General features: G+C 39.7%; 1 protein-coding gene and 2 pseudogenes across 1 annotated transcript; all 3 read right to left on the reverse strand.

Annotated features, from left to right (window-relative positions):
• LOC137777374 (Golgi reassembly-stacking protein 2 pseudogene) overlaps positions 1 to 1,432 on the reverse strand; it is a 20,778-nt pseudogene extending 19,346 nt beyond the window's left edge.
• Positions 1,433 to 48,877: 47,445 nt separating this feature from the next.
• GFPT1 (glutamine--fructose-6-phosphate transaminase 1) lies at positions 48,878 to 114,035 on the reverse strand. Its single transcript, XM_068564846.1, has 19 exons — positions 113,862 to 114,035; positions 101,179 to 101,286; positions 98,621 to 98,728; positions 92,147 to 92,272; positions 86,131 to 86,189; positions 84,668 to 84,802; positions 83,213 to 83,274; positions 81,907 to 81,986; positions 78,613 to 78,718; positions 76,689 to 76,852; positions 75,673 to 75,768; positions 71,003 to 71,100; positions 69,050 to 69,170; positions 68,253 to 68,410; positions 54,819 to 54,933; positions 54,429 to 54,556; positions 53,313 to 53,480; positions 52,469 to 52,630; positions 48,878 to 51,818 (listed from the first exon to the last, which is right to left on the reverse strand). The coding sequence occupies exons 1-19, from the start codon at positions 113,866 to 113,868 to the stop codon at positions 51,774 to 51,776; spliced, it is 2,046 nt and encodes a 681-aa protein (XP_068420947.1). The 5' UTR covers positions 113,869 to 114,035; the 3' UTR covers positions 48,878 to 51,773.
• On the reverse strand, positions 90,456 to 91,255 carry LOC137777879 (protein VCF1 pseudogene; annotated as a pseudogene).
• Positions 114,036 to 119,740: the final 5,705 nt, after the last annotated feature.

The following is a 119,740-nucleotide window of genomic DNA, read 5'->3' on the forward strand; positions in this document are numbered from 1 at the left end:
AGGGAAGGGGTGGGGAGGGATAAATTAGGAGTTTGGGATTAACATATACACACTCCTATATATAAAATAGATAACCAACGAGGACCTACTGTATAGCACAGGGAACTATACTCAATCTTTTATAATAACTTATAAGGGAGAAGAATCTGAAAAAGAACACACACACACACGCACATAAAACTGAAACACTGTGCTGTACACCTGAAACTAACACAACATTGTACATCAACTGTCATTTCTCAAGGAGGTTGAGAAATTAAGAATCAGTTGAACCCTCGGATGCTCTTTTTCATGCCACACAACTGGGCAGCTGCTGATGGAAATTTTGTCATCATACTAATGAAAACACAGAACACTGAGCTAACGAGAATATTGATAACAGTATACCAGAAGGAGAGGGGATGGGAAGTGTGCATTTGGTATGCTGGGGGCCGGGGTAAGTGATATGAAAGAAAATTAAAGCTTCGTCTTTTTTTAAATGGGAGTCAATAGTGAACGCCTAAAACTGAATAGTCAAAAATAGTGCAAGCAAACTAGTTAGAGATATGGTGGGAAATCTCACCCTAATTGAAAGCGGTTGCCCCTGGGAAGTGAGGCAGGAGTGGTTTCAGCAAGTTTTTCTTGGAAATGTTTCTTATCCTCCCCTTTCTACAACGACTTTGTTGAGATATAATTTACGTTATATTCTTCCATGTAAATTGTGTGATTCAATGGGTTTAATATATTTACAGAGTTGTGCAACCATCACCACAATCTAATTTTAGATCACTAAAATCATCATCCCCAACAGAAACTTGTTCTGCTGTTTTAATAACAAGCCTTGTAGAACTATTTCACTCGTTAAACCATGATTAATAAAATAAAATAAAAGCTAAATTTAAAAAAGAAAGAAAGCAATGATTAAGCATGGTCGGGAGCAGGACGGGGAGTTGGGGGGTGATGGCCCGAGAGATGGGAATTTTGTCGGCTTTTCTGTAATGTTTTCTGCTTTTTTATCATAACCATATAAACGTATTGTTTTTATTTTATCGCTTTCTTTAAACGTGATAGCAATTCCTTAAGCAAGAACTTAATGGGAATTGAGGGATTGAATTTGAGGCAGCGTTTGTAAAAGCCCTTCAGAAGCCCTTTAAAGTGAATATTGCCCTTCTGGCATCACAGCCGTCTGGAGCAAGAAGGGAGACACCCAGTGAGTGACACCTGTGGGAGCGATGGCCGGGCACTGGGACGTGGGCCTGTCCCTGGGCACGGGGCCTGGGAGAGGCGGCCTTTGGGGAGCAGGAGGTCCTCGGAGGCCACACGCGCATCCACCATCAGAGACCCAGGCCAGGGCTTGCGACGCGAAAGGGTGAGTGTCAATGACCCGGGAGAAAAGAGAAACGTGACATCTGTCATTCCAGCCACAATCTTCTCTCCTTTTAAAGTTTCGCATTTTCCTTCGCTTTTCAAAAATAAATGACCCCAAGTTGGACTGACTTTTTTTTAAATGCCAAGGAATAGCACTAGCCACATAAGCGTTGTTCTCACCTCTGCGTTAAGCTCTGTTTCTCATCTGGCTGCCAAGAGAAGTGGCCATTACTCTGCCAGCAAACTGTCCCTGGGAAGAAAGGAATGGAAAATGTGAGGAAATTTCCTTCCAACATCCCAGAGAATCCTCACCTCGGCATAACAGGGGAGAATTAGCTGCACAATGAACCACACTGGGAAAAAAAGGAAAATGAAATCCTAATTCCTCAGTGCCTGCTGGATAAGGACACTGTCGTGGGACCTGGATGGAGCGATGGGACTAGCCACCCTGGAAACTATGGGAAATTTGAAGAATTGGTCTCACAGCAAGAGGTGGTAAACCTTCTCAACCTCCAGAGGTGACCAAGCCTGCCCCATCGTGACCATCTCTCACTTGTCCCTAAGGACAAACCTCACTGCCCCCTGTTCCCAGGCTGTCAGGGGGTAGCCTTTGTGAACCCACTGGGGCAATGACACTTATGCTCCAGCAAAGCTTATCTCATTGATTTTTTTACCCAGGACGCCTGGGTGAGAGACTTGTTATAATATGGGATGTAAGACAGATAAGTATTAATTGGGAGGAAAGGAAAACAGCCAATAGAATACCTTACTAGGAAGGCAGCCTTGGTAAGGAGATGTGGGACCCAGCTTTGGGCAATACTAAGTGGAACAAATAGCATGAAGGAAAATGGAGCAAAAGTGATACAATGCAATAAATAAGTGCTAGGAAAAATAAAACTAAAATGATGCAATGATGTAGAGCTTATTTCTCTTTTATTTCATTTTAATCATGGATGGCCATTTTATCTTAAATATGTTACTTGAAAGTAAGAAAATGTATATGCAATGCAATATGCAACTGAAGTACTGAACACAATTTTCAGAACATTTTTGTACATAATTATATTCAGGTGAGCCTCTTCTTCTAAATGGAGCCTTGAAAAAATGAATGTCTCTCTCTGTCCTCTAGGTGATGAAGACACGCAGTGCAGAAATTTTGGGATCAGCCATGTCTGTACTGAAAACCTGTTTCTGCCATACATTGGCTATGTGACCTTAGGAAAGTCACTCTTCCTCTCTGAGCATCAGTTTCCCCATCTGACTCATGGTAATAGTAACAAGAGCTAATACTTTATTTTTTTTTAACATCTTTATTGGAGTATAATTGCTTTACAATGGTGTGTTAGTTTCTGCTTTATAACAAAGTGAATCAGCTAAACATTTACATATGTCCCCATATCTCTTCCCTCTTGCGTCTCCCTCCCTCCCACCCTCCCTATCCCAACCCTCTAGGTGGTCACAAAGCACCGAGCTGATCTCCCTGTGCTATGCGGCTGCTTCCCACTAGCTATCTATTTTACGTTTGGTAGTGTATATATGTCCATGCCACTCTCTCACTCTGTCCCACCTTACCCTTCCCCCTCCCCGTATCCTCAAGTCCATTCTCTAGTAGGTCTGCATCTTTATTCCCATCTTGCCACTAGGTTCTACATGACCTTTTCTTTTTTTTTTTTTTTTTAGATTCCATATATATGTGTTAGCATACGGTATTTGTTTTTCTCCTTCTGACTTACTTCACTCTGTATGACAGACTCTAGGTCCATCCACCTCACTACAAATAACCCAGTTTCTTTTCTTCTTATGGCTGAGTAATATTCCATTGTATATATGTGCTACATCTTCTTTATCCATTCATCTGTTGATGGACACTTAGGTTGCTTCCATGTCCTGGCTATTGTAAATAGAGCTGCAATGAACATTTTGGTACATGACTCTTTTTGAATTATGGTTTTCTCAGGGTATATGCCCAGTAGTGGGATTGCTGGGTCATATGGTAGTCCTATTTTTAGTTTTTTTAAGGAACCTCCATACTGTTCTCCATAGTGGCTGTATCAATTTACATTCCCACCAACAGTGCAAGAGGGTTCCCTTTTCTCCGCTAACACTTTATTGATCATTTTCTATGTACCAGTGTTTACATTCTCTGCATTTATCAACGCTTTTTATCTTCATGACAAACTTTCATGTATATTGTTATGAGTTGAATTGTGTCCTCCCAAAATTCATATGTTGGAGTCCTACCTCCCTCCCCCCACACCTCAGAATGTGACCTTATTTGGAGGGGTCATTATAGATGTACTTAGTTAAAATGAGGTCATACTGGAGTAGAATGGACCCCTAATCCAATGTAGCTGATGTCCTTATTTAAAAAAAAGGAAATTTGGACACCAGCACATGCACACAGAAAGAATACTATACTGCCACAAGCCAAGGAAATAGCAGAAGCTAGGAGAGAGGCCTGGAACAGATCCTTCCCCAGTGCCTTCAGAGGGAGCATGGCCCTGCTAACACCTTAATCTCAGACTTCCAGCCTACAGAACTCTGAGACAAAAATTTCTAGTTAAGCCACTCCACTTGTGGCACTTTGTTACAGCAGCCCTAAAAAATCTAACAAATATCCTATTATCATATTTCTACTTTACAGATGAAAAAACCAAAATGCAAGAGCTGAAAGTCACACAGTAAGTAGCTGAGCTGGGATTCGAACCCAATCAAAACCTTTACCTTGGGGCTTCCCTGGTGGCGCAGTGGTTGAGAATCTGCCTGCCAATGCAGGGGACACGGGTTCGAGCCCTGGTCTGGGAAGATCCCACATGCTGCGGAGCAACTGGGCCCGTGAGCCACAACTACTGAGCCTGTGCATCTGGAGCCTGTGCTCCGCAACAAGAGAGGCCCGCGCACCGCGATGAAGAGTGGCCCCCGCTCGCCGCAACTAGAGAAAGCCCTCGCACAGAAACGAAGACCCAACACAGCCAAAAAATAAATTAGTTAATTTATCTATTTATTTAAAAAAAAAAAACCTTTACCTTAACTCCTACACTATCACAGTAGTGGTATTTAACTTCAGAGAATTGTCATAAGGACCAAGTGACATAATTCATGTAAAACATTTAGCTCTGTGACTAGCACATATTAAGTGCTTAATAAATTTAGCTATCATCGTTTATTACAGTCGCTCTAAGTCCAGGATTATACATTTAATACTTGGCACATTCTCCACTTTAGACATCATTATCCCCATATTATAGATAAAAAAACTAAGACTCAGAACAAGTGACTTGACTGGGATTTTAAAACCAGTCTATCTTGCTCCAAAACCCATACTAAACCGTCTGTATTGTCTAATTATCAATCTCTATCTAACTCTATTCCAGAGAAGAATTTCAACAAGGCTTTTTGCTGGAAAAATTCTAACCAAGCTCACTGACTTGATTATGGTAATTCTTTTGGAGAATTAAGATGAGACAGGTCAAGATGACACCACCCCTAAGATGAGATGGGTCTGGCAGACCTGGAAGCTGCTTGAGTCTCTGCAGTTATAAGTCACAGTTTACAGGGATGAGCAGAGAACCAGGGCACAGAGGACGCTACCAGAAGATATAAACTAAAACCTATTATGTCACTAAAAGTAAACTGCTACAACTAAGAGAGAAATCCTTCCATTACAAGGCTTGATGAAAAAATTCTTAAATAAGACCCAAAAGGCACAAACAATAAAGGAAAAGATTCATAAATTTGACTCACTTAGAATTTTAAAAATTATTTTAAGCAGAGTAAACAGTAACAAAGAGAAAAACTTGGGCGATTGCATTTACAATGAATATATCTGGCAAAGAAGTGGTCTCCAGAAAACATTTTTAAAACTTCTACAAATCAATAAAAACAAGATAAACTGTACATCAGGAAAAACTGGGACCAGACTTTGAGGTCCCTGCCAGAACTGTAAGATACAAGACGGTTTGCATTTCACATTCTGTTACCCATGAAATATGGGGAGTATGCCTACCCTTCCACCCAGCCACAGAAGCTCCTAAGTGTGCTCCAGGAAACATGAACCAGAATGTTCTCTGCAGTATTATTTGGAATAGTAAAAAATGAAAGCAACCTAGATGGATAAATAAATGGTGGCATATTCATAAAAATGAACTAGAGCTAGTAGTATCTATCTGGATAGATCTCAGAACACATAATATTGAGTGAAAAAATAAGTTGTAGAAGGATACATGTGGCATTATCCCATCTCTATAAAGTTTATAAACATGCAAAGTAATGCAATGTATTATTTAAAGCTAAAAGTGTATGTAATAAATCTATGCAGGGGCATGATAAACACCAACCTCTGAACTAGAAAGAGAGGTGGGTAATGGGATGCAGAGGAAGGCACAGTTTCAAATGCACTTTTCTTATATCTTAAGCTAAATGATGCATACATGGGTATTGGTAAATTATTCTCTAAGCTTTTAGTAAGTCTGATATATCTCACTATTTAAAAATAATGGGAAAACTTTTCTAGTAAGAATCCTAAGGGAGTAATATCAGCAGGATGGCCAAAAAAGAAGTCCCTTGCTTGTATCCCACCCCACAACAACAATTTGGCATCCATCCAGATAAAAGTGTCTTTGTGGGAGATGTGGGATCCATCACCATATGCCAAGGGACCTGAGAGGAGTCTCATCCACCCATGTGTCAGGTAGTAGACATACAGACCTCAGTCCTGACTGTGGATCCTACAGTGGTGTGTAAACCAACTCTAGCCCCTCTCAGCTGTGGTCCAAGAACCCCTGAAGAACACTGTCTTAGACAATCACCCACAGGGGAGAGAGACCTTGTGGGAGTCCAGGCATCCAGCAGAGAAATTCTAGCACAGTGTTGGAGCAAAATATATATATAAATCTGGACACATTGGAGAGATCAGTCAGTAAAGAATGGAGGAGGTGACTGCTATTTCAAATGTGAAGATAGCAACACAAGACTTTAAAAAACACAGAAACTCAAGGAAACATGACACCTCCAGAGGATCACAATAATCTTTCAGTAACTGACACCAAAGGCATGGAGATCTGTGATCTACCCAGTAAAGATTTCAAAATAGCTGTTTTAAGCTATCAGAAGATTTCTCAGCAGAAACATTCCAGGCCAGGAGAATAGGATGATATATTCAAAGTGCTGAATGAAAAAAAAAAAACAAAACTTTCAACCAAGAAACATTCACCAGGATCAATTATATGATAGGTCACAAAATGAGCCTTAGCAAATTTAAGAAGATTGAAATCATTCCAAGTATGGTATGCAGACAAGAAAACCCTGACCACACACGATGAAACTAGAAATCAATAACAGGAGAAAAACTGGAAAATACACACACCCAAAAATTGTGGAAATTAAACAACACACTCCTGAACAACCAATGGATCGAAGAAATCAAAAGAAAAACCAAAAAAGATCTTGTATCAAATGGAAACACAACACAGCAAAACCTAGGAGATGTAGCAGAAGTAGCTCTAGGAGGGAGTTTATAGCAATTAACACCTACATCAAGAAAAAAGAAAGATCTCAAATAAACAATCTAACTTTACACTTCAAGGAACTAGGAAAAGAACAAACTAAGCCCAAAGTTAACAGAAAGAAGGAAATAAAGATCAGAGCAGAAATAAATGAAACAGAGACCAGAAAAATAATAGAAAAGATCATCAGAAATAAGAGTTGGTTTTTTGAGAAGATAAACAAAATTGACTATCCTTTAGCTAGTCTAACTAAGAAGAAAAGAAAGAAGACTCAAGTAAATAAAATCAGAAATGAAAGAGGACAAATTACAGCTGATACCACAGAAATACAAAGGATCATAAGAAACTACCATAGGGACTTCTCTGGTGGTGCAGTGCTTAAGAATTTGCCTGCCAGTGCAGGAGACATGGGTTCGAGCCCTGGTCCAATAAGATCACACATGCCGCAGAACAACTAAGCCCATGCACCACGGCTACTGAGCCTGCGTGCCACAACTACTGAAGCCCACACACCTAGAGCCTGTGCTCCACAGCAAGAGAAGCCCCCACAATGAGAAGCCCGCACACTGCAACAAAGAGTAGCTCCTGCTCGCTGCAACTAGAGAAAAGCCAACACCCAGCAACGAAGACCCAATGCAGCCATAAATTAATTAATTAATTTTTTTTGTAAAAAAGAAACTACCATAAATAATTATATGCCAACAAATTGGATAACCTAGAAGAGATGGATAAATTCCTAGAAACATACAATCTACCAAGACTGAATCATGAAGAAATAGGAAATCTGAACAGACCAACAATGACTAAGGAGATTGAATCAGTAATCAAAAAATCTCCCAACAAAGAAAAGCCCAGGACCAGATGGTTTCCTTGTGAATTCTAATAAACATTTAAAGAAAAATTAATGACAATTATTCTCCAACTCTTCCCAAAAACTGAAAAGGAGGGAACAGTTCCAAACTCATTTTGCAAAGTCAGCATTAACCTGAAACCAAAGTCAGACAAGGGCACTATAAGAAAACTACAGGCTATTAGCCCTGATGAATACAGATGCAAAAATTCTTAACAAAATACTAGGAAACTGAATCCAACAGCACATTAAAAGGATTAAACACCATGATTAAGTGGGATTTATCCCTGGGATGCAAGGATGGTTAGACATATGCATATCAATAAATGCGATACATCACATTAAAAGAATGAAGGATAAAAAGCATATGATCATCTCAATACATGCAGAAAAAACATTTGTCAAAATATAACATACTTTCACAATAAAAACTCTCAACAAACTGGGTATAAAAGGAACATATCTCAACATAATAAAGGCCATAAATGACAAGCCCACAGCCTACATCATACTCAACAGTGAAAAGTTGAAAGCTTTCCTCTAAGATCAAGAACAAGACAAGGGTGCCCCCTTTCACCACTTGTATTCAACACAGAACTGGAAATCCTAGGCAGGGAAGTTAATCAAGAAAAAAAGCCATCCAAATAAGAAAGGAAGAAGTAAAATTGTCTGTGCAGATGACATGATATTATATAGAGAAAATCATAAAGTTGCCACCAAAAAACTGTTAGAACTAATCAATGAATTCAGTAAAGTTGTAGGATACAAAATGAACATATAAAGTCAATTGCGCTTCTATACACTAACAATGAAATATCTGAAAAAGAAATAAAGAAAACAATCTTATTCACAATAACATCAACAACAATAAAACACTGAGGAATAAATTTCACAAAGGAGGTGAAAGATCTGTAGAATGAAAGCTATACGACTTTGATGAAAGAAATTTAAAAAGACACAAATACCTGGAAAGATATCCTATGTTCATGGATCAGAAGAATTAATATTGTTAAAATGTCCATACTACCCAAAGCCACTTATAGATTCAGTGCAATCTTTATCAAAATTCCAATGGCATTTTTCACAGAAATAGAAAAAAAAAAATCCTGAAACTCATAAGAAACCACAAAGGACTCTGAACAGCAAAAGCAATCTTGAGAAAGAAAAACAAAGCTGGAGCCATCACACTTCCTGATTTTAAACCATATTACAAAGCTATAGTAATCAAAACAGTATGGCACTGACATTAAAAATAGACACATAGACCAACAGAACAGAATTGAGACCCCAGAATTAAACCCTTGTCTACAAGGTCAACTAATATTTGGCAAGGGAGTCAACAAAACTCAACGGGGAAAGGATAGTTTCTACAATGAATGGTGCTGGGAAAACTGAATAATCACATGCAGAAAAATGAAATTGGACCCCTATCTTATACAACTCACAGAAATTAACTCAAAATGAATTAAAGGCTTAAATATAAGACCTGAAACCATAAAACTTCTAGAAGAAAACATGGGGAAAACTCCTTGACCTTGGTCTTAAAAACAATTTTTTGGATACGACATCAAAAGCACAAGCAACAAAGGCAAAAATAAACAAGTGGAACTATATCAAACTAAAAAGCTTCTGCACAGCAAATGAAACAATCAACAAAATGAAAAAACAACCTACAGAATGGAAGAAAATATTTGCAAATCATCTATCTGATAAGGAGTTCATATCCAAAATATATAAGGAACTCATACAACTCATAGCAAACAAACAACCTGGTTTAAAAATGGGCAAAGGAACTGAATAGACATTTTCCCAAAGAACACATACAGATAGTCAACAGGTACATACATGAAAATATGCTCAACATGGCTAATCACCAGGGAAATGCAAGTCAAAACCACAATAAGATATCACCTCCCTCCTGTTAGGATGGCTATTATCAAAAAGAGACCACATGTGTTGGTGAGGATGTGGAGTAAAGGGAAACTCTGTGCACTGTTGGTGGGAATGTAAACTGATACAGCCATTATGGAAATGAAGGAGTATGAAGGTTCCTCAAAAAATTAAAAATAGAACTACCATATGATCCAGCAATCCCACTTCTGGGCATATATCCAAAGGAAATGAAATCAGCATTCCAAAGAGATATCGGCACTCCCATGTTCATTACAGCATTATTCACAATAACAAGATATGGAAACAACCTGAGGGTCCATCTACAAACAAATAGATAAAGAAGATGTGGTACATATATATATGGAATATTATTTAAGAAAGAAGGAAATCCCACCACTTGCAACAACATAGATGGACCTCGACAGATTATGCTAGGTAGAATGAGTCAGACAGAGAAAGACATATCCTGTATGATATCACTTTATGTGGAATCTTAAAAAAACTGAACTCATAGGAACAGAGAGTAGAATGGTAGTGCCGGGGTGTGAGGGTGGGGGAAATGGGGAAATGTCAGTGAAAGGGTACAAACCTCCAGTTATAAGATGAGTAAGTTCTGGGGATCTAATGTACAGCATGGTGACTATAGTTAACAATACTGCATTGTATACTTGAAAGTTTCTGAGAGTAGATCGTCATGTTCTGACCACAGAAAAAGAAATGATAATTATGTTAAGTAATGGAGATGTTAATTAACTCTATGGTGGTAATCACGCATCACATTTTACACCTTAAACTTACACAATGTGGTAGGCCAATTATATCTCAATAAAGCTGGGGGAAAAAAGAATTCCAAGGCCAGAGACCCAATGGGATCCTGGGGAAAGAATGTTAAGTAAATAGTTAGTAGTAATTTCCTATAGCTGGGCTGCCCTGCCCAGTGCAGGTTGCTGAAGACGGTGATGAAAATGGCCTGTGATCTAATGGAGAAGAATAAAATCGGTGACAATACCAGCCCAGAGTGAACGGACAGCAGTGAGGCCACATCAACACATGGCAGTTGGCTGCCCAGACTACTGGCCCTGAGGCCCAGAACCTCCTGAGACTTTTGGCCACAGAGACGTGAACACACCTTGTCCCTTTGCTGCAAGCCTCTTGGAGCCATATGAGTCCTTCTTCCCTCCCCACACACATGCCCATATCTTTTATTGTTGGTTAAATTTTAAGGTTTTTTTAAATTGTGAAACATTTCAAACATATGGAAAATTACAGATAATACTGTAATGGACACCCATACTTATCCTAGACTTAACAGATATTAACACTGTTTGCATTTTTGTTTCAGATGTATTTTGTAAACTATCAACACAGATGGAGTGAAATCTTCACACTCTGACCTCATGTCTTCTTCCCTCCCACTCCAGAGGAAACCACTCTTCTAACACGGTATTTATCACTCCCACACATCCTATGGGATCTGTAAACATATAATATTGTTTTTGCTCTATGTAAAACAGAGGCTTTACACTTTTCTACCACATTCAGTGTAAAAAGTGCATTTTACATTTTGACCCCATAAATACGCACATGCACACATGTGTATGTATACATATATACCTGTGTGTGTGCATGTGAACATAAGCTGAATCAAAACTTTCATGAAAATACTTACTGTTTCATTACTATCAGCACATGCTGATATTTTCTTTCTATTATAACTTTATTTTGTCATGCTGGCAGTGATTCATTAATCTGATTTCACAACTTACAGATGGGTCATAACAAACAGTTTGAAAAACATTAGTGTTACCAGACTTTCTGTTTTTGTCAACCTGGTCGTGTGAAATGATTTCTTATTTTATTTTGCATTTCCCTCATTACTAACAAAGCAAGCTTCTCCTTACTTTATCGTCACCCACTCAATTGTCAATTCTATAAATTACCAATTTTATTGCCTGGATCCTTATCATTAACTTTCAAGACTTTTTGTATATATATTCTGCACACTAGTTCTTTATTAGCTATATATGTTGCAAACATCTTCTCATTTTCATGTAGTTAAATTTATCAAACTTTCCTCTTTAACTTTTTTTCCTATTTTGTCTTATTTTAAAACATTTTCCATACCCTAAAATTATGAAAATATTGCTCTATATTTTCTTCTTAAAATCTTAAAGTTTTACATTCTACATTTATATTTTAATCCTGCTAGAAGTGTGTGTGTATGTGGTGAGGTAGGAATCCTATTTTATCTTTTTCCATTGTTTATTGTCCAAGACCAATTTATTAAATAGTCTGCTCTATCCCTGCTGCCTTGTAATGCTACGTTTGTCATAAGCCAAATTCCCAATGTACATAAGTCCATTTCTACACTCTCTATTCTGTTTCACTGGTAGATTTCTCTATCCTATGCCTATATCACACTGTTTAAGCTATATGCTATAGTTTTGTATAAATTTTTGAAATCTGGAAGGGCAAATCTCTCATCATCATTACAACTATGATAATTATTTAAGATTTTTTGAATACTTCTGGCATTCCCTCTTTTGTTTGAATATTTAGACCTATTTTGTCAAGTTCTGTAAAAAAATTCTTGGGAATTTTTATTGGAATCAAACAGACTTTAATTTGGACAAAAATTGACATCTTTTATGATAGCAAGTCTTTCTATCCATGGTATTTTGTCTCCAACTACTTAGGTCTTATTTTATATTTTCAATAAATTGTTTTGATTTTTTTTCCATGATGCTCTTGCACTCTTTTATTATATCTGTTTCTAAGAGTTCATAGTTTTTTATTACTGTTGTTATTGTAAATAGTATTTTTCATTAAATTTTCTAAATTTTTTTACTAATGATTTTGTACATTGATCATTTCCAGTAACCTTTCTAAACTCTCATTATTCGAATATTTTGCCTATAGATTCTCATAGATGGTCCATGTTGGCCATCATACAATCTCAAATCATGGCAGTTTTCTTTTTTCCTGTCCAACCTTTTTCTTCTTTTTTCTACAGCCATGTCACTTGCAACCCAAATCCAGGTACTAACAAGAGAGTGGACTCGACTGTCTCTGTAGCAACACTGGGATAGAGCATGTGCAGGAAGAAGCAAAGCTAACACTGATTCATTAGATTGATGGTGGTTGACCACCAGGCATGTCCAGCGCCCAAGTTCTCTACCACGTATGCTTGAATTGTACAATTATACGATTTTTTTTAAACTTCCTTTGCCCATCTCATGACTCCACTCAGATTCCCTATTCATTCTCTTCCACTGTGTGATCATATGGGGCTGCTCACAGGAACTTTACTGGCCCAGTATTTCCATTTCTTTCCATTATCATACTGTAATAGAAAGATTATTTTGGTGTCGTAGGCAACCAAGTTTAGTGTCTGCATTCTTCTCCTGATGATAAACCTAATGCTGACTGGTACAGTTTACAAGAGTGTATAAACCATGCTAAGCTTCAGTGGGTTGAAATACACAAGGACAAAATGAGGGCCTCCCATTTTCTCTTTCCAAGATACGGCTTTCAGAGGCTTTTTTTGTACTTTGGGTTTTGTGGGGGAAACGGAGGAGATGTTGTTGGTTTTTGTTATTTTGTTTGTTGGTTGGGTGGTTGGTTGGTTGGTTGGCTGGTGGCAACCCATTTTCCTCAGTTTAAGTCTACTTATTTTTAAATCTGAACATGAACACAAATATATTGTATTATCAGTATTACTCCCACTCTTTTTCATAATGGTTATTCTTTCATTGTGGCTTCTGTTTTTTCTTTTTATCTCTTTAATCATGTAAACATCCCTATATTTATGGTCTCTTTCAGACTGCTTTTCTATGATCTCAAGGTGGGGATTGCTGACACTTCTGCTTGCTGCATCTGCAAATTCTTGTTCATGGTGGATCTTTCCATAAGGTATTTTGTAAATTTTTGCTGAAAGATCATCTTTAACCAGTTTTCAATGGCAAACTCCTATGACCAGAGTGACTTTTCAACTGCGTCTGCATGTGTCCTAACAGTAACATAACCAGGACCACTCTTTACATGCATTTTTTAATCTAGGATGTCCCCCATTCACAGACAGTGTACATTGTCTCCAGAACCTCTCAAAGCGGAAGCTTGGGATTTCACTTTTTCACAAAAGGCTTTAATTTTTTTCACCGAGAATCCAGGCAGAAGCAAACTTTCTTGGCATCTTCCTTAATCAACGACTGGATTTTTTTTCCTAGTCCTCCTTTCTTGGAGAGTTCAGCCCTGCAAGCCCCCCAACTTTTTCTTCCTTGTTTAGGCCTCTGGCTGGCACTGGCCCAAGGCCTTCACTCTCATCTCTGCATGGGCCCTACCCCAGTCTAATAAGAGCACAGACAGATACACCCACACCCCTCGCTAGCGAGGGCGCCACTCACCACTTCCGGCTGTGTTTCTCCATTACCTCTTCAGTTCCAGCAACTGGACTAATTTGGTTTTCATTTTATCCCATATTTATTTGTGCTTGTAATAGGAAAGGTTCCACATTAGTCCACTCCTCCCAGGTCTCCTTTTCCTTTACAGAGGCCCTCAAAAGCAACCAGGACTTAAAAAAAACAGGACTTCTGGCTCTTATAGGAGTCTGTGTGTTCAAGATCAATCTTACCTGCAGAAAGTATCTCCAGCATTTGGCCAGAATCTTTCTGAGAAGAAGTGACTGGGCTTGTCTGATTACTGACTGGACAATTTCTGCTTAACAACCACCTTTCTGTTCTTGAGCTGGAATGAAATCAGAATGCTTATTCCCTGCCGATTTCCGAAGGTGAGATCATCCTGACAGAGTCTTGGGGAGACATGAAGTCAGGAATCTTTTACTAAAGAAAAACATGTGGCAGTGAGACTTGATGAAGGATCGTCTCCTTGAGAAACAAACCCAGTGGGGTCCCTTTGTTGTTATTGTTGTTGTTGCTTGGGGAAGGAGGCTTCCCGGGTTTTTGTTTTTATTTTTTGAAGAAAAATAGCGGGACTTCCCTGGTGGCGCAGTGGTTAAGAATCCGCCTGCCAGTGCAGGGGACACGGGTTGGAGCCCTGGTCCGGGAAGATCCCACATGCTGCAGAGCAACTAAGCCCCTGCGCCACAACTACTGAGCCCGCGTGCCCACGTGCCTAGAGCCCGTGCTCCGCAGCAAGAGAAGCCACCGCAATGACAAGCCCACGCACTGCAACGAAGAGTAGCCCCCACTCGCCGCAACTAGAGAAAGCCCGCGTGCAGCAACGAAGACCCAACGCAGCCAAAAACAAAGTTAATAAATTAATAAATTAATTTTTTTTTAAAGAAAAATAACAATAAGTCAGGGAACCTGGCCATTTATGGAGGAGAGAACACATACCTTCATGGGTCAGCAGGCTGAAGGGTCACAGCTGAGCACTGACAGTGTTCAGAATTGTCTCTTTCGAACAAGATTGGTGTGGGCAGTCGAGGGGAAAGGTCAGCAGGTATCTCATGGAAAACAGAGCCCAGATTTTCAAGCCCATGACAGAGACAAACCCTTTACAAACATTCCAAGTGATGGGTTTCTTCTACGTAGACATACATGTTTAAAGCCCACTGAGCACCACGCCTATGCAGCCAGGCTTGAGAATAATCAACTCAATGCTAAGCAGGTAGAAATCTCCCTAACAGAATATCTGGCCTTTAGACTTACTGACATCTTCTTTCCGTGGTATTTCCTCTACTCCTGTTCTTCAAAGCTTAGTGCCCTTCTTAGAGTCAGAACTGGCTCCAAGGAAGAGTTTGAGTAATACGTCAGCCACACCTTAGTGTGAATTTAACCCAATGTCTTATCCATCCAGGGATGTTGTCTCTTGAAAATTGTAATCTCAGTGAGATACAGATTTGCCTGAAATGATATGGAGCCGAGTAAGGATTCCAACAAGATGCTCCAACTCCAAATCCCAAGCTCTTTCCAAACCTCACCACTGTGCCTTAGGAAGAGGCTGGAGCCTCTTCTCTGGGCTTTGAGGCTTTCTCTGCCTAAGGCACAGTAGCTCTGGGCAGGCATTGGTAATGAACATGCCCAGGTTTTATTTTTACCACCTCAGCCTCTGAATAGATGTCTCCACCAGTCAGATCTGCCTGCTGGGGTCATAAAAATAATCATAATGATGAGAAATCTCACTCTTTTTCTCCACCTCATGGTGAAGTATCTTTGGGGAGCAATTAGTTAATTCCCTGTTATCCCTTAGGGAGCTTTCATCGTCCCAGAAAAGTAACCAAAGGAATTCTCCTGAAACAATTTCATTCACATCAATCCAAAGCCCAATGCACAAAACTCTTTCGAGGGTGTTAATCTCATTAAGAGCTTCTTATATAAAGTTGCTTGAACACCAACCACAATTTTTGTGAGGGGTGAGTCTATAAGCCCCTATTTGTGCCATGTGGCCCCCTTGTCCCGGCCAGAGCTACCTGAAACACCAGTGGAGACCCGACCCAGGAGAAACCAACCTATTAGTTGGGCTGAGCCAATCAGATTCTCTCTTTCTAAAGGGGGTAGGAGAGAGGTAGGCACTGGATCTGTAACTCCAGACCAGGCAGGATTTGTGCCATGGTGAGCTGAGCCAAATGCAAGATGTAGACGGACGTCCACAGAGCTGAGAAGGGGGTGGTGCACCCTCATCCTGAGATCAGCCAGAGCCAGCAAGCAAACCTGACGAGGACTCATGTGCTTCATGGTGCACCCAGACACCGTGCTGAATCAGAGGAGGGAGGGGGGAGAAATCCTGAAAGACAAGTAATTACCCAACAACGGCAAGAGACCCCACAGTTACAGTGCATTTAGTGTTGAATGCTGCAGCAGAAGCCATTGTGAGGGGAGAGAGAATGGACCAGTGCACAAAGCGTGGCCCACATGGTGAGAGAGATTAGGGACCACAGAATGTAGAAAAGGCCTCCTGGATGCTACCCCTCCTTTCATTGTTCTCCAGATGTTTCTGGTTTCCCTCCTTACAGCAGCTTTTTCTAAACTTCTCTCCCCATGCCCCGCCCCTTCATTTTCAGGTAGAGATCAACCTCCTCTGTCAGGAAGAAGATCAAAGCCTCCAAGGGGAGGTGTGTCACTCCTCCACAAACTCCCCGTTTCATCACCCACCCATCCCTTCTTCCTTACCCGTTACAAACGAAACATGTCACCTCCTTTATGAAGCTGAGTCTTCCGTGTCCTGTTGATCCTGAGGCCTCGGACCACTGCGATCCCTCCACCCATCATTCATTCGCTCTTTTGCATCTTCAATCTCCCCTCGTCTGACAGCACCTGCCTATCTGCCTATAAATGTGCTTCAGGTTCTCCAACCCTAAAATCACCTTCCTCAACCCCAGCTTTTCCTCCAGCTACTGCCCTGCTTCCCTCACTCTCTTCAAAGCCAAGCTTCTCGAAGGAGTCCCCTACATACAAACAAGTTCGGTTCCGAGAGCCCTTTCGTTAAGTCCAATGAAGTTAGCCTAGGTACCCAACGAACACCGTAATAGGTTTATAATACTTTTCACACCAACAATGCATAAAATACAAACACACAAAAAAATAAAGAAAACATTTTTAATCTTACAGTACAGTACCTTGAAAAGTACAGTAGTACAGTACAACAGCTGGCATACAGGGGCTGGCATCGAGTGAAGAGGCAAGAAGAGTTACTGACTGGAGGAGGGAGAGGAGGGGAGAGATGGTAGAGCTGAGGGATCGTCAGCAATAGGAAATGGAGGGCAAGCTGCAATTTCACTCACGCCTGACATTGATGGCACAGGTTCCAGTTCCTTGCTGGATTCAATTCTATCTACTCCCTTGAATAAACGATCCAGTGATATCTGGGTAGTAGCTCTTTTCTTCTTGTCATAGATGACACGGTAGCACTGAATTGCGTTCTGAACGGCTGCTGCAACCTTCGTGTACCGTTCTACGTTCGGGTCCTGTGCCTCAAAACTCACAGTGCCTAAGAGTGCAATAATAGTGCCTCCTCAAATAAAGAAAATCCCCTTGCCATCTCCTGTGTCGTAAATCTCTTTGGGTCTTCAGTTACTTTTTCTTCCCCCACTTTTGTTTCCATCATTATCGCTTGGTGCTTCTTAGCAGTACCAGCTACATCACCGCTGCTTTTACGCTTGCTTCCAAACAGCCTGGGCTTGAAATAAAGACGTTGTACTACTGTACTCTATACTGTACTGTACAGGAAAGTACACAAAAGCACAACCACTTGTAGAGGATGTACGCACGTGACAACGTACGCCAGACTTGTGAACTAACTCACGTGACTGGACTTGTGAAGGCACGTTGGCATCTTTGAAAGTTCGCAACTTGAAGGTTCGTAGGTAGGGGGCTTACTGTAGTCTATACTTCATCCAGTTTCATTCCATCCTCAACTCACCCTCCCCAGCATCTTTGGGAAATGGCTCTGGGGAAACAAGGAGAGCTCTCAACTGTGAAATGTTATGTCCTGGTCCCAGTCTTCCTCATAGAACATCTAGCACTGTCGCCCATCCCCTCTCTATTGGTCGTGATCCAAACGGAATGCAAATGGCACACACAAGCTTAGAGGCTTTTGCCAAACTACCCTACACCTCTGTAAATTCACAAGGAACGGTGCATAATGCTGGGGCCAGTAACAGAAGAGCTACCAGAACCAGTGGGAGCTATGGGATCGCGGGCCTGCGGTGGAGGGTAAGGGCGAGGGGCACACACACTGCTGACCCGCCTCCTCCCCTCACCCCCCCGCCAGTGCTCCCCATGGGTTGAACCCAACCAGAGTCCAGAAGGCAACAGAGCTGTTGCCGCAGGGTGACCATCTCCTCCCAGGAGACGAATGGGAGTGGGGGCCTGGGGGGACAGAAGGACCCAGCTCTGCCCCTCCTCCTCGTGACTGTCTTCTCGCCAGGTTTCTGTCACCCAACCTTGCTGGTTGTTCTCCTAACATTTTGACCACACTTGCCAGTGTCATCACTGGTCTCCCTTCTCCTCTTCTTAAATGTCTTGTCCTAGACCCTATGCCCGATTACTTTCTCTCTTCCCAAACTCTGTCTCTCCCTCCTTTAGCAACTTTGTTTCCCCCAAGGTGTCCACGACAACCCCCAAGATGGTGATGATCTGAGTCTTCGACTCTGACCTCTCACTGACCTCTTGCTGACTTTCATTGAACTCTGACCCCCACTAGTCATCACCACACAATTTCCCCCAGGAAGAATCTGTGCCTCAAACACAACACATCCAAAGCAAGACTCATTCTCTTCTCCCTCAGGCTCCTGGCCATGCTCCCCTCTTCATTAACCACAGGTACCCCGACTCTGTTTCCTTTTCAGTCGTGCTCCTCAAAGGGTGGTCCAAATCCTGCCATGTGGCCATATGGACATCCCTGGGAGCACATGACAAACACAGAATGTCAGGCCCCACCCAGACCCACTGAATCAGAATCTGTCTTTTAACAAGATCCCCAGGTGGCCCACATACACAGTAAAATTTGGAAGTGCTGGTTTACAGCATAGATCACAACCATTCTTCTTTCCAGTGAACATTGTATTAACATGTATCAGACTTAGAGGCTTGATATTAAAACAGAAGGAAGGAAACTCTGCAGCAAATGGCAACACTGTAGACCTCCCCCTACCTCCCATTAGCTGCTTTGGACTTTTTCTTAGAGGAAGTTGCCTTAAGGAGGATGGTATGCATATATATTTCTTATTGTTTTAAGAAATCTTTACTGGTCCCCTCAGCCTTTCTTGCCTGTATCCTTGGAGGGCTCTGAAAATCACTCATATCATCTTCATGTGAAAAAAAAAAGGGATGAGGAGAGAATTTGGGTATTCAAAATGAGAATCCCACCAGTCTGGAAAAGTCCCAGCTGATGTTTGCCACGGACTCCATGTAGAATCCATGACACGCAGGTCAATCTCATCAGGATTTTTCTCTCTCTGAGCCTGTTTCTTCATCTATAAAATGGGGAGATAACAGTAACTCCTTTATAATATTTCTTTAAGGATTACAAGTGGCAAAATATGTGAAATATGCCCTCCCAATGGAGGGTTCAATATTCATTGAATGAAGAAAGGACATCATTTAACGTATGGGAGTCTTAATTTACTCAAATGGAAAATGAAGACTATAATACCAAGTTCATCAAATGTGGGCTCCCCAGCTCTCTCTATCATACCTCCCTCAGTCCCCACACACCTGCACAAACATGCATCTCTACATGCATGTACACACCCACATCCACATGCATGCACCTATGCAGGCACATACACGCATGCACATGCGTACTCGCACACACTCGCATACACACGTGTACACACATAACCACCAGCGGGAACTCTGGCCACTTTCCCCGATGTCTCCTCTGTGGTCGCCTGCTCTCCAGATTCCCTCACGGGGACGGGGACCACTACAGAGCCTCCGCCTGCCTACCCACTGCTATCCCGGCCCCTCCAGCCCTCCCTCCTCACCAGGCACAGTGATCATTATAAAATCCAAGGCTGATTGCTTCACTCCTGCTCGAAACCCTCATACTATAGGCAGGCCAAACTCACCATGCATCCCGCAACACACCGTGAAGTTCCAGCCCGCTGGCCCGTCTCACACATTACGCCTCCGCTACCGAAAATCCTCTTCCCCGAGTTAACTGGTTCCTGTTTGTCTAAATTCAGCTTAAGCATGGTCTCCTCTCACCTCCCCCAATGCCTCCCGCCAGAGACAGCCCCTCCTCCAGGTTCTCAGCACCCAGGCGGATGCAAACCTCTGACGTCCCCTTTGCTTCCCCTTAGGCTGCAAGGGCTCCTCCAGGGCAAGGACCTGCTGTATCTGACCTTGCATTTTCACTGTCCACCACCCCAAAGCGTGGAGCACAGCGGGTGCCCAGTAGACGCTGGTTATAAGTGCTGGTTGAAGAAGAAGGTGAGGAATACCGTCCCCCAGCCCAGCCCAGCCCCCAGACTCATCTGCAGTCACAGGATCCCCAGTGTTCACAGGAGACACGAGGCTCCACCAGAAAGACCACACCGCCTCCTGTCTTGAGGGGCAAATCAAGGCACCAGGAAATGTTCGGCCTTGTCCTCTGAGTTAGAGCTGCAGAGCTGTGGAGAGAATCCACAGCATGAGCCTTGCTGGAGGCCCATCCCTCTGTCCGCTCCAACCCCAGCCAGGATCCTGGTCAGTGCCTGAGCTGCGCTGGCGAAGGGAGACTGTTGAACAATGACCAAAGCTCCTCCCTGCGGTTCCCACGCACAGTTTCCTTGGGCTTCCTTCAAAGCAGAAAAACAACTGCTCTTTCCAAAAGACGGGAATGCTGGGGAGGAGAGGGTTTCTTGCCCAGAAGTAAAGATCCAGATACCCTTTCCCTAGCTGGAGAGATTTCTCAAGCCTGGGCATCACCACGCAGGCAGCATACCCGGCCGCCCAAGGGGAACAGGTCTGACCAAGATGCCCTGAGTGCGACGGACAAGGTCATACGTGTGAAATGAGCAGAGTGGGGATTGCGTGACAGCAGGTTCCGCCCGCACCACCACTGCAGTCCTCTCCATCCCCTTCCAGGCTCCATCCGTGCAAATGCCATAGACACCAACATAAAATTTCCGTTTATTGAGGGAAGTCTTGCCATGCATGGACAGGCACTGTTCAAGAAGCTTGGGGAGGCTCAAAATGTGAGATCTGACCAGGCTTCTGACCTCAAGTATCAACGAGCTCTACCCTGGGCTGGATACCACGGTGGGTGTGAAAGAACTGGACAACAGTTCTTGCCCTGGAGAAGAAGCCAGGAGCCAAGGCATAAAGCCCACATGCAGGAAATAAAGAACCCCATGAGGCAGGATGTTACCAGAAGCTCAACTGGGTGGTACAGACATTAGCTGCTCTAAAACTTAAGTGAAGAAAGAGAAAGAGCTGTGTGGACAGAAATCCTGGGGAAGGTTCATGAAGGGGCACCTGGCAGGATGGATAGGCGAGGTAGGGAGGGCATCTCAGATGGGGAACAGCACATGCAAAGGCACAGAATATGATTCGTCGTCCTGGTGCCTCTGTAGCAAAGACATGGATTTCTGCTCGTTATGTTGGTTATGGCTTATTTTGACTGCTGGTTCACTTTGAAATCAGCCCTGATTTCAGTCTGGATGGGTTAAGTCATCCTCCTTGCCCAGCCGTGTAAACAAACCACAGAGCAAAGCCAAACCACAAAGAGCTAGTCAGACAAGGAGAGGAGAAGCAGCCTTGAGAACCAGCGCTCTCTCCTTCTTAAAAGACCAGGGAGGAAGCCTGGTCCTTCCACCACCCTGTCTGCAATCTCATCATCTGTGCTTAAAAACACTGAAATCAACCCGAGTGGAAAAGATAGTTGCAAAGGCGTGGAGAGCTGCTCAGAGATTTGTCAGCTTATTTATCCACCTCCTAGCCTTTGATTGATTCAACTGATGATCGAAGTTCCCTGCAAGATAACATACGCTCGGAGGAAAGAGAACTCTGTAATGGGCAGCTTCCAAAATGTCTCCCAATGACCCCTTGCTCCCCACCGCTCCTGTAGCCCCCTCCCCTTGAATGTGGGCTGGACCTAGTGACAGACTCCTAATTAGGAGAATAGAGTCAAAAGGGATGGGCTGTCACTTCCAAATTAGATCTGAGACTGTGACTTCCGTCTAGCTCACTCTTTCTGTCTCTCTGGCTTGTCTAGCTTGCTCACCCTGATGAATCAGCTACCATGTTGTGAGCTGCACCCCCCAGAGAGGCCCATATGGCCAGGAACTGAGGGTGGCCTCTGGGCAACAGCCATCAACCAGCTGAATCCTGCTAACAATACTGACCTGAGAGAGGATCCTGCCGTGGGGGTTGGGGGGGAAGCCTAGAATGACTGTGGCCCCGGCTGAAACCCTGATGGCTGCTTAGGAGCCGGAGGACCCAGCCAAGCCATTCCTAAGCCACAGAAACTGGGAGATAATAAATATTGTTTTGAGTCCTTAAGTTTGGGGTTATTTGTTACCCAGCATAACAAATATGCTCTCCAGTCAGGCTTCCAGGAGTAAAAACAAGATCATATCTGTACCTGAGCTGACACCCATGCCTGATACAGCCAGAAATGTCCCCCGAATATAAATGTGCCCCCATTGTCACCCTTAATTACCATTTCTCCCAAATGGTTTTCGGATCATTCAACTTGAGAATTACTTTAATGTGTGTGTGTAGAAATGCTGGGCGAAGCAGAAGTCCTTAACATTATGCCGGACTCTCTCATATGTCGACAGACACTGCAAGTCCCCTTGGAGAAAATCTTTCTTCTCACAGGAGTCAGTGGGCCTCCTGTTTGCAAAGTAGTCCCCGCAGCTTTAGGTTGGGGTCACAGTCAACATATTTAACAGCAGGTCTGGGCATAAGAGCCGAGCAGGACAGAAGCTGGCTGATCCATCATGTCCCAGGTCAGCCCCAGTCCCGTGGAAAGGGTGTGCCAGAACTCTGGGAGGCTTGACAAGGCGTTCGCCTCTCTGACAACACGTGATAGGCGGCATTCTGGAAAAAGGCAGCTCTGTGTGTCAAAGGAGAGCCTAGACACTTGTCCCAAACCTGGCAGCATGGACTGGATGACCTTCTCTGAAGATCCTATCGGGAAAAGACACCAAGAACTCCAAGGAGGAACTCGTCAGCAGGAAAAGAGGAAGAAGTTGCTTGTTTGTTGGAGGGGAGGTAACCTGGGTTAGCCCCAAGGAGCCAAGCGTGACCGAGGAGGTTGGTTCCCATGGGCCTGTGGCTGAGGCTGGAACCTCTCCAGACCCTCCTGCCCTGGCGCCATGTGAAGCTTTGTGGACCAGTAGCTGAGCTAGCGAATGTGATTTCAAAGGGCTGAGAGCCCCAGGTGGGACTTCATGAGTTCAGGTCTGAGCATAAAATGTTGGAGGTGAGGTATCCAAATGAAAATGTCTAGCGCCTAAATAAACGGGACTTTTCAAAGGAGCTCAAAACTGAAGATAAGGATTTTATTGTGGTAAGATATACATAACATAAAATTTACCATTTTAACCATTTTTAAGTGGACGGTCAGTGGCATTAAGTATACATTCACCACATTATTGTCTAACCACCCCTATCATCCATCTTCAGGATTCTTTTCATCTTGCAAAACTGAAATGCTATACCTATTAAGCAATAACTCCCCCCTCTTCCCTCCCCCCCACCGGCCCTGGTAACCTCAATTCTCCTTTCTGTTTGTATGAATTTGCCTATTCTGAGATCCTCATGTAAATGGAATCATAACAATATTTGTCCTTTCGTGTCTGGCTTATTTCACTTAGCATAATATCTTCAAGGTTTATTCATGTTGTAGCATGATCAGAACTTCATTCCTTTTTAAGATATACTACCATGCCATTGCACATAGATATCACATTTTTTAATCCATTCATCTGTCGTCTGTCAATGGACATTTGGGTTACTTCCACCTTTTTGGCTATTGTGAATAATGGTGCTATGGACGTGGGTGTACAAATATCTATCTGAGTGCCTGTTTTCAATTCCTTTGGGTGTATACCTAGATGGAATTGCTGGATCATATGGTAATACTATATTTAATTTTTTTAGGAACTGCCATACTGTTTTCCACAAGAGAGGCACCATTTTGCATTCCTACCAGCAATGCACAAGGCCTCCAATTTCTTCACATCCTCACCAACACTTGCTTTCCGTTGTTTGTTTGTTTTTCATGGTAACCATTCTAATGTGTGTGAGGTAGTATCTCGTTGTGGTTTAGATTTGCATTTCCCTGATCGTTAGTGATGTTTAGCATTGTTCCATGTGCTTATTGGCCATTTGTATAGAAGATATAGTTTTCTGAATTGTCAGCAGATATGCGCTAAAGCCATGGGTGGCACCCGCTGCTCCTTTCCCATCCAGTATCCATCTTCTCTTTCATTCTTAATACTCCCAGCTTTGTTCACATCTGCACTGTGTACAGCTAGATCACTCACTTCCCATGACACTCTCCTAGCTACAAGAGGCAGTGGGATCCGGTTCTGGAATTGGAGTGCTATGGGGACTCCCGAGATAGCTTTCATGAAATGTGACAGACTTAACATTCTCCTTTTGCCTTTTGCCCTATTCCCTCCTCCTTCCTCCTGCCTGGAATGTAGATGTGCTGCCAGAAGATGTGGCAGCCATCTTGTGCCATAGGGAAAAGAGCCACACACTAAGGCTGGCAAAGCAGATCTACAAAAGGAGCACAGACAGCCCTGGACTGACAGCCTGCCCCCAAGCTCCCTGTTACATGAGAAAGATAAGCCTCTTGCTTATATTGGCCACCATTTGTTGGGTTTCTGTTACATGCAGCCAAGCGCAATCTTAACTGACTTATCATAGGAGTAGATCTGCTCAGGTGAGTGTATAGAGAAAAGAATAAAAGAGAGTAGTGTCCTGGGAAATGCTGAGAGGTAACAGAAGGCAGCAGGGGAATCATTCAGAGCAGGGACTAACTAAGAGTGACTAAATGAATGTAGAAAACATGAGGTTATGGTATCAAATGAATGAAGGAAAGAAAGCATTCAAGACAGAAGGTCAACATGTTAGAAGCTGAAGAAACATCCAGTAAGAAAAGCACTGGAAAGCATGGATTCAACAAAAACGAGTCTTAGAGACCTGTTGGGGAGAGTCATATTGCCTGGGTTGAGGAGTGATAGGAATCAGGAGGAGAAAGAGAGTGTGAGGAAGGGAGAGGAGATGGGGTGCTAACAAGGAGAGCACAGCATGTGCAGCCCAAGGAGGTATTTTTAAGATGAGAAGCACTGGAAAGGCTGACAGTTGGAACCAGAAGAGAGGCAGAGACTGACAATTTGGAAGGGAGGGCATAATGCTAACTGTCTCCTTTTGGCCAGTAGTAGAATCCTCCAGCTGTTAACTGGGTGCTGGGTCACCCAGCACTGTCTATATTTCCCTGCCTCCCATCCTCCCATAGGTTTGGTCGTCTGACTAATTTGAGCCAGTGCTATATCAGCAAAAGTTAGGTGTTAAATTTCTGGGTTATTTCCTTAAAGATGCTTGCTGTGGACACACTCTCTCCTTTCCTGATGGCTAGGAAATGGCAGCAGCTGCTTTGGACCCGGAGAAGGATGTCACTTACAGAGGTTGGCCGATCGGCTCACTGGCGTGGGTTCGCAGATGACCTTGGAGAGTGGAGCCCTCTACCTGCCCTAACTGCCCACCTACCTTTGGAACAGGATGTGAGGAGTGAAAACTCTTCCATCTTATTTAAACCACTGTATTCAGGACTCTTTCTTATAGCAGCCTAGCTTATCGAATACCGATGGGAGCCAGAACAGTGGTGTTGAAAAGCCATCAGTCTACAAGTTCATAAGGCCATGTAAAAATGAAGTTTGGTTTATACATTTAAATGCACTCAGTTTAATGGTTGCCTTTTATTTTGAGATTACATACTTCCTAAGTTTTGTTATATTCAAATGTCCTTCCTCTTGAGCAGATCAAAGGTTGCATGGGGCCCATATTCAGAGGGGATTGACTGCAAAGGAGCATAAGAAACTTTTTAGGATGAGGAAGCCATTCCATATCTGGATTATGGAAGTGAGTTTACAATTGTTTAGAATTATCAAAATTCCTCAAATTTTGAATGGATGGACTTTATTGTATGTAAATAACACTGTAATAAAAATTAAAAATGATCCTTGTTTTTTTTTTTAAGGGACAATGTAGCTTTTAATGAATTAACAATTTTGGTTGGGGTGACCTTGCAGAATAAAACCACCTTCCAGTAATTAAAATTTAGACCAACTAGTCAAATGCTTTATCACCTATTGTAAAATGATCCTTCTTTTATAAAAACAATGGGAGTAAAAATTGGTTGTCATTTTTCAAGACTTACTTTGTAAACTAAGAAGGTGGCAACCTTACGTGGATCCCCAAATTTTTTCAAATTTTTCAGAGCTAAGAAATTGACAAGTCTGAGAGCCGCTGTAGTCCTTATCTACAGCTGTGTAATAAATTACCCCCAAATTTAGCAAAGTAATAAACATTTATTATTTCACAGCTCCTACGAGTTGGGGATCTAGCCAGGTTTAGCTGGGTCCTCTGGCTTAGGGTCTCTCACGAGGTTGCAGTCAAGGTGTCGGCCAGGACTATGGTCTCACCCGAAGGCTGGACTGAGGGAGGCCTCACTTCCAGGCTCACTCAGTGGTTCTCAGCAGGATTCAGCTCCTCACAGCCTGCTGGACTGAGGACGGCAGTCCCTTGTTGGCTGTTGTCCCAAGGCCCCCCTCAGTTCCTTGCTTCATGGGCCTTTTCACGGGCCAGCTCCCGACATGGCAGCCGGCTTCCAGAAGAGCGAGCAAGTGAAGGAGCAGGAGAGGGCAAGCGAGACGGAACCAGAGTTTTTAGAGGCTGCTTTCCACGGCCACCCATCTGAACACAGGCGAGCTGGTTCGGCACAGCAGCCAGCCTTCTCCAGGGTGATGGGAGAAAAGGAGAAGCTGGGAGCCACCACGCCTACCTGTGGAATGTTGATGGAAGCCAGAGGGTAGGGGACTGCTGGATCTATTTTTCTCCTCAAATTAGGGCAGCTGCCAAGAAGGGGAGCAGGTGGTCGAGTTGGAGGTTTGAGGGGAATTGAGAACTTTGAAATAGCGGGTGTGGGCAACAGGGTCCTGACGGAATGCAGAAACCCTGTGGTGCTCTAGCTAGGACCTGCTCTGGGAAAGCTGTGCTCCAAGGCTCCAGGAAGTTTCTGTCCATAACGAGGAGTCAGCACTTAACCCACCACCCCCCCAGGCAGATTTGCCTTTTTCTGAGAAAACTACCTTGAGTCCAGCAAAGTCCACACACCATCCCCGAGGGGGCTTGTGCAGCCACCTGGAAGCTGAATGTAGATGTTCTGGCCAGACAGGAGCTCCACCTGGTGCTGAGGGGAGCCAGAGGGACTGGACTTCGACATCCTCCACGTGGGATCCCCACCGAGTGCACTGCTCGGCGAGGCCCATCCTGCAGGGCAGGAAGGCAGGGCTACCCTGACAGGTGGGACCGGATGCACAGCCCTGCTGTCAAATGCCCTAGGAAAGGCAGATCCCAGCACAGGAAATGAAAGGATCTCAGCCTCGGGCTGCGGTGAAAAGGCATTTCCTCTTCTCTCTGGGCCTGGGGACAAAGTAAAGTCTGTCCCAAAGGTGAAATCCAGTCCCCACCCTCTCTCCCACTGGAAGGCCAGGCTGTAGGGAGGGTGTATACGGCCCTCTCTTTGGGGGAGAGATGACGACGATAGAACTCTGCTCCCCGAGGATGGGCTGGTGGCCCTAAGAACCACCGCGTCTGGAAGGTGGATACCAGGACACTCTGTATCTCACTGCCCTCTGCTTGTACAAGCCTCCAGTACAGTCTATTAAATATGTCAGCCTGATCACAGCCGCATTGCAGGGCATTGACAAAAAAGTTTACCCACATCTTTGCATGGAATAGCGGAAAGAAGAGCAGTGTCCCTTGTCCCAGGCCCGGGCAGCCACGTGCTGACATGATGCGGGAGCAGAGCAGGACCACATACAAGTTCTTGTAAGACAGCACGCTGAGAGAGGGTTGGGAGAGGCGAGGGAGGAGGTTGATTGAAATGTGAGTTTCTACTAGCAGATAACTGCTGAGGGTCACGCATACTGGTCAAACCATGACAAGCCAGTCTGGTATTTGGGGGGTTCAAGGCTGAATCATGGTCCACCCATTTGTATCTGCACTTCAGTGTGGGTGGCACTCCCAGCCCCATGCCCTAGCCCAGGTCCTTTCAGATCTGCTCTCAGCCAGACCTCTGAGCCAGTGCCGCCAAGCCAACCGTGAAGATTAGCTGGCGAGCTGGCCACCTGAGAGGCTGATGTCTGCCCTCCTCCCCACCAGGGCCATCCCTCATGGAGCAAGAAGCAGGCATTATTGAGACCCAGAGTCCCAAAGCCACCTCAACACCCAGGAATTCAGAATTGTTTTGAATAACCAGATCCAACTTCCAAATCAAGGCAAAAATCCCGTTTACCTTGAACCCTCATTTTAGCTACTGCCAGAGACAAAGGTGCCCTGGTCACACCCAGCCTGAGACCCTGAGGCAGACAGCATGCTTACCTTGAGGACACTGACATTCTTTTCTGGTCCCCACTGTGCTGTGGACTGAGAAATATCCCAGCCTTGCCGCCCTCAGCTGTATTATACCCTGTGCCAAAGGGGTAGCAGCCAAAAAAGAAAAAAAGAGAACACATTTTAAGGAGTAGGATATTTAAAGATAGATTTACTTTCTTGATTTCTACACCTGAATTTTAAAATCACGGAAGGTTGCAATTTGCCATCAAATGTCAGACAGGCAAATGTCTGGCTGGGGAGGTGGCTGTGTCAGCCTCCTGAATTCTCTGCTCAAAACCAGCCCCGCGGGGATTTTAAATGGTGGGCACGGGATGGATGGGCTTTAGCCACCAAAAAGCAGGAGTGGTAGAGGCTTTGCATAACTGTAGGAGGGCTTTCTGTATGTAAATCCAGCATCTAATTAACACACCCACCTAGGGTGGTCATCCATCAGCCAGGAATCCCACTTCTCCGCAGCCCCTCTTTCCACAAGAAGCAAGGGCTCCAGGCCCAGCTCTCCCAGGCAACAGCCATTTCCTGGATCCAGTTAAGGAGGCAGAAAGAAACTACAGTACAGAAATCTAAAGGACAGAGGGAAACAGTTTTCAGCCTAGGGGCCCTGCCCTGCAGACACCAGCTCCTTTACTCATGCCTTGACCCTGGGTGGGACGCAGGATGGGCCCGCCTTGCAGGTGAATATTTATCTCTGTATTTAGAGGACTCTTGGGAATTTTTTGAGCAAGTAGGGGACAAGCGATTTGTTCCAAAGCAATGCCGCGCTTGCCCTGTCACTGTGACGTATTGTGGCCCCAAAGAAATACTGTTTGGTCCCTGCGATCACAGCTCCTTTAGGGTCTCCAAGCGCCACCTGGTGGTCACTGGGCGCCACCGCAGCTTCTGTCACCCGATCACCATTCCGTTATCCCAGCCACACCCGGGGTGCGGGAGACAAAAGGCTGAAGGCCCTCTGCCATCTGCCTTCCAAAGGCAGGCCTGGGTCGACTGCAGCATCTGCCGCTGGGCCCGGTGCGTCTGGGGCTCCGGGCACAGGTAGAGGTGGTGGCCAGGTGGGAGGAGCTGCGGGGAGACCTCTGCCCCTCCCCTCCGGAACGTAGATTCCAGAACGGCGGGTGCCTTCAGGGCCTAGAAAAGTGCCTGATGCACAGTGGCTGCTCACCGAGCATTTCTGGAAGGGGGAGGAGGGGAGGCCGTGGTGGGTGAGAGCAGGGAGCGGGGTGCCCCCAGAGTCTGCCGCAGCAGTGGCTGCCCAGGGTGGGCAAATGGCCTCTCCTGGTGACTACATTTCTCTTCTTCCTCCGACTCCCCGCGGGATTTTGCCCATTTAGATCGAGACAGACTGAGGAGGCACTGCCCCTTTGTGGCCTCTGCCGGTCACAGCAGCTCCGAGATTTTCACCTTCTGTAACAATTTCTCCGCTCTGTGCATTTGAGTAACCCTCTGCTTCCTCCCGGTCACGTCGACCTGGGGGTGGGTACAAGAGGGTTACAATAACGGCACAAAATGGCATTTTTCTGGTTCGGCCCCGCTTTCGGAATCGTGAGCACTGTGGATCCCCCACCCCCACCCCAATTTCCAACCAATTAATTCAACAAATCCCTGGGAGCCTGGGCCACTTTGTTACATTCACTATTTTCTCTTGTTAAGGTGACCCTTTCTCCACCCATTGATCTCCCACTCTTCCCAAGACTCTCAGCGCCAGTATAGGCCCTGCCAGAGGCCACCTTACTCAAAGTTGTCCTTTCCCTCTGACCATCAACAGCTGTCTTCAGAACAAGTTGGTGCTGTCTTCAGCTGCTCTCTTTCCTTAGGGACCTTGTGCAAATAGTCCCGTCACTATTATTCCACTGCCCTCCCCCAAGGTTCTCAAATTAGACTCTCAAAACTAAAACCCCTGGTGTATTTGCACAGTGCCTTTTTTTTTTTTTTTTGTCATTTTAAACCAACAGTTCCCTCAGATTATCATTTTTCACAGAGAAAGTGTTAATTAGTTATAAAAGAAAAAAGCAGAGAATGAGGACATATGGATCCCAGCCCTGGTGGTCACCAACCAGCTCTGTGGACCTGGAGTTCTCTTTGTGCTTCATGGTTCCCCCGTTAAAATAACAAGTAGTGAGTACAGAAGCCTGGAAGGGTAGGAGGTGTGGTGTTCATAGAGGAGAGGGGAACAGGGCATCCGGAGGAGAAGGAACTTGAGAAGGAGACAGTGGAGCCAAGGGTGAGAGAGTGAGCGTTATGGTGTGTCATCCAAGCCCCACCCACTCCAGGAACTGAGCCCTGTGGTGCCTCAAGGGTCTGCACCTTTGGGGTGACCAGGCGTGGTCCAAGGAGAGGGCACCACAGGTGTGGCAGACATCCAACCCAGACCTGGCAGAAGACCCTATGAGTGGACTTTCCCAAACACCTGAACAAAACTTCTGAGGACTTTCAGAAATGCCTGTGTTGCCGCTGTGGAGAACAGTATGGAGGTTCCTTAAAAAACTAAAAATAGAGCTACCATATGACCCTGCAATCCCACTCCTGGGCATATATCCAGAGAAAAACATGGTCCGAAGGGATACATGCACCCCAATGTTCATTGCAGCACTGTTTACAATAGCCAAGACATGGACGTGACCTAAATGTCCATCAGCAGAGGAATGGATAAAGAAGATGTGGTACATGTATACAGTGGAATATTACTCAGCCATTAAAAAGAATGAAATAATGCCATTTGCAGCAACATGGATGGTCCTAGTGATTGTCATACTGAGTGAAGTATGTCAGACAGAGAAAGAGAAATAGCGTATGATATCCCTCATATGCGGAATCTGAAAAGAAATGATACAAATGAACTTATTTACAAAATAGAAACAGACTCACAGACTTAGAGAATGAACTTATGGTTACCGGGGGAAAGCATGGGGTGAAAGGACAGTTGGGGAGTTTGGGATCAACATGTACACACCGCTGTATTTAAAATGGATAACCAACAAGGACCTACTGTATAGCACAGGGAACTCTGCTCAATGTTATGTGGCAGCCTGGATGGGCGGGGAGTTTGGGGAAGAATGGATACACGTATATGTATGACTGAGTCCCTTTGCTGTGCACCTGAAACTATCACAAATTGTTAATCGGCTATACTCCAATATAAAATAAAAAGTTAAAAAAAAAAAAGAAATGCCTGTGTCATTTGGGGGTAGCAGGGGACACCAAGGTCCTGTAGTTGTGAGGGGCACTGAAGTTGGTGTAATGAAGCTAGTGCATGGACCCTAGGTTGGCTGGTCCTGGGGATACCCAGGGGACATAATCAGGGTTCATCTGGATCACTGGAATCCTGGTGCCATGCATACGTACATCATGCACTTTGGTACCCTTGGAATCGAACCAGTTTATTTACTAGGGTACCCCTGGAAGGGGCATCAGCCCAGAAGTCTGGTGCTCACGGCTGGCTTTGGAGACCCCAGAGGGCCATGATGAGGCAACAACTGAAGAGACCCCCATAGGCTACTCTGGACAGGTCTGGAGATGTGTCCAGATGTTCAGGAGGGGGAGAAATGCAAACAGCTTTACCTGAGCTTTTGGACATTCCTGATCACTTCACGATCCTGGGGAAAGGATGCCGGAAAGCACTCTTTAAGTTCCTTATCTCATTCCTTAAGTTTTTAGAAGGACTGGGGAATTCCCTGGCGGTCCAGTGGTTAGGACTCCACGCTCTCACTGCCGAGGGCCCAGGTTCAATCCCTGGTTGGGGAATTAAAATCCCACAAGCCACGAGGCACAGCCAAAAAAAAAAAAAAGTTTCTAGAAGAACTGAGTCCACCTAGAGCAAACAATGTCAGATGTGCCAGAAACTGGGACCCTCTGAAGATATGAGCATGTAAGCTGGATCCAGTGATTCCTGAGGCCAGATCTACCCCTGCCTTCCCAGTTACATGAACCAATAAATCCCCTTTTGTGCTTCAGTTCAAGAGAGTAGGTTTTTTTCCTTACTAATAACCAAATGAGTCCTCTCACAATACAGGAGCTTGTTAAGACTTCACAAATAATTGTATGTGGGCTACCATCTGGGGCAATGGCAATATGAAGCGTGGTCAGTTGGGAGACCTGCAGTGCTCTTAAGAGAGACGGAGAAGTTAGGGAGGTGGAGTAAGTGTTTTGTCAGGCACGTGAACTGAATTAAAATGGCAGCAGAGGCTGGTCCAATAGACTTTAGATCTGTAAAAAGCCTGTATTACATTGTCATATTGCAGGTTAAACTCTCTTCCAATTATTAGACACCTATCACCCTTGCACTTCAAGACATCAGTACTTAACACTTAATTTTGAAGTGGTACAGGATGCCTGAAAACAGCCTCGCGAAATAATAAAATTCTACTCAAGTCCAGATGGCTTGAACTAGCTACACACAAAGAGAAGAGGCCCCTGTGGATTGAGGATTATTAAATACGAAGTATGTTTGTCAGGAAAATCCTTTGTTTATATAAACAGTAGAAGTACCACCATGGTAACCCTGCTTGGTTTGCAGCCCATAAAAGCCTCCCAGCCAAATTCCCGCCTCCTTTTTCACTGCTAGTCTACATTTTTTAAAAACATCTCCAGCCAAAATTCCATGATCTGCCTGCTTGGTTTCCAGGCTCAGAAAATATCATTTAAAAAGTGGAGGGGAACCAGTTGAAACCACGGCCAAAGCTTCTAAATGAAAGCTCATTTCTGTCTCTTTCTCTCTCTCTCTCTCTCTCTCTCTCTCTCTCTCTCTTTCTCTCTCTCTCTCTCTCACACACACACACAAAGACACATTTTGTTTGCCAACTACAGTATGCTTTTCCTTTTTTAATGTAACCCAAGTTTCCTTGGGCCCCACAAGCCTGCAGGGCCAATGAAATAATATTAACATATGGGCAGCTGTAACCCACCTTCGCTCTGGGTTTTTCTCCCACCTGTTCACAGAGCATCTTAGGGGGTGTAATTAGACGTGCCCTTGAACGAATCCACTGCGAGACAGATGTAGTGCAGCCTACCCCTCAGTGGTGTCCACAGCGGCCCCATCACCTCTGCACTCTCCCTGGAAGTCAGGGCACCCTCTGGTATGTGGTGAAGCTGCAGAGAAGCCCTCATGTCCCTTGGTTTCTGTTCAGTTAATAAGCATCAAACCAGGCTGCTGTACACACTGTCTAATTGTCTTATTGACATTTGTAGCAGAAGATGCCCCTGCCATCCAAAGAACCCAGCCACATATCCAAAGGCCAGTCCAAGTGGTGGCACCTGGCCCGTCTCAGTGTACCCTCCCTTCCAGCGGCTGAGGTCAAAGGGTTAGTCTAATCCGCAGGAGGCTGCTCAGGCCCTCACCCAAATAGGCATCTGGGGGGCCCCGCCCACCCGTTCAGACATGTCCAAATATGTCTGATCCACTTACACCCAAGCGGGGATCTCTGGTCCCTCCAAAAAGAGAGACCTTTAGAGAATGCAGCCGTCACAGCCACCCTCTCTGTCTGCTCACCCGAGGCTGATGGTCCGGGCCCAACCACTGGGGGAAAGGATTGCTCTACTCCAGGAGGAAAGTAAATTGACATCAGATTATTTTCCAGTAGCATTTCCCACCTCTTACCATTTGCCACATTGGATTCCACATTCCAATTTTCAAAAGGACAGGGGCATTGATAATAGAAAAGAAAAGTGAAATTAACTGGAATCAAGGACTTTATTATCTTCAAGTGTATAAAGCATGAGATTTATGATTGAGAATTGTTTGGCTTTTACCTGAAATGTTCTCCTTGAGATACCAGGAAACCAGACCTGCAGAGATACAGTGAGGTTAGAATACATAGAGTTAAGGTTATTTATTAAGTTTGGTCAAATTTTGGATTCCCCTTTTTTTAAAAAAACCCGGCTTGCTATAGTTGTGCTTACTTTTTAAAGTTCTTAGTTTAATAGAGAATAAGTAACACCGTCTCTCTCTCTATTACCTATTTCCCATTCACATTTCTGGTAAGTTTCCCCTTCCATATGCTACATATATTACATATGTTACATACATTACAGGATTAAAAGTCCCTTTATAGACATTTTCTCAGGTAATAAGTGTTTAAGGGCTTCATGACCCCAATTCACTATCTTTTTTCAATCTCAACTCAGGCTTCAATTCACACATTTCCAACTCAGCCCAGGGTATGCGGGAGCCCAAAACGACTTTTAGAGAAGGACAAATTGGCTTATCTTAGTGTGTTTCCGTCTAAGCATCACACCAAGAAAATAATGCCTCTGCTTAGCTCTGCACCAACTGGGGAGCAAGAAAAGAGAAGCAAAATAACTTTTTGCATAAACGAGGCCTTTTACATCATTACTTTCTTCAAAGTGTTGTAAATATTTGAACAACTATATTAATAATTTGATATCAATTCCAATGGGGGGAATGGTTCCCCACACCACCAAGCAATTAATTCAATTCTGACACTATCTACCTGGAGATAGCATCAGATTCCACAGGATAAGGGCTCATTCGCACAAGACTGCCCTCCACTTTAGATGTCAATCACAAACCCAGGTTGTTACCTGTGCTTCTGGCTAGCTATAAATCAGAGCTTCCCATGACCCCCCCCCCCCACCCGCCTTGGGTTCAGTTCATTTGGTAGAGCGGCTCACAGAACCCAGGAAACCTGGTTACTCACCAGATTATTGGTTTATTACAAAGGATATTAAAGAATATGAATCAACAGCCAGATAGAAGAGATGCATGAGGCAACATATGGGGAAGGGGCATGGAGCTTCCATGCTCCCCCAGCACCTCCATGTGTTCACCAACCCGGAAGCTCTAAACACCGTCCTTCTGGAGTTTTCTGGAAGCTTCCTCATATAAGCATGGTTGATTAAATCATTGGCCACTGTAGACTGGTTCAACCTCCAGCCCTTCTCCGCTCCCTGGAAATCAGGGGATGGGACTAAAAGTTCTAACCCTCTAATCGCGTGGTTGGTTCCCCTGGCAACGAGCTCCCATCCTTAGGCGACCTAGGAGCTTTCCAAAAGTCACCTAATTAACACAATAAGAGCATCTTATGATGCTCATCACTCAGGAAATTCCAAGGGTTTTAGGAGCTCTGTGCCAGAAACTAGACAAAGACCAAATATACATTTATTATAAATCACAATACCACAATATACAAGGTACTTTTTCTCTTATTATTTCACTCAGAATCAGATCTGCAGGAGCACACAGTGCTCCCTCCCATACCATAGTCTAAAGAATAGACTTAAGTAGGTTGGCCCATGAATATAAAGAGGTAAATGGTTACTGAACATTTCAATGAATGTTTTCCTCCAGGGAGACAGAGCCATGGCTCACACACACACTCTTGCCTGAGGCTGTACAGTGGACACAATGAAGCTAAGAGATCTAAAGGTGATGTTTCTTGAAGTGTGGCTCTTGGCCACCTGTACCCAGATTATCTTTGGTGATTGTTAGAAATGCAGATTCCTGGGCTGCAACTCCACTCACTGAATCACAGTCTCTGCTGTTGACCTGAGAATCTGCACTTTTTAATAGGCTTCTCAGGCACACTAAAATTTGAGAGCTACTTCCCCAAGGCCTAAAAGGAGACATGTCTCTAAGGGAGACATGGTAGTCTCTCTTTGTAAAATTTTATGGGGAAACAATGATGACCAGATACCAATCAGGTCCTTTAGGAGTTAGTGTTGTGCACATTTAAGCCCCAAATTCACATCACTTGATGGCAAAAATCTCAAACCATGAATGTAGAAAGCATTTCTGGATGGGTAGAGTCTTAGGCGCCTCACGGAAATAAATGCAAAACCCCTCTGAAGGAAGGCACCTTCAACCTAGGCTTCAAAGAATTCCCAAAAGTAATTCTCTGAGGAACTCACAGTCAAAATGAACAAAACACACAAAGAAATAAGTCACTAGGAGTGAATGTCAGCAGAAACAACAGACCACCCTGATACTGGAAATAGCAGGCATAGAATTAAAAATAACTCTGCATATCATGTTTTAAAAAGTAAAAGACAAGGTTGAAAAAAGCTTCAAGGAAGAGAAAATAGTCACCAAAGCTGAAAAATAACCAAAAAGCACACACACACACACACACAAATATATATATGTATAGTTATGTTAAATATACAAATATATTTATATCAAATATTATATAAATATATTATAGTAAATATGTATTTCTATATTTATATAGATAGATGAAATCATTGAAATTTAAAAAGTCAGTGGATTGACTGTCATCAGGCACAAAGGAACTTTCTGGGGAGATAAAAATATTCTACAACTGGAATGTGATGATGGTTGCACAACTCTATAAATTTTCAAAAACTTTTTGAATTCTACAGTGAAAATGGATAAAGCTTATAGTATATAAAGTATTCCTTAATAAAGTTCTTAAAAAAAAAAAAAAACTCAAAGAATTGCTTTCAGAACAAATTAGACACAGCTAAGAGTAAACTAGTGAACCAGAAGACAGATTAGAAGAAATCATCTGGAATGATTCACAGAGAGATAAAAAGATGAAAAATACACCTGAGAGGTTAAGAGACATGGAGGATAGGGTGAGATCGTCTAACACATGTCTAATCAGGGTACCAGAGGGAAATGAGAGGCTAAATGGAGAAGGGAAGATATTCAAAGAGTTACTAGGTGAGACTTTTCCAATTCAAAATCCATGAAGTCAAGCTCAGTGAATCCCAAATAGGGTAAATGAAAAGAAATCCACACTTAGAAATAACAGAGCAAAGCTGCAGACCACCAAAACTGAGGAGGAGATCCTAAAAAGCACCATAGATAAATAACAGATTCCCTTTAAGAACAATAGACTATCTCCTCAGCCACAATGGAAGCAAAGAGATTATATGCTGAAAGAAATAACTACCTACCTGGAATTCTATGCCCAGAAAAATAAAGACATATTCAGACAAGTAAAATCAAAGAGAATGTGCCTCTAGCAGTCCATCACCAAAGGAAATCCAAAGGAAGAAATCCCAGACACAGGCACGATAAGCAAGAATGTATAAAGATAAATGTGCATAAATCTAAATGAACAATGACCGTATAAAAGAATAATAATTTCTTATGAGGTTAAATAGTATAATTTAAATATATGTTAATAATAACATATGAGTAAGGAGTGGGGAAACAAAGTTAAAATTTCCTAAGGTCCTTCCACAGTCTGGGAGGAGGATAACATAGATTAACTTCAGATTTTGATATGTTATATATGAATATTGTGATTTCTACAGTAACCCCTAAAATGACAGAAACAGAGTATAATATCCAAACAAATAGAAGTGAAAAAAATGGGATGATAAAAAAATATTTAATCCAAAGAGGAGCCTAAAAAGGAGAGAAAAAGAAACACAGGACTGGCAGGTCAAAGAGAAGGAACAAAATAAAACTCTAGGTATAAACTTATATGAACATAAATTACATTTTAAATATAAATTGCTCTATTTAAAAGACAAATATTTTCAAATTGGATTTTTAAAAATCTAATTTTTTGCTGTTTACAATAGTTTATATCTAAAACATAAGGATCCAAAAAGGTTGAAAACAAAAAGATGAAAAATATATATCATGCAAATATTAACCAGAAGAAAATTAGTGTGACTGTATTACTGACAAACTGAATCATTTTTTTATATAAATTTATTTATTTGTTTATTTTTGGCTGTGTTGGGTCTTCGTTGTTGCACGCTGGCTTTCTCTAGTTGTGGCGAGCGGGGGCTACTCTTTGTTGCAGTGCACAGTCTTCTCATTGCGGTGGCTTCTCTTGTTGCGGAGCACAGGCTCTAGGCACACGGGCTTCAGTAGTTGTGGCACGCAGGCTCAGTAGTTGTGGCGCACGGGCTTAGTTGCTCCATGGCATGTGGGATCTTCCTGGACCAGGGCTCGAACCCGTGTCCCCTTCACTGGCAGGTGGATTCTTAACCACTGCGCCACCAGGGAAGTCCCCAAACTGAATCTTAAAGTAAAAATTATGACTAGAGGATAAAGAGGGTTCTTTTATAAGAAAAAAAAATTTAATTCATCAATAACAATTTGAAGTACGTATACACCTAAATATAGTATCAAAATATCTAAAGCAAATATACGAGAAGAAATATATAAAGCAGTAATATAAGAAATGAGATAATTCCACTGTCATAGTGGATCTCTCTCAGTTATTGACAGAACAAGCAAACAAAACAATCAATGAGGATATATAAGATTTGAACAACACAATTGACATACAACCTAATGGATAGATATAGAACACTATACCCAGCAACAGCATAATAATCATATTAAAGACAAGTACACATAGAACACTTGAAAAAATTGACCATATTCCAGACAGAAAGCAAGCACCCAAAAGATTAAAATAATTCAGAGCATGTTCTCTGACCATGTTAGATATCAGTAACAGAAAGATAACTAGAATCATGTCTGAAAATTAAGAAACCCTTCTAAGTAAGCCATGAGTCAAAGAAGAACTCATAATGGAAATTCAAAAATATCAATATTTTGAACGGATATGCCAAATAATACATACTACAACATAAAGCAATTTGTAGAAGGAAATTTACAGCCTATAAATGACCAAATTGAGTTTATCCTGGGAAGGTAATGTAACCTGCTTCATTAGCAGATTAAAGGAAGAAAATAATATGATCATCTCAATAGAAGCAGAAAAAGCTTTTGTTATACCTAAGCAGCCGTATGGTATTTTTTAAAAAATTCTTAGCAAACCAAAATTAGAGGAAAACAACTTCCTTAACCTGATAAAGGATGTCTACAAAAATCTACAGCAAATATAAAACAATGGTAAAATGTTGAAAGTCTTCAAAACATTGAAAATTGAGGTAAGGAACAAAACAAGGAAATTCCTATTACCATTTGTATTCAAATTGTACTGGATGTCCTAGGCAACACAGTAAGGCAACTTTTTAAGATGTGTAAGGATTAGAAAGGAAGAAACAAACCTGTTATTATTCACAGGCAACATGATTGTGTACAAAGAAAAATCCATGAGAATTAATGTGAGTTTAGCAAAGCTGCAGCAAAAAAAAAGTCAACATACAAAATCTCATCGTATTCTCTATACCAGCAACAAAGAGCTAGAAAATGAAATTTTTTAAAAGATACCATTTATAAGAAAAACAAAAACTATCAAATACCTAGGGATAAATATAACAAAAGATGTGCAGTTTCTCTGAATTCGTTTCCTTGTGGCTGCTTAACAAATTACTACAAACTTGGTGACTTAAAACAATAGAGATTTATTCTCTCACAGTTCTGGAGGCCAAAAGTCTGAAATCAGTATCACTGAGCAGAAATCAAGGTGTTGGTAGGGCCACTCTCCCTCTGCAGAATTTGGGGAAAGTCCTTTTCTTGCCTCTTCCGGCTTGTGGTGGCTGCTGGCATTCCTTGGTTTGCGGTCACATCACTCCAATCTCTGTGTCTGTGGTCAAACTGCCTTCACATCTTCTGTGCTAAATCTCCCTCTGCCTCCTACTTATAATGATACATACACGTAGGCCCCACTTGAATAATCCAGGATAATCTCCCCATCTCAAACTCCTTAATTTAATCACATCTGCAAAAATCCTCTTACTATATAAGGCAACATATATAGGTTGCCTTATATGGTAAGGCCTGTCAGGTCCTTATATGGACCTGATATCTGTGGGGGTCATCATTCAGCCTACTACAGCCTCTATGGATTAAAATTACAGAAATTGAGTCATTAATGAAGAATTAAGTAAAGACATGTGCTCAAACCATGTACATAGACTGGAAGACTCAATGCCATGAAACTGTCAATTTTCCCCATATTCATTTATGAAATTAATACAATCCCAATAAAAATGTCAACAGTTGTGTTTGCACAACTTGACAAGTTGTTTCTAAAATTTCTATATAAGTACATGCAAAAGGAAAAGAATAACCAAGTCGTTCGAGAAGAAAAACAGTGAGAGGAGAGTTGCCCTATCAGATATCAAGACTTTTTATGAAGCTACATAATGGAAACAATGTTGAATTGGTACAGAGACAAATAGCCCATAGAAACAGATCCACACATGTGAACACTTGATATAAGCGGTGGCACTGCAGGGAAATTGGGAAAGGGTGAGTGTTTTGGTAAATAGTGCAGGGAATTATGGCAGCCACATAAAAATAATTTAAAATGAATCCCTGTCCCACACCAAACTCAGAATTAATTCCAGGTGAACTAAAAATCTAAGGATTTTTTTTTTTTTTAAACAGAAAGCCTTATTTCATTTTTTTTTTAAATTAACTAATTTATTTATTTTTGGCTGCGTTGGGTCTTCGTTTCTGTGCCAAGGCTTTCTCTAGTTGCGGCAAGTGGGGGCCACTCTTCATGGCGGTGCGCGGGCCTCTATCGCGGCCTCTCCCGTTGCAGAGCACAGGTTCCAGACGCGCAGGCTCAGTAGTTGTGGCTCACGGACCTAGCTGCTCCGCGGCATGTGGGATCTTCCCAGACCAGGGCTCGAACCCGTGTCCCCTGCATTGGCAGGCAGACTCTCAACCACTGCGCCACCAGGGAAGCCCAAATCTGAGGATTTTTAATCCAAGGATGAAAACAAAGCTTATAAGGGTTTTAGAAGACAATATAGGAGAATTTACTCATGATCTTATGAATCCAACAATTCACATAAAAACACAAACCATAAAGGGACAAAAAATGATAAATTTGACTATGTTAAAGTCAAGAATTTCTATATGATACCAAAAAGAAAATGAAAAGAGAAATCACAAATGAGAGAAGACAATTGCAATACACATAACAAAGAACTAGAATCCAGGATATATAAAGAGCTCCTATAAATTAAAGAGTAAACAACAGATCATCCAGTTTTCAAAAACTGATTTTGAAAAGACTTGATCAGACACTTTACAAAAAGAAAAAAAAAGAAAGTGGTCAATAAGCATAAAAAAAGACACTCAACTCATTAGTAATCAAGGAAGCACAAGGTAAAACCAAAATGAGATACAAAGGTACATCCACCATTTAGCAAAAACTAAAAAGCCTTACAATACCAGTTGAATTAAAACTTTTATTATTACATGATAAACACTCTTTTTGTCTATGTATGCTTTTTTTCTAACTTTAATTTTATTGTAGGTGGATGGACCTAGAGTCTGTCATAGAGTGAAATAAGAAAGAGAAAAATACCGTTATGCTAACGCATATATATGGAATCTAAAAAAATAGTACTGATGAACTTAGTGGCAGGGCAGGAATAAAGACGCAGACGTAGAGAACAGACTTGAGGACATGGCAGGGAGGGGAAGCTGAGACGAAGTGAGAGAGTAGCACTGACATACATACACTACCAAATGTAAAATAGATAGCTAGTGGGAGGCAGCTGCATCACACGGGGAGATCAGCTCGATGCTTTGTGACGATCTAGAGGGTGGGATAGGGAGGGTGGGAGGGAGGCTCAAGAGGGAGGGGATATGGGGATATATGTATACGTATAGCTGATTCACTTTGTTATACAGCAGAAACTAACACAACATTGTAAAGCAATTATACTCCAATAAAGATGTAAAAAAAAAATTTATTGTGGTAAAATATATATAACAAAGTTCAGCATTTTAACCATTTTTAAGTGTATAATTCAGTGGTATTAATTACATTCAAAATGCTGTGAAATCACCATCACTGTCTATTTTCAAAATTTTTTATCACCCCAAATGGAAACTCTCTACCCATTAAGCAATAACTACCCATTCATCCTTCCCCCAGACCCTGTTAACCTCTAATCTAATACTTTCTGTCTCTATGAGTTTGCCTAGATATTTCATAAGCAGAATCATATAATATTTGTCCTTCTGTGTCTAACAGTTTCACTTACCATGTTTTCAAGGTTCACCCATGTTTTGGAATGTATCAGCACTTCAATCCTTTTTTATGGCCGAATAATATTCCACTGTATGTATTTGTCACATTCTGTTTATCCATTCACCTGTTAATGGACACCTAGGTTGTTTCTACCCTTTGGCTATTGTGAAAAATGCTGCTATAAACATTGGTATACAAGTATTTGTTTGAGTCCCTGTTTTCAGTACTATTGAGTATATAGCCAGGAATGGAATTGCTGAATCATATGGTAGTTCTATGTTTAACTTTTTGAGGAACTTCCATATTGTTTTCCATAGCAGCTGCACAATTTTCAACTAACGTTTTTTATTTAAAATCTATCTTATATTATTATAGCTCCCTCAATTTTCCATGAATTAGGATTTGCCTAGTGAACATTTTCACATTCAGCTTTTCTGTGTCCGTTTTAAATGTCTCCTACATTGTTTATTACCAATGTATTTGCATATATTTCCCAAATTCTATTTTTTTCCTATCACTTTGGAAACTATATCCTATATCATAAAAATGTTAACATGCATATATTTAACTTAACAAAATCCAAAGTTATTATCTTTACCCTCCTCTCACATAATAAAAAGGGACTTACTATGTTTTAACTATGCTCCCCCACTCCCAAGTTACATTATTGTCTAGCATTTTAATTTATCATGGATTGTTCTATAGCTTCTCAAATTTAAAAAATTATTATTACTGTTTTGGACAGTCAGTGCTTTAGATTTACCCTCATTTCAGTGTTTCGTCGCTCACCATTCGTTTATGTTGCATCTCAAATCTTTCTGGGATCATTTTCCCCTCACCTTAGCGTTTATCTTTGAGAGATCCTTTAGTGAGAGCCCCAGTTTTTGTTGACTAGGTAATATATTTTTCCATCTTCTTTTTTTTTAATTAATTTATTTATTTTTGTCTGTGCTGGGTCTTTGTTGCTGTGCGTGGGCTTTTTCTCTAGTTGCGGCAAGCGGGGGCTACTCTTCATTGCAGTGCACAGGCTTCTCATTGCGGTGGCTTCTGCTGTTGCGGAGCACAGGCTCTAGGCACACGGGCTTCAGAAGTTGTGACACGCAGGCTCAGTAGTTGTGGCTCACGGGCTCTAGAGCGCAGGCTCAGCAGTTGTGGCTCGCGGGCTCTAGGGAGCAGGCTCTGTAGTTGTACCACACGGGCTTAGTTGCTCCACGGCATGTGGGATGTTCCTGGACCAGGGCTCCAACCCGTGTCCCCTGCACAATTATATATATATATATATATATATATATATATATATATATACACACACACATTTATGTAATTAATCAACTTTTCCCTTTTCTCCTTCCAATTATTCTACTTAAGACTACATAAGACTTTCATAACAAGGGGGATTGTTTTTAAGGAAGAGGAATAAACATCACACAGAGATGGATAGAGAAATTCATGAAATGTATCTCCTTTTCTTGGGAAGGCGAGTGCATCTTTGTTTCAACAGGGATAGTTGCTGTGTATCAGGCAGAATCATGATATTCTTTTTGTTCTTCTTTGGAAATTTAAACATGAATACAAGGGTAAGTATAGATGCTGTGTATTCCAAAGGGCGAACTGTGATGGACAACGTCTGTTCAATATTCTGTACTATCCTCACCCTTCTAAATTCTCCCTTCTACTGGATACCTGTACACAGAGATCCAATTAGATTTCACCAATGAGAGCCATTTGTGCACAATTTGGAAGGGCAAAGAGAAGTAGAAATAATATTCTCTAGTGGCAACTGCAAACAGGCTAATGGGCATCAGATAGCTAATGTGGGACTCACCAATATCTTCCCAGCATCTTCCTGAGAATCATCCACCCAGATGCTTTGGACAGCTGAGATCACTGACAGTAGCTCGCCGCAATTCCTACACTGGCAGATTTCACAGTGCCCTCCCTGAACTGCATTTCCCAGAATTAATGGCTGTGTAAACCCAATTCTCCATATTAAATCCTTTCCTACTGGAAATGCCAGTAGTGATTTATGATTTCTTGACCAAACTCTAACTCAGCAAGTAAAGGCACTGAAAAGAAAAAATAAGGGGGAAAAAATGCTACTTAGACTGTAACTTAGGTCAGCAAGTATTTTATTAAGCAACTGCTATGGCAAAGTCATGTGCTCAGGCACACAGAGATATATGTTTATGCTGAGTTCATTTGTCCGTGGGTCCTTTTTCATATGATCTGTGTACCTGGTGTAGTACCCAGCACACTGGACAGCACAAGGTTAAGAATGACAAGAAAAGCATGACTTGGCTGTTAAATTTTTGTGAAGAGAATATCTATTTAAATAATGATTCAATTTTGAGGCATCCTATTTGAGCACAAGCCAAGCCATTATAGATTCTTTAATTTTAAAAATAATAACATTAAAAATCAGCCCTATCTTCTGATAGGGTGATTGTCAACATTCTCAGAGCTGCCCTTACTTCATTTCAGCATATTAAGCCCAAAGGAGTCGAGAACCATTAACTTAAGAACATCACACTTTGGGAAGGTCAAATTGAAGAGACCAATGTGTCTGTAAGGCAGCTAACTTTTCTCTATCTTGGGGAATCTCAGTCACTTCCCTTCATTCCTGTGTTCTGTCACAGGAACAACCAGGAATTTGCAAATAAATTGATATAAACCTGTCTCTGCTAAGAAAACAACTCAAAGTACTTAAGTTACTAATGTTGTGTCAGTAAAGTGAATTTTGCGCTCAGAGGCCAGTATATTTTTCCACTTCACTTAAAGCACAGAAAAAGACTACCTATATGAAGAAGTTTTAAAATTAATTTTTTGTTTCTTTCAAAGAAAGAAATGCTTTGAACTTCAGTAACACATGATTCCAAGTTAATAACCAAGAACATAAGACAGAAATCCTACGAAGATCTCCCACAGTTCCTAGGTTTCTCCATAGCAGCAGTAAAAGTGAATAAAGAATAAAATCAATATTGGGTTTATAATTTTATTCAAAGGACAAATACAAAACAGAAAGCAAGAGATAAAATTCAAAGCAAATGTGCTCAATATTTCAAAACAACTCTACGTACAAAGTAAATAGGAAAAAACAACAACCTAAAGCCCCCGTAAATCACATTGGCTAGATACATTCAAGTCTAACAGAAAGAAACTTGAATTTAATGCAATTTCGATTACCTAGAAACTGAAAGTCTTTATCGTCTCAGACTATTTTCCATCCCAGTTAGGGGCATTATTTGAAGACAAAGCTTTCTAACGAGTCCATCTCACATTGAACTTGCCGTAGTAAAACATCCTTGACTGATGCCACACTGGCTTTTCTTAATGCCAACAACAGTGTCACCTAAAAGGGTCTGTTGGCAGAAACAAACTGTAGTGATCCTGACACATCTAGGCCTTTGCACCCTGGCTATTGCACGACAATCTAACACTAACGGATATCAACCTTTGGGTCTCACAAATAAAGAATATATTAGTTAAGAACAAGTGATCATTTGCCTTTTAGGTATAGTGCATCTAGAACTCTCAGTGAGTATTTACCTATATTACAGGCTTTGGGAATTCTGGCCATTTTCCTTCTAAGACCTCACCATATTTATCTCCATTTCAAAGCATACAGAGCTAAGTGATGGAGGCAAAAACTAACCTCTAAAGATCCCCTGGGTGTGCAATAGCTGTGAGTTCCGCAATGTACCTTATTCGCATTGTTGGAAATAATGCAATCGGTCGCTAAACTGCAGAAATTAAGAGCATATGAAAACATGCCAATTGCTTTCATCCTAACAGGCATAAAGTCTTTTTAATTTTATATAAACATATACAAAGGCAGATTGATAAATAAATGGGAAGGAAATAACTATAATTCTATCCAGAGAGCACTTCTCCAATTGTTTACAAGCTCCATTTTTTATTCCATATTTTCAATTACACATCCATACTCCATATCAAAAATTTTTTGAAATATGAAAAAGGAAATATGGCTACATAACAGCATTCTCTATAAGAAAATACATGTGTGAACCTTGGCGTTTTGAGTCAATGAATCATGTTAATATGAAGTTCACAAATATGTCTTTTCAACCTTGGAGATAATCTCTTGTGTACATGCTAACCAAAAAGAGAATAATAAATTTCTCTTATTACATATATACTTCCTGGGAAGGGGTCAGCTGGTTAAATGACCTATAACCTGGCAACTTTTCTGTATATTATTACAAGATTACTTTTTATCTCCAGGATGCTTGTTAAACTAATAAAAGCTTCTACATCATTTTTTTAAATTAGAACAATTTAACCTCAGATTAATGGGAGAAACTTAAGGACTTCTTTCCTTCCTCCAAAATATTAAAGAACTTATTTTTCCTCAAATCCACTTCAATGAAAAGTGGCCTCTTAATTTTTAGGGAGATTATTTCTTGGCCTTTAATACGTACTCGGTAAATACTTACTGATAAGTGAACTGAAGGGAATTTAAAGAAAACCTTTCACTAGGAGTAAAGCTAAATTTTATGTAAAAAAATGTGGCCTGTGGAAAAAATGATCCATGCTGGTGTGGATCTGGGCTTTGCTGCAGAGCAACACAGAGTGAAAGAGAGATGAGAGATTGGGCTCAATTCTATGGGAAGGCAACACAGCACATCTATTCATTCAAACCACCCTGGCATAACTCTGTCTCCTGCAAAACACAGCAAGTGCTGTAAGCACTAGGGATAGAGATTTTAGCTTGCTGTTTATAAAAGGATCCTGTAAAAGGACTCTTTGTTCAATAATTAAGAGATTGCCAGATACTACAGAAACTTTAGATTTGGAGTATATGCTGTACTTGCTATTCACCCATCTTAAATATCCTTCTTTTGCTACTATCAATTCACTTAAACAAAGTTGTTGAACACTGCATATACCCTGTAAATTTGCTAGAAACAACACAGTGTCACAAAAAGTTCTAAAAGACTTGAGAAAGTATAATATTTACAGAGTATAACATCAGAAAAAGTAGAGCCTTTGTTTTATCTAATAATCCTTTTTAAAATAATTGGGAAGTTGGAGTGAAGACGTGACTTTTAAATATATTTATGTAATATTTCTTCTTTTTAAAAGCAACAGTAATGAATAAACTTTTAGCATCAAAAATGTTTACCAACAACTAAAGTAAACATTGGCTACATTCTTAGTACAATACAATCTTTAACACAATGACAAACATGTATACACTTCAAATATTGGCAAATTGCTTCAAAATGCAATTCTCAGCAAGTTTTTGGTAACTTATTCACAGTTCAGAATTATAGTCACTGGACTCAGAAGACATGAGGAATAAATGACCGACTGGCTCAGTAAACTAAACATTCACCTTGAAGAACAGAAAACTGAAACAAAGGCAGGATGATTCTAAAATTTCTAGCTCACAAGAAATATAATTTAAACAAATACTGAAAGTTTTATTTAAGCAAAAAATAAAAATTAACTGCAGAACAGTTTTGAAAAGTTAACAGGATCACTTCTATATTCATTTTGAAAACTAGTATAGTAAGAAAGGTAATTTGAGAATTTCCTAAAAAGTTCTCATTAGCCATTATTTATGCCATATTCCACAACACTGATATCAAGCTATTACAGACTCACAAGTTAATATGGCATAACTTTACAGTCTTGCTAGTTAACTATGATTTTTATTTTAACCCTGGATACTACTGGTTCAAAGCTAATATTACCATTCCTACTGGTTATCATGTCACAGATCTAAAGATACAGTTAAATTCATCAAGCTAGGGAAATACTGATAGATTAACAATCTTTAAATATTGTGGGGAAAAAATGATTTAATAGTTAAAACTTTTAAACCTGAGGCTCTAACACTAAAAACAAAGAAAGTAATCTGAAATATGTTTTCGCAGGTAAAACACTACCTGGTATTCTGATATACAACATCTACTAAATATGTGGATATAAGACTTCTTTATCTTTCTTTACCATTCCCTTCAATTTCTTTGGCCTTCACAAATTCAATGTGAGCTCTGAATTCTTTTTAAACATTTTCAATGACATTGTGCTTTTTAGAAAAATCACTTAAATAGTAGCATACAATAAGTAATTAACATTAGTCGTTCCCTTTTATTGCTATAGTATATATCCTAATTAAAAAAAAGAGAGGAAACTGACCCCAAAGGACTTCTTAAAATATGTTTGTTAAAGCAAACATTTCAGCTGGTTTTCCTTCTTTGAAGAGTTATAGAAATGTGTCAAAGGAATACTACCAAGGAGCTAAAAAGGGGTTCTTTTCCTCTCATCCTCATAATTAACTCAGGTCAAGAGACCTGTATTCAAAAGGATAAGACAATGTCACCTCGGAAACAATTTCCTAAGAACCTAAGAGAGAAAATCTTTATTAGCACTCTAACAGCCCCATCTGCACATCACGCTGTGTCAGTTCCCTTTTAGTTGTGATGTTTGATTGTTTTCACCTTTGCATCTAATGACTGCTGCTCCTTAGAGTACCACAGACACATGGATCTATAGCCTGTGATAACAGCTTACTCTACAAAACACACTTCACCTCTTAGGAACATGATACGCACCAAAACTTGGACCATGATTTAAGTGAACAAATCCACTCACAACATTTAACAGCTTGACTTCATTTTTCCACTCCCTCACCCTGTGCCTTCCAATGATCCTAGTCTCCACGAGTGATGAGTCCATCTGGGGACAAGTGGACTTTGCTTTAAACAGGATGTATTTTTCAGTTTCTACCACAGTGACTTTCCCATAATAGGGTGTTGACAGAGTTATAACAAACTAAAAACAGTTAACATTAATTTTCCTCCTATAACAAACTAAAAACAGTTAACATTAATTTTCCTCCTACCATCTATTCCTATGGCATAGGTGATTTAAAAAGACAGAAAAGCTGACTGATGCCAAAGTTACAATCATGTACTTGGCCATGTGTTAGATGCTAACGTGACCTCTGGCCTACAAAGGGCTCATGACCTGCGGTAAGGAACTCTAAGTTATACATGAGTGAATTTAAATTTTAAATGTACTACAAGAAAGAATTTTTTACAGAAAGGACTCCTTTTGTAGAATATCTTTCTTGAAAAATCGGATTTTCTTATCCTGTATTATATTGGTTTTAACTGAGCATCCACACTTATTAGCAGTTTGCCTCATTACATTATTTTTTGTGTTCATAATTCATAAAAGCATCTAAAAATCACTACATTAAACAGGGTAGGGAGCAAGAAGAAGGGGTAGGGAATGGAAGCCACGTTTGTTTGGAAAATACCACATTTTTTTTCTCACTATTGGTTTTTGAGATTTGGTTTAGAACTTACCCTGGCCTGAAGTGTATATGTGTGTGTTTGAGAGCTAGAGAAAGATAGACAGACACACCAAACACGCACACACAGAGAGGGAGAGGAAACAGAGACTGAAAATTAATGATTGATTTCACATATCAGTTTCACTTGGAAAGCTAACCCCAACTTTGGAAATGCTACAAATCCATATAAATCATGTGCATAAAATGCTAATATAACGTAAGAATGACACTACACACATACTAAAACTAGCAGGCCTACACAGAATAATATTAGAAACAATTAAAATAGATAAATACAGCTATAGTAGCTATATAAATGTGAACAGTAATCCTATTTCATTTTAAAAACAGGTTTCTAGTCTTAATCTACGAGTCCTTCTGAATTACCTCAAAATATGCCAATTCTTTCTCTAACCCTAACACAAGGCAGAATTCTATGCTTCTCTTCCAATAGCTACTAGAAAATCGTAACCTCATCAAGAAGTTCAAACACAGAAAAAGGAAAAGACTGAGCTTACTTAATTATACTAAATATCTTACCTTCACAATTTAAAAGTGAAAACTTTTGAAAGAGAAGGACTTAACAAAAACATAAACACACTGTCCTGTAACAGCCAAAGTGTGGCCAAAAAAGCTCCGTGAAGAAATTATTACAACTTTTTGGGTGTCAAGCTAATACTCTACTTTAAATTTTTTAATCTAAATTGTAAGTTTCCATTTCTGACACTAGCTAGCTGAAGGCACCTCAGTATCACCTTATTTATATCTTCTTCATTCCTAAATATTTTTCAGGGGTAGAACAGAATATACAGAGAGAAAAATACCTAGAAAGTAATACTAAATTTTATATAATCCTTCACTAATATCAGTGTAAACCATATAGCTTTTTCTAATTCTAGCCCATCGTATACATTTAGAGTCAAATGATCAGTCAAAAGACTTGTAAATCTTCCAAACAACTGCAAGGAGCTTCCAAATTGGCACAAAGGTACTACTAGTTTGATGCAACAAGGCAGTGAGAGAAGTTAAAATTAACTGCAGGTAATTCTTCTCTGGGACAAAGTTGAAGAGAATTCTCAATATATTGGTATTAATTTGAGACATTTGATAGCAACTCTGTGTGGTGATTTCAAACAATAAAATAAAATGTCATTCAGCAGTAATTAAAAAACAAAAAACTACAGATACGAGGAAATTAAAAACCACTTTCAGGAGATGAAAAAACAAGGAGTAGGATATACAACATGTACATATCCCATCTTCAAATTTAAAATCATATTGTCAGTTGTACAAAGCAGCTCAAATTTTAAGTTTGTGCTATGAAATTGTGCAAGTATTTTCTATCAAGGGCTGGAGAAAACCAATGCACTACTATACTATTTATCTTCCTAAGATACCTTGACATACAGATAACAGGCAATAAGTTTGAGAGACTAAGGTTAACAACTTAGATAGAAATTCCACAAAGAAAAGTTTTCAGTTTTTAAGTTTTACAGTTTGATTTAAAAACAAAATAACAAACAAATTTCAAAATAAATCACAGCATCTTCTCTTTATAACTGAATTAAATGTCCAAGTACATTGCTGCTGGCTTTAAATATTCCAATTAAATGCACTACTCTTTCATTGGCCGCCTCTCAGATTGAAGTGGAGGGCCCGGAAATCCAACACTCAGCATCCTTTAATGAAAATGAGAGCTAAATCTCTTTCTGACACCAATACCAATATAGATTCCATTATTCAAACTCCCTCACAAATTACTGGGAAAATATGAGGTAATTTCACAAAAATCACAAATTGAATGGAATAATTATAACTGATATATAAATAAGGATTTACTAGAAAAGGCTTAGGGGGTGATATTTTAAATCAAGGTTTTAAATACAAAAGGTGTCTTGTGTTGCTTAATTGCCCATTTTCAGATGTTCCTTATTCTACGGTTACAGATTTGGCTAGATTCCGCGGGAAATCAACCTGCAAAAAAAAAAAAAACCCAGCAATTTTTGAGAGATTATACAGATATTGGGGGGGGGGGGGAGGGGATGGCTATAAGCAAATTATTTTTGCTTATAAAAAACATAGAACAGAAAACATGTTCATTAACCATCTTTACTATAGACTACAAAGAATTAGATTAGAAAATATAGTAATATATCTTTAAAAGACTTGAAATCAGGAAAAAGAATTCCAAAGGAGCCAGTTCGGCACATGAAAAACTCCTGTGGTCCTCTATGAGGTGGCATCCCTCTCAGGGGACACTAGAAACGTGTAAGAGCAGATGTTTTGATTGTCACTTTGGTTGTCACAATGAATGAGGGACCAGGAATGCTGAGAGTCCTACAGTGTGTGAGAAAGTCCCAAATAAAGAATTTCCAATAGCTACCTCATTAAGAAACACAGAAAGAAAACAGGTAATCTCCAGTCATGGAGGTAACATCCAAGATTCCTTCAAGTTCCATGGGTATGAAAATGTTAGGATGTAACCTACAAATTGGGCCATGGAAATATAACAAGTGACAGAGATATGTATGAGGGAATTCTCAAATTCTATTGCTAAAAATTTAGAAGGAAGCTATCAAAATGTACCAGGGTGAAAAGCCAGCCCAAAGCGGTCCATCACTTACATCATAGCCTCTCAGCACAGCCAGGTGGAAGGCCAGCAACTGTAAGGGGATCACGCTGAGAATGCCCTGCAGGCAGTCCACTGAGTGTGGCACTTTGATTGTTCTTTTTGTGTTCTTAATGGTCTCAGTGTCTTCCTTATCACAGATCACCACTGGCCGTCCCTGGGAAAGAAATCACACTCACAATCACTGGTTAAGCAAAAGCAGGGCTGTAACACGTGAACATGCAAATTTTGCACTTCACGATTCACACGTGGCCTCACTGACATAGGCTTATTTAAACTCACAATCCCATGTCGTAAGTCTCACTCACAGTCAAGGAAACAGAAGCTTTGTAAGATTCAGTGCTTTCTTAAACTCACACAACTAAGAAATACCAGGCTCGGTACTTAAATCTAGGACTACCTGCCTTCAAAGCCCAAGTCTGTAACCACTACATTGTGACTAGAGATTAACATCTTTGGAAATTTACATACAAAGCCAAATGATCTGAAGAAAACTCAATTAAGCACAGCACCAGTAATATTAATATAAAATCTAGTTCCTCCTGAATACACACTTAAGAATATTAAATTAAAAGAGAACAGCATACACTAATTGAAGAAGACAGGACTTGGAGACCAAGACCTCATTTTTGATCTTGGTTCTGGTATTATGAGAACTATGAGCTAGGTCCTGTCAAAACTCTTGAGTATCTCAGATTACTCACATGCAAACCTAAGCATGTTTTGTAAGCCACCTGATGGGTACTGGTCTATCACTTTAAATGTCATAAAATTCAAATAAGCTTTAGTGACCCAGCTCTTAAACCCCCAAGGTGTCCTCACAGCAGCTCCTGACTTACCTGCCTAGCAACCACCTGCTGAAGAGCATTCTGACACTTGGCATAGGTGTGATCTCTCATGATGATCATGATGACAGGCATCAACTTATCCACCAAAGCTAGAGGGCCGTGTTTCAACTCACCAGCAAGGATACCTTCAGAGTGCATGTAAGTGATTTCTTTGATTTTCTAATAGGAAGAAACTAGATTAGTCTTCAGTCTGTTTTTCAAAAGCCCATTCTTTAAATATTACACAAGACATCTGATGTCTGAAGTCCCTATTTATCCAAAAGTATTAAAGGATCACTGATGTGCAAATATAGCTAATAGGTTAACTGATCGTTATTTCTAAATATAATGTCAACAACTATTTGGAAGTTTTAGAACTCCACAAGGACTTTTTGAAGAGTTTAGACTATCATGAATGTACTCATATTTCTTTGTAACTGATCTCCCAATTGCTTCATATTTGACCTCAATTAAATCTCACACCTAGAGAACTTAATATTTATTTTATTCATATTTGGACAAAAAAATAACCCAAGTTACTTGCTAAACCCACGGTATCATGCTAAAATGTACTCTTCTTGATTTTCACTTTTGAATTAAGTATTCTGTTATACTTTCTGTTATACCTCAAGGTAAACAAATCAGAATGCATAAATATAAAGGCACTTTTGTAAAAGGTCCACCTATTTCATTCAGTCTAAAAGTATGACTGGGACTTCCCTGGTGGTGCAGTGGTTAAGAATCCACCTGCCAATGCAGGGGACACGGGTTCGAGCCCTGGTCCGGGAAGATCCCACATGCTGCGAAGCAACTAAGCCCGTGTGCCACAGCTACTGAGCCTGTGCTGTAGAGCCCGCAAGCCACAACTACTGAAGCAGTGTGTGACAACTACTGAAGCCCACACACCCTAGAGCCCATGCTCCGCAACAAGAGAAGCCACCGCCATGAGAAACCCATGCACCACAACGAAGAGTAGCCCCCGCTCGCCACAACTAGAGAAAGCCTGTGTGCAGCAATGAGGACCCAATGCAGCCATAAATAAATAAATAAATAAATAAATAAATAAAAGTATGGCTATGTGCCAGGTCCATAAGTCAACATTCTGAAATTGTAAGTGAGAAGACTTACTAGGGCCCCTTCAAGACAAGTAGCATAATGATAGCCACGTCCCATTATCAAGACTGACTTCTGGTGATAAAGTTCTGTTGCCAGTTTCTGAATTTCATCATCCATGCTCAAAACTTCCTTAATTAAATCTGTTAAGAAGTAATATTAGCAAAATCTATGAAAAGAGGACAATAAACTAAACCAATATAATAATAATAATAACAACAACATATGGGTAGCAACCGACAAAAGACCAACGTTTCTAATCTTCTGTGCTATCACTGTGGGGTTTTTAAACGCACAGGTGTCAAGTAAAAAGATCTTGCTGACTAAATAGGTACAAGCCACAGCTTCACCCATTTATTTCCCACTCCCTTAGACAACAAGTAGAGTGTGTGAGTATCTTCATACCAGGCAGCCGCTTCAATCCAAGCATGATCTCTTTGCGTCTCTCTTGCATGGAGATCCTGTCATCACACATCATAAGAGCAAACATCACAAGGGATACAAACTGGCTTGTGTATGCCTGAAATACCCAAAAAAACAGAAGAATTAGTTGCAGTTGCATTTTAAGAAGCTGGAATTTTTAATTTAAAAAGATGAAAATAAACAAAAAAATTCCCACTGGTTTAAGTGCATATCTTTTTAAAAACAGCATTAGTAGCAGCAAAGTAAACCAGTACTTAGGAAATCTACCACTGTTCTCCTTTTCTGAATTTGAGCAAATAACTTAACCTTTATTTCCAAATGTCAAATATAAGTTCCTTATCATGCAGTGGATGCTTATGAAATCCCTAATACAGTACTCTCAAGAAAGGAAGAGAAATGAACCAAAGGAAGGTAAGTAGAGAGTAAATCTGTATGTGCATAACCAAATTAAGCTGTGAATGTAAGTCAAAAACAAGGGTTTGAAAGCCTCTCCTTAATGTACTTGCACTGGTTTTGCTGGATTTTTTAAACATTTTCTCTGTGATTTTTCACTTTTGTCTATTGCCTGTTCTTACTACTTTTTTTTTTAATTTTGGCTAAAAATTTTTTTAAAGTTCAACTGTAGAAAAGTAAATAGAAATAAGAATAAACCTCAATCTTATTAATAAGAATAATTACATTAATAACATATTATTAATAACATTGTGAGTAATTACTTTCGATTTTTACTTTTTCCTTTATATTGTTAAGAAAATTATTAGTAGGTGTAATTTTATAAGTTGTGCTATTCTTTTTTTATTCTATTTTATTTTTTAATTTTATTTTATTTTTGGCCATGCTGCATGGCTTGCAGGATCTTAGTTCCCCAACCAGGGATCAAACCCGTGTCCCCTGCAATGAGAGCAAGGAGTCCTAACCACTGGACCACCAGGGGATTCCCCAAGTTGTGTTCATTCTTTTTTTTTTCATTAATTAATTAATTAATTAACTTAATTTTGGCTGTGTTGCGTCTTCATTGCTATGCACGGGCTTTCTTTAGTTGTGGCGAGCAGGGGCTATTCTTTGTTGCAGTGCACGGGCTTCTCACTGAGGTGGCTTCTCTTGTTGCAGAGCATAGGCTTTAGGTGCAGAGCCTTCAGTAGTTGCGGCACACAGGCTTCAGTAGTTGTGGCACACGGGCTCAGTAGTTGTGGCTTGCGGGCTCTAGAGCGCAGGCTCAGTAGTTGTGGCACATGGGCTTAGTTGCTCCGCGGCATGTGGGATCTTCCTGGACCAGGGATCGAACCCATGTCCCCTGCACTGGCAGGCGGATTCTTAACCACTGAGCCACAAGGGAAGCCCATGTGTTTATTATTAATTAACATCACAAGCACTTTCCCAAGACAGAATACTTTCTATCTTGTTTACTAGTGTGTAATAACCTTGAGCAGTTTTTTCCCTTTTGGGCCTCAGATGGTCTACCTCTTAAAGATACATAATACCTACAAGATTATCATGAGAATTAAATGAAACAAATGTAAAGCATTCAGCATAATGCCTGACATACAGACTCAAAACAAACTTTTCATTAATGAAAATCTGAACTAAGAGACATTTATTTTCCGAGGCTACAGAATGCAAATATTTTAAAACTTGCGGTCTCACTGCCAAGCCCATTTTGATTCCTGTTAGCTACATATGAATGTGAGATATGCTTATTTTACCACATTCTTTGCAATATTGAGAACTACCCTTTTAACAAATTTTTACCATTAGACTGCTGGACAATGTACTCTCACTACTACTTCACCACACATATCTTGAATCCAAAAAATTAAGATTATTTTTCATATTTGTTAGCCATTTATGTTTTCTCTTGTGAAAGTTAATTTCATTATTCTTCACTTGTTTTTTGACTTGGGTTTGTTTTCTTTTCAGTTGGTCTTAAAAAGGTCTCTATTGTTACATTTCAAATACATTTTCCCAGTTTAGGTTAACCTTTTACAATGGTATTTCTTCACACAGAAGTTTTAATTTTTTAACTTTATGTCATGCTTTGAAGCTTAAATAGTCCTTCCATCCTAACATCAGTTAAGTATTATTAAATTTTCTTTTTTTTTTTAAAGGCCATTTGCATTTCTTTGTGTGTCTTTATTTTTAGAAGCTATATATTGGAATATTAACCATTGTAATACAACTTACATATTGTATTTTCCCAGTTGGTAATTTGTTTTTTTTAATTTTATTTATTTATTTATTTATTTATTTATGGCTGTGTTGGGTCTTCGTTTCTGTGCGAGGGCTTTCTCTAGTTGCGGCAAGTGGGGGCCACTCTTCATCGCGGTGTGCGGGCCTCTCACTATCGCGGCCTCTCTTGTTGCGGAGCACAGGCTCCAGACACGCAGGCTTAGCAATTGTGGCTCAGGGGCCTAGTCGCTCCGCAGCATGTGGGATCTTCCCAGACGAGGGCTCGAACCCGTGTCCCCTGCATTGGCAGGCAGACTCTCAACCACTGCGCCACCAGGGAAGTCCCAAGCATTATTAAATTTTTTTAATTCTGTTGTTTCCATTGTCCCTTTTCTCTTTTTTCTTTACATTTTTATTCATCTGAAATTAATTTTAGTGCAAGATGTTAACTTCTGTTTTTATTTTTATAAATACACAATTTTCCCTCCATTTCACCCCACCCTATCCCTCAACTGTCAAGTTTGAGACATTTCCTATAGCCTAAGTTCTTTGATACACTAGAGCTATGTTGCAGGACTATAGATTCTGTCCCAGACTTGTCATTTATTTACAAAACAATATGCCCATCCAGAAACATCATATTTCTATAAATTTGTTAGGAATTTAAAAGTCTGAAGAGTTATATAGTTTTCATCTATTTGACAAACATTTATGGATATCTTACACATTTCCTGGTAGACTTATTTTTAAGTATTTTTTATAGCTATTGAAAAACAGAATTCCTCCCCTCCAAACACACCCCTGTACTTTTCTAAGTAGTCACTGTCAGTTTATAGAGAAAACTTTTTGTATATTTAAAAAAATTTTTTATTTAAGTATAATTGATGTATAATATTATATAATTTACAGGTGTACAATAAAGTGATTCACAATTTTAAAGGTTATACTTGATTTATAGTTATTATAAAATACTGGCTATATTCCCCGTGTTTTACCTTGTAGCATATTTTACACATAATAGTATGTACCTCTTCATCCTCTCCCCCTATACTACTGCCCCACCCCTCTTCCCTCTCCCCACTGGTAACCACTAGTTTGTTCTCTATATCTGTGACTCTGTTTCTTTTCTCTTATAGTCACTAGTTTGTTGTATTTTTTAGATTCTACATGTAAGTGACATCATACAGTATTTGTCTCTCTCTGCCTTATTTCACTCAGCATAGTGCCCTCCAGGTCCATCCCTGTTGCTGCAAATGGCAAAACTTCATTTTTTTTTATGCCTGAGTAGTAGTCCATTGTGTGATATTATATATAAATACCACATCTTCTTTATCCAGTCATCTGTTGGCAGACACTTAGGTTGCTTCCATATCATGGCAATTGTAAATAATGCTGCTATGAACATTGGGGTGCATGTATCTTTTCAAATTAGTGTTTTTATTTTCTTCAGATATACACCGAGAACTGGAATTGCTGGATCATATGATAATTCTATTTTTAGTTTTTTGAAGATTCTCCATAATGTTTTCCACAGTGGCTGTATCAATTTACATTCCCACCAAAAGCGTATGAGAGTTCTTTTCTCCATATCCTCATCGACATTTGTTATTTGTGTTCTTTTTTGTAATAGCCATTCTGGTAAGTGTGAGGTGGTATCTCACTGTGGTTTTTTTTTTTTTTTTAAACTTTGGGTTTATTTTTTTTTTTTTAGAGTAGATTTTTTTTTTTTAATTTATTTATTTTTGGCTGTGTTGGGTCTTCGTTTCTGTGCGAGGGCTTTCTCTAGTTGCGGCGAGCGGGGGCCACTCTTCATCGCGGTGCGCAGGCCTCTCACTGTCGCGGCCTCTCCCGTTGCAGAGCACAGGCTCCAGACGCGCAGGCTCAGTAGTTGTGGCTCACGGGCTTAGTTGCTCCGCGGCATGTGGGATCTTCCCGGACCAGGGCTCGAACCCGTGTCCCCTGCATCGGCAGGCAGACTCTCAACCACTGCGCCACCAGGGAAGCCCTGGGTTTATTTATTTACTTATTTATGGCTGTGTTAGGTCTTCGTTTCTGTGCGAGGGCTTTCTCTAGTTGCGGCAAGTGGGGGCCACTCTTCATCGCGGTGCGCGGGCCTCTCATTATCGCAGCCTCTCTTGCTGCAGAGCACAGGCTCCAGACGCGCAGGCTCAGTAATTGCGGCTCACGGGCCTAGTTGCTCCGCGGCATGTGGGATCTTCCCAGACCAGGGCTCGAACCCATGTCCCATGCATTGGCAGGCAGATTCTCAACCACTACGCCACCAGGGAAGCCCTCACTGTGGTTTTGATTTGCATTTTTCTGATGATTAGCGATGTTGAGCATCTTTTCATGTGTTTGCTGGCCATCTACATGTACTCTTTGGAGAAATGTCTATTCGGGTCTTCGCCCAATTTTGTATTCAGGTCTTCGGTTGTTTCTTTGATGTTGAGTTGTATGAGTTGTTTATATATTTTAAATATTAACCCTTTATTGGTCATATCATTTGCAAATATTTTTCCCATTCAGTAGGTTGTCTTTTTGTTTTGCTGATGGTTTCCTTTGCTGTGCAAAAGCTTTTAAGTTTAATTAGGTCCAATTTGTTTATTTTTGCTTTTGTTTCCATTACTCTAGGAGAAGGATCCAAAAAAATAGTGTGGCAATTTAGGTCAAAGAGTATTCTGCCTATGTTTGTTTCTAGAAGTTTTATGATTTCCAGTCCTACATTTAGGTCTTTAATCCATTTTGAGTATAGTTTTATATGTGGTGTTAGAGAACGTTCTAATTTCATTCTTTTACATGTAGCTGTCCAGTTTTCCCAGTACCACTTATTGAAGAGATTGACTTTTCTCCACTGTATATTCTTGCTTCCTTTGTCATAGATTAATTGAACATAAGTGCATGGGTTTATTTCTTGGCTCTCTATTCTGTTCCATTATTCTATGTGTATGTTTTTGTACCACCACCATACTGTTTTGACTACTACAGCTTTGTAGTACAGTCTGAAGTCAGGGAGCATGATTCCTCCAGCTCTGTTCTTCTTTCTCAAGATTGTTTTGGATATTGGGGTCCTTTTGTGTTTCCATACAGATTTTAAAATTACTTGCTCTAGTTCTGTAAAAATGGCATTGGTATTTTGATAGGGATTACACTGAATCTGTAGATTGCCTTGGATAGTATGTTCATTTAATAATATTAATTCTTCCAATCCAAGAACACAGTATGTTTCTATCTGCGTTGTCTTCAATTTCTTTCATCAGTGTCTTATAGTTTTCAAAGTACAGGTCTTGTAACTCCTTAGGTATATTTATCTCTAGGCATCTTATTCTTTTTGAAGCGATGGTAAATGGAATTATTTCCTTAATTTCTCTTTCTGATAGTTCATTGTTAGTGTATAGAAATGCAACAGGTTTCTGTATATTAATTTTGTATCCGGCAACTCTACCGAATTCACTGTAAAGCTCTGGTAGTTTTCTGGTGGCATCTTTAGAATTTTCTATGTATAGTATCATGTCATCTGCAAACAGTGACACTTTACTTCTTTCTTTCCAATTTATAGTCCTTTTACTTCTTTCTCTTGTCTGATTGCTGTGGTTAGGACTTCAATATTATGTTGAATAAAAGTGTTGACAGCAGGCATCCTTGCCTTGTTCTTGATCTTAGAGGAAATGCTCTCAGATTTTCACCACTGAGTATGATGTTAGCTGTGGGTTTGTCATATATGACCTTTATTATGTTGAGGTAGGTTCTCTCTATGCCCACTTTCTAGAGAGCTTTTATCATAAATGGATGTTGAATTTTGTCAAAAGCTTCTTCTGCATCTATTGAGATGATCATGTGGTTTTTATTCAATTTGTTAATGTGGTGTATCACATGATTGACTTCTGGACACTGAAAAACTCTTGCATCCCTGGGATAAATCCCACTTGATCCTGGTGTATGATCCTTTTAACGTATCATTGAGTTTGGTTTGCTAATATTTTGTTGAAGATTTTTGCATCTATGTTTTTCAGTGATACTGGCCTGTAGTTTTCTTTTTGTGATATCTTTGTGTGGTTTTGGTATCAGGGTGATGTCAGCCTCACAGAATGAGTTTGAGAGTGTTCCTCCCTCTGCAATTTTTTGGAATATTTTGACAAGGATAGGTGTTAATTCTTTTCTAAATGTTTGGTAGAATTCACCTGTGAAGCCACTGGTCCTAGACTTTTGTTTACTTGGAATTTTAAAATTACTGGTTCAATTTCATTACTGATAATTGGTCTATCCAAATTTTCTATTTCTTCCTGGCTCAGTCTTGGGAGATTATACATCTTCAAAGAATCTGTCCATTTCTTCTAGGTTGTCCATTTTATTGGCATATAGTTGTTTGTAGTAGTCTCATGATCTTCTGTATTTCTGTAGTGTTGGTTGTAACTTCTCCTTTTTCATTTCTGATTTTACTGATTTGTGCCCTCTCCCTTTTTTTCTTGACGAGTCTGGCTAAAGTTTTATCAATTTTGTTTGTCTTTTCAAAGAACCAGTTTTTAGTTTCATTGATCTCTTCTATTATTTTTTTAGTCTCTATTTTATTTCTTCTCTGATCTTTATGATTTCTTTCCTTCTACTAACTTTGGGCTTTTTCTTTCTCCAGTTTGTTTAGGTGTAAGGTTAGGTTGTTTATATGAGATTTTTTCTTATTTCCTGAGGTATTCTTGTATCACCATAAACTTCCCACTTAGAACTGCTTTTGCTGCATCCCAAAGGTTTTGGATCTCATGTTTTTGTTTTCATTTTTCTCTAGGTATTTTTTCATTTCCTCTTTGATTTCTTCAGTGATCCACTGGTTGTTTAGTAGCATGTTGTTTAGCCTCCTCATTTGTGTTTTTTGCAGTTTTTTTCTTGTAGTTGACTTCTACTCTCATAGCATAGTTGTCAGAAAAGATGCTTGATATGATTTAAATTTTTTTTAAATTTATTTGTGGTTGCGTTGGGTCTTTGCTGCTGCACGTGGGCTTCCTCTAGTTGCGGGGGCTACTCTTCGTTGTGGTAAGTGGGCTTCTCATTGTGGTGGCTTCGCTTGTTGTAGAGCATGGACTCTAGGCACGTGGGCTCAGTAGGTGTGGCTTGCACGCTCTATTGCACAGGTTCAGTAGTTGTGGCACACGGACTTAGTTGCTCTGCAGCATGTGGGATCTTCCCGGACCAGGGATCGAACCTGTGTCCCCTGCATTGGCAGGCAGATCCTTAACCACTGCGCCACCAGGGAGGTCCCTTGATATGATTTTAATTTTCCTAAATTTATCAAGTCTTGTTTTGTCGCCTAGCATGTGATCTATCCTGGAGAATGTACCACGTGCACTTAAAAAGAACGTGTACTCTGCTGCTTTTGGATGGAATGCTCTACACATATCAATTATGTCCCTCTGGTGTAATGTGTCATTTAAGGCCAGTGTTTCCTTATTTTCTGTCTGGATGACTGGTCCACTGATGTAAGTGGGGTGTTAAAGTCCCCTACTACTTACTATTGTGTTACTGTTGATTTCTCCCTTTATGTCCGTTAGTATTTGCTTTATGTATTTAGGTGCTCCAATGCTGGGTACATATATATTTACAATCGTTATATCTTCTTTTTGGACTAATCCCTTGATCATTATGTATCCTCCTTTGTCTCTTGTAACAGTCTTTAAAATCTATCTTGTCTGATATAAGTATTGTTACCCCAGCTTTCTTCTGATTTCCATTTGCATGGAATTCCTTTTCTCATTCCCTCATTTTCAGTCTGTGTGTGTCTTTAGATCTGAAGTGAGTCTCTTATAGGCAGCATATATACAGGTCTTGTTTTTGTATCCATTCAGCCACTCTCTCTTTTGATTAGAGCACTGAGTCCATTTACATTTAAGGTAATTAATGATATGTATGTTATTGCCATTTTGTTACTTGTTTGGGGGCTGTTTTGTAGGTCTTTTTTTTTTTTTTTCCTTTTTCCTTATTTTGTTCTCTTGTGATTTGACAACTATCTTCAGTGTTGTTTGGATTCCTTTTTCCTTTTTTGGTTTATATCTATTATAGATTTTTGGTTTGTGGTTACCGTGAGGTTTTTGTATAGTAATATGTATATATGTGTGTGTGTGTGATCGTTTTAAGTTGCTGGTCTCTTAATTTCAAGTGCATGTTAACAACCCTGCATTTGTACTCTCCTCCCCTCACGATTACTGTTTTTGATATATTTCACATTTAATTGTATTGTGCATCCCTTAACTGCTTATTGTGGATATACATGATTTTACTACTTTTGTCTTTAACCTTTCTACTAGCTTTGTGGGTGGATGACTTCCTACCTTTACTGTATGTTTGCCTTTATTGATGAGCTTTTTCATTTCATAATTTTCATGTTTCTAGTTGCAGCCATTTCTTTTTCACTTAGAGGAATTTCCTGAACATTTCTTGTAGAGCAGGTTTGGTGGTGCTGAACTCTTTTAGCCTTTGCTTGTCTGTAAAGCTTTTGATCTCTCCATCAAATCTGAACGAGAGCCTTGTTGGTTAGAGCAGCGGTCCCCAACCTTTTTGGCACCAGGGACCGGTTTCGTGGAAGACAATTTTTCCACAGTCGGGGGTGGGGGGGTTCAGGAGGTAATGCAAGTGATGGGGGGAGGGTTGGGGAATAATGTGAGTGATGGGGAGCAATGGGAACGGCAGATGAATCTTCACTCACTTGCCTGCCACTCACCTCCTGCTGTGCGGCCCGGTTCCTAACAGGCCACGGACTGGCACCGTTCCACAGCCCAGCACTATTCCACAGCCCAGGCGTTGGGGACCCCTGGGTTAGAGTATTCTTGGGTGTAGGTTTTTCCCTTTCATCACTTTAAGTAAAACATGCCACTCCCTTCTGGCCTGCAGGGTTTCTGCTAAAGGTCAGCTGACAGCCTTATGGGAGTTCTCTTGTATGTTATCTCTTGCTTTTCCCTTGCTGCTTTTAACAGTCTCTCTTTCTCTTTAATTTTTGTCATTTTAATCGCAATGTGTCTTGGTGTTTTCCTCTTTGGGTAAGTCCTGTATGGGACTCTCCGGGCCTCCTGGATTTGGATGTCTATTTCTTTTCCAGGTTAGGGAAGTTTACAGCTATTATGTCTTCAGATATGTTCTCTGCCCCTTTCTCTCTCTCTTCTCCTTCTAGAACCCCTATACTGTGAATATTAGTACACTTGATGTTATCGCAGAGGTCTCTCAGTTCTGCTCATTCTTCTTTTCTTTTTTCTGTTCAGCATCAGTGATTTTCACTACTCTGTCTTCTATTTTATATATGTTTTCTATAAAGCACCTTACATGAATTTTTATCCATTCTAAGAAGTTTCTGACTTGATTTTCTTAAGTTCTACAGGTAGTCAATCATATCAATTGCAAATAAGAATTTGCTTCCTCCTTTCCTGCTGTTTTAATTTTTCTTACTAAACTGGATAGAACTTCTAGAACAGGGATAGCAAATATGTTTCATATAGAGTCAATCCTTACCTACTGGTTGTCACAGTGAAACATTATGTTGAGAAGGATTCTAAGGGCACCTTTTTTGCTTTGCAGTAATACAGATAAAATCCTAGGAAGGTTCCAGAAGAACAGCTAAGGCCCACCAAGATAAAGGTCCTGAAGCTTTCTATTTTGCTGTTCACTCATCCATTTTTCTCTATTATTTGCCTCCTTCTGCTTCATTGGGTTTCCTTCTTCTACCTTTTTGAGTTCAATACTCAGTTCATTTTCTCTTTGAAGCATTTAATGCTATGAACCTACCTCTATCACTCTGGCCACACTATCTTAATTTTTACCCATATTGTTCATTATAGTTATTTTTTCTAATAAGTTGTTTTAAATGGCAATTCTGATATGGTTCTAACTCAAGTTATTTAAAGAAACGTTTTTATGTTCCAGGCATTTGAGGTTTTTATTTACATTTTTATTATTAATCACTAGGATTACTGTGATATTGTCAGCTACAGTGCTATGAATAATTTTAACTTTAATAATTCATCCTGGGTTTTTTTCTAGATTATATGCTGAATTTCTACTACTCTTCTCTGGATAAGGGATCACTTCATGAGTGAATATTTTCCTGTCATAATATGGATAATGAGCCTCCTGTATAATAAAATCACAGTTTGCTAATGCTCCTTACCTTCCCAATAGTTAAATTAGATTCCCTGTTTCCTCTTGCTGCACCTCCCAGCTACCAGGTGCTCATACATTCCTCCACAGCTACCTGTCCCTGTGCTCCTATGTGTTCCACTGGCAGACTGGGATTTTTTTTCCCCTTAGCACTAAAGTGGATTTGCAGTCCCTTGCCTCCAGTCTAACGATCATACTTGTATTCTAAGTTCCAGTCCTTCCCAGTCTACTTCTTTCTACTGAAGTTTACTTTTCAATAAACCAATTAATCACAAAATATACTATCAGGACAGAGGGAGACACCCAATATCTTGGACTCCTGGGATACCTAAATTGTTTCCAATCCAAAATGATCGGATAATGAGTATTCTAGTTCCTCCAGCCCATAACTAAAAATGTTATTCTACAGAGTATGCTTCTTTGTTTGGACTTAAAACATCTCAGCACTGGTTTTTAAAAGCAAATATTAAACAGAGTAACTTTAATGCACATATTTTTTCTATTGCATTCAGCTTAATTTCCTATTTCATGTTTTTCATCTCATCAATACATACCAGGCAACCAATTATGAAAAAAATAAGCTACACCTCATATTTAGAATTACTGAGGTTTGAAAGAATTTACCAGGACAATGCTGACTCTCAACTTTTCAACTTGGTTTTACTTTTTACTCAGCCAAAAATAAAAGTTATATTGGTTTATTTTTTTTTTTAAATCAACAAAAGTCAGTACTGTGGTGAAATTCTAAACACCTGCAATAACATACAAGAATTACTGAGTCTGCACAGTTATACCTATCAATTTCTACAGAAATATCAAATTGTCTATGTTCAAACACTCTGAGAAGTTTAATAATATCTCTCTAACCTTGACAGTTTTTCAGGCAAAGTTGGGAATTAATCATCAAGATTATAGAATTCTTATGCTAGCTCTATCACAGAGCCCAGGGATCAGGATCAATTAGAATTTCTTTCATCACCCATTAACATATAAACTTATATTTGCCATTCAGAAATGATCTATAACTAAACACCCCAAAACTTTTAAATAACTCCAAGCCCAGAATGTCTATGGCAGTTAAGGAAAACAAAATTACTTTAGAATCCAAGAAAAATTAAACTAAGACTAAGCTGCCATAATACTAAAATTTTTCAGGGAGTCATTTTTTTAAAGAATTACAGTATATACTATAAAAAGATGCTTATTTTCCTATACAAGATGTACCATTGGAAGAACCTGGGTAAAGAGTACATGGACTTCTCTACTATCTTTGCAACTTCCTATAAATCTATAGTTATTTCAAAACAAAAAGATTTTAGAAAAGGACTTGCAGGAAAAAAAAAAACTACTGATACAAATAACACATGAAAAAAATCTCAAAATGTCATGTTAAATGGAAGAAGCTAGATACAAAAGACATGTATTATACAATTCCACTTATAAGAAATTTCTAGAAAATGAAATAATATAGCAAGAGAAAGCAATACTTGCCTGAGGCTGAGGCAGAGGGGTAGGAGTGGGAATTGACTGGAAAGGGGGACAAAGGAACTTTTTCAGGTGATTAAGTCTTCTAAAATTGGACTGTGGTGATAAACAGCCAAATTTACTAAAACCATATACACTTAAAATTGGTGAATACTATGGTATGAAAATTATACCTCAATAAAACTGTAGAAAAAAGGTTAACGGCAGAATCTAGGTGATGGGTATACAGGTATTCATGTAAAATTCTTTTAATTCTGCTGTATGTTTGAATATTATAATAAAACATTGAGGAAAATTTAAGTTTTCATGAATGATACAATTAGAAATCAAAAAAAACCTGCATTTCCCCTGGCAGCTCACAGATCAAGAAAGATTCAGTAAAAAGATAAGTCAATAGCCTCCATTCAGTGATATGATCCCACATCCCACACATGCCACACTGAAGCCCTTGCTTCAAATGTGTTTGAATGAAGGGTCTGGGATTCTAATCCCTGATCAAAGCTGTCTGTCTGGACACTGTTCCAAGAATCCACAAGCTGCTGCTGAGGGCAGCTGTTTATTCATTCAGGCACAGAATGGAAACCCAAGCACAAATATCTTACATGTTTTAATCACCACATGGAGAAAATTCAGGCTTCAGTTTTCTGTAAATTATAGTGTTAGCAATATCAAAGTAACCAAGAAACAAAAACCTCACTCAGAATTTTTACTTAAGAATTATAACTTTTCCACAAAAAAATTCCCCATGAAGTTCTTTAAATGGAAAAAGAAACAAATGTGGTTTGTATATGTTAACATCATCTTCCCTTAATTAAACTCAAATCCACCAAAACCTAAGCATCTTATTCAACAATCAGTAAGAAATATTAGACTTAGGCAGAAAAAGACAAGAAACTGAAATTTTGAAACTATAAAGGGTAATATATTTGTGGAGAACATCTTTTGCATTTATACAACTTTCTAAGATTCCTATTTTTATTACTAGTACTAAATTTATGCATATCCCAATTTCAAAGAGGAAAGTAGTCTCACTAGGCCTTAAAAATGAAAATGAAGGTGCTTTTAAATCTCCACAGATGTATATCTAAAGAGAAACAGATATTGTCATATAATACTCAATTTATTTTTTTAAATAGCCAAATTTTATACCAAAAGTGTACTCCTCTTTACAAACTTTCAAAGGGAGTGTGTAAATTTTGGCACATTTATTAGGATAGTATAAACCTGTAAATAAAAATGTCAAAAATTATTAGACTTAAGCTGGGTGTTTCTAATTTGTTATTTTTCTAATGCCCTACTATACTTAATTAAGAAGGGGCATTATACTTACCACATACCCCACCTCACACAGCAGGAGGAATATAAGTGTTGAATGTGGAGAGTCAGAAGAGACGTTTGCAAAATGAGCTTTACGTTACAAACGCTTGTCCCTTTTAAACTGTTAAGATGAGTGTGAGGAAGGGGGACAACAAGTGTTTTATCTATTACTGACCCTTAAGGCTTACGATAATTACGATTAGTAAACAATATGAATTCTACAAGTGCTAAGAAATGAAATATAAGATAAAGATTAGTCTGTTTCACCAACACTATGATTATGTAAATAATCACATGAGAACTAAGTCAAGAACTTACCTTTGTGCTGGCCACCCCAATCTCGGGCCCAGCATTGATGTGAACTCCACAGTCTGTCTCTCTTGATATGGAACTGCCAACCGTGTTTGTGATCCCGACAGTTAAAGCTCCTCTCTCCTTGCAGTACCGAAGACCCATCAGGGTATCTGCTGTCTCGCCTGGGTAAAAAGGAAGACAAAAGTAACACACAGAGCAGTCAACATATGCTGTTTTTTAGATGCAAAAACAGAAAACTGACTACTCTTTCAACAATATCATTTGTTTTGTTATTTTTTAACTGAAGTATAGTTGATTTACAGTGTTTCAGTTGTACATCAAAGTGATTCAGTTATACATATATATTTTTTTCAGATTCTTTTCCATTATACGTTATTACAAGATACTGAGTATAGTTCCCTGTGCTATACAGTAGGTCCTTGTTGTTTATTTTATATATAGTAGCGTGTATCTGTTAATCCCAAATTCCCAATTCATAGCTCCCTCCCTTTTCCCCTCATTTGTTTTAAACAAAATTTAAAACATGTACTTAAAACAATAAATTTGTAAAACTTTTAATAATAGGATCCTACTTCTTAGGATCATCTTTCCTTCTTTGTCTTTAAAAATTCAGCTCTTCTGAGTGTAAAATGTGTTGATTTTACTAACTCATTAAGAATTCCATAACATCAAAATAAACCTATATTTGTCAAGTTATCTGCAATAACCAGTTTATCTTTAAATATCAGTTTTGCCAACATATGCTACAGTTGTTAGAAAGAATGACTTTCCTTTTCTTTAAGTCTTTAAGATTAGCATACCTGACTGACTAATGAAAAAGCAAACATCATCTCGAAAAACCGGGGTGTTTCTATCTAGGAAATCACTGGCTAGCTCCACCATAACAGGCAACTCAGTCAGCTCTTCAAGAACTTGACGTGTCTGCAGAGAAAAGATGACTTGGTCATACAACTTTACATCAAATACTCTTTTTCACTGGACTTCTTCAGACTCAATGTATAGTTTTCACTTTTTCTGATTATAAAAATGATACATAACACAATGTTAGAAAATACAAACAACAGAGATTAAAGCATAAAAAAATAAAATAACCAAAGTCCCACCACCCAGGAGATAAGCACTGTTAATATTTTAGCACAAGTCTCTTTAGACAATTATCAATGTATGTATTCTTATAAGCAAATACACCCACACATATAAAATGTTTTGAGAAGTGGAAAAAGCACTGTTCTGAGTTAGCTTGTATATTAACTCTAACTTCCCAGTTCCTAATCTTTAAATGACAATTCATATAATACCAAATCACTGAGAATTTCAAATGATATAATAACAGATGTATCATAAACACTGAATTAAAAATAAACACTTCAGAAATACTATGTATTCATAAAGAATGCTTTTTCTCAAAAAAAGTCAATACACTTTAAAAATCTTGTTTAAGAAAGCTCACTATTTTCAAACTCTGTAGTATGGAGGGTAGAGTAGGGGGTAGATAACCTAGCTAGAATTAATTCAAGGACACTATTTTGTATGCTAAACCACACAGGATTTCTAATATTTGTTTGTTAACTATAGTAGTCTCAGCATCCACCAGAAAACCCAAAACAAAACAAAACCCTTACATCTTCTCAAATTAGAGAATTCTAACACAGCATATATATAATTTATGCCCCACAATTCAGGCTTAGCATTGGATGAAACATTTAATCAAATTTTGTATTTCTGAATAGAGGGCTCATTCAATAATAGATCTAAGCCACCATTAAATTAGGCAATCCCTTAATTTACACTAATGTCTTTAATTCATTCTTTTTTTTCCAGTGCTCAAAACAATCACTCTTTAACAACTCTTCCCTTCAAAACTGCACAGATTTTCCTTTTTAGGACCATGTAATTTGGGGCAGGGGGTGGGGAGGGGAGGGAGAAGGGGGTGCTTTAGAGAAGAAGAAAGCCTATTGAGATGCAAGGGTTGAGTGACCAGCTAGTTTCACTCACTCGTCAAATGAATGGCTCCCACGAGTATAGATAATTAATATTTATGCCCCAGCAAATAAAAAAATTACTGTCATGAACTTTGGAAATCAATCCTAAAAGTAGAAACTGAGTGTGTAAGGGTTTTCTCTACTTACAGGAGTTGACATCAACAGCACATTACCTGTCTCTTTACAAGGGAAACTACACGTGGATCTGATTTATTGGACTAAAAGACTGTTAAATTCCTACGCTTCTATATTGACAACCAACACACATCTTTGATACAGAATTTCAGCTTCCAAAATAACAATTTAAAGAACAAAGTCTATCAAAAAGAAGACTTCCCTTCTTTGCAGAAATGTGCCTACCAAGTAAAATCCTGTTGAGGTTCACACAGCCATCTGTCTGGGGCAAGTGAACAATGATACACAAAACCCAGTGATGGCTCTAACAGAAGTAGGCATGCACTGTGGACTGCAAGGCCAGGATGGCATAAGAACTTTCCACTCTTTGCCTTTCATGAAGTTAGTTGCAGGCGGTCTACCTGTATATGTAAGGACCTTTCTAAAGCAGATGATCCATTGATAAATAATTCCAAGTAGCTATTAAAATTTCTCCCCCCAACCTTCTTGATTTTTGCCATCACAACATGAAAAGAAAACACGATGTTTTAACAAAAAATAGTTTTACATGGTGTGTTACTGGAGATACTGTTTATCTGCAGATATCTTCTAATACCCAAAATGACAATTAAACTAAAATTTTAAGAAGCCACTTACTGCTACACCAGCATGATAACTTGTTCCACAAGCGATAAGAATCAAACGCCGACACCTCTGGATCTCCTTAATGTGATCCTTCAAACCGCCCAAATTCACTGAAATAAATGTTTGTGGATATAATTATTTAGGAAAGAACCATATGAAACAGGTAATCGCTTTTCAGAAGTGGCCAATGCCAATCTGGGAAACAACACTGCTCTTTTAAAGCATTCATATTCCTCTTAGGAAGCACAGTTCTCTCTCGTTTTGAAATGTAAACTAAGTAAGTCAGAACTTAACTGGCCACCCCCAACTTGTAACTAACCTTCCGCACCCCCTGACACGCCTACACAACTACAGTATCTACCACATCCTACCTTGTTCGGTCATTTTTACATTCCTCTCTTCAGATTAAAAGGTATCTTAAAGGCAGAACTATAGGGACACGGACAATAGATCAGTAGATGCTGGCGGCTCGAGGTGGGGAAAGGGCTGACTACAAAGGGGCTTGGGGAAATTTTTCCAGTGAAGGATCTGTGCTAACTCTTGATTGTTGTACAGGTTGTTTAGGATTATGACCATGTTGTGGAAGTTGGACAAAACTCGCTGAATTATACATTAAGAACAGTCAATTTTATTATACCTAATTATATCTCAGTGAGCCTGCTTGGGAAAAAAATTGTCTTAGTTGTGTTCATTTCCATTACATGCCCAGAACAGTGCCCTCAACACAATATAAACCACTCTCCTCTCAGTCTTTCCCATCTCAGTCAATGCCACCCCGTCCACCTAACGGCAGGGTCATCCATCCTTGGTTGCTCAACAGCGACTGCAGAAGCAAGTCCTGTGAGCCCCACCTTCAAACTGTACCTCTAACATCATCAGCCAAGTCCAACATCCCTCCCCGGGACAAGAGCCATACTCTCCTAACTTCTATTCTCTACCTCCTAGAGCCTGTTCTCCACACACAGCCAGAATGATCTTTTAGAGGGATTCTTTAAAAACATAAATCTGATCACAAAACCCTCCAATGAGTCTGTCCTCTTTCTGTCTCTATAGCCACGTATGTGTTCTGCTAAGGGTGCCTTGTCTATGGGTCCTTCTACACATGGCTAGTTTTCTACCTGTGAGAAATGTTCATCCAACATTCATTCAATTATTCAACTAATATTCTGAGCACCTACCAAGTGAATATACTGCCCAAGGCTCTGTGTGGCTACCAGACAGTTCGGCACCCGGCTGAGGAGAGCAGTGAGCACGCCCGTGGGCCGCGTCCTTCTCCATCTGACCCTCCGTCAGTCTGTCTACTCTGCCCCTGCTCTTTATCTCCTCCACTCTTTTCTTCTGCCTTAACTAGTTACAAAATGGAACCAAGGTAGATGTCTTGCTTTTTATATTTTTGAATAATTTACGTTCTTCCTTTTAAATTTCAATACTGAGAGGGCCGATTATATCTCTCTATTTTAAGAAACTAGTTAAGTAGAAAATAAAACAACGAAAAGCTTCATTGGCTTCCCAAGTAATTTTGGAATGAAGTCCAAACTCCTTATATGGCCTTCAAGTGGCCAAGAGCCCTGCCTCCTGCTTCACTCTGACCTACTCTCCTAGCACGTCTCCTCTCACCCAGGCCACCCCAGCCAGACTGGCACTCTTGCTGTTCCTTTTCACGTACCTCTGCCTCAGACCTCGGCATGTATTGAAAAGACTTGAGGGAAAAGGAAACAACATTAAGAGGCTGGGTAGGGAGTCATGCAAAGGCAAATCCGTTTGGAGATGACTAAGTATAAAGCAGACAGACTATCAGAGAGACTTGTATTTCAGATGATGACCAAGAAGGACAGGGAGGTTAGACAGTGAGATTAGCTGGTCACAAGCGTTTCCCTAAAATTAGCCCTAGCAAATTCCCTGATGGCCGAGGGGCGTTTGGGATAGTTCTGGAAGGAGTCGCCCATGGTCTGAACTGATGCTTTGGAGAGACTCCTACTTCTGGTAAGGGAGACCACTAACTACAGCAGGAGTGTCTGGAGGAAAGGGGTGGGATGGAGCGGGAACACCACTGAACACTGGAGGCTAGTCCGGCTCCATAGATGACTGGCGGTGTGACCTTTGGCCAGACTGCAAACTGACAGAGCCTCAATTTCCTTATCTTAACAACAAAAAAGATAACAGCTATCCTGTTTATATTATAGAACTTTTATGAGGAACACATACCATAGATAAAAGTGCTTTTTAAAATCATGACTTTTCAAAGTTTATCTCCTTCTTTTCCCTTATAAAACAAAACTTTTTCCTAACCTTATTTCCATTCCATACCATAACAGTATTTACTGCTACTCTCCCCGTTCTTCCAGTTCAACCACCTTCCACAACCCCCTCTCCCACACAAGCAGATACAGGTCCTTCTTTGGAGTGCTCCTGTTTCTCTCCTGGCCCCCGCTGCCCTCCCATTCCCCACTGCTTTACCCCAGATGGGACAACATCCTTACTGGCGACTGCATCTCAGCCTCTCGCTCCTCCAATGCACACTGGAGACTGGTACCCAGGTCACTTCAGTAAAGCTCTGATCACCCCTGGCTCCTAAGTCTCCTAACAGCTCTGCAATTTCTACAAAGGGAGGTACCCTTCACACTCAACAGAATGCATTCACGGCCCTCCTGGGCAGTTCACACTCAATAGAATGCATTCACGGCCCTCCTGGGCAGTTCACACTCAACAGAATGCATTCACGGCCCTCCTGGGCAGTTCACACTCAACAGAATGCATTCACGGCCCTCCTGGGCAGTTCCTCTCACCTTCTTCCCTAGACTTACTGCTCTCTATTCCTCTTCAAGTACTAGATGCGGCAGACAAACTGGACTACATATTATTTCACAAACAAATTTCTGATGGTTTTCTACTATCTCCTCTTAGCAAATGCACTCTACCCAACTGCAATGCTCCCATCTCATCTTAACCTATTCAAACCTTCCAAATCCTTTAAACCACCACCTGCCTACTTCATGGAGCCTTCCCTGGCCCCCTGTCCACAAACAGATTCATTCTCTACTTTCTCTAAATTCAACACTAAACTTTAAACATTTCAACATTAAACTGTGTTTCTAATGTCATTTATCATATTTTACCTTTCTTTAAATAGTTAATTATGTATTCATCCCCCTTCTAAGAACCTCAAGGAGGAGACCGCAGCAGAGGTAACTTTCCTACAGTCCCTGATACATTCAGCATGGTGCTCCACACACCATGTTCACCAGATGTTCAACTTATAATTCAGCCTTCAACAAATCTCTCCTGCTGAGAAAGAGTCTGATGCCTCCAGAAAAGAAAAGTATACAAAAACCACATTTATTCAGAGAATCATTCTCTATCAGTTAGCAGGACGTGACATAAAAGAGAAGGCACTTAATATTATATGTATAACACACAAATTCAGGAAAAGATTGTTGCATACTAGATATAATTTCTCAAAAACTGATTCCTAACACTGAGAAGCTTAGCCCAAAGCTTGTTTGTTAAACTGTTTATTAAACTGGTCATGAAGAATGTTCCATAAATCTGATTTAGCGATAAATAGTTTATGGATACCCTATGACCACAGAAAGTCAGTCTCAAACTCATCTCAGCAAGGTGCAGAAACTCCTGTGACACAAGGTCTAGAGAGAACTTCCAGAAGTAAGACCAGAGCTGCACTGTCACCCCACCTTAAACAGGCAGGAAGGTACAGGTTATCCCATAAGGCGTTAGGCAAACACCTGGAAAACCTCTGGGAAGTTCACACTTCACTCATTTATAAACTGAGAGAGAAAACCTAGGCTGAACACATACAAGCAAGCTTCCCAACAAGGGGACCAGGTCCCATTCTTCTGAGAATTCAGTGTTCAGAACAGTCCCTGGTACATAGTAGGTGCCCAATAAAGGATTTTTGTACTGAAAAGAAGTTAAATGTTCTTAATGGTACACTGAAGGACTTCTTTTTTTCTCCAGGAAAATCACCCTAATAGTCCCATAACTGACAATTTTCAAATGTGACTTTCTAGGCATTTCTTATATTTTTCATAACCATTTTAGAGGTATGCCACTTACCATAAAATTCACCCTTTGAAAGTGTATGATCGTGGTGTTTAGTATTTCAGAGTTGTGCAACCATTACCACTATCTAACTTTAGACTTTCATCACCTCCAAAACACCTGTATCCATTAGCAGTCACCCTCCACTCCCCTGTCCCTTCAGCTCCCGGCAACCATTATTATTATTATTCCCTTATTTTTTATTGTGGTAAAATATACATAACATAAAATTTACCGTTTTAACTATTTGTAAGTGTACAATTCAGTGGTATTAAGCACATTCACATTGTTGCGCAATCATGACCATCACCCATCTCAGAACTTTGGCATCGTCCCAAACTGAAGCCCTATACCCGTTAAACACTAACTCTCCATTCCCCCCTCTCCCCAGCCCCTGGTGACCACTAATCTACCTTCTGTCTCTACAAATCTGACTAACCTAGATACACCTCATATCAGTGGAATCACACACTGAAGGACTTTTAAAAGAAGACCGGGCTCCACTGATGGCTGGCAGCCATAGTTATTCTACAAGGCTATAAAGGACAATGAACCCGATAAGGCTGTCAATGTCAACCCCCATGAGAGACTTTGAAATAATAACATAATTCACATGTAATTACCAGTATAGTCATCAAAGTTGACTCTTCCTCTCATTGTGTTCACAACTGACTCTGGCTGCTCAAAAATTTCCTTCTGCATAAATGAACTGAAGTTGCCTAAAGTAATATAAATTGTATCATTAAAACAAAAATTAACAAGCCAAAGGATAAGAAATTTGTATTCAACTAAAAGTCTATCTCCTTTAATATAATCTTAGTAAATGAAATGAAACGAAAGGTCATGCAGTAGAGAACAATATTCATATATGACATTTTACCCAACGGGAAGAAAAATAAACAAGGAGGAAAAATACTTTTATTAACTTCATACCTAAAATATGCAATTATAGAAAAACAGGGGAGTGGGACAAGCTTAAGTTTTAGAGTCAGATCTAGGTTCAAATCATGATTCTATCTTTTAATAGCTAACCAGCTCTGGGAAATTCCTTAATCTGTAAAATAATCTGTTCTAGCAGCTATTTCATAGCGTGGTAGTGTGGATTAATATAGTAAAGACTTGACATATAGCCATTATGCAATAAATGTTAGCTTGTTTTTCACCACAACCCCATCAGAAAGGAAAATAAAAACCACAATCACCATAATCATAATAGTTAATAGTAGCAAACATTATGTAGAGCTCACTAAGCATGTCAGACACTGTTGTAAGGGCTTAATCCCCAAAACAACCTTAATGAGGTAAATCCTATTATCCCCATTTCACATATGAGAAAACTGAAGCACAGAGAGAATAAGAGAGGAACAAAGAATAGAACACAAACTATGTTTATAAAGTATCTTAAAACATCAAGTACCACTTAAATAATTGATTTCTTTTTTAATGTTAGAAACAAGAAACCATGAATTCATCTGAAGAAGTATTGTCAAAACAGCAGATAATTTCTCCAAAGAATCATGCCCCTTTCTGGGGTTATCCCTTCACTAATCTGTATTATCAGATTCCTACACCAGGTCAGGAAGGAGAAAATATCCTTTCCATCGAGGACACCAAGGTGTAACAGGATAAAAAGGTTCACCCTTCATGATCTGCTGGAGTTCCATCTGGAGGGTCTGCACAGCTCGTCCAGGGTGATCTCCCGCAGTCCGTTTAATTCGATGGATAGAAAGACGGCCGTCCACCACTGCAGCGACATCATCATCCTCGAGAAAGATGACACGATTGGTGTGTTCTATGACAGCACTAAAAATGTTCAAGGAGACAGTACAATCAATAATCTAGGATGATGACTATAAACACAACTATCATTAGGACAAAAGGACCAAGTTCAAATACAAAGTCTATCACCCTGCAATATCTCTGACAACTTTCTGGTTATCAATGCCATTCCCTACAGGGAAATGAAGGAGGGGGATGGTCACTGCAGACAATGAAGAAAAGGAACTCTGTGTGGCAACCAATTTGATGAGATCAGATGAGAAAGCATGGTTATTTCCTCCTCATCCTACCTAGCATCAGTCCTCCAATCATAACTCCTAAATATTTCCCAAAGCTTCTCTCTGTGTCCACCACCACAAACCAGTTCAAGCTACCATCAGCCCTTGGCTGAACTACTGCAGGAACCTCCCAACTTCCACCCACATTCCCTCTAACCTCCCTCCATCCACTCTCCATTTCTGCCAAAATGGACATCAAAAGACAACCCTAATCAAGATTTCTCCCTCACCAACACACCGCTCAACAGCTTCCCTTTAGCTCTCAGGAAAACAGCAAAATGCCTTTACCATGACCCCTACCTCTTTCTCTGACCTTGTCTCCCACCAAACTTCCTCTCCATGCCAGCCACACTCACACCCAGCCCAAGATCTCACAGGCTGATCCATCTGCAGAGAATGCCTGTTCTTCCCTCCACCTCCTTACCTAATTAACTCCTAGTATCTCCTTAACTCTCAGTTCAAGCACCATTCCCTTAAAGAAATGTACCCATAGGACGGTTAAGTCACCGTGTTATAAGCATTCTGTAGTTCGTGTCACGGCTGGAATTCTATACTTGGTGACCATTGCCTAAAATTTGTCTCTTCCGTTAAGGAAGAGCTCCTTAAGGACAAGTAATATTTTTATTCTTACCCACCAGTATCTCCTGAGCCAAGCACATGGCTTTGCTGGAGTGTTCAATATGAACGCATGAGTGAATGAAAAGAGGCCAAGACACTTCTGCAACTTCCAGATTATTTAAGCCAAAACTGTCAACTCTGTAACAAACCTACCTAATGACAGCAATGACACATCTCAGCACCGACGACATACCCTACATACCTGTAAAATTTAGAGAACAGTGAAGCCTGTTTTCTCACTGAGATAATACATCCCCTGCAGTCGTGAACTGCATGATCATTCATTTTTAGATCCCCTTACTTTCAGGCACAATGAATGATTCAAATACCTGTTGGCGATTTGAGTGATTCCATTTTATCCTCATTACTATTCGCATTTCATTTATAAATGCCTCTAAGCATCCCCACTGCATTTTCTCTCAAAATGTCCTAGTCTAATACTATTTCCTATATAAAAGTGATTTTGCTGCCAATTACTTCTGAATTAAAAAGATGTGTCCACGTTGGATTAAAACTACAATATAGGTTAGCAATTATACTATAATTGGTATGCTCCTAAGCCATTCTACTCTCCAATCTAAAATCTCTCCTTCCTATAAAACCTGGGTTAAGGCTCCTAAAAGAAGAGGAAAAAAAAAAACACGAGCTCAGAGTAAACACACTGGAACAAGTCTCAAGGACTTATCTCTTCTTTGTACACTGACCTACATACTTTGAATTGAGAGCAAAAACGTTCTAGAACACCATCTCCAAAAAGGTCACCTTCACATCCTTAATTAACAAAGTTCTCCTCTACAGCATGACTAGATATATACAAAATGACTTCTTGGTTTCTTGTAGCATGAGAAGTTTTACTAAGAATTCTCTGAATCAACCAAGGAAGCTCACCTTGCATCAGAAGCAAAGTAATACTCCACTGCTTTTTCTTCAACGGGGAAAAGGCAAGTTGTGCTGTCCACACGAGAGAGATTACAGCTTCCTTTCTTATCTTTGCCTATATTATAGAGTTAACAGAATCAGCACACATGTAGAAAACCATGGCTGATATATAAATATACATAATTTTCTACAAAATCAACAAAAAACCATAGCAATGCAAAATAATTCCAGCAACTTTTCAATGCCAGGTAGATCACCCTACTTCCATGCAATAAGCCAACAAGAACAACGGGCATAGAGTGAAAGAGCAACTATTAAAGAGAGCGTGACAGATACAGTGCTGTGCTATACGTTCTTTAATGTGATATTTCTTTTCCAAGTAAAAGGTAAATAATTAATGTCACTAAGTCTTTTTTTAATGTATGTATAGCCTAATTTTAATTTAACTTCATACAAAACTTAATGAAATTAATACATATAAGTTTGTGTACTTAAACTTATCATTAAAATTACATTAAAAATATCAAAATTGTGCAATGAAAAATAAAATGAAGCCTAGTGGCATATTTTTATTATCTCCTAACAAAACTTCTCTAGATTTTAACAGTAAGTCAGCATAACAAGTCAAAGTTCAGGCTACACTAATTCCGATCGAAAAACAAAACAAAGATACCTATAACTCTCTAACCATGGTATATCTACATGGCAGCTACTGCTAAGCACTGGAACTATAAACCCAGAACCTCTCCTTTCTTAAAATTGGATTTTCTTACATTACTTTTATGTCAGGATAAAGTAGAGTCCTTTTGCAATGATGATATCTTTTCATTCTAGCACTTTAGAATTCTGGCATTTCTACTTAATTTGTCAAGCTATTGATGAAGAATTTTTTTCCTCTCTGCTTATTCACAACTAAAGTCAAAACTAGAAGGCATAATGAAGTTTGACAAATTTGCCAAATACAGAAAATACTATTAATTGAAGGTTATATAAATGTCACAGAGACAAAAAAGCACCTTTCTCTAAGATCAGGACATAGTAGACCTTGTAACCAAATGGATACAATGGCCAGAGGATACCATAAATACACTTGTAAAAACTCATATTGCGTCCATCCTCTAAAATGCATGTCTATAAAAACCTGATAGTAATTATTCTCAGTAACATACATTCAAAGTTCTCCACAACCCATGATTATTTGGTGTGTTTTAGGCATGAAAGCAAAATAGCTCTTTCCACCCAAATTCAATAGCAGGAAAGATACCACACTTTAAAAAACAAGTATAAGATGACATCCCAGAGAAGATAACACTATAAAAAGATAAAACAGATCAGTGTTTGCCAGGGGCTGGGTATGGGGACAAGGGTTGACTACAGAGGGTCAGAGGGATAAATTGTTCTTTATCTTGATTGTGGAGGTGATTATACAACTCTATGCGCTTGACAGAACTCATGAAATTGTACATCAAAAAGAGTGAACTTTACTGTATGTAAAAAGGTGAATTAAAAAATAGGCAAAAGGATAGGCCAGCACCTACATTTTAAAATTTTTAAATACAACTAGCTTTGGTTATAAAATGTCCTACTGGGGTTGAGTTTCACCATATTCTTTCTACAAATATTGGTTATTTCCTTCTTCAAGTAACAGGGTATATTTAAATACAATATTCAGAAGAATTCAAGGTATCACTGCCTATTTAAATGAAAAGAATATTACCACTTGACATCTATATGACTGTTACAATCTGTAAAATGTCTTCCCATCTATTGTTTATCTCCTCTGATTTGACTTAAGTGGAAATGATTATTATCATCCTGCTTTATTTGGTCAGTAGTTATACCTGGAGAAAATAGCAAATGTTTGAAAGCCAGTCCAGTGTTTTCCCCTTTATACAGCCTCTTCAATAAGAGGCTGTACTTTTTAAACTAAACTCTGCTGAGCCATACATTATCTACCTACTAGGAGCTAGAGAACTCAGGGTTACTAAAACACAACCCCTCATCTCAAAAAGATGTCTCACGATAAATTTTTCTTCCAACTTCTTAAGACCTTAGCCAATGTTTTTCCATTGCTTCTAAAAGCAGCCTAAGACACTGTACAAGGTAACACATCACATAAGTAATATATACACAAGCAGAATTATTAACAGAAATCTGGAACTCTGGATCCAAAATTTATACTGGTAGGCTAGTTTTTTTTCTGAAAAGAGAGGGAGGGGAGGAGGAAAATAAGTTCTAACATCTCAGGACTGAAGGCTATTTAAGGAAATAACTTTCTGCTCTAGGTAAAACAGTGAAAGCAGCCACTATCTAAAGATGAATAGGTTTAGAGTACTTCGCTAAATCTTTTTCAAAAAACCAAGAATTATGCATTAATAATATGGGTTTCAATTTCCTGAATTTACCATTCCCTGTGTCTTTTCCAGAGAGAGCTTTTAGTAAAAAAGTAAACAAAAATAACACATCATTTTTTGTCTAATTATATCAATAAAATGATCCAGTTTGTACAGCTAAAAAGATAAACTTCAAACGTAAATTTAAAAAAAACTCCAAATTCAAACAAAGCCAATCAAGGTATCAAATGTAAAAATATAAACGTAAAATGTCATGCATAAAACAAAATCCATTTGAACATATTTCAGTTAAAAATTAGGCTAAATTATTCAAATAACTACCACAGAGGTCAATCTACAATAGCCTAGCACGCAAACACAATGCTCTTTTCCTAATCTCAGCATCTTATTTATAATAATGTATCCTACATGATTTTAATTTAAAACAAAGGAAAAAACTTTAAAATTTCAACTATTTCCTCAAATCTCAGAGATCTTAAAGAAACAAATTATTAAAAGCAGTTTTCTAAATGCCAAAAGCAGACAGACAAAATACACTCCACAAATTAGAAAAATAATGTCAAAATATGTTTCCCCATAAAATAAGCCTGTTTTTAGAGGCCCAACACATTCACTCACTCCAAGAACAAAGAATTAGTAAAGAATGAACAAAAGAGGATAAGATTCCTCCCCATCCATGCAGAGTGCATTTCCCACCTCTTTCTCCCTGTGATCCCCACCATGTGAATTTTGATCCAATCTGAGTCCTAGCTAAGGATATATAACAGAAAAAAATTCTACTCGTCAGAGAAATCACAAAAACAAATTCTTTTCATATCTAGACAGAACTATATATATAAGTGGATCTGACCAAAGGGGCATTTAATCAATTTAAGGAAAACAATTCTTTATAACTACTGCACTCAATTTATACATTTTTCCCATGGCATGATGTAGGAATAGTTTTTACCTGTTCTGTAGAGGATTGGAATATGATCAGTAGATAGTTTATGTTCGCTTCGTACACCAATCAACAGAGGGCTACCTCTTCTGTTAGTACAAAATTAAACAGAATTAAACCATTTTTATAAGTAATGCACTAATGTTTAAACTCTCCCTCCAAGTTCAACTTCAGATATAACAAAAGAACGACATAAACAGTTTTTAAAAAATATTCAGAAGTCAGCCAACTATGACCCACAGGCCAGGTTTGTCTATTTTTACTGGAACACAGCCATGCCCTTTCCTCTACACATTTTCTACAACTGCTTTCACACTACGACAGCAAAACTAAGTGGTTGCCACAGAGGCAACATGGCCCAGAAAGCCTAAAATATTTACTATCTGGCCTGTTACAGAAAAAGTTTGCAGACCCCTGTTCTATAATGATGCATTAGAAAGCTTTCTCCTTTTTAATGTAAAATGGAACCTTTCTTTTGATGTGTGAACAATATATGAACATTAGCCCCCTTGACTTCATTTTAAAGACAGCTCTCTCTTACCAACTCTTAGGGTTCCACACTGTTCTAAAAAGGACTTCATGATTAGGCTTGAATATCCCAGCAAAAGTAGTAATGGTACAATTATCTAGGACTCTGTCTAGAATATATAGTTCTGAAAAATATGGATATTTTACAAAATATTCAACATCCAAATTCACAAAGTAACAATGGTGCCCCACTACAAACAAAAGGCCAATTATAAATGCCAAAATGTTTTTGCTTTGTTAAGGGATTCTGTTACACGGAATAGTGGTAAAACAACAGACAAGAAGGGCATATGAAAATAAATACAGTCGACCTCCCATATGCATGGGTTCCACATCTGCAGATTCAACCAACTGCAGACTGAAAATATTCGGGGAAAAAAAATTCCAGAAAGTTCCAAAAAGCAAAACTTGAATTTGCCACACACTGGCAACTATTTACACACTAGCATTTGCGCTGTATTTACAACTATGTATGTAACATTTACATTACATTAGGGTATGTAAGTAATCTAGAGATGATTTAAAGTGTACAGGAGTATGTATCTAGGTTATACGCAAACACTACACCATTTTATATAGGGGACTTGCACATCCATGGATTTTGGTATTCACGGGAGTTCCTGGAACCAATCCCCCATGGATACCAAGGGATGACTCACACAGATATCTCTAAAAAAGGACAGAGCCGTTATGGTGAAGGGCCATTCATAGTGTACAGGGAATAAGCTTATAATTCTAAAGTTTCAAAATACATATAATTATTAGTCATTATTAAATTTATATATACCTTGTGCCTACTGCTTGGCCAGGAAAATGAACACTTTTAAATACAAGTGCAAAAGCACCTTCCTATAGAGGGAAAAAAAATGCATTAGCAATATATATTATAATTAATTATCAAATGTGAAATGCCTAAAATATACTGGCTTCAGCACAGAAATGTTTTGTTCACACAGCTACTCTTTTGCACTAGTTTATAAATGAGTCTAAATTTTAGGTAGACACTTACTCCTGAGCTTTGATGTATCCACGATCCACTTTTTAACCAAGTCCACTCTTGAAATAGGCTCAGTAGATAATAGCTCCTAAACAGACCATTTTAAAAGACACCTTTGTACACGCTACCAATGCTTCTCAATAGGTACATCATATCTCCCATACTATGCATTAGTAAGGGAAGGGCAGAATCAGAAAAGATCCCAAGCTCCATATCCAAAACCCATTCTCTGGCCCAGTAATTTTATACCACTGTTAACTTCCATTCTTTTTGTCCTTGATATTGGAGACATAAATATACACAATCACAATTATTAACATGCACACCATACCGCCCCCTCAACCCAAACTCCTCAGGGACAGGGCCTAAGGAAATCAAGAATGAATAAAGGAGGAACATAAGGTAGGAGAAGGAACAGAAAAAACTGGGTTATATGAGTAGAAACAAGAAAAGGCTGGGAAGGCACACTACTCTGCCTTGAGTAAAGAGAAGGAACAGTTCTCTATCTTCTCTACCTTCCTGACTCCTTTTGCAGCAGACATCATAAGATTTGGGTGGAGATGGGAGGTAAGGGTTGGACCTTCATAGAGAAGTATAGGGCTTTTAAATGGGAAAGCCAGTTATGAGTGGGATTGGGGCGGGGGTGGAAGTCACTATGTATTTGGACCTTTGTGTATCTTTGATATCTTTAATCTTTAATTAGGACAACTGGGATGAGATCAAAAACACCACTTTTCTCTCGGGTTGGGAAATAATTTTCTGTAGAGGTACAGGGCCAAGGAAAAGTCCCCATAAGGAAAAATGAGTTGACTACTGGCTTAGAGACATGCAGACATTATCCCAGAATAAAGAGTGTGTATTTCACCGAAGCTACCCTTCGCTAAGTTATTGACTAGAGGAACACTTGAATGAGCAGGAAGCATGAAAGTGATGAATCCCCAGCTGTGTGTACTGTGTACATGTTTGTGTGTGGTGTGTATGGGTTTGTGTGTGTGTATGCATAGTCTTTGGACAAACTGCTTTTGGATTATTTTTAGTTCCCATGACACTAAACTACAGGGAAAGAAGTAAAATCATTAAAACAACAGTCTCTCAAAATTATTCAAGTTGAATAGTTATATACATGGGAAATAAAAGCAAAAAATACTTAAGAAATTAGCATAATTCCTACTTATCGAAGTTATTTTTAAGCATTTATTGTGATTAGTGTTGGCAATAATTATCTTTAGAAGTGTGGTTTAATACCAATTGTTGGATGACTCTCTCCACCAAGGTAGTAAAAGTTATATCTTGACTTTCCCGATTGTCATACATGTACTTAACAAGCTTGGCAATTGTCTCTGTGTCTGTTTCAGATTCAAAGTCATAGCCTTTGCTTTCCTGTAATTAGAAAGGAAAAAATTTTGACCCATTCAAGGAAATATTCATAATATCTAAATCTTTTCTACACAATTTTTCCTCAAAAATCTCATTATCCAACTTCTAGTCTTTTTTTGACCACCACACCCTGATTACCCACTCTTTAAAATCAAGGTCACCATCTAATTACGGTGAACCCAAAATAGTGAGGTATTCTCTGTGACCAAACATACTTATAATTATATAAATCTATATATGTCATATACGAATTAAATACATTTTAAAATAATTAAAATATAATGAAATATATAACATTCACAAACCACTAATTCCATTATGAATTATTCCTTTTTTTTTTTTAATAAATTTTTGGCTGTGTTGGGCCTTCGTTGTTGCTGCACGGGCTTTCTTTAGTTGGGTCGAGTGGGGGCTACCCTTTGTTGCGATGTACGGGCTTCTCATTGTGGCGGCTTCTCTTGTTGTGGAGCACGGGCTTCTCCTTGCGGTGGCTTCTCTTGTTGTGGAGTGAGGGCTCTAGGCGCGTGGGCTTCAGTAGTTGTGGCACACGGGCTCAGTAGTTGTGGCTCACAGGCTCTAGAGCACAGGCTCAGTAGTTGTGGCGCACAGGCTTAGCTGCTCTGCGGCATGTGGGAGCTTCCCAGACCAGGGCTCGAACCCATGTCCCCTGCATTGGCAGGCGGATTCTTAACCACTTTGCCACCAGGGAAGCCCATGATTCCTTCTTTAATGATGATATTTCACTGTCCAATACAATGGCCATTAGCTCTATGTGGCTATTTAAATTTAAAGTGAAATAAAATTTCAAATTTAGTTCCTCACTCATCCTACCTCAACAGCCACATGTGGACAGTGGCTACCATATTGGGACAATACATGTATAGAAAGTTTCCATCACTGCAGAATGCTGAACTGGACAGCTCTGAGAAGTCACTCATGAAGTCATCATCATTACCATTACTACACAGTACACAGCTATTTAGGGCATGGAGCCTTCATTCAATCTGTCTTGAGTCTTCTAACACCCTAGAATCTTTTAAAAATGACACGGTCTCTCACAATGCAAAGACATCCCCCCAAATTCCAATTTTTTTAAGCTTTTGGGTCATTTATAATCAAGCCAAATAATTATTTTCTTTTCATATAAGAAACAAAAAAGTTCTACTGTCAACAAAGAAAAGTCCAATAAACCACCATATCCTTGTAACTGTCTTAGGAATTATTTGATCACATCAAGATAGGATTTACTGTACATCCCAACAAACAACCTCAATGCTCTCATTAGAAGTATTCTTCAAAGACTGGTAGCCTTTTTAGGTCACTTTACTTACCAAAAACTTTTTCAAGTCTTTGTAGTTGGTGATGATTCCATTGTGAATAACAATAAATTCTAAAAGAGATAAAAGTATTGATGACCAAAAAATTATAGGTCTAATAAACACTATAAATTGCCATTACTATTAAGAGATTTTTCTCAAGTCAAAAAATTTGTTACATGCTACACTTTCAGGTGTAATCAAGTATTATCCACTTTTCATCATCAGATTACCCTCAGGTAGATCAGCAGCACAGTTCACATGTAGAAGCACACAGTGCTAAGAGGTGGGTATAGTGGGTTAATATAATAAACTGGAGTCTAGAGACATCAACTTCAGTTGTGGCTAAACTACCAGTCCAGTGCCACCATGTAAAAGAAGCAGGTTCCCTGGGCCAGTTTCCTCATTTGCAAAATGAAAGGGTTGAACTAAATAACTATTATTCTCACTTCTTTGTTCATTCATTCTTATGCATACAACATTCCTAAGTTTAAAGAGAAAGGCTTCATCCAATTTACACTAAATGAGTTTAAAACCTAAGTTAAAGAATTGAGAAAAAACGGACAGTTACTCAGTTCTGTAGTTTAATTAACTTATCTGAGGTCCAGAAAATTCCCAGAATGTCAGATAAACCAAAATTAAAGCAGCATTTCAAGATCAAATACAGATGACAGTGGGATAGTTTTCATCTTTTTTTGATTAAATAACTTTCAAAAACGTAAGAATGTGCAATCAGGAGTTGACAATATTATTTGTAGCCACTGACAGTGTATGTAAAGTAAAGGCAACTAATGTGGATTTCTTATTTAAAGTTCACATAAATCAGGAGAGAAATTACCACTAAATTCAATTTTATATCAAATTATCAAAATGTTTTTTAATATACTTAAAGATCTGACATTAAATGAGCTTGAACTGAACACGTTCATTACAAACCAAACGTTAAACACTTCACGAGATTTCTAAGAAAGAAAAGATACCACAAAATGATACTACAAAAATAAATCTTAAAATTTTAATGCTAGAACACAGAGAATCATAAATAGCTGATATAAAGCCTTAAAGCCAAATTCTCAAAATATAACATATAGTTTTTCAGAAATCTTTTATAAAGACCTTGTCAGTATTAAAAGTTTGAGTAGTTAACATTCTAATCCAATAATTATGTGAAGCATGAAAAACCTAAAAAGGTAGCTACTGAATTAAACTACAAAATCTTACCTCAAAGGGATATATATACACACATACATACATATATACGCTTATGTATATATTCACTTATTTTTTAAAATTATGAAAGAACAGACTCAAAAATTTTGTTAAATGTTTATATACAGGAAGAGATGGAATAAGGAAGAGGAAATAAGATAGAATCTAGACTTATTTTAGTATGCCTTTTTTATAGGTATGACCTCAGAACTATGCAAATATTTTAGATAGTTTTAAATAAAAATTATTTTTTAAAGAAAATCAATTCCTAAAACTCAAAATAAAATATATTAACATAATGCTATACCCAGCTAGTAGAACAATTACATACAGAAGGATTATTCCAAGTGACTCCAAAACATAGTAATTTGATTATACATCCCTAGAGAGATATACCCTAAGGACAAAAAAAAATAAAAAACAGTCAACATACTGTTATGGTAGTGTTGACATTATGATTCCATTGTACATGTATCATCTGATAGATCAAATAAGTATGTTGCTGGTGTTAAGAACTAAGTTTTTAAGTGTGACTGAAAAGAAATCCATAAATCAATGAGGTTAAGTAAAAACCTTACAGACCTGGATTTGAATTGAAGGTGTTAGTGTAAAATTATGTTGTTTTCTCTTTAAATTTATACATGCACATACACAGAGGTATATATATTTCCTAACTCTGCCCACTGAAAAGGCCTAGGTGCAATGAGCACTTCTAAGACCTGGTTTATAGTCTTTTTTTTTTTTTTTGGCAGCACAATATAGAAGTACATGGTGTTACTAGCTTGAGCTAACAGAAGTTTTAAAAGATGACCATTTACTATCAAGTAGCCTCATAACAGAAATGTATCTGAAGCTGCCAAGGCTGTAGAAAATATGCAGGAGGGGATGGAGATTATTCTTGTGTTTAACAGGGTAAAAGAGTTAATTGCTAGCCCAGCACTATAACTGTACTTATTTGGGAAAAAACTGTTTTGTTTCAGTGATGGTTTCATCTTTCATTTCTTTCAGCTGGGTGGGAAATAAAAGGAACGTGCTTTCTTGAGTTTTACATGTTCTTTTTTTTTTTTTTTAAAGACTTCTTTTTTTAAAATTAATTTATTTATTTTTATATTTAATTTTGGCTGTGTTGGGTCTTCGTTTCTGTGCGAGGGCTTTCTCTAGTTGCGGCAAGCGGGGGCCACTCTTCATCGCGGTGCACGGGCCTCTCACTACCGCGGCCTCTCTTGTTGCGGAGCACAGGCTCCAGACGCGCAGGCTCAGTAGTTGTGGCTCGCGGGCTTAGTTGCTCCGTGGCATGTGGGATCTTCCCAGACCAGGGCTCGAACCCGTGTCCCCTGCATTGGCAGGCAGATTCTCAACCACTGCGCCACCAGGGAAGCCCCATGTTCTTGTTAATACACGTTTTGTTTCAGCAGGCTGCCATCCATTAAGCCTGCAGGAGTCCTCCTGGGTATTTCTGAATTGTGTTGTGTACATGTGTGCCTGAGAGCTTGTCTTCTTACAGCATTTAGTTGCTGTTTGCCTTTTTGTTGGATAAAATATTAGCAATGTATCCTTTCCATATTCCCTGCCACAAAACCTATTATGATCCAAAATCCTCATCAAACATCTGGTTTTAGAACTTGGGAGATGGTAGTAAAAAAAAAAATTCTTGGACAAACCATCCCCTCCGTAAGCATGGGCCTATGCTGAAACTTTCCCTCACAACTCTACATTTCTACTTCAAGTAACTGACCTTTCAACTCTACCCATTTAGAGGAACAAACCATGGAAAGGAGGTACATATGTTTGCCCTCTTCCTATAGGCCTCATCTTCAAATTTTAGTTCTGTCACATAAGAAAATCTCATCCTGTCCCGTGTCCTTTTCTAATCTTGACAAAGAGGAAAGTTCCTTCTAGAGCTATCCATGCTCCTCAGACCTGCTGTGTGCGCTGTGCGGACTCCCAGTGAAGTGGAGGGTGAGAGCAGGCAGTAGACTCTAAGGCACTTTCCTCCACATAGAATGGCAAGTTGTCCCTCCCCGCACTCTCCCAAGAAGATGACCTGATGCATCCTTGCTCCGTGTTCACACAGCTTGCCACTGCGGCAGAAGACTCATCTATGCCTTCGTTATTCAAACTTGGGTGGCTCTCTAGCATGACTAAATAACACGGGAACAATCCACCTCTAAATATATACTACTGTGCTGTTTCTTCTAGAGGTGCCTCTGCTGATGTATTTCTAAGCCACACCAGTCTTTCCAGTTTCAGTGGTGGAATGTGGCCCCCTACTTACTGTTGGGGGTTACTTTAAGCATAAAGTAAATCCTTCTCCAACAGTTTCAAAATACTTGTTACTTCGGACATCAGTTCAGAGAGCCTACACTTTGTCAGCCTTCACCTGCTCCTTAATTCTCGACACTACAAGGTGGAGTTATCAATGAGATCACGTAAGCTACTGCTGGAAAAGTTTGTAAGACAAAAAGTCGTCACGTGTTTCTTGACTCATAACTGAGCAATGTTTTCTAAGTCTGAGATATAGGCTTTGGAGGAGTAATGGTAACAAGTTATCTGAGCATCCAAGAGTCTGAAAGACCTCTCTGGAAATATAAATATATAACAAAGAGAGAAGACAGTTATCAGGGAGGATGCTTACTTACACAGTGTAACTTGGATCTGATTGTTCTCCTGGCACAAAGGAGCAAGTACTTTCAACAGGACATCTACATACTAAGAGGTGGTATGGCAATTAATTTCAGGGCAAAACTGAATCAAGCATTCTATATTTTGGAAAAAAACTTCGGTTTTTTTCATGGAAACTAGATACTCTTCTCTAGTTTATTGAATTTTAAAAATTGAAGATTCTGCATTTTTAAAAGGCCTTTTTACATAAAGTAGAATTTCTAATTGACAGATCAGAAATCAATCTGAATTGGACAAACTATGGATTCAACATGCAGATGAGATATCCTCCTACGGTTACCTTGATGCAGATTTGATACCCACCCTCCAAAGAATCCTATAAAAAAACAGCTTCAAAACCCCTTTTTAATCACAATAGTGCAGCAAAACCAGAAGTAAACAACTGCCTGTTAACCTGTTATTTCAAATATCGACTGAAAAGCCAACAGGCATTTTTTTGTGCAACTTTTTAAAACACTGTTAAGTTGAAATATCAAATCTGCACAGCACTGTCCCTTCACAGAAGGCAAGAAACTGCCAGCACATCATGTGCGAGGCCGTCCTTGGTGCTGTCGGCTATGAAAGTGGGCCTCCTTCAGGATCTGGCTGATGTGCAAGCAAGGGCCTTGGCACAAATGCAGACCGCCTGGCACGGGCGGGGGGTGCTGGCGCTGGACCCGGCGACGCGGTGCTTTAAGCCACTTCCTGGCCCACCGGCCCTGGCTATTAATGCTGCTGCCGCTGCTGCTGCTTCCACCCCTATCACTGCTTGAAGACTCTGTGTCCCAGCAATCGTGAAAGACAGGCTTTCTACTACTCCTTTTGGTCTGGGGGGGGAAGATGGTGGTCTTCTTCATCGCCACTCCTTCTTTTCCTGGGGCGGAGGCACTGGCTCACAGCAGCTGATGGAGGGGAGCAACGAGGTGCCACAAGAGGAGGGAACAGAGGGTGTTGTGTTTCGGTGGCCGCCACGCCCACCCCCTCAGGCCTTGGCTCCATGGTACCCACCGCTACTTCCAGCATCTGTTCCGGGCCCCCCATGTCGCAGCCACCATGGCACCCAGGTTTATAGTCTTTAATTATCGTTTCTACTGAAAGGAACTAGGACTCCTTAGAGAAATGGCTGATTCCAGGTTTGGGGCAGGATTAGATAAACCTGTAACATCTTGAACTACCAGAAAATAACAAAGACTACTGAGCCTACTTGGGTCACATGAAAAGGACTCAGGAGTCAACCTGAATAAACTCCCAATGGCTAAAGATGGGAAGTTTTGTGCATCAATATAGATAATTACTTCAGTGTTTTGAAACAAATGAAATATTTTAAATCCATGAATTTATAATAATACAGTAATAATAAAAAGGAACTCTGTTCACCTTAGAACATTACAACCGCTTCATTTGAAAAATGGTAAATAAAGGGGAAAAAAATCAAACATTTATCCTGCCTTTCCTATACAATCTATACATCAGGGTAATCAAGTGGTTAATATGGAGAAGTTTCTCTTTATAGAAGTATTTTAGATAATAAATGACGAAGGAAAGATTGTATTAGACTATCACCATTTTATAACCCCTAAAGAAATAATTAATATTGGCAATGATTATCAATGACCTAACACAAAAAGAAAAACATCCAAACATTACAGGTACAAACAAATACCATACCAATTTATAACAAATAGAAGGGACAGAGAATCATGTTAAATGACACCACAGGACGCATGCCATTAGCAAGATCTAGACTGTAGGAAACTCTACAGGACAAACAATAGAGTAAACTGCAAGGAGGAAAGGAGAGAAAAGGAAAAGTCTCTTAGGAGACTTAGGAGATAAATCAATCTACTAAGTCCTTACCTTTTAGAGATACACACTTACATAATTACTAATTAAATGCTATGATATCTAGTTATCTGTGATATATCTATCTATATGATATCTATTGGCTTCCAAAATAATCTGGGTGGGGTACAGAAAAATATAACTGATTATGTATTGATAAATGTTAAAGCTGGGTGATGGATATATCAGGTTCTGTATACTCTCTACATCTGAATATGCTTGAAATTTTCCATATTAAAATAATGAAAACAGAGTTTTCATTCTTCTCCTATTATTGGCCCTCTACAAACACTCCAGAGCATGTACAGTCTGTCCATACCATTATTTTTATCAGAGCGCTGGGGATGGCTATTGACAGGATTGGGTTCGCCATGCGTTGCCCAACGGGTATGAGCTATTCCAAGGTGTACATCAAATTCTATATCCAAATCCATATCTTGTTGTTCTGAAGAAGATAAAATAAAAAATTTCAATATTAAATCATGCTGTAGAGATAATGCCATAAGCTAAAGTTAAATGTAATTATTACAGTTCTGCTCACCTGGAATATATAATTATTGAAACTGAAGATCAGGCATATTCAAAACAGTAATTAAAAGACTTAACAGGAGTTGTTAATGCAGCTGAAATATTTAGGGCAAATGGTTCCAATAACAACCAAAATAATGTATACAAAGAGACAAAGCAAATGTGACAAAATGCTAACAATTGGTAAAACTAGATGAAGTCTATGGATGATTAATGTACTATTCTTTCAACTTTTCTGGAGGCTTGAAAATTTTCAAACTTATGGTCAAAAAGAGTTAAGGTGATTTTTAAAAATCTGTATTTAATCCTTCCCTTGAAAAAAATCAGTATCATTTTAATTAGACATGTAAAAAAAATTCATTTTCTCAATGCCACACAACATTATGACTGCAATTTCTTTGGTCCCCAGTGAATGTAACCGTATCTCACACCATAAACTGCAATTATGAAGAGCTTGCATAATCAAAAATAGTCCTTGAAAACAAAGCAGCACTATGAAAGTATGAGGTTATGGGCTGATGCTCCTCTGTCTTGCAAAGCAGCTATTCTAATTCCTTCTCCTTATGAACTCTCTCTTCTCGCTTCCTCCAGGGAAAAGAAAAAAAAAAAAGACAGTTCTAGTATAGCATCTACCAGTAATGTCTCCTTCTAATTTCCTAAATAGAAATTTCATTTGGCTAAGAAACCAGATAACAAACCTTATCAGAATTAGGTCTAAATTAAGAGCAAAATGCTCAGAAGTGTGAACAGGAAAGTCCACGCATTTTAGTACATAGTCTTTGTAGATTTTATCCTGGCTAAACAGAGGTCATCCTAAAATACAAATCTGATTAAGAAACAATGCTTAAAATCCTTAAATAGACTTCCAGTTGCTTAAAATGTGGTTTGCATCCATAGCTACCCATATGAATCATCCTAAACCTGGTCACATGGATTTAAAAAAAGATTCTCAAATTCTAACATAAAACCAGAGAACCATTTTCTCACAAGATAAAGCCCGAAACACCTTTTCATGGTATACAAAGGCCCTTCGCCATCTGGTCCCCACCTACCTTTCCATCCTTCTCTCCCAACCCTCTCCAATCACTCCTCGAAGCTTTCAATGCACCTTTTACAAATAACAACAGCTAACATTTATGGAGAACTTACTCTGTGCAAGGTACTATAGACATCGCCCCACTCTATCCCTATCACTGTGGCCTAAGCCGCCATCATCTCTACATGGACTACTAAACAGAATCCTAACTGGTCGCCCTGTGTCCAGTCTTCTGTACAATCTAACCAAAGTGATCCTTTCAAAACAGAAGTTAGATCAACGTCAGTCCCCTATGCAAAATGTTCCAGTGGCTTCCCACGACACACAGAGTAAAATCCATCATTCTGAAGACCCTCCATGACCTAGCCATCAGCCTCCTCTCTAGCCTCATCTCCTGCCACTCTCTCCCTCACTTACTGAGCTCTAGCCCCACTGACTTCCAGCTATAAGCAGGCCAAACCCACACTGAATCTACGCACTTGGTGTTCCCTCTGCCTAGAATTCCCTTCTTCAGACAATCACGTGATCTCTGCTCAAATGTCATCTCTACCATACTTTTTCTTCATGGCACTAATCACTACTTAACATTATTTATTGTTTGTCATCTGGCCCTCTCACTAGACAGTAAGCTCCATCTGGGCAGGGAGTTTGCTTATCTTTTCTTTGTCCTAAGGGCTTAGAACAATGGCTGGTATATAATAGGTACTCAATAAATATTCATTTTGTTATTGAATCCTCACAATACAATTAGGTACTGTTAGGTACAACTGTCCCCATTTTATAGATAAAGAAACTGAGGCTTCACGAGGTCACAGAACCTGCCCTAGGTCACAACTAATAGGAAACAGAGACAGGATTTGAACCCAAGAGTGCCTGACTCCAGAACCTAAGACTAAAACCACAATGTATACTCTGCCATACTATTATAACATTTATGACATGTTGTCTACCTGGCTTCTGCCAGAATTTAAGATCTACAAAGGTAGCAGCTTGTCTTATTATCTTTGAATCGTAAGCACTAAGCTATATAGGACAGATACTCAAACTTTTGTTGGGTAGTTCAATCAATGGATAAAATCATCAATGTATTCTTTTCTGGCTTAACTGTGTTCTGAAAAATTAAGGAGACCTGATAAATGACCTCCAGAAAAGTAAGGATTTCCATTTATTACTACTTAACAGGCAATGCAAGCAGTGAAAACATTTGACTAGTTGTTTGGGTTAACTATAATTAAAAGCAGTATGTGCCCCCACTTGCTGGCAAGAGAAAGTACACTGGAGAAAGCAACAAGATTCTATAAAATGAACTCATTTCAAATTCACGGTAATTACCATACCTATTTCACTGTTGCCAAAGGAACATTATCTAATGACTAGTAAGAAAAAGATCATTGCTATGACAATACGCATATTCCCCGCAAGAAATATTGCATGTTGTATAAATTAATCAGGGCTCCAATCCGGACTCTTCCTATCCACTGTTACTCCATTCTAAAGCCCCTTGTTGAACCTTAAGTCTAGACAACGCTACACTCAGTTTTCTCTCCCCCGCCCGCCGCAAGCTGCCAAGCAACACTGAAGAAAGTCACAAAATTCTGTAAATTGAGTCCATTTCAAGTTCATGGGTAATTATCAAATCTATTTAACTGTTGCCATTTAAGGAACATGTATCCATGTTCCCTATTCACTAAACTGAGAACTCATTCAATTCCCCAACAGCTCATGACATTTTTTATACCCTTTTTAAGCCTCAATCCTACCTATATAGTCCCTCAATCTACCTTACTCAGGTTTCCCCTTCACCTCATAACTCTGTTTTAATTAGCTTTTCTTTTCCCTTTAACTCTTTTTTTTTTTTTTTCATTTTTTATATTTATTTTATTTTTGGCTGTGTTGGGTCTTCGTTTCTGTGCGAGGGCTTTCTCTAGTTGCGGCAAGTGGGGGCCACTCCTCATCGCGGTGCGCGGGCCTCTCACTGTCGCGGCCTCTCTCGTTGTGGAGCACAGGCTCCAGACGCGCAGGCTCAGTACTTGTGGCACACGGGCCTAGTTGCTCCGCGGCATGTGGGATCTTCCCAGACCAGGGCTCGAACCCGTGTCCCCTGCATTGGCAGGCAGATTCTCAACCACTGCGCCACCAGGGAAGCCCCCCTTTAACTCTTATAAAGGCTAACTCCCTACCTATGCCTTGACTTTCTGAGCTGTAACGCCTCAATAATTTCCTTTCTTGCATCTTCTGTCTTCCCCCCACCCTTATTACTCCCAAGGTTCCTTGCCCTCTGTGTACCTATTCTCAGATGTCATCTTTCTTTTTTTTTTTTTTAATAGTTCAAACATATTTAATTTGCTGGTAATTATGAAACACTCAAATACCTACACCCAGATAACAAATGTTAACATATAACCATTTGTGCTTTACATCTTTAAGACATAAAATATTAAAAAATCTCTCCTTGTTGTCATGCCCTAGAACAGCAGTCCTCTTCTGCCTTTCCTCTGCCCCCAAACTTCACTGCTTTTACTGCTTACACCATCTAATGTCAGTACCTGCTCCTCTGAGCTTCAATTTTCTCATCTGCAAAATGAGGATGATAATTTCACCTACTTCATGGGTTTTGATGAGGACTATACAGAAGGCACTTAGTAGAGTGCCTGGGACACAGAAAGCAATCAATAAATGTTAGCAAGTATTATCAAAGTCAGGAGCTACCAAAAAGCAATCTAAAGGTCTTCTCTGAGATGTCTTCCTTCCCTTTTGTCTTAAGAGGTTAAACACTAAAACTTGCTGGGAATAATAAAATAAACATCACAAACATCGAAATAACCACACTCCAACTTAACAAATGTTAATGTCTAACCATTTACGCTTTAGATCTTTTTTAAACCCTGAAATGTGGGCTTCCCTGGTGGCACAGTGGTTGAGAATCCACCTGCCAATGCAGGGGACACGGGTTCGAGCCCTGGTCCGGGAAGACCCCACATGCCGCGGAGCAACTGAGCCTGTGCGCCACAACTACTGAGCCTGCACTCTAGAGCCCACAAGCCACAACTGCTGAAGCCCGCATGCTGCAACTACTGAAGCCCACGCACCTAGAGCCCGAGCTCCACAACAGGAGAAGCCGCTGCAGTGGGAGGCCCGCGCACTACGGCCAAGGGTAGCCCCCGCTCCTCGCAACTAGAGAAAGCCCGCGCGCAGCAACAAAGACCCAACGCAGCCAAAAATAAATAATAAATAAATAAACCCGAAAATGTAAAAAAATGCAGTTGGTGCCTCCTTTTTACCCTGCTCCATCCCTTTCCTCCCCAGAGGATTCACAAGAGCTTTCCCACCTATGCCTTCAAATTTCTATTATGCTACTATATCCATAAATTATAGTGTTCTTTTTTTTTAAATGGTACAATACTTTGCATATCCTTCTCTAGGTTGCTTTTTTCACTCAACATTAAGTTCTCAGAAATTATGCATGTCCCCACATGCAGAACCAGATCCAGTACATGTCTTTCAAAAGCTACACATGGTCATTCACTATCACATACAACTTATTCTAGGTTGCTTCTAAACTTTGCTGCAATGCATCTTATTGTCATGTCTCCTTGTCATAGTGTTTCTTTCGAGTACCTGCCCAAGAGTGGAAGTGCTTGGCCACAAGGTATAGGCATCTCCCATTTAGACATTGCCAGATTGCTCTTCCAAGTGATTCATCACGTGAGTTACAAACTGACCAGCACTGTCTGCCAAGTGACCCATTCCAGGAAAGGGGTCACCTTCCTGCAGGAGGAGGCATGTTTCAATATGTTGACATTCAAAGATGGTGATTCTGGTCACAATCTGCCTTTCTAGCCTCCCACTCACCTACCAACAAAGTAGATTAAAAGGACTACCTACCATTCCATCAAACTTGCCTTCCCTATTCTTATCTTTTTCCAAGCTAATCTACTCAGAAGGTCCTCCCTTCTCACCTTCACTGCCCAAATATAATCAGCAGCCATTCCTTACGTATCCCAAGTCTTCCTAACTTGTGGGAACTAGCTCTCCCCTGAATCTTAAACCAATCTTGTTTGTTCTCTCCTGTAGAACCTACTATAATCAGCCTGGTAAACAGGATGCAGTACACACATTAGACCAAATATTTATAACCACAGTTTTTGAAGTGTAGTTTTTTGGGTGTCTGCTTTATCCCAAGCTAATCTTACCCACAATACATAAAAAATAAGTACTGATTTAATTTGTTAAGCAAGTACAGTTGACCCTTGAACAACACGGGGGTTTAGGGGTGCTGACCACCAAGCAGTCGAAAATCCGAGCATAACTTATAGTCAGCCCTCTGTGTCCAAGGTTCCACCTCCATGGATTTAACCGACTGTGGATGGTGTAATAATGTAGTATTTACTATTGAAAAAAAATTCGCATATAAGTGGACCTGAGCAGTTCAAACACGTGTTGTTCAAGCATCAATTGTACCACAAAGCTAAATGTCTGGCTTATGTGAAAATTAAAAATGACTAAATCCATCGTTCTCCTCTTCCACCTGCACTTCTTTACAATGATAACGACGGCATCCATTTGAGCAGGTATATAAAAAACCTACTGTTTCCTGGCTTTTTAGAGGATTTTTTAAAATGTTTTTTCAATCAATCTACTTCAAAGTTTTTGTTTTCAAGTTTCCTGTGAAAAAATAAAATGTATAAACATAATGTAATGAACTAAATACTGTAAAGTATACCCTCTTTAATGGAACATGTACCTCTGGCAACTACTTTATGCCAGGGAAGTAAGAAAATCATGAGGGAAAAATATGATACCTGATTGTATCAGACCTACTAAAAGGTGCAACATCCAGACTGACTACACATCCAAACTCAGCGTTTAGTCCAAAGTGAAGACAACCACCAAGTGACGACACATGAATAAGGGCACCACTGAAAATACCTTTTGTCTTATGAAAGGCCCTTCCTCAGGAATGATGGCTACTTCATTTTAGGATATTAAGCTCGCTCTGAACACAATGTACATAATTAAGTTCCTTCCCTAGTTAATATCATTTTTTGAAACTAAGGGATATTAAAACCAGTACAGATAGTATCAAAACTACTTTTCTTCCCTCCCTTCAACTTTAAGAATCACTATTCTCAAAATGGGCCCCAAAATATGGGAGGAAAAGTAATCTGGTAGGGAAGGGAGAAGGAAGAAAAGAGGAGGGGGGTTCAAAATCCAAACTAAGTACATTACTGTGAACTTCTTCATCCAGCGCCTTAACTTTTCCTTTCTTCTTAATGAGCTGGATTTTGCAGGCATTGGCTTCCCAGTCTTTGTCATTGCCTCCATCAATCCCCACACCTAAATCACCGAGAGGTAGAAAAGCAAGATTTAGAAACTGACTACTACTTAGATTATCACTGTAAGGCAAAACTTCTAAGGAAAAAATATTTTTTTTCATCTGATTAGTTCACTTACTTATCAATTCAAAATTTACTGAAAACCTATTATATGTCAACAACCATGGTAGCTGCTAGAGATAAAAATGAAGAAAACTCAGTTCCTGTTCTTAAATTTCTCAATAGTCTATTGAGAAGACAGACAAGGAAAAAAATAATTACAATACAGTGTGGTTCTAATATAATAAAAGTTATGTGGTTATAATAAAAGTACTACAGGTTGCAACTGAAGTACAGTGGAGAAACAAAGAAGATGGGCACCCACTGCAGAAGCAGGGTAAGGAGGGAATGTCAGGGAACACATCTCTCAAGATTCTACTAAAGTTCCTACGGAATTTGAAAAAGTTACTCTGAAGGTACTGGAAAAGCACTGAGTAGTTTCAAGCAGAGAAATTACATGGCGAAAGAGTTCAGAAAACTCCCTTTGGAAACAGTATAAAGATTGGAGGAGAGAAACAGGAAGAAGAAACCTGCTGTCAGAAGTTACACCTACAGCAAAGCAAAAATGAGGAAGGCCTGAGCTACACAACGGTCATGAAGAGATGGGTGATACTGAGAAGCAGAACTGACTGCAGGTAACGTGAGAAAGCAGGAGACGTCTGGGACACCTCCCAGGCTCAAAGGACTTGCTGAATGACTGACTGTTGATAAAAGAACACAGAAAGAACAGAGTGAAGAGTGGGGTGAGAAATGGAGTGTATGCAGTTCAATTCTGCACATGCAAAGTCTGTAATATCGTGGTTTATCCGGGGAGAAATTTCTAGGAGGCAGCTGGAAATACAGGTGTGCAGCACGGGAAATACATCTGGATTGTAAGTCACAACCCTACAGGAGGTTGGGACTTCCCTGGTGGTCCAGTGGTTAAGAATCCGCCTTCCAATGTAGGGGACGTGGCTCCAACCCCTGGTCGGGGAACTAATATCCCACATGCCACGGCGCAACTAAACCCATGCACCGCAACTAGAGAGAAGCCCGCAACAAAGAGCCCACACTCCTCAACAAAGACCCAACGCGGCCAAAATAAAAATTAAAAAAAACAAAAACAAAAACATACAGGAGGCTGATGAAGTCAGAGCTCACCCACGAAAATACAAAATAAGAAAAGTGGGCCTATGAAAGTACCTTGAAGAACATTAATATAAGTAACAGGTGGGAGAAAAGAAGCTCCCAAAGCAGACAGAAAATAATCAGCGTGTTAGGAAGAGAATGAGAAGATGTGCTGTCAGACAAGCTGAGGAAAGAGAATTTTAAGAACAAAGGAGTTGAGGAATTGACTTTCCATTAACTGAGGAAGAGTCATGGAAGATAAATGTCCGTTACAACCAGGAATGCTGAGTGTACAGAAAAGAGTTAATATGGCAGGCCCAAGACTGCTGTCTTAGAAAGGCCTGCTTGCAAAGTTGGCCATTGGCTGGCATCTGTGAACTTGGATTTCAGGAGGGTTCCCACCACAGTAACTGATTAAGTATGGTTTACTGCACCTACACTGTTGGTGCAAACAACGTGGCTTATGCTGAATGTCTGCTTCCCTTCTAGGAGCCTGGAATTTTGGCACATGTTAAGCAGAGGGTATCTACATGACCAGCCCCCAGTGACAGTCTTGGGCACTGAGTTACTAATGAGATTCCCTGGTATACAACATTTCACACATTTTGTCCAACTCACTGGGGGAATTAAGCATATCCTGCATGACTGCACAGGGAGAGAATCCTGAAGCTTATGTCTGCTCTCCTCCAGACTTCACCCCATGCACCTTTTCCCTTTGCTGATTTTGCTTTGTATTCTTTTGTTGTAATAAACCATAGCCATGAGTACAACTATATGCTGAGTCCTCCTAGGGAATCACTGAAACTGGAGATGGTCTTGGGGACCCCTGATACAGTTAAGGGAAGAAGCTGGAGTAGAACATAAAGTTGACAAAAAGTTATTTTTATCTGCTTTTTTGTTTATCTAAGATAGAAGAATCTTGGGCAAGTTCACATGCCAAAAGCATGGAATCCACGGAGAAAAAGAAATGAAAAGTTACAGGAAAGAAAAAAAAATGTACAGAGTAAGGCCTTAAGAACTCTGTTTTATAATGAAAATGCCCCATGTGATTTGTTTTTATAACAACATTCTTAGCAAAAGAAGATACCCGTAAGAAGCAATATTCTACATAAATGCTAATGCTGCTGAAATTGCATGAACAAACCCTTTAAACATGATAAAAGACAAAAATTCTTCAGATTTTAGATTTACCAGAAACAACAAAATGAACATTATAAAGAATCTAGTAACCTAAAACAAACAAAAAACCCTTTCTATTTATTCAAGAACCATGCAACACCCATAATATTTTTTTAAAGGAAATACCAGCAGAATCATATCCTCTGTACTCCAGTCTCTGAAGGCCTTTGATTAGGGTCTCCAAAATTTCTCGTCTCGTGCGAGGAACATGGTAGTTTAAGTAAGCAAATATACCTGCAAATAAACAAATATTTAATAGAAAATTCTAACTAGAGAATCGACATTGGCATAACTATGACAAAAATCTTAATTTTCATAATAATGTCTAAGATGTGCAAAAATGTGAAGCTACAGTCCATCTTTAAAAAAGAAAGAATCTTCACTTCAAATTATTCAAAGGCAGTGAAACTTTTTCAAAGCGAAATTTCTTGCAGGTATAAAAGACTGAAGCAAATAAGTCAAAATAAATGTTTAGTTTTTTCAAAGAAGTTTATAAGACTGTTCACTTACCTTCCATCACTGACATTTTAACAACTAAAATTTAATGCTTCAAAACTAACCAACAAATTTGGGGTTTATGGCGTATATACTGAGCATTATTTTTAAAGGAAAACATTTTCTGAACTAAGTATTTTAAGCAATATATGGACCCTCCAAAACTATACAGATGAAATAATTTTTCATACTTTTCAACGACCATGCTATCAATATATTTTAGGAATAAATAACTTATAAATAGCAATGATGTGAAGAATACTCACAATCTAAATAATTTAATCACAGAGAAAAATGGGCTAAAAATATGTATAATCATCGTAGGACAAATGGTTTCTCACTTGTTCACCAGATTAGTAAGGGACAAATAACCATAATACATGTTAACAACTCTTGAGAATTCATAGGAAAGGGGCAATCATTTGGAAAAGCAAAACTATAAATAAAGGGACTTGTACAACAAGAACTGATCCAGAAGAGCAAAGAGGCAGTAGAAGAACACAGGTAAAGGAAATCCACATTTCAGGAATAGCAGCATGGAAATTGTCTGAGGTCTCCCATGATTGTGCTTTGGCCAGGCTGGATATAGCTAAAATGTATAAAAAATGAAAATCAAAATATAAAGAAATATAAACTCAAGTTGCTTATTTATGAAAGAACTTTCTTTTTTCTTAACTATCTTACACTATAATGCCACTGATTCTTAAGGGGATTAATTCTGTGGGGCAGAACTCTGGAATGACCAGTTTTCATTTCATTTGAAAAGGTATCTTTATTTCTATAAAGAATTTGGTCTTATCAAAGTATTTCAGCATACAAAAATATCACATAGTTAATATTTGACAAAAAAGCCACCGTAATGTGTATGCTGATCACCATGATGAGTACGGTGCAATTTTCTCAGTCATACCTTTCAAAAAAAAAGGAAATCACATTTTAAAACTAAAATCCAAAACAACCTGAAACAACAGTTTGAACTTTCCCAAAAAAGGTAGTACAAGGCCAGACTTATAGAAATCCTATGTTCATTCATATTTTTAAAAATTATAATTGTAAAGATCTATTAAGTTATCATGCACTGTACAAGCATCTCACTTTCACTGCACCACAACACTGCATGAGGTCTGGGGGATTTGTTGTTATTGCTGGTCCTTAATAAAGTAACTGTAATATGAAAAAACTAAACCAATAACCCAATTGTAAATCAAACTTTTATGTGTTCTACCCTTTTCCCCCCATGGGTCACTGACCTTTGATAAAAGATTAAATGCACACAGAAAACTATCAGCCCCAAATAAGTATTCTATTAGCTCATTAATGGACAATACACAGAATATAAATATTTTCCCAAAATAAAACTTTAATATAAATGCACTAAAAGAGGAACTTCCCTGGTGGTCCAGTGGTTAAGACTCTGCACTTCCACTGCAGGGGGCATGGGTTCAATCCCTGGTAAGGGAACTAAGATCCCGTATGCCGCGCGACGTGGCCAAAAAGAAAAAAGGAAAAAACAATGTGCTAAAAGAACACTGATTCTCAACTAGTCTACTCTCCATCACTGTGATTAGCATCAGCTAAGTAATCTGCTAAAGGAGGATACAATCTAATTCATCTGAAAATCATTAACTAATACAACACATTACACTGTCAAAAATTCTTTGCAGGCTGAGGGCTCTGGAAAGCCTTGAAGACGAAGTCCACATCCCAATAATGCAGCACATCCAGAAAAATTCACTACTAAATCATTTCTCCCTTTTTTTTAAGAAATGTAATTCCTTTTTATTGAGTTTTTTTTAATTGAAGTAATATTGGCTTGAACATTATATGTTTCATGTATATAACATTATATTTCTACTTCTATATACCCTGCATACTCTGTTCTCTGTTTCTACATTCTTGGTTTTTTTTGGTTTGGTTTGTTCATTTAAAGAAATGTAATTCTGGAATTCCCTGGTGATCCAGTGGTTAGGACTCTGTGCTTTCACTGCCGAGGGCGCAAGTTCAATCCCTGGTTGAGGAACTAAGATCCCACAAGCCTTGCGTCGCAGCCAAAAAAAAAAAAAAAAAAAAGTAATTCTGATGGTAAAAGTAATACATTCAGAGAATTAAAGATTAAATATAATAATCAAATACCAATTTTTTAAAACAATTTAAATGCTAATGACAAAAAACAACTGTTTTTAAGACAAGTTATAGACTCAACACATTTTTACAAGAAAATTCAGAGTGATGCAATATTAAATTCACTATCTTCAATACATGTAATTCAACAACAGCCTTCAACTTTGATATTATTTCTAACTTCAATCTCCCTGATTTACATTGGCTTATTGTGTGAAACTTGAGATCCTGAGTACAATTTTATAGGGAAAGAGGTATTCTCTAAACCAGTATCCATCTCCAAACAAACTTAAATTTTAACTATTTGATAAACTAATAAAATTCACACTAAACATTTGTTAGCTCATAAAAGTTTCTCACACTGAAGAAATCCTGCAAATTCTTTAACTCGTGTCCCCGAAGCTTTCCACTATACCACCCAGCCTCAGCTTCCCCTTCTGCAAAATGAATGGGCTTGACTGAGAGATGGTAAAATAAGTTTCACAATAAGTGCCAACAGGTTTTTAATTGGTATTGGCTCTAGAGAGCACCTCTGAAAAGGATTCAGTGACCCTGTCTCTCATACAGGAAGGAAAGCCATGACTGATTAGCAACTTCTATTACATGGGGAGTCACAGCACAAGGGCCAAGTATTTCCTCCCTCTGACATCTGAGGACACCTGCAGTCCCCTCCAGCTTGATATTCTATGGTTTTTGAGGATTCTTCTTTGATTGCTATAGAGATTGCTATAGGCTATGCATTTGGTACTTTTTAATACCTCTACAGACTGTACTCCTCTGGGCCTCAATTCTTTGTTCTGACAGTTACATGATTTGTTCTGTGTACATTGTATTAGCAAATTAAAGCTAGAAACCTGGTGAAGGGCCTTAGTATTTTCAGAGTATATCATTAAGAATTAATAAAAGCAAAGTAACATATAAAATGAGGACATTTTTCTACAAAACCATATTATTATCACACCTAAGATAATGCTCTAGTTCATCTAATACAATGTTCATATTCACATTTTCCCTATTAACAAAAATAAATGTCTTTTACAGCTGATTTGTTTATTCTAGAATATAATAAAGGATCACAGCCCACATTTGATTGTTATGTCTCATAAGTCTCTTTGAATCCAGAATGGTCTCCCCTAATGCCCTGTTTTCCTCCAAGACACTGACTTACTGATAAGCCAGGAGCAATTTTCTTGTTGAATTTCTCACCTCTGGCTATGCCTAATTGATTCCACATTGTGTGGTCTGACCAGTTCCTCTATTCCTTGTATTTCCCGCAAACTGGAAGAGAAATCTAAAAGCTTGACTGATTTAGGTTAAAACTGAGGGACAAGAATTATTCGCAAGTATGTATGTTTTTTATATTGGCTGGTGACTCCCTATTAGTGATGCTAAGATTCATCACTGCTTTAAGGTAAAGACAAACAGATTACTTAGCCTGTGGTATTCTGAAAGCATCCTCACAATACTTTCTAGGACTTCAGATATTGAAAGCATTGATTTTAAGACAGTCATATTTTCTTTCTTTGTGGTCCATGTATAAATGGTACATTTCCCAATAAGTGGCATCTTAGATTCGATGAAATACCATATATCAATTCCAATTCAAAACCTGCCTTCTCCTTGACAGAGGAAGCACTACTGTTACCAATAATCATTACTGTCATTTATTTTGGTTCACTATGGGAACAAAGAAAAAGGGAAGGGGAGGAATTGAGGAAGAAGAAGGAGGAGCAATATTTCTCTTTGCACAACTACGCAGGAACTAAAAGGAATAAAAGGATGACATATGTAGAGAAATTTTCTAAGATCAAAGTAACAGAGCTGGGAGAAGAAAGTCATCCCTGGTTAGGAAAATGAAAGATAAAGAGGTTGAATCTGTCAGTTTTACAGACCAGCCCCTTGAGAGCACAGCTGGCCCACTTGTACAGATTAGTGGGTTATCTGTAATCTTGGGGTAGCTGGGAAAATATAACAGCAAATAATTTGCCAATCAGGCATGCAGGGCATGTTTACCGGGTAGGTATTCATAACTCAAAATTGTGCTTATTAGGGTAGCAATCCCTATTTCAGGTCTTTGATTTGTCTCACCAAACCTCGCAATAAATAGTTCTGCTTAAAGTAACTACAAAAGACTAAAAATCAACTCTCCACCACTCTTCAGTAATTGCTCCAATAACACAAACAGTAGTTGTATGGAGCACAGGAGATTTTCTAATCCCACATCAGCTTGTGCTTCCAAAGTGCAAATTTTCTTAATAATGTAATACACTTGGAATAAATATCTCCCTAACTGAAGCAAGGACTTGCACCTACAGGCATCACTCTCAGAAAACGGCAACTTAAGTTCAATTACATAAAAGCACTTATGAACACCTTGCTTAACAAGATATTCAGACATGACGTAGATCACAGACTTCACACACCTGGTTAAAAGCAATCTAGCTGTAGGCAAAGACTATTAAACCTTATTGAAATGAAAACTGAATGCAATTTAGCTGACCAATCAAATTATTGAAGTTCCTATGTCTGGTTGAATTTATGTTCTTACGAATAAAAAATTTTACTTTTTTTGAGGTATAGTTGACTTGCAATATTATATTAGTTTCAGGAAGAAATTTTGCTTGTACATATTTTTTCACTTGACAACTTCAATATTCTGATGAAACCCTAGACATTGGAATTTTTAAGTGTTCAAATTCCTTCTCTAAATTTTATATCTTCTGAAAGAGAATCCATCTACAACGCTACTTAAGTTTCATTTAAAAATTTTTTCTTATAACCCAAGTTACAAATTATCATCGTTAAAGATTCAAATTACACAAATCCTACAGAATGAACTGTGAAAAATCTCCTTTTTCTACCTCCACACAGGAGATAACCACCATTAATCCCACATACACTGTCCCAATCCTTCGGCTATGAATTTTTCTACCTATATGAACTCAGATGTACATGGTTTTAGAGGTTTTGGTTCTTTTAAAACATAAATATGATAACATATATATTGCTCTGTAGTTTTTTCTCTTAAGATGCTGGAGGTCTTTCTATGTCAGTACAACCCATCTACCCCAGTCTACTGAAGGTTGCATAATAAAAATAGTCCATAATAGATTTCTCATATTTTACCTAGCCATTTACCTATTTATTGAGGTTTTTCTAACTCTTTGTAATTATAAACAATTCTGCAATTAAGTTATACACACCAACTATACACTTGCCATAAAACATAGTCAATACTATAATTATAGAGGCACATCCTATAGGTAAGATTCCTTTAAACGAAGAAATAGGGCTTCCTTGGTGGTGCAGTGGTTGAGAATCTGCCTGCCAATGCAGGGGACACGGGTTCAAGCCCTGGTCTGGGAAGATCCCACACGCCGCGGAGCAACTAGGCCCGTGAGCCACAACTACTGAGCCTGTGCTCCGCAACAAGAGAGGCCGCGATAGTGAGAGGCCCGCGCGCCACGATGAAGAGTGGCCCCCACTTGAAAGCCCACAGAAACTACAGAAAGCCCTCGCACAGAAACGAAGACCCAACACAGCCATAAATAAATAAATAAATAAATAATTAAAAAAAAAAAAAAAAGAATCTCAGTTCTGTAAGTAAATTAATCAGAACACGTAGTTAAAAATCTTTAAAAAAAAAGAAATATTTGAGATAACATTTCCTACAACCCTAAAAACACAAAGAAAAAGTTATATGGAGTGACACATGAGAAATTTCAATTATTTGTGTGTTTTTTTAATTGTTCCAAATCTTTTTCCTATTTACAAAATGCTGGTTCAAGGGTCTCCTACTTTGTTGTAAATACATGGGGCCACTGGAAGGAGCTCTGTAACACTTCTCTCTTGCACATTTAACATCCTGGAACTCAAAGCACTGTTTAAACACTGACATCTCTAATTATACACTCCCTCACAGTCTACCTATATCATCATCTTCCCCGAGAAAAGGCATGCACTTTCTGCTCACACACCTTTAAACATTCCATCTCTCCCACTTCTCTCTGATCAATCACATCAGACCACAATTTTTCTTCATGCTGCCAAGCCAGCCCCTCTGGGCCCATTATGCTCTCACCCCTGTGTCCCTGAGCACCCCTATAGTGAAGTCCATCCATTTCAGGTCATCCATTCATCTCAGGTCCACTTTCATGGGAGCCCTCCCAACTGCTGACCAATCCTGCTAATTCACTGCTTGTCTAAATTTTACACTTCCCCCAGATATTATTCTAAAGTCTAGAATCTAGACTACTCTCAAACCCCCATTTCTCTCTTCCCAGCCTCTTTCTCATTTTCGGTAGATTCTTCCTTTATAGAATTGAAGCCTTCTTCTTCATCTTAACAGTATAATACCCTATAAGCCTATCCTTCCTTATAGACTGAAAATAGAGAAACATATTCCACACATATTCCCTGAACCAGCCTCTCCTGCTTGTAACTCTTGGTAAGAGATTCCTCAATTTTGTAAATATAGAACTTTTTGTTAACATCAAAATATTTTGAGGATCCTACACAACAGAGGGTTGAATTTTTATTATCCAATGATCTAGATCAACTTTTAGTCAATTTAGAGACAATGCTTAGAGTATGAATCAATCAATGAACACCTGGTATTAATTTCACAGCTTACACATCAGGAACTCAACTTTTCAACTCTACCAGGGACCTAGTTTCACAATACTCTCTCTTTTGTTGGTATACATGCTCTCCTCAACACAAGCTCAAATCCTTCTGCCTTCATATATGCAACTTCTCTAACGATTTCTTTATAGCTAAATGCAATTAACTTGTCTCTGCAATATTAAACATGAATGACCTTTTTCTACTCTTGCAGACTCTGTCCAACGCAATATACCACTTTGGAACTCTTCTGCCTCTAACCACTATTCTTTGGCCTCTTTTCCTGGCACTTTTATTTCTTCTTTCAAACCCACTAGCAGTAGTTCTCATTTTATTTCTGACTCCATTCACTGTTGGGTAAAACGTGCCATCAGTGGTATCTCTCACAGTGCACTAGTTCTCTACCAGCTGGCAGCACTCCTCAGCTAAGAGTCCTATCCTATCATCTGGAACATTCTTGGCCTAACCAGTCTCAGAATGTCTATTCATTCCACTTGTAGTCTAGAACATGGCAATGAACAAGGACTGTGTATTATCACCCACACCTGTTATATGTGTAGTCACTGTTTCCTCCAATCAGACAGCAATTCCCTGAAGGCAATTCCTTTGTTTTAGTCATCTCTCCAAAAGGCAGAGTGCCAAGTACAAAGTGATCACTTCAAATATCTTTGTTATTTTTTCTTTTATCAACATTTTTTTATTGAAGTATAGTTGACTTACAATGTTGTGTTAATTTCTGTTGTACAACAAAGTGATTGTTTCATGTATGTATATATATATAATATCTATATATTATATATATAATATCTTCTAACACTTTCTAGGTACCTAAAATGTACAGTCAAAAATTCCCAAACCACAGAAAGAGAACACGATAATGCAGGATGCTAATTAGGGATGAGGTGAAAAATAGTCTCCATAATTAAAGGTTTAAGAAATACTGGGTTAAACAAAGTTAATGGATTTATTTGTAGAACTTCCTAAAACCTTTAAACTTGTTAATTGCGAATCTCCAAAACCAGAATTTCCGAAACTTATGCGTTACAAAACTCTTTCCCAAGAGGGAACCCTCCAGCACTGTTGGTGGGAATGTAAACTGATACAGCCACTATGGAAAACAGTATGGAGGTTCCTTAAAAAACTAAAAATACGGACTTCCCTGGTGGCGCAGTGGTTGAGAGTCTGCCTGCCAGTGCAGGGGACGCAGGTTCGGGCCCTGGTCTGGGAGGATCCCACATGCCGCGGAGCAACTGGGCCCGTGAGCCACAACTACTGAGCCTGCGCGTCTGGAGCCTGTGCTCCTCAACAAGAGAGGCCGCGATAGTGAGAGGCCCCCGCTTGCCGCAACTAGAGAAAGCCCTCGCACAGAAACGAAGAGCCAACACAGACAAAAATAAATAAATAAATTAAAAAAAAAAAAAACTAAAAATACAACTACCATATGACCCAGCAATCCCATTACTGGGCATATACCCTGAGAAAACCATAATTCAAAAAGAGACATGTACCACAATGTTCATCGCAGCACTATTTACACTAGCCAGGACGTGGAACCAACCTAAATGTCCACTGACAGATGAATGGATAAAGAAGATGTGGCACATATATACAATGGAATATTACTCAGCCATAAAAAGAAACGAAATTGAGTTATTTGTAGTGAGGTGGATGGACCTAGAGTCTGTCATACAGAGTGAAGTAAGTCAGAAAGAGAAAAACAAATACCGTATGCTAACACAGATATATGGAATCTAAAAAAAAAAAAATGGTACTGATGAACCTAGCTGCAGGGCAGGAATAAAGATGTAGACATAGAGAATGGACTTGAGGACATGGGGTGGGGGGGGAAGCTGGGGCGAAGTGAGAGTAGCATCGACATATATACACTGCCGAATGTAAAATAATTAGCTAGTGGGAAGCAGCAGCATAGCACAGGGAGATCGGCTGGGTGCTTTGCGATGACCTAGAGGGGTGGGACAGGGAGGATGGGAGGGAGGCTCAAGAGGAAGTGGATATGAGGACATATGTATGCGTATGGCTGATTCATTTTGGTGTACAACAGAAACTAACACAGTATCGTGAAGCAATTATACTCCAATAAAGATTAAAAAAAAAAAAAAAACAACTCTTTCCCACCTACTGCTCATTACCAGGACCTATTAACTTTCCCCTTTCCAGGGAACACAACTGAGGAAATGCTCATTAAGCAATAATTCTTTTCTTTCACAACTACTTTATACGCAGTATGATTTCTAAGAATATGTTAACACTAATAGTTTTATGATTTATCCTAGAAGCCAATCTTAGCAACCCTCAACTAGCCCCAAAGCTATTACACAGTATAATTACAAAAAAAAATTTAAGGATTCATTTCAGGATATTTTTTAATTGCAGCTCTCTTACTGTTTTTAAATATTATCTCATTTACAAAAATATCATTTATATACACCATTGGACCAGAAGGTTATAATCCCACATTTATAAAAAACAGCAAAATCTGTTAAGAGCTGTGCGTAACTCAAGTGAATTGACACTCTCTCACTGAAGCCAAAGGTAAAACAGATTAAAAAGGACAAAATGGGGCTTCCCTGGTGGCGCAGTGGTTGAGAATCTGCCTGCCAATGCAGGGGACACGGGTTCGAGCCCTGGTCTGGGAGGATCCCACATGCCACGGAGCAACAAGGCCCGTGAGCCACAACTACTGAGCCTGAGCGTCTGGAGCCTGTGCTCCTCAACAAGAGAGGCCGCGATAGTGAGAGGCCCGCGCACCGTGATGAAGAGTGGCCCCCGCTTGCCGCAACTAGAGAAAGCCAACACAGCCAAAAATAAATAAATAAATAAATAAATAAATAATAAAAATAAAGGAATTCCTTTAAAAAAAAAAAAAAGTAAAATAAATATCCTTCTTTTTTAAAAAAAAAAAAGGACAAAGTGTATTCCAAAGAACCAAGAATAAGAGGAAGACAAAATAAATTAAAAAAAATAGATACACTATTTTTCTCTGGAAGAGTCATAATGCTTACTAGCACATTAAAAGTTCCAAAAAGTCCTGCAATTAAAAAAAAAAAAGCCAGCTCAACACTGTTTAGTCTGTTGCTTCTCAAATTTATTTGACCATAAAATCTTTTTTTTTTCCCCTCAGTAACATACTAACATCCCGATACAACCTGATAAATATAGTAACAGTTTTATCAGTATTTCTGATTGGAAAAAGCTATCAAAAAGAATTGCTAGCCCTCGTTCTTCTGCTTCAACATTCTGCCATGTTGAAACGAAATCTTTTAGAAAAACTTGAACCAGCAGCAGGTAATCAGAAAGTAAACCTCTGAATTTTCCCATCTAATCTCATTCCCACTCAATTTCTCTGCCTAGAAATTTTATGTCAATAATTAAGATGTGGGAGGAAAATAAGGACAAACCTTTGTCTTAACAGTTAACTTTCAGAATTTACATTAAAGAGGAGAGAAATTCTGGACCCTATTCCTGGAATCATGTAAAACTGGTCCAGGTTAAAAGCAGGAGCTTAGAAATGCCTCAAATACTAGTTCTTTTTTTTTTTTTTTAACGTCTTTATTGGCTTATAATTGCTTTACAACGGTGTGTTAGTTTCTGCTTTATAACAACGTGAATCAGTTATACATATACATATGTTCCCATAACTAGTTCTTTATTTCTTGTTTATCACCTGTTTCCTCAGCAGCATAACATGGGGATGCTGGCTCTGTGAAAACGCCTAACAACTAATCTCCACCCTAAAAGCCTCACCCTTTTCTGAACCTTTTCTAAACCAGATCCGATTTTTTCTTTTATAGTACTGTACTTTGACTTCTGTATTTCCTGGAACAAGATAAAGAAATGATCTGCAACCGGAAAGCCAGGTACTTGACTAGGTGCACACCTCATCACTCAGTAACAGCTAATTACTAAACAAGCACACTGGGGATTGCAAATTCATTACCTCACAGCTCCAAACTAAATTATGTCTTTTGCAAAACCACTCTACTACCTAGACACTGCAAAAGTGTAACTGATTCTAAAGTCAGCTCTACCACTAATAATTTCAGCAAGCTATTTATAATTGTTTCTGTTTTTGTGCGTTTTTTTTTAATCTACTCTAAATTTAAACTTGCTCTTCATTCCAGAAGCTGAAATTAACATGAAGTTAAATACAGGAAAAATAGACACTAATGAGTACAAGCTACTCCTGCTCAGTTCCTCTTGCAAAAGGCTACAAAGAATGTTTCCCAGGTAGCTCCAATTCTATTACAATCATACTTCCCTTTAAAAAAGTGTTCTTGGGCCTCCCCTGGCGGCGCAGTGGTTAAGAATCCACCTGCCAATGCAGGGCACACGGGTTCAAGCCCTGGTCCGGGAAGATCCCACATGCCACAGAGCAACTAAGCCCGTGTGCCACAACTACTGAAGCCCGCGTGCTGCAACTACTGAAGCCCGCGTGCTGCAATTACTGAAGCCCGCGCGCCTAGAGCCTGTGCTCCGCAACAAGAGAAACCACTGCAATGAGAAGCCCGCGCACCACAACTAAGAGTAGCCCCCGGTCGCCGCAACTAGAGAAAGCCCGCGCGCAGCAACAAAGACCCAACACAGCCAAAAATAAATAAATAAAATTTTTTTAAAAAGTGTTCTTTCTTCCAGGGGTAAGGTCAGTTGTAAATTTCAATAGGGAAGGTAAGAATTCAATTCTTTTTACTGACAATAGCCAAGTTAATACGAATTTTAGAGCATATCAGTCATTTCAGATATAATTCTGACAATTATAACTTTAACTCACACTTCTGGCTAATTATTAAAACGACTAAGTCTCAAAACATGGACTAAAAGGGCCTAACTTTATGTTTTAACTGTTCTAAGTAAAACATTCATTAAATGTAGACCAATATTTCTCATAAGTAAGTGTTTCAAATGGGTGCACATTCAAGCAATAAATGATGTACGATCTCTCTCCACGGTCACTTCCGGGCCCATTCACCAAGGCATTGATTAGCAATGGCTTCTGTTGAGATGGGGGGAGGCAGGAAGTAAGATCATATGAAATGTCATTGTCGTAGCTCTAGCTACAGTTCTATTTTCTGCTGGGCGTGTCCGAAAGAAAGCAACTAAAATTAAATATTTTTTAAAAGGTAAATCCTGGAAGAATGCGAGATAAATTCAAGAGACCTCACCTGATGTTCCACAGGTTGCCTCCCTCACCTGCTGGACTCTTTTGAAGTCACTCCCCTCCACCCCTCAGTTCCCTCAGCCCTCGCTCCTTTTCCAACTCAGACAGTGCTCTTCGCTCCTGGTTCCCTTCTTGGCGCAAAGCCTCCTTCGGCACCCCCAGATCCCCTCTAGGGCCCGCCCTCCTCTCAGGTGCCCTCCTAGGTCCCCGCTCCAGCTCCCAGAGGCCGGCCCCCACCCCCAGCACCCGCAGGCACCGCGGGACACCCCCCGCCGAACACCCAGACTTCGCACCCTCCACACTCCCGCTCCCGCCGGCTCCACCGGCCTCAGCGACGCCCGCACCGCACCCCAGCACCGCCCCGCAACACGCCCCCCGCCCGCGGCCCCCTTACCGCACATGATGCAGGAGGCACGGCCTGCAGGGCAAGCGGCGAGCGGCTGGCGAGTTCGGGAGAGCACACGAGCCTTTTGGGCGGTCAGCGGGCTTGGGGGCCAGGGGGGCGCCGACACGACTCCCTCACGGATGCAACGACTGAGGCAACGAAAGCAGTCTCGTCCTCCCGGGCTTGCCAGCAACTGCCGCTGGACCCCGCCCCCCGGCGCACACCGCGCCGCCGCCGCCACCGCCCGCAGGTCCCATTGGGCTGCGTCCGCGCCGCTCAAGCGCAGGTCCCGCCTCCCCGCACCGCCCCGCCCCGCACCGCCCCGGAGCCCACGCAGGCGCTGGCCTGCTGGCGGCTGAGACGTGGCACCGGCTCGCGGCCGCATCCGCTTGAGGTTCCTGGAGCCGCCCGACCCCCGGGCGCGCAGCGGGAGGCGCTGCCCTGCGGGAGGGAAAGAACTCGGCGGCTGGCAGGGAACGATGGAGAGATTGACAAAGAGGATGGAATTGTTACCAAAGCAAATAGCGTTGGGGCACGCGCCTAATGCAGTCCAAGGCCCCAGGCTCCGGCGCCCCACCAAGCGGGGAGAGAGGAGGAAGAAAGCAGGATGCCTGATCCTGGGGGACAAACAAACAAGTCAGGGTGGAAGGAGGACATAAGGTTGTAGAAAAATTGGAAAGAATTGAGTGAGGTGAGGGAAGAGAGGTACCAATCAGGTCTGGCCAGTCTTTCTGGTGACAGCGATTCAGTTCCCAACTTAAGCTCTAAGTCAGATTCTTGGCCTCGAAAGCCCTCCGCTCCCCATTCCCACCCCCATCCATTGCCTCCATAACCCCCAGTTTTTTGCAGAGGGGGAGGGGGTCGAATGTAAGGCTCAACTATCCAGCACTAGGCGCCTGGGCTTAAGAAACTCTGCTGGCCCATACTTCTGATGGCCCACGTCTCAGACAGTAGGAATTCCCTGGATTTGACAGCCTTACATGGGACTCATGAACTATTAATCCTATGAATTAACGCACAAGTCCTGCCAAGAGAGACTTAATCAGAGAGAGATGATGTTTCTGAAAATGTATTACCTGAGCATTTGCTTTAAGAAGATGTAAATGCTATTTTTAGTCAAATGTAGATGGTTATTATAACGCTATTAATGGCCCAAGACTAGAATCAAATAAAAACTTGCCTGACGTACAGAGCATTGCATGGTCTTCTGATCCCAGATGTCTGGTCTTACCTCACACTACTGCTCTCTTCCTACTCCACCTTTCAGCCGTTTACACTCTACCCTGAACAGGTAGTTTCCCAACGGGTCCAACATTCTCAAATCTTTTGCACATATTGGTTACTCTTTGGGGAATCCCCACCCCATCTCGGCTTAAATGCTACTTCTTGGGGGAAACCCTTTTTGTCTTCCCCCAGAGAGGCTGGAGGAGTCATTAACCTCTCATTCTTTGAGCTGCCTCCTTTAAAGCAATATGCTTCAATATTTTATGATTTTTTAATACGTTTCCCTACAAAGCTAAGTTTCTTGAGAGTAGAACAAGTCTTTGCATACCCAACACCTGGTATAAACCCTAGCACAAAGTAAGGGATCAAAAATGTTTTTGAAGGAGTGGAAAAAAGTCATATGTTCTTAGCAGAATTGACTTTCTATGGCTGGTTATCTGATCAAATGAGCAAAGGGCTTTTCAGCTTTTCTTAGAGGGAAAAAGATGCCCTTTTAGCATGTGTTCGGAAAAGATGAAAACGCTAATTCAAAAAGATACACATACCCCAATGTTCAAAGCAGCACTATGTACAATAGCCAAAGCATGGAAGCAACCTAAATGTCCGTCGACAGATGCACGGATAAAGAAGATGTGGTACATACATATACAATGGAATACTACTCAGCCATAAAAAAAGAATGAAATAAGGCCATGTGCAGCAACATGGATGGCCCTACAGATTATCAAACTAAGTGAAGTCAGACAAAGACAAATATCACATGATATCACTTATATGTGGAATCTAAAAAAATGATATAAATGAGCTTATTTACAAAACAGAAATAGACTCACAGACATAGAAAACAGCCTATGGTTACCTAAGGGGAAACGGGGGGAGGGATAAATTAGGATTTGGGGATTAACATATACACACTACTATATATAAAATAGATAACCAACAAGGACCTACTGTATGGCACAGGGAACTATATTCAATAACTTGTAATGACCTATAATAGAAAAGAATCTGAAAAAGAATATATATATAAAACTGAATATACATATAAAACTGAATCACTTTGCTGTACACCTGAAACTCACACAACATTGTAAGTCAACTATATGTCAATAAAAAGTTGTTTGTTTTCAAAAAAAAAAAAAGAGAAAGAAAAAGATGCCCTTTTATAAGTGTCCTGAAAGAAAGAAAGGAAAATGTCACACTTAACTAATGAAAGTACTCACCTGAAAGCCCTTTAATATTTCAGGCCCTTAAACAGGTTCCTAAATTACCCAGAGCAAAGTTAAAAAACAGTGAACTGTTTGTTACTAGACAACACATTTTTTAATTCAAGAGGCAAAAAAAAGTCTCTGTGTGTGTATATATTAGCCTCAGAACCCTCATCTAAGAGGTTCTGGTAGAACCTTAGTGATATTGCCAAGGAGTGAAGGTATGATTCCGAAGTTTAAACAATACCTTTGTGCATCACCAGAAAACTTGTTGATGGAACAAAGAAAATGTTAGTGGTATCACCAAAGTGCTCATGCTCAAACTATAATAATCTATGAACGCTTACTTTCCTCTTCTGCTTTCTACTCCATCATGACTATCAATTTGTCTTGTCCACCTCCATTCTGCAGCTATTTTGGAAGGTGCTTTTGCACCAGTTTCAAGGAAGAAACTTTGAAGGTCAATATTTTCCCAGCCCAACCTTGAACAACCTCACCAACCCACTGCAACAAAGAGCCTTTGTAAACACGTGCCAATCAAGACACCGATACGGAAGAACTTTGTCTGACCCCCATCTATACATAGCTTTGCTTTAGCTGGACCTTTGAGGGTAAGGACTGGAGGAGAAGAAAATAAATGTCCTATGAAGGAAAGGAGACATCTGGGTCTAATTCAAACATCCGAGGAAATGGAAAAGATTTTCTCTCCTGAACAAAAGTTCTGAACTAAAAAAAATAATAATAATGATGATGGTAACGGGGTGTAATTCATTGTCTTTTTACGTAAGTCCATTTCCCTGTTCATGGGATTAGTCCTGTTGAATATGATGGTTCTCAGCCTTCTCCTTGCCATGCAGCCTGAAGGCCATCAGGGATTTCATTGCCATTGCTAAAGAAACGAAGAACCATAATTGAAATAGCTTTATAAGATTCGTAAATGCCCCCATATTTGTGAGTTTTGTTATCCCTTATCTGGATTACAATAATAAGTATTGATAGCAACAAAATTATTAAAATTAAAATGGCCTCGGTACAAACTTCCAGTTATAAAATAAATAAGTCCTGGGGATGTAATGTACAGGATGGTGACTATAATTAATGATACTGTATTGTATATTTGAAAGTTGCTAAGAGAGTAGATCTTAAAAGTTATCCTCACAAGGGAAAAAATTTTTAACTATGTGTGGTGATGGATGTTAACTAGACTTATTGTGGTGATCATTTTGCAATATATACATCAATCATGTTGTACACCTGAAACTAATATAATGTTATATGTCAATTATATCTCAACATTTTAAAAGCCCTGTGCATTACAAAAATATGGGAAGCAGGGGCATATATATCCCACTTCTTATGGAGTTATATGGAGAAGTGTACTTCAGTGGACAGAGAAGATGGTAGCAAGTGTCAAAGGGAAAAGAAGTAGGTTGAGCCACGAAGGCCTTTGAGAAGGAAGCAATGAACAGAAGAGAAGGCACCAGTCAGGGCCTCAGAAAGACCCCTTAAGTAAATCCCTTTGATTCCACCCCTACCCCAGTTCATCCTAGACACTTTCACACCAGAGTGATCTTTCAAAAACACAGATCAGATCCTGTTTCTCCCTGCTTCCAATTCAGTGGGTATCCTTCACCTACAGGATTAAGTCCAGACTCCTATGCACACACCCTTGGTAATTCAGATCTCACTCCTGTCGGTTTTATCAGCATCATCTCCCACCACTGTATTCAAGCATTTAACAGTCTAGCTATACTTTAACCTATTGGCAGTTCCCTAGAGAAGAATCCTATCTTAAACTTTGCATCTGTGTATTTGCCCTTTCTAAAAGGAAGCATTAAGAAGGGAATCAAATGTGAGTTAGGGCTTGACTATAGAGGACTAGATAGTCACTCACAAAATAGGATTATAAGGGAACCAGAAAGTTCCCTTGTGCAAAATTACCTCCACTTCTTCCCTATCACATTGCCTAAACTCCACCTGTACAAATATATTTAAGGCAGAACACCTCTCCCTGCCCAAGGAGATCTACATTAAGTCATTATCATCTATTACATTTTAGAGTGTAACTATGAGATTATTTTTATTTGGATACCAGGTGTGAAAAAGTCACTGAGGAAATGCAAGCTTTGATGGGGATAAAATAAAGATAATTCTGAAATTAGAAGGAAGGCAGACCTGGACAGATTACCTTGGTTGATGACACTGGGCAAGAAAGGGACAATATAAGGGCATGTGGAACTAAGTATGGTAATGCCAGAGAAAGGAGGCCAAATTATGGAAGCAGGAATCAGAAATAAGTTGGTGATGAAGGCAAACTTTACCCACTGTGATGGTTGATTTTATAGGTCAATTTCGTTGCACTAGAGTGCCCAGATATTTGGTCAAATATTATATTCTGGATGTTTCTGTGAGGATGCTTTCAGATGAAGTTAACATTTAAATCAGTGGACTCTTGAGTAAAGCACAATGAGCTCCATTACGTGGATGGGCCTCATCTAGTCAACTGAAAGTCTGAATAGAACAAAAGACTGACCTCCCCAGAGCTAGAAGGAATTCCCCAGCCGAACTGGACTTGGACTGCAACGTCAGCTCTTCCCTGTCTCCACCCTGACGGCCCATCCTGCAGATTTTGGACTTGCTAGCCTCCATGATTGCATGAGCCAATTCCATAAAATGAATTTCTCTCTCCCTCTCTCCCCCCTACTAGTTCTGTTTCTCTAGAAAGCCCGACTAATACATCCATCGAAGGGTGATCTTATTGACTTCCTCAACGTGAATATATGTATTTATTTTAAATTTCTAGAGGATAGAGCTTTCAATGACAAATAATAGAAACTTACTCAAACTAGCTGAAGAGGGGGATTTATTGGCTAATGTAATTGGAAAGGACAGACATACAAACAGCTTCAGGTACACCTATATCCAGGCACACAAAAAATGTTGTCAGAACCCTCTTTGATTCTCTCTCTGACTTCATGGACAGGGAAAAGACCCTAAAACAGCTCTGGAATCACATCTTTACAGCTTGCAGTCCAAGGGGAGAGAGGCTATTCCTCCATCCTCACTTTTTATATTCTAGGCAAGGGTTCTGATGGGTCTAGTGAGTCATACGCCCCACTCTGGTGGCAAAGAAGGTAGGACACGGTGATTGGACAGTTCCACCAGAGCCACATAGAGTCAGGAATAGGTAGAAGTTCTTCAAAGGAAAGGGCTAAAAGAATGAAAGGACACCAAGAAAACACTAACAAAAGATGTTCACTCCTCAGGCTTGAGAACAAAGGGTGCTGACTCCAACTAGAATTAATACATTCCCCAATTCTCGCCTCCAGGATGGCTCCAAATTTCCCCAGTAGGCAGAACCTGGGGCAGAGTTTTCTACCTCTGCTAGAAAGAAACTCATTCTACTGCCAAGAAATTGTCAACAAATTGGAAACCATGAGATTACCTGGTCCTATC

This window comes from Eschrichtius robustus, chromosome 15, assembly GCF_028021215.1.
Source record: "Eschrichtius robustus isolate mEscRob2 chromosome 15, mEscRob2.pri, whole genome shotgun sequence".
NCBI lineage: Eukaryota > Metazoa > Chordata > Mammalia > Artiodactyla > Eschrichtiidae > Eschrichtius > Eschrichtius robustus.

Coding starts and splice junctions, on each gene's coding strand:
- GFPT1 (XM_068564846.1), bottom strand. Junction 78,719..81,906: donor TCCAATCCTCTACAGAACAG/GTAAAAACTATT, acceptor TCTATAATATAG/GCAAAGATAAGAAAGGAAGC. Junction 71,101..75,672: donor CAACTTTGATGACTATACTG/GTAATTACATGT, acceptor CATTTATTTCAG/TGAATTTGGGCGGTTTGAAG.